This window comes from Sphaerodactylus townsendi, linkage group LG03 (genome assembly GCF_021028975.2).
Source record: "Sphaerodactylus townsendi isolate TG3544 linkage group LG03, MPM_Stown_v2.3, whole genome shotgun sequence".
NCBI classification, from domain to species: Eukaryota; Metazoa; Chordata; class Lepidosauria; order Squamata; family Sphaerodactylidae; genus Sphaerodactylus; species Sphaerodactylus townsendi.
The window spans coordinates 147,883,494-148,027,672 of NC_059427.1; the positions used below are offsets into that span (position 1 = coordinate 147,883,494).

General features: G+C 46.3%; 1 protein-coding gene across 4 annotated transcripts; it reads right to left on the reverse strand.

Annotated features, from left to right (window-relative positions):
* Positions 1–33,705: 33,705 nt before the first annotated feature.
* Positions 33,706–119,384, reverse strand: LOC125430216 (platelet endothelial cell adhesion molecule-like). Of its 4 annotated transcripts, XM_048492053.1 has the most exons (16): positions 119,141–119,384; positions 119,026–119,052; positions 113,642–113,935; positions 110,560–110,865; positions 101,050–101,316; positions 98,363–98,611; positions 93,755–94,042; positions 89,023–89,304; positions 84,152–84,256; positions 80,912–80,939; positions 78,535–78,608; positions 75,044–75,100; positions 70,390–70,458; positions 68,224–68,280; positions 51,277–51,299; positions 33,706–34,056 (listed from the first exon to the last, which is right to left on the reverse strand). In XM_048492053.1, exons 1-16 carry the CDS (start codon positions 119,172–119,174, stop codon positions 34,027–34,029), a joined length of 2,190 nt encoding a protein of 729 aa, XP_048348010.1. In that variant the 5' UTR covers positions 119,175–119,384; the 3' UTR covers positions 33,706–34,026. The 4 variants fall into 4 exon arrangements, with proteins under 4 accessions (XP_048348010.1, XP_048348012.1, XP_048348011.1 ...); XM_048492055.1 differs by lacking the exon at positions 84,152–84,256; XM_048492054.1 differs by lacking the exon at positions 70,390–70,458.
* Between the last annotated feature and the right edge of the window lie 24,795 nt (positions 119,385–144,179).

Consider the following 144,179-nt stretch of genomic DNA (forward strand, 5'->3'; position numbering starts at 1 on the left):
ACTGCTGCTCCCTCTTGGCCTGTTGGCGTCTATTCTTTTTGAACAAAGGTTAGGATGCCAGTAGCTGAGAAGAGGACAGACGTGTTGGTCATGGAACTGCCAGATCATGTTCTCGTTCTTTTCTCTCAGATGATGACGGGCAGATGATCCGGACTACAATCCCGAGGAGTGAGTATCTACAGGCAGAGTGTGGAGGGGGGTCAATTGTGTTATGATTTTTGTGGGGTGGATACCGTGGTTCAACAGAAGAGGCGCAGTGGATCCCCCTCCCTGCAGCGATGATGTGTAGGGTTGAAGCTTGGGGTGGGGGTTAGGGTTGCTAGATCCAGGTTGGGAAACTCCTGGATATTCAGGAGGGAGCCTGGGGAGGTCAGGGACTTCAATGGGGTAGACTTCTGCAAAGCCCGCCCTGAAAAGCATCCATTTTCTCCAGGGAAACTGATCTCTGTAGTCTGGAGATGACTGGTAATTCCGGGGGTTCCCAGGTCCCACATGGAGACTGACATCCCTAGCCGAAACTCCTTCCAGCCCTTTTAGGCCTTGAGGTGCTTTGAGACACCCATGTTCACTGGCATAATGCCCATTGGGCAAGGTGGGCAGCTGCCCAGGGCATCACCTTGTGGGGGGCATCAAAATGCTGGGTTCGTTTTTGGGTATTTTAGTGGTTTTCCATTTTTGGCCTGCAGGGGGCGCAGTTTTTAGGCTAGCGGCACCACAACTTCAGCGTATCATCAGGAGACTGTCCTTATGCTACCCCCCAAGTTTGGTGAGGTTTGGTTCAGGGAGTCCAAAGTTATGGACTCCCAAAGGGGGTGCCCCTATCCCCCATTGTTTCCAATGGGAGCTAATAGGAGATGGGGGCTACAGTTTTGAGGGTCCATAACTTTGGCCCCCCTGAACCAAACTGCACCAAACTTGGGGGGTATCATTAGGGCAGTCTCCTGATGATATGCTGAAGTTTTGGTGCTGATACGTCTAAAAATGCACCCCTTGCAGGTACCAATGTCCTGGTGCAAATCAAAATTTGGTCGTGGTGGAGTGGCCGCCCATGGGGGGGGGCATCCAACTCAGGTTTTGCCCAGGGCTACAGTTTGCCCGGGGCTGCCTCGTTATGCCCCTGCCCAGGTTCTTCTCCTTGTCCTTTTGGGTTGCTCTTGAGACTACTTCTGTCTTGTGAGACTGCCATTCACACATAAAGGCTTTCTTTAGCCGTTCATCCTCGGCCTGGGGTTTGCAAGGCTTAAATAGCTCAGGATAGTTTCATCAATTCCACCCTTACACACACACACACACACACACACAGCAAGAGAGGGAGTGCTTTGACTGTGTGCTCCTGCATGGCAGGTGGATTGGACTTGATGGTCCTTGTGGTCTCTTCCAACGCTATGATTCTATGAAATAAGGCAGACTGCAGCATATGACAACTGTGCAGGATCCCAATATCTCCTTCAAGATTACTGTTGTTACTTATCACTTCAGCATGCATCCCCTATCAGTGCCTCCCAGATAACACCTAGTGGTACTTTGGGGTAAAATAACTTGTAGCTTCTTATGACTCATTGTCAGAACACTGCTGAGCCCCCTATGCCAGGTGGAAATACATAAGTCCCTACACTGAAATAAGTCCCTACACTGAAATAAACAATATCATGATGGAAACCATCTGAACGACGCAGTAAGACCATTTATTATACACTAGATTTAGATGCTAGATTTCGACTAGTGCTATAATACAGAAATCCTGATCTTGATAGCCCAGTGTGGTCTGATCTCAGAAGCTAAGCAGGGTCTGCCCTGGCTAGTATTTGAATGAAAAGACTCCATGAGGGAATACTCAGGTTGCTGTGTGCAGAGGTATTATCGCAGAGTCTCTGCTGTGACTTTTGAGAGAGCAACAACAACAACAACAACAACATAGAAAGTTGGTTTTGCTCTGTTGTCTGGAGAGGTCAGGGGGGGCAGAAAGAGAGCATGTCATATCAAAGGAAATCCAGAAGGATGTGATTCCCCACTCACTGTTCTCCCTTTTTAAAATCTAGATGCTGTTAAGGATATACGAAGAGGGTTATTTGCATCTGTAGGAGACTTGATTGCACGTTTATTGAAGGTGTCTGGTGATGCAAGGATCAACTGGATTAAAAGCATGTAGCTAGGATAGAGCAAGAGTGAGTGCAGGAGGAAAGAAAGCAGTGAAGTGGGTAGAGTTGGGGAGGCAGTGTTGGACTGTGGATGGAAATGATTTGACACATTAGCACTTTTCAGATGTTATGTCTGTGTGTACCAGCAGGCTGGCAACTGCATGGATTGGGAAATGCACGGCTCCTTCTTTCTGTTGTCACTGTTTTCAAAAAGGGATAGGTATTTTTTTCCCCATGGCTTCAAAATTTCTTTAAATGTTACAACTGTGCTCCTGCTATAGGTAGAGTTCTCCCACTCCATTCTAGTGACATTTCCTATGCCATTTGCACAGACTAAATATGGGAACTAATTTAGATTACAAACAACAGTGCGAACTAGGGGCACAATCAGAACTAAGATTTACGTTTTCAGTGACTGACTTGCATGTTTTAATTAAGATTGAAAGGATAAATTTTTTTGCGATTTTTAAAAGTTCCATTTGGCAGTAATCTTCCAAGTCAAGGTGCTATTTCCACTTTAAAAAAAATTCTCTTCCAGAACCTGCATCCTTTCTGCTTCTCCCCACAAGTGCATGTATGGTGAATCAACATAAATAAAGCAAAAGAATACCCTAATAACCATATCTTCCAGCAATACAAAGTCCAGAATCTTCCTCCAATATGTTCTCAATCGAAGCAACACACAAATGAAGTATACTGAGAAAACAACTTCATGTACAAAACAATTCAATAACAAATCTTGTGTGTTGGGATCTTATGCATTAGCAATTGCTTATAATTACAGCTATCATGCATATACTACATGTGAAACAAATCTGATGAACTCTGAAGGAAGTTCATGTCAGAATTGGACTTCGGTACAGTTCTTATTGATTAAAGGAAAAATATAGTTTGTACAAAATTGACTAAATTATAATGCAAGTCTTATATCAGATGTTGGCAAACATTAACTTCATCTCACATAGTATCTGCAGGATATAGTCTGAATACAATAAGACCCTGACAGATGCAGATACATTTTGACTGGTTGATCATGTCATCTGTCTGATTTTGTTAGGCACGTCTGGCTACTGACTATTTTTGCAGGCCAGCTGTCAAAAACTGTCAAAATATAGTCAGATTAGTTTTCAAATATTGAATGGCATGCACGCCACCTATGCAGTGCTCTAAAGTATTACAGAGCACAGAATCATGATCCCTCTTTGCAATGTTCAGATTTGCTCTACTTTGCTAATTCATTGACAGTTAGCCCAAACCTATTTTGATTAAATTGTTGATTCTTTTTACTACAACATCTTTTAATCTGCATTCTACCACATTCTGTAGCACCTATGTGTCTTGGAATATTGATGCTTCTTGCTTCACTTTGGAATAACTCCCCACCCTTGGCCAATCTATTGTCTGCATCTCTGTATCTATGTGTGCATATATTTGTGTCTATCCATCTGTCCAGTTTTACCTGCCAACTGAACATTAAATTTTATGCATCAGATCAAGTTTGACTCATGAAATCATTTGCCTCAATAAATCAGTTTTAATCTTTCGGCTGCAATGAGGCTCTTTGTAATTTTATTCCATCACTGAATGTTCAAGAAGAATGCAAATGGAGAATATTTATACTGTTCAAGAATATTCAGCATCCAATTTTGTATGGGAGAATTCGCAACAAGAATTGGCTGTGGTGGGTTTTCCAGGCCATGTGGCTCTGGGGTCTGGTAGTTTTTGTTCCTAGCATTTCACTGGGATCTATGTCTGGCACCTCTGAATTTGCCAGCCATAGATGCAGGTGAAACATTAGGAGCAAAAACTACCAGGATATCTACTTCAATCATATCTCGTGGTGCCAGCTTATTGCTACTACATAGCATTAGTCTTGCTCCCTGTGCATGACACAATGTGCACTAAAATCTACATTCATAGCCAGGGGCGTAACGAGGCAGCCCTGGGCAAACTGTAGCCCTGGGCAAAACCTGAGTTGGATGCCCCCCCCCCCCCATGGGCGGCCACTCCACCATGAACAATTTTTTTTGCACCAGGATATTGGTGCCTGCAGGGGGTGCATTTTTAGACATATCAGCACCACAATTTCAGCATATAATCAGGAGACTGTCCTTATGCTACTCCCCAAGTTTGGTGAGGTTTGGTTCAAGGAGTCCAAAGTTATGGACTCCCAAAGGGGGTGCCCCATCCCCCATTGTTTCGAGTGGGAGCTAATAGGAGATGGGGGCTACAGTTTTGAGGGTCCATAACTTTGGCCCCCCTGAACCAAACTGCACCAAACTTGGGGGGTGCCATCATCTCCAGATGATACCCTGAAATTGTGGTGCTGATACATCCAAAAATGCACCCCCTGCAGGAAGATCCTAGAAATTTGCCCAAGAATCTTTGTTCTGCATTGAGTTTTCTGCATTGCTGTCAATGGGGGTTGCAGGCTGTGGGGGGCACATTTCTGAAGGCACAGTCTCAAAGCTTTCAGGGTCTCATCAGGAGACTGCCCTAATGATACCCCCCAAGTTTGATGCAGTTTGGTTCAGGGGGCCCAAAGTTATGGACCCTCAAAACTGTAGCCCCCATCTCCTATTAGCTCCCATTGGAAACAATGGGAGATAGGGGCACCCCCTTTGGGAGTCCATAACTTTGGACTCCCTGAACCAAACCTCACCAAACTTGGGAGGTAGCATAAGGACAGTCTCCTGATGAGACCCTGAAATTGTGGTGCCGCTAGCCTAAAATGGAAAACCACTAAAATACCCAAAAACGAACCCAGCATTTTGATGCCCCCCACAAGGTGATGCCCTGGGCAGCTGCCCACCTTGCCCAATGGGCATTACGCCAGTGTTCATAGCAAAGGAGAAGTCATGAGTATGTTGATCAGGAGCTGCTCAGGATGTTAGAGTAGTCCTAGAGCAATTGGAGCAAAGTGGCTGCTAGCTGCCAGGAGTTCACCAGCACAGGAGCCCACAGGAATGTGGGTTTTCTGGGCTGTGTGGCCAGGGTCTGGTAGTTTTTGCTCCTAATGTTTCACTCAGATCTATGGCTGGCATCTTCAGAAGCATGTCACAGTAAGATGTGTTTTTCTCCACGGTCCCTTCTGCACATGCAGAATAATGCACTTTCAATGCACTTTGCAGCTGGATTTCACTGTGCGGAACAGCAAAATCCACTTGCAAACAATTGTGAAAGTGGATTGAAAGTGCATTATTCTGCATGTGCGGAAGGGGCCCATGACAACACAGGAACTTTTCCAGTTAGTTAAAGGGCCCCTTCTATCTCCTAATTTTAGCCCTGATGCTGGTCCTCCCTAAAAAAGACTGCCACTTTGTGAGCAATGTGTATACATGTGTACATGTGTAGGTCCTCCCTGTGATGAAGACATTTGGAAAAAGCAACATTCCTGATCTGCCATCAACTCTGTGCTTATGAACTGCAGCTCATGTGTAGGCTGGGGGCAGGGCCAGCACACTCATTCTAATCTGGAGAACCAGGTTTGATTCCCCACTCCACCTGAGTGGAAGAGGCTTATCTGGTGAACCAGATGTGTTTCTGCACCCCTACATTCCCGCTGGGTGACCTTGGGCTGGTCACAGTTCTTCAGAACTTTCTCAGCCCCACCTACCTCACAAGGTGTCTGTTGGGGGGGGGGGAAGGGAAAGGAGCTTGTAAGCCACCTTGAGTCTCCTTATAGGAGAGAAAGGTGGGGGATAAATCCTCCTTTTCTTCTTCTTCTTCATGCACACTTGTCCTCTACACAACACTGATTTCACGTATGTAAAGTCATGTTATGTGAGATGTGGAATGGTACAGTATAGCCAGATCTCAGAAGCTAAGCAGACAATTTGCAGGCAATGGCAAACCACCTCTGCACAATCGCTTGCCTTGAAAACTCCACAGCATTTTACACACACATAATGCCATGCACAGAGGCCTTCTATGAACATGGCTGTAAATAGTTAAACAGTCCAGTGTGCCATAGCTCTGCACACCAAAGCACATACCCCTTTGCTTCTGAGGTAAATAAATTTGTTCAACCTGTGCCAATGACATTGCTATTATTGTTATCGTACTACACAGTAATCACAACTGATGCTCTTGAAATTATACCAGGCTTTGTAGGTTGATGAATTTCCTTCCCAGCCTCTAAAATTTATTTATTTATTTATACTTTGGGCTTCTAGACCGCCCCATCCCCGAGGGGCTCTGGGCGGTGTACAGCAGATAATAAATACAATTTTAAAACATCATAAATAGGCTAAAACTTATAAAAGCAGCGAAAACTAGCTAAACATTAGCATTTAAATGTAAAATAAATATAGGCATAGGTGTAGGTGGCGCCCGGTGCCTAATATTAAATTCTTCCACCCCCAGGGAGAACGGTAGGTCTAGATAGATGTTATAGGCCCAGATGTAGAGGCCGGCGGAAGGGCCAGCAAAAGGGGCCAGCGGAAGGGGGCCAGCGGAAGGGGGCACCATCAGCGGCTGGACTCTCCAAAGGCCCAGCGGAACAGCTCCGTCTTGCAGGCCCTGCGGAACTCACCAAGGTCCCGCAGGGCCTGAACAGCTGGTGGGAGAGCGTTCCACCAGGCCGGGGCCAGGGCTGTAAAGGCCCTGGCCCGTGTGGAGGCCAGCCGCATCATCGAGAGGCTGGGGACCACCAGTAGATTGGCCTCTACCGAACGAAGAGGCCGTGTGGGAACATATGGAGTGATGCGGTCTCGAAGATACGAGGGTCCCAGGCCGCATAAGGCCTTAAAGGTCAACACCAACACCTTGAAAACGATCCGGAACTCTACTGGGAGCCAATGTAGTCGGCGCAGCACAGGCTGAATATGGTCCCAACTGGCGCTGCCTGTGAGCAGGCGCGCCGCCGCATGTTGGACCAGTTTCAATCTCTGGATCGAGCGCAAGGGAAGGCCAGCGTAGAGCGAATTACAATAGTCTAGCCTGGAGGTGACCGTTGCGTGGATCACAGTGGCTAGGTCCGCTTGGGAGAGGAAGGGGGCCAGCCGCCGGGCCTGGCGAAGGTGGAAAAAGGCAACCCGGGTTATATGGGCCACCTGGGTCTCCATAGAAAGAGACGAATCCAGGTGGACCCCCAGGTTACGCACAGAGGGTCGGCGCCAATGTGACCCCCTTCCACACCGGCGGGCTGAAAAGTCCGCCCTCTCCCTCGCGGCCAAGCCAAAGGATCTCCGTCTTCGATGGATTCAGCTTTAACCTGCTCTGTCGCAACCAACCAGCAACCGCCTCCAGACAATGCTGTAGAGCCGCGGGCGCGGCTGCTCCCCTCCATCGACAGAATGAGCTGGGTGTCATCCGCATACTGATGACAAACCAGCCCAAAACTCCGCACCAGCTGAGCAAGGGGTCGTACATAGATGTTAAATAATAGCGGGGATAATAGCCCTGGGGTACACCGCAAGAAAGCGGGCACTTCTGGGAGGCTTGATCCCCGCGCCTCACTTGCTGATTCCGGCCCCGGAGAAACGAGACAATCCATTGAAGGACCATGCCCCGTACTCTGGAGGCGGCCAGGCGGTGGGTCAAAAGGTCATGATCGACCATATCAAACGCTGCGGTAAGATCTAACTTTTAATACTGCGCCGATCCGCCTCGGTCAAGCTGTATATGGAGTGTATCTGTGACGGGCGACGAAACAGTCTCCATCCCATGCCCAGCACGGAAGCCGGACTGGAAGGGGTCAAAAGCCGATGTGTCATCCAGAAAGCCTTGAAGCTGCTCCAGCACCACTCTCTCAATTACCTTCCCCAGAAACGAAAGATTCGAGACGGGGCGGTAATTCGCCAGATCCCTCGGATCTAACTATTTTCTTCTTCAGAGTGGGTGGACCACTGCCTCCTTCAACCCATCCGGAAAGACTCCTTGCTCAAGGGGAGGCATTGATGATACTCAACAGATGGGGTCGTAGCTCACTCCCGGCAAGTTTTACAAGCCAGGAGGGGCACGGATCCAGAGGACAGGTAGTAGGTCTAACAGCAGCTAAGGCCCTGTCAACAGCGGCTTCAGAGAGCAGGGAACACTGGGCCATACAAGGGGCCTGAAGACCGCAAGGGAGTCTCCAGTTCACTAATTGTATCCAACGTAGGGAGGAAGGTCCCATGGCGGAGCTTGTGCGCGACCTTATCCGCAAAAAAGCTCATATAAATGCCTCACAGCTAATGCTCAATTAGGAATTTGAAGACCCCGCCGATAAGGAGGTAAAAGACCGAATGATACGAAACAATTGGGCCGGGCGAGAGCTAGCAGATGCAAGAGAGGAGGAGAAGAAAGTTCTCTTCGGCTTCCTTCGTTGCCATCTCATAGGCTTTCATAAACGTCCTATAAGATGTTCGCGCAGCTTCGTCACGAGATTTCCTCCATATTCGCTCTAGGCGTCTAAGCGCCCGTTTCATACGGCGTAACTCCTCTGTGTACCATGGAGCACGCCGAGAGCGGGGGCATAGAGGCCGCTGGGGGGCAATGAACTCGATGGCATCAGAGAGCCTGGAATTCCAGTCCTCTACCTGCTCATCGAGTGTGCCGGCGGGTTCAGGGTCCCGCAGAGCATTCAGGAAACCAAGTGGATCCATAAGTCTCCGCGGGCGGGCATAAATCAGCCCGTCGCCTAGACAGGGGCGGTGGGGCATGTCCATCCGGACCGACAGGGCGTAATGGTCGGACCATGGCACTCTGTTGACAGAGGACACGACCAAATCAATCCCCGACCCAAAGACCAAATCCAGCGTGTGCCCGGCCTCGTGAGTGGGGCCCGAATTTACTAAGGAGAGGCCTAGCGTCGCCATGGATGACACTAGGTCCGCCGCCGCTGTACATGAGGCGGCATCGGCATGGACGTTGAAGTCCCCCAAGACAATAAGCCTGGGGAACCGCAGCCCCCAGTCCGACACCACCTCCAGCAGCCGCGGCAGGCTGCTTCCCGGCACGCTAGGCGACCGGTACACCAGGAGAACAGCCAACCTCTCCAGGGCCAGCCACTCTAGGCCGACACACTCCATGCCGGTGATCTCTGGGACGGGGAGCGCCCTGAAGGGAATAGACTCCCGGACGAACAATGCCCCCCCGTCCCCCGGCCCTGTGTTCGCAGTTGGTGGAGACACGTGAAACCTGGTGGCGCGACCTCGCACAAGGCGACGGTCTCACCCTCGCGCACCCAGGTTTCGGTGACACACGCCAGGTCCACCTGCTGGGCTCCGAGAAAATCCTGGAGCACCTTGGTCTTATTGTTAATGGACCTGGTATTAATCAACACCAAGGACGAAGCAGAGTGTCCCTGATCCCAACCACCATCGTTCTTCGGGATAGGTCGGAGGTCAGAAGGCGAACGAGCATAGCCATATCTCGTGCGCCTTCTATCATATGGCCGCCGCCTACCGCAATATCTTCCCCGTCCCATCAGCACTGGGATCCCTAGCCCCAAAGTTGGTGCCCCCAATAGAACAAGTCCCCACCATAGGGAAATCTAACCAAGAAAAAAGAGGTTGGCACCAAGGGAGATTGCTTCCTTCCCGCTGTGTGCCAAGCTACAGAAATAGTCACTAACACTATCCTCCAGGGCAGAGGCAAACTCATGGGGATTGCCAAAGCAGCTGCCCAAAGAGCGTGCCAGATAGCAGCTAAACTATGCCCAGAGCTCAACATCTGGGCCCCCAGTTCATGCGGGGTTCACACATAAAGGCTTAGGAGAGGTGCCCAACCAAATATTCCTCCCCGTCCGCTTCTGTTTTGTTCTTTGCAGGGCAATAATTTTGTACAAAGAACACTTTACTGGTCTGCAATCATTTTTTTTGTATGCTTAAAAGCAAATGTTAAAAAATTGGAATGAGAAATGTGGTGGAAGCTGCCATCAAGTTACAGTTGATGTATGGGGACCCTGTTAGGTTACAAGGCAAGAGGCATCTGGAGGTGGCTTAACTAACTCAATTCAAATGGTCTGATGGAGGTACCCTTTCTTTCTCCTAAGAACAAGAATGGCCAATAAGGTGTGAATGCATCCTGAAGGGCACAGTCTTTAGACTAGCAGCACCACACTTCCAGGGATTGTTTGGGAGACACTCCTGATGACACTATCCAGGTTTGGTGAGGTTTGGTATAGGGGGTCCATAACTTGTGTTGATTGCAAGTTTCCTCACGGGATAACTTGTGTTGAATGCAAGTTTCCTCACGGGTCAAACTGCTCCTAGGCATCATGGACAAACACTAGATGGCATCTTGAGCAGATCCCATTAACCTATGATAAGTTAACAGCATTTGCTCAGGATTGCAAAACACGAAATTGGCTGAAATAGTAAGTACGTGTAAAACCCCAAATGTGTTGAATGCAAGTTTCCTCACAGGTCAAACTGCTCCTAGGCATCATGGACAACCACTCAGTAGAGTCTTGAGCAGATCCCATTAACCTATGATAAGTTAACAGCATTTGCTCAGGATTGCAAAACAAAAATTTCGCTGAAATAGTAAGTACGTGTAAAACCCCAGATGTGTTGAATGTAAGTTTCCTCACGGGTCAAACTGCTCCTAGGCATCATGGACAAACACTAGGTGGCGTCTTGAGCAGATCCCATTAACCTATGATAAGTTAACAGCATTTGCTCAGGATTGCAAAACACGAAATTATCTGAAACCGTAAGTACGTGTAAAACCCCAAATGTGTTGAATGCAAGTTTCCTCACGGGTCAAACTGCTCCTACTCATCATGGACAAACACTAGGTGGCGTCTTGAGCAGATCCCATTAACCTATGATAAGTTAACAGCATTTGCTCAGGATTGCAAAACACAAATTTGGCTGAAATAGTAAGTACGTGAAAAACCCCAAATGTGTTGAATGCAAGTTTCCTCACGGGTCAAACTGCTCCTAGGCATCATGGACAAACACTAGGTAGAGTCTCGAGGAGATCCCATTAACCTATGATAAGTTAACAGCATTTGCTCACGATTGCAAAACACGAATTTGGCTGAAATAGTAAGTACGTGTAAAACCCCAAATGTGTTGAATGCAAGTTTCCTCACAGGTCAAACTGCTCCTACTCATCATGGACAAACACAAGCTGGTGTCTTGAGCAGATCCCACTAACCTATGATAAGTTAACAGGATTTGCTTAGGATGGCAAAACGCAAAATTGGCTGAATTAGTAAGTACTTGTAAAACCCCAAATGTGTTGAATGCAAGTTTCCTCACAGGTCAAACTACTCGTACTCAACATGTACAAACACTAGGTGGCGTCTTGAGCAGATTCCATTAACCTATGATAAGTTAACAGCATATGCACATGATTGCAAAACACGAATTTGGCTAAAATAGTAAGTACTTGTAAAACCCCAAATGTGTTGAATGCAAGTTTCCACATGGGTCAAACTGCTCCTAGGCACCATGGACAAACACTAGGTGGCATCTTGAGCAGATCCTATAGACATATATGGTATGTTAACAGTATTTGCTCAGGATTGCAAAACATGAAATTGGCTGAAATTCTAAGTACGTGTAAAACCCAAAATGTGTTGAATGCAAGTTTCCTCACGGGTCAGACTGCTCCTACTAATCATGGACAAACACTAGGTAGAGTCTTGAGCAGATCCCATTAAGCTATTATAAGTTAACAGCATTTGCTCAGGATTGCAAAACACAAATTTTTGCAGAATTAGTAAGTGCATGTAAAACCCCAACTGTGTTGAATGCAAGTTTCCTCACGGGTCAAACTTGTTCTACTCATCATGGAGAAGCACTAGGTGGCGTCTTCAGCAGATCCCACTGACCTATGATAAGTTAACAGCATGTGCTTAGGATTGCAAAACCCGAATTTGGCTGAAATAGTAAGTACATGTAAAACCCCAAATGTGTTGAATGCAAGTTTCCTCACGGGTCAAACTTGTCCTACTCATCATGGACGAACATTCGGTGGCGTCTTGAGCAGATCCCACTAACTTATGATAAGTTAACAGCATTTGCTTAGGATTGCAAAACACGAAATTGGCTGAAATACTAAGTACGTGAAAAACCCCAAATGTATTGAATGCAAGTTTCCTCATGGGTCAAACTGCTCCTAGGCATCATGGACAAACACTAGGTGGCGTCTTGAGCAGATCCCATTGACATATCGTATGTTAACAGTATTTGCTCAGGATTGCAAAACATGAAATTAGCTGAAACAGTAAGTCCGTGTAAAACCCCAAATGTGTTGAATGCAAGTTTCCTTACGGGTCAAACTGCTCCTACTCATCATGGACAAACACTAGGTGGTGTCTTGAGCAGATCCCTTTAACCTATGATGTTAACAGCATTTGCTCAGGATTGAAAAAAACAAATTTAGCTGAAATAGTAGGTGCGTGAAAAACCCCAAATGTGTTGAATGCAAGTTTCCTCACGGGTCAGACTTGTCCTACTCATCATGGACAAACACTAGGTGGCGTCTTGAGCAGATCCCATTAACCTATGATAGGTTAACAGCATTTGCTCAGGATTGCAAAACACAAATTTGGCTGAAATAGTACGTGTAAAACCCCAAATGTGTTGAATGCAAGCTTCCTCACGGGTCAAACTTCTCCTACTCATCATGGACAAACACTAGATCCATCGTGAGCAGATCCCATTAACCTATAAGTGAACAGCCTTTGCTCAGGATTGGAAAACACAAATTTTGCTGAAATAGTAAGTACTTGTAAAACCCCAAATGTATTGAATGCAAGTTTCCTCATGAGCCAAACTGCTCCTAGGCATCATGGACAAACACTAGGTGATGTCTTGAGCAGATCCCATTGACATATGGTATGTTAACAGTATTTGCTCAGGATTGCAAAACACGAAATTATCTGAAACCGTAAGTACGTGTAAAACCCAAAATGTGTTGAATGCAAGTTTCCTCACGGGTCAGACTGCTCCTACTCATCATGGACAAACACTAGGTGGCGTCTTGAGCAGATCCCATTAACCTATGATAAGTTAACAGCATTTGCTCAGGATTGCAAAACACAAATTTGGCTGAAATAGTAAGTGTAAAACCCCAAATGTGTTGAATGCAAGTTTCCTCATGGGTCAAACTGCTCCTACTCATCATGGACAAACACTAGGTAGAGTCTTGAGCAGATCCCATTAACCTATTATAAGTTAACAGCATTTGCTCAGGATTGCGAAACACAAATTTGGCTGAAATAGTAAGTTAGTGTAAAACCCCAAATGTGTTGAATGCAAGCTTCCTCACGGGTCAAACTTCTCCTACTCATCATGGACAAACACTAGGTGGCATCTTGAGCTGATCCCATTGACATATGGTATGTTAACAGTATTTGCTCAGGATTGCAAAACACGAAATTACCTGAAAACCCATGTCGTGTAAAAGGCAAAATGTGTTGGTCTCAAGTTTCCTCACGGGTCAGACTGCTCCTACTCATCATGGACAAACACTAGGTGGCGTCTTGAGCAGATCCCATTAACCTATGATAAGTTAACAGCATTTGCTCAGGATTGCAAAACACAAATTTGGCTGAAATAGTAAGTGTAAAACCCCAAATGTGTTGAATGCAAGTTTCCTCATGGGTCAAACTGCTCCTACTCATCATGGACAAACACTAGGTAGAGTCTTGAGCAGATCCCATTAACCTATTATAAGTTAACAGCATTTGCTCAGGATTGCGAAACACAAATTTGGCTGAAATAGTAAGTTAGTGTAAAACCCCAAATGTGTTGAATGCAAGCTTCCTCACGGGTCAAACTTCTCCTACTCATCATGGACAAACACTAGCTGGCATCTTGAGCAGATCCCATTAACCTATGGTAAGTTAACAGCATTTGCTCAGGATTGCAAAACACAAATTTGGCTGGAATAGTAAGTACGTGTTAAACCCCAAATGTGTTGAATGTAAGTTTCCTCACAGGTCAAACTGCTCCTACTCATCATGGACAAACACTAGGTGGCGTCTTGAGCAGATCCCATTAACCTATGAAAAGTTAACAGCATTTGCTCAGGATTGCAAAACACAAATTTGGCTGAAATAGTAAGTAACTGTAAAACCCCAAATGTGTTGAATGCAAGTTTCCTTATGGGTCAAACTGCTCCTACTCATCATGGACAAACACTAGGTGGCGTCTTGAGAAGATTGGTGGCAGAGTTGCTTCAAGGTCTTCTCCTCCGTTTTGAGGATAAAGATTTGGTGGAAAAAGCCAGAAAGACCCTTAAAACCATTAAGTCCGTTTGCCGATTTTGCTCGCCAGTTTCGCACAGCGGCCAGTAAAATCCCTGATTGGCCTGATCGTATGAAATGCGAATATTTTTATGAAGCGGTGGATCCTGAAATCCGCAAATGGACTGTCATGCATAATGAACCCCAAACCGTAGCTGAGTGGATCGAGGTGGGCAGCATCATTGCTGGCCAGCTCACCCGTTCGAATGGGGCGCCGGTGAAAACTCCCCCGAATAAGCAAACCGGAGCCCCTCTGAAGAAGCCGCCTGGCAATGCAGCAGCACCCGAATCGACTTCTGACCGGCGTCGCCGTCTTGGACTCTGCCTGTATTGTGGCGAACCAGGCTACATGGCTGCCAACTGCCCAAAGAAGCCTAAATCCACCACTGGCTCCCTGGCAAAGAAACCCACTGCTAAGCCGCCCCGCAAGTTGCTCTCCCAACAGGGTGCCTCCAAGGCTCTGACAGTTGAGGAGCTGGAGGATCCTGAACTTGAAGAGGATGACTCCTCGGCAGTAGGGTTGTCCACCGCGGCTCTCGAGGACACCACTCTTCCACAAGATGCGGTGAGTGAGGGCAGTGTCCCCATTACTCTTATGACATCTCTCTCTAACCCAGCAAAAAATACTCGCATTATTGCTCGAGCTTTAGCGGATTCGGGGGGTTCCCATTGCCTCATGCGCCCCCAAATTGCTGAGGAGTTGGGCTTAAAACGCATTCCCTTAGCCAAACCTATCCCGTTTACTCAGATGGATGGCAGTCCATTGGGGGGAAGGTCCTGCTCGTTTTAAGACTGAACCGTTTCTCCTGTGCTGTGCTGAACATTGAGAGAAATGCAGCTTCATTTTGGCCCCAGTGGCTCAACATCCCATTGTGTTGGGCATGTCGTGGTTGGTGGATCATGACCCCACCATTCGTTGGTCCCCATGCATTATACATTTCACAGATCCCAGTGTAGGGGCCACATGCATGAGGGAGACCCCCCTCCCCGCCAGTCGCTCCATCAGTTCTGGAAGTCACCCCTTTGCCCGAATTACATGGAGTGCCCAAGGCATATTGGGATCTTTCCAGAGTTTTTGAGGGAGTGCGACCAGCTGCCGCCTCATAGAGATACAGACTGTAAAATTAACCTGGTCCCGGGGGCCAAACTCCCCAAGGGATGGATTTACAGGATGAGTCCAACTGAGGAAACTGAACTACAGGCATTCTTGGATAAGGGGGTTTATCCGCAGAGCCACCGAAAGCACTTATGCTGCACCTTTTTGTTAAGAAAAAAGATGGTTCGTTAAGACTGTGCACTGATTATAAAGGCTTAAATGCTGTGTCTATTTTGAATAAATATCCTTTACCGCTGATTAAAGACCTGTTAGACGCCTTGGGCTCAGGGCAGATTTTCACTAAACTGGACTTGCGTGAAGCTTATTACAGGGTGCGGATTGCTGAAGGGTTCGAACATTAAACTGCGTTTAACACCAAATTCTGTCAATATGAATATCTCGTAATGCCATTTGGATTAAATGGGGCCCCAGGGGCTTTCATGTCTCTTATCAACGACGTTCTGCAAGACCTATTGTTTAAAGGGGTAGTTGTGTATTTGGATGATGTGCTCATTTACTCTAATACAGAGGAGGAACACATCCAATTAGTATGGACTGTGCTTCAACGCCTCTTTTTGTGAAGTTGCCCAAATGTGCTTTTCATCAAATGAAACTGGATTACTTGGGTTATCGGATCTCAGCCGAGGGCTTAGAGATGGATCCTGCCAAGGTGACAGCAGTGCTCGATTGGCCGGTTCCTTCCTCTCGCAAGGAGTAACAGTCATTTCTCGGGTTTGCTAATTTTTACCGTGACTTCATCCCCCAATTTGCCCGAATAGCATTGCCTCTAACAGATTTGTTACACACCAAAGGCAAGGGACCACTGGCTGCAAAACTTTCATGTCAGCAAGCTTTCCAGGAACTCAAGACTGCTTTCACCTCTGAGCCAATACTTAAGCACCCGAATCCTGCCCTCACATTTGTAGTTCATGTGGATGCCTCGGATAAAGCCCTCGGTGCCGCTCTTTTGAAGAGGAATAAAAATAATAAATTGGTTCCAGGTGCTTACTTGTCAAAAAAACTGTCTGGCACGGAATTAAATTGGACAGTGGGGGATAAAGAAACTGCGGCCATTAAGGAAGCCCTTAGTATGTAGCGGCACTGGTTGGAGGGGGCGTGTCATCCTTTTCAAGTTTGGTCAGATCATAAGAATTTGTCAGCACTGTCCACCCCCTCTAAGATGTCGGCCAAGCAACAGACTTTTTCCTCTAGATTTCAATTCACAGTGCATTTCTTCCCAGGGAAAACCAACAAGCTGGTGGATGCGCTCTCCCGCCTCCCAAAAGGGGCGGAGGCTTCCTTACGCACCATGCCGCGCACCGTGTTCACAACTGGGACTGGCGGTGACTAGATCCCAAACGCAGTCTACACCAACCCCGCCTCCCGTTCAACCCACCACCCACCCAGATATAGTCACGCCATTTTTGCAAATGCTCCTGGAGGCAGGTACTAAGCCCGTGCCTTCTGATGATGCCAATCCCATGTTAGTTTTACGGGATGGGGTGTGGCGGAAAGGAGACTGTTGGTACATGCCGCCTTCTCTTCGCAGGGAGGTCCTGCTTGCTGGGCATGACGCCAAACAAGCCAGCCATTTCGGATTTTTAAAAACCCTGCATCTCTTACACCAGCAGTTTTGGTGGCACACGATGTGCTGGGATATTGAAGCCTATGTGAGGGGATGCCCCATATGTGCGGAAGCTAAACCCATAACTGGGAAGCCGCACCGACTTTTGCAACCCATCCCCTCGACAACTTGTCCGTGGCAGGTCATCTCTATGGATTTCATCACGGATCTGCCAGAGAGTCATGGCAACACTGTATTATGGGTGGGCCAATTAGCCTTTTGAACATTATTAGCAAACTGTATGCAGGACACCTATTAGATAAGTTAAAAACATGGTTAGAACAAGAACAGGTTATTGCCATTGAACAAGCAGGCTTTAGAGAAGGGAGATCTACCACAGAACACTGCCTGATCTTGCAACATCTAATCGAAAAATATTCATCCCCAGGACCCACTTCACTTTATGCTGCTTTTTTATTGACCACAAATCCCAGCATTTGAGTCTCATCTCTAGGGAAAAAATTGTGGCAAAGTGCAAGAGACCTCCAAAAGCGTAGACAGAAGTTTGTATTTTTTCTTATTGAGCTCTTCACGACAACTCCTCTCTGAGGAGTGAGATGCGTAACCCAAATGGCCTACTGACAGATCTAATAAGAACTTACAAAAGCGTTAGACAGGGATGTCTTCTAGCTCCCTCCCTGTTCAACTATTATATCAATGGTATAGTGGAGCACTTAAAGAAAACAGACACACACCCTCTAAGCTTGCGACCACGACATCTCCCCATATTGTTATATGCTGGCCGATCGCGGTCCTTTTTTGGCCCGGGGAACCCCGCAACCAGGTCTCAAAAGAGCATTATATACTCTTTGCAGCATATTGTTGTGAAAAGAAGGCGAAGCTGACAATTAGCTTTTTTGATAAAACCAAGGTCACAGCTTTTGGTAACCAACCTAAAAAGAGGATCTATGAGAAGGTTAAGAGGGAAAGAAATCAGAACAAGTTGATAAGTTCAACTACCTGGGGATTGTGGTTCAGTCCACAGGCTCGAGATGTGGAGCATATAAAAAATGGTGATGGGAAATGCAGAAGCGAACAACAGGGGGGGGCAGTCTTAAAAGGTTTTTTTTCACCGTACTAAGGAGGGCACTATGTACCAGCTGCCATTAAACTATACCAAGAAGCAAAGATTCTGACACAACTTACGTGCGGTGTACATTACAACAAAACAGTGGCCAAAACAAACATCATTAGAAGAGAACCCAAAGTAAATACTTGAGAGCCATTCTACAGGTTCTGCCTGGTGTACGAATACCCTTGTAAAAAAAAAAAAAAAGGGTTAGGGAGGCGGGCCGATAATGAGAAGTTGCTGACAAGAATTTTCTTACTATCCAGTTTATCCAATGGCTTAATGTTTATACAAACCACTAAAGGACTATGGCCCCTAATAGCCCAAGACTCTTTCCAACCCTAGATGGATGTGTGAAGTTAGGGGAAGGCCTGCACAAGAGGCAGGCATATCACCCAGTGCTCTCTTGACACAAGACTTGTCCTCAGCTAAGACTACACAGTCAAGCTGAGAGTTCAAGATATATGGCTTCGTCAACAAGATATAACAGCATTCCCCAAAATTTAATCTCAAACCATCCATTAAATACACTTTGGGCCCTTCCCCCTATCTATATAACTTGGACAGCCAGTCACTTAGGAGGGCTTTCACACTCACCAGATGTGATGCTCTTCCCTTAGCAGTGCTTGAGGGCAGATATAAAAAAAAAAAAAATCCCATACATCGACAGGCTTTGTCCATGATGGGATATGGGGAAATAGAGACCTTGACCAGCATATTTTTTTTTACGATGCCCCACTCACAAAAAAAGAGAAATAGAGGAGGCAAAGAACTGTTTGACTCTCTTCCAACTTATCAATTTTTCTTGGCCCTGAGGATTGTGCCATGGAAAGAGCACTATTAGAAAAGGAATGCCAATCCGAATATAACAAGAGAGGTGGCAAAATTCCAAGCGCTTATGTGGTTAAAAGGCGTGGACAGAAGTAGAGAGCAATTAAAATAGGAACGCTTTTGGATTACTGATTTCTCTTTTATTCCAAATTTTTTATTCCAGTTTTAACTTGAACTTATTTTTATGGTTTTGGACAAACAGTCGCTTTGGAAACTGGATTTACCCCAATTTTTTATCTTGTATCTGGTCTGGACCCGCTCAACTTTTAGGGATGAGCCATGGCTGGAAGTCCATGCCTTTTAGTCGAGATCACTTATGAGGCGTCCTTTTTAGTAATATTGTATGAGCCTTTTATATTTAATTTTTTATCTCTGCTCCAATCATTATATTTTTACTTACTGTATCGCAATTTAGGTGTAACGGGACTCCAAACATAAGTCACTGAAATTTTTTAATATATATATATTACTTAATTCCCACGAACATCCTCTCTGTCAGCAATACAGAATATGTATTATCTCTGACCTGTGCTTTATTGTTGCTGAATTGTGTATTTTTATTTTGTTGTTCTGGTCGTTGACCGTAAATAAATGATTTGGATTTGTATTATGGGTGGTGGTCGATCTGTTTTCTAAGCAAGGGCATTTTATACCTTGTCCTACCTTACCATTGGCTCCCAAATTGGCTAAAATGTTTATTCAACATATCTATCGTTTGCACTCCGCTCCGGTCAAATTAATCTCTGACCGCAGCCCCCAGTTCATCTCCAAATTTTGGAAGGCTTTTCTGAGTCTCTTGGGAGTCGAACCCACGACTGCCGCTCCTTACCACGTGCAGACCGATGGCCAGTCAGAACGCACGAATAGAACACTGGAGCAATATCTACGTTGTTATACTAATTATCATCAGAATAATTGGGCTGACCTACTACCGTTTGCTGAATATGCATACAACAATGCGGTTCAAAGCAGCACAAAAAAGACACAATTTTAGGTAGTGTCAGGTCATTCCTTCCCTCCGTTCCCTCTTTTGGGATCTCAGCCGCTCCACCCCCCCAAATTTAACGAGTGGATCCAAACCCTGGCAGAGGGATGGGACACTGTGACTACCAACCTCCATCAAGTACAGGACTCACAGAAAACAAAAGTTGATAAACGCCACTCTGAATTCCCCATGCAGGTTGGGCAATGGGTCTATTTGTCCACTAAAAATCTTAGAGACGTGCATAAATACTCAAAGCTGGGCAAGAAATTCCTGGGGCCTTTCCGGATTGCAAAGGTTATTAATGATGTGACTGCCAAACTCGAATTACCAAATTCATTGCGCAATATTCATGCTGTCTTTCATTCCAGCTTACTGAAGTGGGCTCCAGATTCCGATGTTTGGCACGGCCCTCAGGATCGGCACCCTCCAGTCATGATTGATGGACACAAGCTTTATGAAATTGACGCCATCCTGGTTTCTCCTTTGTCATGCAATCGGCTGCAGTATTTGGTTTCTTGGGTGGGATATCCTTCTGGTCATAACCAATGGGTGAATGTTACTGATATTCTTGCTCCTGATTTAATTGCTGCCTTTCATAAGTCTTTTCCTTTCAAGCCAGGGGCGGGGAATGCTTCTTAGGAGTAGCAGAGTGTAAGCTCGCTGTTTAACCGTGAGCAAAAGCTTTCTGTAAAGGTTGGCAGTGTGCCCGGCTGGGCATCTTATCTTGTTGCTATAGTCTGTCTGTGTGAACCTGGCTGAAAACTGTCTCAAGGAAAAGTGGATGGGAACTTGCCATTGTTGATGTAAATGTTGGTGGGAACTGGGATAGAGCCCATAAAAGCGGCTACTGGTTCGGGGGGGGGGGCTCAGTTCTCGCATGCCTTGTGATTGACTAAGAATGCCAGCTCAATAAAGAACTTCAATGGTTACTTTTGGCTTGGACTTTACTGGTTCATTACACATATCATAGGTCAATCAGATCTGCTCAAAACTCTACCTAGTGTTAGTCCATGATGAGTAGGAGCAGTTTGACCCGTGAGGAAACTTGCCTTTAACACATTTGGGGTTTTACAGTTACTTACTATTTCAGCCAAATTCGTGTTTTGCAATCCCGAGCAAATATTGTTAACATACCATACATCAATGGGATCTGCTCAAGATGCCACCTAGTGTCTGTCCATGATGCGTAGGAGCAGTTTGACAAATGAGGAAACTTGCATTCAACACACTTGGGATTTTACACGTACTTACTATTTCAGCCAAATTTGTGTTTTGCAATCCTGAGCAAATACTGTTAACATACCATAGGTCAAAAGGATCTGCTCAAGACTCTACCTAGTGTTTGTCCATGATGAGTAGGAGCAGTTTGACCCATGAGGAAACTTACGTTTAACACATTTGGGTGTGCCTTTAACACACTTGCCTTTAACACATTTTACAGTTACTATTTCAGCCGAATTCATGTTTTGCAATCCTGAGCAAATACTGTTAACATACCATAGGTCAAAAGGATCTGCTCAAAATGCCACCTAGTGTTTGTCCATGATGAGTAGGAGCAGTTTGATCCGTAAGGAAAAGTGCATTCAACACATTGGGGTTTTTCACGTACTTATTATTTCAGCCAAATTCGTGTTTTGCAATCCTGAGCAAATACTGTTAACATACCATACGTCAATGGGATCTGCTCAAAATGCTACCTAGTGTTTTTCCACGATGAGTAGGAGCAGTTTGACCCGTGAGGAAACATGCATTCAACACACTTGGGATTTTACACGTACTTACTATTTCAACAAATTTGTGTTTTGCAATCCTGATTACTACTATTGGGGATTTCCAGTTAGGTTGTAGCTCCAGGAAGACGTCGCTATACTACTGCAGTTTTTAATCCCTGAATATCTTTTTGATCTGCTAACCTCGGATCTCTAAATTCAACCCCACAAAGGAGGGGGGGAAGAACTCGTAAGAAGGCAGAAGCGGCTAGTTACCATCTCTGCCCTGAATTTTCAGCGGGGGAGTACGGGACAGCCCTGCCATTCAAACCAATAGGGATTTGGAGAAGGGAGCAGCAGACTGAACCGAATTGAACATACGAAAATACTACAGAGAAAATATCTTGAACCTTGAACAGGTGATGAAAAGTATGCTTTGAGGCCCAGAAAGGAACTTACCTGAAATACTGAGAGTTCCGAGTAAGAAAAGGAGCGGGGAAGGAAACCACCGAAAGTGCTGACGGCGACCACCCGCAATCCAACAGAGGGCAAGCAGAGATGTCACTGGAAAAATAAGAAACGGCTGTGATCACGAATGGATCCATGAAGGAATAAAACGAAAGTAAGATACAAATTTCTTTCACTTGAAAAACAAAGATTGCATGAGTGACGAGAGGGAACGGGTGCTTTAAGAAAAGGCATAGACAAACCGGAATGAATGGCTAAAAGCACTCTCTTCTTCCGGAGCAAAGGCGCAAAACGGAGGGGATGGTACGGTGGAAGGTAAACAAATGCGGTAACGCAACACAGCGCCAACGTAATATTGATGGCTGTTTTTAAAAACTACATGAAGAAATCCACCAAATTACATGTTTTTCTATTCTATGCTCAGATACTTCTTACAAGTGTTCTGTAAAATGTCCGTCAGAAGTGACTTAGCAGTCCTACGAACATAAAATGGAAAAAAAACTCTCTTTCAGGTCTGGGTGTAAAAACATGGATTGTAGAAGCTAGTTGTAAATGGAAATGGAAATAACACCAGTGTAGTGAGTTTGTCCATTTTGTTTTCTAGAATCCTTAGAGTTATTCTGGAAATTGGTCAAAGTTAAAACAGCTGGCTCGGTGTGTGTGGTTGACTTGTGTCCATCGTTCAGAAGTTTAGCTACAAGTTTAAATTTTATAAGGATTTTCCTTAATGCTGCTAGGAATGACCTGTGCCTTTCTGATGCTGAGATATGTGGGTCAGCCTTACAATGTCTGTGCTCATCAGAGGTGTACCGGGGTAAATGGACGCCCCCAGGCTCTGCCCTCCACCACCCCAGCTCTGCCTCTTGATGCCCCCAGGCTCCACCCCCACTGCCCTCGACCCCTCCCATGTCACCATGGACATGGGCAAGGTCTAGGGTGCCCACCCCCACTCCCCCTGCTGGCTAGGCTCCCAGCTGGCAGTCTGCAGTCTCTTCTGACCTCCCCTCTGGGCAGGCCAGAAGAGACTGCAGTCCCAGCCTCGGAGACCTGCTTTTATAAGCACTGAGGCCAGGGGTGGGGCTGGGACTGCAGTCTCTTCTGGCCTGCCTGGAGGGGAGGTCAGAAGAGACTGAAGGCTGCCAGCTGGGACCCAGTTGGCAGGGGGGGAAGGAAGGGAGGGGGAGTCCAGGGTGGGGTTGAGGGCGCTTGGAGTCAGCAGGAAGTCCTGCTGCCTCTTTTTTGCGTGCCTCGACTGACACGGACGGGTCGAGGCACACGAAAACAATGAGGCAGCAGGACTTCCTGGTCATGTGGGGGCTGATTTTGCACCCCCACGTGACCAGAAGATTTGTGCCTGGGGACAAGGGGTACCCCTTGCTGAGGGTACCCCTTGTCCCTAGGTAGATACACCACTGATGCTCTTTTCTCCAGGGTCAGGGACAGAGAGCAGCAATTGGAGAGAGGACCTCAACATGCCACTCATTGGTGTGCAGAGTCCCACAAGGAGTGATCCTTTCTCCTATACTATTCAACATCTACATGCATCCTCTTGTCAAGTTGATCCAGAAATTCTGATGACACCCAGCTATATCTGTTGATGGACACCCAACTGGATATCACCCCAAACATTCTGCGGTGAAGTGGTTGAAAGGACTGAAGCTAAATCCATTGAAGACAGAGGTCCTATGGCTGGATCAGGAACAGTGGTGGGATTCAAATAATTTAACAACTGTTTCCAATGGTGGTTCAAATAATTTAACAATTGGTTGTTTACAAGCACCCTTTTAACAAGTGGTTCTGCCGAAGTGGCGCGAACCTGCTGAATCCCACCACTGATCGGGAAGGTTTAGTTGGGATGGTGGTGGAGGCCAACTCCAGACTCTTGATAGCGTGTAATTAATACTTATGGCAAGCGTCAAGAGTCTGGGTGTGATCCTTGATGCATTGCTATCCATGGAGTCTCACAAATGTTGCCTGCCAAGCATTTTATCAGCTACTGGCTCCCTACCTGTCCCAACTTGACTTAGCTCAGTGATCCATGCAACAGTCATCTCTAGGCTGGACTAGTGCAACTTGCTCTATGATGGACTGACCTTAGACCAGCTCCAGAAACTCCAGTTGGGGCAGCAGCAGCAGCATGGGGCCTCACTGGAACCCCATGGCGGGCATATATTCACCCAAGTTTGCCTCATTCAAAATATGGCAGACTACAGCAAGATGACTTGTGGCACCAACTTTCATAGTCTTGATGGAATATTTATTTATTTATTTATTTGATTTAATATACCGCCCAATCCCCGGAGGGCTCTGGGCAGTGTACAACATAAAATCACATAAAAACATCATAAACATCCATAAGTTATAATAAAAACAGCAGTTATAATATATCAAGATGGCGTCCTATCTGAACCTGATCCCTTTAGCAAGAGGGGGTAATGGTCCTGATGGTATAAGGGACCCATAGATCTTAATAATGGATCCCGTTGGCATTGGGATTCCAACCTAGGGGGAGGGAGGGGGCACTCAGCGGCTGGTTTCTCCAAAAGCCCGGCGGAACAACTCGGTCTTACAGGCCCTGCGGAAATCCCCGAGGTCCCGCAGGGCCCGGACAGTTGGAGGGAGAGTGTTCCACCAGGCAGGGGCCAGAGCCGTAAAGGCCCTGGCCCGAGTGGAGGCCAGCCGCATCATTGAGGGGCCAGGGATCTCCAGTAAATTTACCTTTTCAGAAAAAAAATAAACAATAAGGCAAAAGGCATGAATTGCACAGGGTGTGTGTGTATTTAGATCTATGGCATTTTGAAGCAAAAGCCAAATATATACAAGATAAAGACAAAGTATATTAATTTCCCATAATACAAGCTGTCCAACATCTTCCAGTGGAAACTAAATATTGGTTTCAGTAGCACAGCTGCAGAGAAGGGTCGACACCACATTATGTTTTATGGCTGTTGATCCAGCCTTGGTGAGACAGAAGAAATATGAACTAAATACAGTTGAGAGTTTTAATTGCTCAATGTTTTGGGTCTTGTTGAAACCAAGCCCAGTTTCAATTAAGAAGACATAAAGGTCTTTCTAAAATGTTCACCTTCCAGATGGGCATACGTCATTTGGAGAGTTTGTCTGAATAAAAGGGCACGGACATCAGCACCAGTGAATACATTTTAGTTAAGAGTAGGCTATTTAGGATTGATTCAATTCAATTTATTATGGTCATGGAACAAACAAACAGTACACATATATATGGCCAAAATTCATCAAAGATCCTATAAAACAAAAATTCAGTTTGAAATATGTCAATCCAAAACTCACTTAAAATGGCATATTTTCAGGTATTTACAATTTATAAGAAGTACGATAATTGTTGAGCCTGCTCCTTCAATTTCAGACCATGGGGGAAATATCCCGGGATATACACAGTAGGCATCCTGGTTCAAGGAGGGACTCCCCACGGCTCCCAAACCAAATTTGGCTTAGTCTCAACCCTGTGAAATCCTCCTCATCGTGGGATTTTCAAAAATTGCCAGGAAGATGCTACTTTTATGATGATCCTGGGATGATGTTGGTATCATGAGGAATCGTCCTGTGTTATTTTTCCTGCCCTGAGTCTCCATTTGAGCCGTCAGCCAATCACAGCACAGTGGCCTGGGCATGCTCAGAATGGGTGACTCAAGGTGGGCAGGCACCTTTTAAAAATATATTCCTCTTGGCTACGAAGATACGACCGTGCAACTCAATACACCTTCTTATGCTCTATGCTTTGTGACGACGTAGCTATGTGGCCATTATGGAAAACAAAGCAGCAACATCAAAAGGGAACACTCGTTCGCATTCCTGCCCCAAAGGATCATGACCAAGCAACAAAAGAGTCCCCAAGCTGATCCCCGGCTTGTAGAAAGGAGGTGGACGTCTCAATCCTGGTTTCAACTCAAAACCTCTCTGCAGACACGGCTTCGATGGGAAGGGACAGACTGGGATCAAAAGGTATTTTATGGTCCTGGTCCAATCCCAGGATATTTCCCTGGTGGGGAATCGACCTCAACCCTTCTGCATATTGTGTTACAAACATATTACGTTATGTTTAACAACTTGACTGGTGACATATGGAATTTTATTGACTAGAAGCTTATCCATCCTTGCTGATTCTCAGTGCCCTGGGATTTTACCTAATAACTCGCACTACAGCTTATTTTAGTATACAATAAAATTGACTCTAGTAAGGGAAGGAGGGCTGGTTGGGGATCCCTCACCCCTTCCCCCCACCAGGAGTGCGCCCCCACACCAGCCTTCACCCCAGGTCCAGCTGGACTCACCTTAGGGTGCCAGTGTTGCAGGTAGCTGTGCGGGTTTGTAGCGGGAGGGATTCCAGGCTGTGGGGCTTGGCATTGTTGACATGGGAGGGGAGGGGGCGACTGGGGCTGTGTGTTGTTGTAGGAGGGCATGGGGAAGGGGTTGTGCGGGTGTGGGAGGGGAAAGTTCCAGAATTTTCATTTCTCTGGACTTGTACGGAAACAATCTCTCCAAAATAAGGATCTTACTAAATTTCCCTTCCATAACTACTGAAGTTGGGCAGACCATCTAGGTCAGGGGTAGGGAACCTTTAACACTCAAAGAGCCATTTGGACCCGTTTTCCACGGGAAAAGAAAACACTTGGAGCCGCAAATAATTTTTGACATTTAAAATAAAGATAACACTATATATATAGGGTTTTTTAACCTTTTACTCCGCTCATTCTGAGAAGCGCATGGATGCACCCGCCCTGCTGCCTGCAGGGCGGGCAAGGATGAAGCCAGTGGCTCGGCCTTACCGGCCACCAGGAAACGCCCACCCCGCTCCAACGGGGCGGGCAAGAGGGGAAGCCCACGGCACGGCCCAGCCGACCGTGGGCAGTTGGTGCGCCTGCCCTGCTGCCTGCAGGGCGGGCAAGGATGGGGGCGGCGGCTCAGCTCGTGGAGCCACAGTGCAAGGGCAGAAGAGCCGCATGCGGCTCTCGAGCCGCAGGTTCCCTACCCCTGATCTAGGTAATGTGAAAAACCTTGTTTTGATATTTCATTTCCAGAGCATAGAGACAAGCAGCCAGAGCAAGGATATACCAAGTTCTTAACAATGAACGAGAAGCAGATCTCGAAAGGTCAGACGACTGCTGTGCATCCTGAGCTCTTTGTCTTGGAGCTTGTTTTGCGAGGTTTATACCCAGCCCCAGCAGAGTATTTTTTTTGGGGGGGGGGGAGGAATCGGTAATATAAATTATGGGTTTTGCAAACTGTTTGGACATATGAAAACCACAGATTTCAACGAGTTTTTTGATCAAGAGTACCAATTTCTCCTGAGCAAAGCGCAAAGCTCTTGCTCTCCAATATTCTTTGGGATTATCCCTCAGAAAACTAGCCCTGCTATATACCTGCAACAACTTATTAATTACAATTGCAGATGGGTCATGACTAGAGCAAGGTGTAACTCTTTTCCGTCAGTACATCTTCAAGGTCGCTTCTCTGGGATTCCACAAAAGGAGCGTCGCTGTCGATTTTGTCCTGATACAACTGATACACTTTCTCATATTCTGCTCCATTGTTCAAAGTGCAACAACATCAGAACCGATCTGAGAACTGTGTTACCAACAGGATTTATGCTCCTTTCGGATAAAATAAAAACGGCTAAGCTTCTAAATAGCTCTAGTGTTGAAATCTCTGAAGCTGTTGCTATGTTTTTGCTCGGTGTACTGCAAGTAGAGCAATAATGATCTTTTTTTTATTGTATTTGAAATTCTTGGCACTGGTTTTATGCCGAATAAAGGTTAAAAAAAAAAGATAGCATTTCCTTCCTCCAAGAAACCCTGGGAATTGTAGTTCTGCAAGGGTAACCGGGAATCTTTCAAAGATTTTCAAAGCCTTTGCTGGGTGTGATATGTGAAGGGGTTTAAGAATTACCCACCTGCCCTGATACAAAATTCACCTGCAACCTGATCAGGATAATTTAAAACAGTGCTGCCGCCACTTATTTATATATCTCAGAAAGAAAACGGAGACGATATGTATCATTGCTAAGTATTTCCATTATATGATTATGAGATCCTGGCCGTGGTTTTTAGGGGTGCTCCCCAGAAGCCTCTTAATTGCTTGGTGGGATGAAGAGAACACATGTTTACAGTATGTTCTAATCTAACTCAAGCTGCTAACCTTTGCTGGGAACTCCCATAGCAGGTCACACAGAGGCGATCTTCTTTGCATGAGGGCTGGATTGGTCATCAAGACTACCAGGGAAAGTCTTGGTGCACGGATGGCCTTGGGTTGCACCCCCCCCAGCTGTGGGGTGGCCCATACTAGGTAGGCGGGAGATACAACCACTAGCCAGGGGCATTGCTTTGCACAAGGTAGGTATGCCACCCTGTGTCGTATAAGGTGTGTGGTTGTGACCATGACCCTGCTCATCTTCATTTCCTTCATCACGAGGGCAGATTGTCATGTTTTAATTTTGTATTTATTGATATGTTTTATTATTTTGATTTCATTGTGAGCTGCCTAGAGATTTCTGTATAAGGCAGGGTAAATACACACACACACACATACATACATACATACATACATACATACATACATACATACATACATACATACATACATACATACATACATACATACATACATAATCCTATTATATAAAAGGTTTGCTATGGCGGTCTTGACTCACTAATTGCTGCTCACGACTCACTTCCAGTCAATTGCCACGAAACACGTGGCTTACACAGAACAGGTAAAAAACAACACAAATGAAACAGTGGAATGTGGGGGTTACTCACTATCTCACAGGGAGCAGCAGTGGCGTAGTGGTTAAGAGCAGGTGCATTCTAATCTGGAGGAACCGGGTTTGATTCTCCACTCTGCTGCTTGAACTGTGGAGGCTTATCTGGGGAATTCAGATTAGTTTGTGCACTCCCACAAACGCCAGCTGGGTGACCTTGGGCTAGTCACAGCTTCTCGGAGCTCTCTCAGCCCCACCCACCTCACAGGGTGTTTGTTGTGAGGGGGGAAGCTCAAGGAGAGTGTAAGCCCCTTTGAGTCTCCTACAGGAGAGAAAGGGGGATATAAATCCAAACTCCTCCTCCTCCTCCTCCTCCTCCTCTTCTTCTTCTTCTTCTTCCTGAATAATTAAAGTCACTGTATCATCTGCAGCTGCCTGAGGAGCAGCAGGTGCTGGTGTTGGCTGCTCCCCATGAGAGGGTCGCAACTTGTGTGGCAGTACAGGTGTTCAGGAAGTAGAGCAGCTGTCCAGGAACAGGAGGAGGGAGATGATGACACAGGGCCAAGGGGGAGGAAATACAAGAGGGGTTGCCTCCCACAGTTGCTGCTATTAACCCTTGTGTGTTGATGTAGGTGTCCAGGAAGAAGATGAGGATGAGGAGGGAGCTAGTGACATGGGTCAAGAGAGGAAGGAAAGGCAGGAGGGGTTGATCCCCTTAGTGGGTGCTGTTAACCTGCCAGCAGTTTTCTAGAGCCCACTGTATTTGTTCGTATAATGGGATTTACTTCCAGTGATGACGACGACGACGACGACGACGACGACGACGACGACGACGACGACGATGAAGATGAAGATGATGACGACGATGACGATGATAATTCTGAGAATCAGTTTGGCCAATTTTTTATGGTATACAGTGTGCAATTTTAACTCTGAGTGAAGAGGAAATGTGCTATTTAAACCCAACCAGGATATTACTCCTCCAAAAGGTTAATGTCTATCACTCTATTCTCAGAATTTATTGGTAGAATCTCTTGCATAAATCTTATTTAGATTTGTAGTATAGATATGATTTGTAGATTTAGTAGTATAGTATAGATATTTGTAGCATAGATTTAGATTTGTAGTATAGATATCGATACCTTACAGCAAAGTGGCAAAACCAAACAAATCCATCATCCATTCCCAGCAAGTAATGCACGTTCATTAGATTTCATCCAACTCCTTTCTCTAGTAAGTTGAAGAGAGTCCTTCCCCCGCCTCAGCCTCCATTTTATTTTCATAATAACTCTGTGGTGTAGGCTAGATTAAGAGAGAGCTTGCATGTACGTAACATATTTTGGTCTACATGGATGTAAAGGCAGGATACTTACAAAGGAATTCTAAACAGGGTTACATGCTTCTAAACCCATTGAAGTCAATGGGCTTAGAAGGGTATAACTCTACTTAGGACTGCAGTGTTGAAGATGTAGAACTTTTCGTTCCAGGAACTGGCATACCATTTTTAATTTCAGAATGATTGCTCCCATTGCTTGCATACATACCCTGGCATCAAATATGTGTCAGCTAGCCATGGCTCCCTGGTGGTTGTGCTTCCAACACAAGCCTTCTGCCTAAAACAATGCTTTATAAACAGTCTCACCTTCATGTGGTATTTTATAAGTACAAAAGAAGATAATCCAATGAGAATTGTTTTCCATGTTTTTTTTAGTAAAATACTTCATCAAATTCAGAGTCATAGCATTTGGTTAAGGTTGCATACTTGTGCTTTTCCTATGTACATTTTCCAAGAGAGATTTGTTGCTCAGAGGCTGCCAACTTTTAGTTTTAAAAAATTAACTTTTTACAAAGTACAGCAATCATGGGAAGGGGGAGTAAATAAATTAAAAACACAAATACTTTGTTAGTGTGAATTGGAACAGCTTACCTTTTGTGTGAGTAACAGCAAACTTTGCTTCAAAATGACTATCAATCCAATAGTTTGGTACATTGTTATGTAAGCAGAGGTGATATTTCACATAATATTGGTTCAGTTTATAAATACATTTTAATGTGAGGTATATTGCGTTTAAGTCATATTTTGTGTCTGTTAATTTTCTGGGTTTTTAAAATATACCTTGATGGTTTGGGGGCTAAATACACCAATAAAATTAATACTTCTTGACTCAGGACCATAATCCAACTATTGAATCCATTCAGTACATATTAGATCAGTGGTGGCGAACCTATGGCATGGGTGCCAGAGGTGGCACTCAGAGCGCTCTGTGGGCACGCGCAAACAGAGTGCCCCCCCATATCTAGGCTGGCCTGGGCTGCCTAGCATTAAACCTAAGACCTAGTTTTGGGGAAGCAGTGTAGGTAACCCGGTTAAGTGCTGTTGAACCCCACTGATTTTCATGGGAAGAACTAAAGCATGATCCTTTACCTGGGAGGAAGCTTGGTTGCTGGAAATGGGGCTTGCTTCTGAGTAAACGCTCCAGGGGTCGTTATCCACCCGTTGGAAGAGTTGCATGGTTGCTTCAAAGCAAAGCCACTGACTACCACCAAGCTTACTCCTGAGTAACACATGCCTCTGAGCCAACTGTTTTTTCTAAACTAAAACCTCAGTATTCAGGTTAAATTGCCATGTTGGCACTTTGCGATAAATAGGTGGGTTTGGGGTTGCAATTTGGGCACTCGATCTCAATAAGATTCACCACCACTGTATTAGATGCTACATTTTATATGTTGTATCATCTTTCCTTCTTAGCCTTTTTATGGCATCCATTAAAAAGAGAAAAACTGAATTAAAATATTTCAATAGATATTTGAACCAGGGTGATAATATCTAGGCTGTGAATTGTCCCCACAATCTGGGCTGATTTATGTTCTTAAAAATTCAAATATTCCGTTTGATATTCTTGATGAGAAGGGTAAAAAGCAGAAAAATGTGGATTATATATGCCAATGTGAATACAGGATCTGATAAAACCCCTTTATGCTGCCAAGGATGTTGTGTATCAGTTACCTCGGTTTTACATGGGAAGACAACCAAGTTCAACAATCCATGAAACATTTCAGATGTAAGAAGTTGTTTGACAAAGAACCAAGAATGCTCATGACTGTACTGAAACCGCATTTTGTCAAAGTCATAAACTTCGCAAAGCTACTCAAAGTTTTATAGTTTTATAGTAGAAAACAGCAGTGGCGTAGGAGCAGCAGTGGCGTAGGAGGTTAAGAGCTCATGTATCTAATCTGGAGGAACCGGGTTTGATTCCCAGCTCTGCCGCCTGAGCTGTGGAGGCTTATCTGGGGAATTCAGATTAGCCTGTACACTCCCACACACGCCAGCTGGGTGACCTTGGGCTAGTCACAGCTTCTCGGAGCTCTCTCAGCCCCACCCACCTCACAGGGTGTTTGTTGTGAGGGGGGAAGGGCAAGGAGATTGTAAGCCTCTTTGAGTCTCCTGCAGGAGAGAAAGGGGGGATATAAATCCAAACTCTTCTTCTTCTTCTTCTTCTAATTGCCCACTCCACATTGAGGGATGGAATGGGCCATCAAAGTGGTGCAGGCTTGCAGTAATGCATTTGCCCACCCCACCTGTGTAAGGGGCTCCTCCTTCAGTGGGGACAGCAAACATGCCTCTGGGCAGGCACCAGTCAGCTCTGTGGGGCCCAGATTCAGAACAGCCTGGCACTTGGAAGCTGTACAGTGGAACCTCGGCTTCCATTGCCTTCGGTTTTCATCGGTTTCGGTTTTCATCGATTTTTTGAATGAAAAATTTGTCTCGGTTTTCATCGACTTGCAGTAAGGTGCAGGGGTTTGTGGAGAAAAATCACCCAGACAAAGTTGTTGCAGGCTGTTCCCCATTTCAGACAAATCTTAAAGAGGCGTCAGAAACAGACCTCTTTGGACAGCTTTCTGGTGCGACGTTGGTCCACTGGCTCGGAAGCTGGTCCTAGTGTGATTGTTTGTTCCTGTTTTCAGTATTAAACACTATGTTTATTCACCCAAAATGTGTTTCTGGTATGTTTTTTGGAGTGCCTAGAATGGATTGATTGGATTTACATTGATTCCTATGGGAAAGTTTGCCTCAGTTTTCATTGGTTTCGGTTTTCATCCATTCTTTTCGGACGGATTACCAACAAAACCCGAGGTTCCACTGTAGTGGCATCCAGGAGCCTTCCAGCACAGGGATGGAGCAAGCTGGGGTCATTCCTGGGGGTGGAGCCAACTTTTGTCAGCTTCCACCAGGCTTCTAGCCTGTCCATGGCTGTTCATGGCTGCAGACCGATGCCACATGGAAGTGTGGCTTAATCCTGCTGGGGCTGTTTGGGCAGCAAAAGGGTTTTCAATTTCCCTCCTTCCTGCACCACCTAAAGCTCTTCTGGAATTCCCCCCATTGGATTGCACTGCCCAAATATTTTTTAGCTTTAGTATGACACTGCCAAATCTGCATACTCAGAACAAGGATGTAACTGCTTTAACTGGAATAATTCACTAGCACTTAAAAAAAATATTCTATCTTTTAAAAGAGTCTATCTATCTTTAAAGACATCATCATTGTATACCATAAGAAAATGAACAGAGGGAGAAGATGGGCAAGTAAATTGGGGGTGGAGCCAACATTTTTATACCTCTCTCCAAGAAGCCAGGCAGCATAGATGGTGCAAATGTGTGATACCAAATTGTAGACCATGTTGATGCCATTTCACAATTTTTTTTTGTTATGTGGAAGAACATCATGAATGAAGTAGTCCTGTCAATCTAGCAGGAATAACTCAATTGTTTTGCTTCCAACAGCATTTCTGCTCACAAATCAACTGCTGAGACGAGAATGCTTTTCACTTAGACTACAGAAAAAGTGACCAGACATGGCCTCATATTTTGACAGCTTTATCCATAACTGCTGGGAAATTTAAAGCAGGAAAGGTGGCAAACATTCATCACATGTACATACATTTACTGATTAGAATGACACTGAATAAAATGTAGACCATATAATTGGAGGCATATCACTATTTAACTAGTGGAAGTGGCAGGACAGCAGTAATACTGTATAGATGTCATGTTCACCCCACAGGGGTTACCAACAGCTCAAGCAAAACGTGTCTTCTGGAAGCATCTAAATGCCGCTGTGTATTTTGAACTGGTCGAGCATCCTCCATCTTGTTTCTGCTAATCTTTTCTTGTCTACTTCTCTATGTCCCATCAGGAGAACCTTCTATTCTCTGCAAGCAATGAGATCAAACATCATAAGAAGTAATTTGGTATATTTATCCCTGCAAAATATTTATAGTGCCAAAACGAATCTAAACAACATTCCCGATAGAGTTTAAAAACCATGTAAAGAGCAGATTTACATTATTACATTCAAGTGAACTTCAACTAGAAGAACAATGGGTTGAAATCAGAGATATTATTGAGGAAAAATACCAAAGACTATTCCTATAGCCAAAAGAAAAGAAAAACCTTGATGGATGCTGATGAAACTCTTAAAATTGCTAAACATAGACAAGAAGCAAAAGCAAAAGGTGACAGAAATAGAATCAGAAGTCTAAATACAGTGTTCCAGAGATTCACATGTAAAGAAAAAGAGAACTTTTATAATAACTGAGGTAAAGAAACAGAAGACAGTAACAAAAAAGAAAGAACAGCAGATCTGTCCCACAAGATCCAAGAAATCAAAGGGAAATTTAAAGTGGAGAAAAATCACCCAGGCAAAGCTGTTGCAGGCCGTGTCTGCAACTTGTTTAATAACAATGTCTTGCCCCATTTCAGACAAATCTTAAAGAGTCATCAGAAACAGACCTCTTTGGACAGCTTTCTGGTGCGACGTTGGTCCACTGGCTCGGAAGCTGGTCCTAGTGTTATTGTTTGTTATTGTTTTCAGCATTAAACACTATGTTTATTCACCCAAAATGTGTTTCTGGTATGTTTCTTGGAGTGCCTAGAATGGATTAATTGGATTTACATTGATTCCTATGGAAAAGTTTGCCTCAGTTTTCATTGGTTTCGGTTTTCATCAATTCTTTTCGGACGGATTACCAACAAAACCCGAGGTTCCACTGTAGTGGCATCCAGGAGCCTTCCAGGACAGGGATGGAGCAAGCTGGGGACATTCCTGGGGGTGGAGCCAACTTTTGTCAGCTTCCACCAGGCTTCTAGCCTGTTCATGGCTGTTCATGGCTGCAGACCGATGCCACATGGAAGTGTGGCTTAATCCTGCTTACTTAATGGGGCTGTTTGGGTATTTCACATAATGAAAGATCAGCATGGAAATACTTTAACTGGATAAAATAAAGAAAAGAGGGGAACAATACACTGAAGAACTTTACAGGAGAGATGAAAGGATGACAGATTTAGTCACAGAAAAATCTTTGAAGAAGAGCCTCCTTCCCTTTTAGAACGTGAAGTGAAAGCTAAACTGAGAGCAGTTGGGAGAAACAAATCTCGAGGAATCATTGGGATTTCAATAGTACTATTCTAAGTCACATAAACAGTCTATCAAAATCTTAATAAGAATATGCCAATAAATATGGAAAACAAAATGATGGTCTGCAGACTGGAAACACTAAATCTACATTCCAATTCTGAAGGAGACATCAAAGTGTGCAGCAGCAGCAGCAGCAGCAGCAACCATACCATCACATTAATTTCTCATTTGAGTAAAGCGATGCCAAAAATCTTACAACAAAGACTAAGTTGTCCACATATGGAATGAGAAATGCCAGATGTTCAAGCTGGATTCAGAAAAGCAAGATGCACTGGAGATCATATTGCAAATGTAGGTTGGAATGGAGCATGTGAGAAAATTTCAGAAGAAAATCAGCTGATATTTCACAATTGCAGCACAGTTATGGTTGGTTTTAATGGAAATGGGTGTGCCACAAAATCTGATCGTTTTGAGGTCAATCCTGTACTCTGGACAAGAGGCTATTGTTAGGACATCATATGAGAAACAGATGGTTTCCAATTGACAAAGGTGTCAGACGAGGGTGGATTTGGAGGGGCCGGCCGCGGTTCCACTGCCCCCCATTAAATCATTAAATCACAACTGCCAGCCTGGACCATCTGGTTGGGCCCTAATTCCACCTTGGGCCCTGCCTATCTCCTCCCCTTCCTTCCTTCTTCTTCTTTTCTTTCCTTGGCCTTAGATCGGCCGCCTGTGTGTATATATGTGTTTACATAATCTGGTTGTTTTAATTTATTTATAAATTGCTGCTGAGTTTTAATGGCTTAATTTTATGTTGTATTATTGGCTTTTGGGAACAGTCATGTTGGGAGCCGCCTCGAGCCCTTCGGGGATGAGGCGGCCTACAAATTTTATGATTATGATTATGATTATGATTATGATTATGATTATGATTATGATTATGATTATGATTATGATTAATAATCATAATAATCATAATCATCATCATCATCATCATCATCATCATCATCATCATCATCATCATCATCATAATCATCATAATCATCATAATCATCATAATCATAACCATAACCATCATCATCATCATCATCATCATCATCATCATCATCATCATCATCATCATCATCATCATCATCATCATCATCATCATCATCATCATCATCATCAAATACCCTGTTTCCCCGAATATAAGACATCCCCAGAAAATAAGACGTAGTAGAGGTTTTGCTAAAGTGTGAAATATAAGGCATCCCCCAAAAGTAAGACGTAGCAAAATTTTTGTTTGGAAGCATGTCCAACGAACAGAACACAGAAAAATAAGACATCCCCTGAAAATAAGCCATAGCGCATCTTTGGGAGCAAAAATTAATATAAGACACTGTCTTATTTTCGGGGAAACACGGTAAGCAGCAGTGGCGTAGGAGGTTAAGAGCTCATGTTTCTAATCTGGAGGAACTGGGTTTGATTCCCAGCTCTGCCGCCTGAGTTGTGGAGGCTTATCTGGGGAATTCAGATTAGCCTGTACACTCCCACACACGCCAGCTGGGTGACCTTGGGCTAGTCACAGGTTCTCGGAGCTCTCTCAGCCCCACCTACCTCACAGGGTGTTTGTTGTGAGGGGGGAAGGCAAGGAGATTGTAAGCTCCTTTGAGTCTCCTACAGGAGAGAAAGGGGGGATATAAATCCAAACTCCTCTTCTTCTTCTTCTTCTTCTTCTTCTTCTTCTTCTTCTTCTTCTTCTTCTTCTTCTTCTTCTTCTTCTTCTTCTTCTTCTTCTTCTTCTTCTTCTTCTTCTTCTTCTTCTTCTTCTTCTTCTTCTTCTTCTTCTTCTTCTAATCCTACTAAAGAAGCCATTTTCTTGAGATGAACTCATTTCTGTTCCTGGAGATCAGTTGTAATCCCTGGAGATCTCCAGACATCAACTGGAGGCTGGCAATCCTACCCTTATGTATGAGGTATATTGACAAATTCTATGAGGCCCAAAGGAGCTGATGGGCAATAGGTTCAGAAAAGACAAAAGGAAATACTTCTTTACTGAACAAATAATTAAACTGTGGAATTTACTGCAAATATACGTTGTGATGGTGAGGAACATAGATGACTTTAAGAGGGAATTCGATTAATGGAAAATAGGTCTATCAATGGTCACTAGCCATAACAACTAAAGACACTCTCTGTCTGTTAGAAGTAACAGATTGCCGAATACCAGCACTGTATTGGCCTCGATGCCATTTATTGGCCCATCAGGGGAATTGGTTGTTCACTTTGTGAAACAGCGTGTTGGAATTAGGTGCACCACTACTCTGAGCAAGCAGGGCTGTTCTTATGACCAGGGCCAAGTCCAAAGTAAAGCAGAAGAGCATTCCACTATGTCAAGATGGTTGGAGAACATGTTGGAGAAAGAATGGCAAATGAAATCAAGTTATACTGCTGAAGCAAATCAGACGCAATACCAAATTAGTATTTGGCACAGCATTTACCTCACTGTTATGATATTTCCTTTAATATGTTTTCAGAAACTGAAGGCAGCCATTACATTGCATATAAAGATCGCCAAGTTTGATTCCAGGAAGGAAACCCCCTCCTAGTTCCTTTCTGAGCAATTCAAAATTTGTCCACAATGTTTTCCAAGCTAATGAGGTGGTATTTAGAGTGGGGCAAGAGGGCTGGCTGCAATATTTGCAGAAGAAAGCACTGAATGACACGCAGGATATCTACAGGGACAGGGTGACATATATTTAAATATAACTCAATAAAGTCCAATACATTCTGACCTGGGGTGCTTAGTTGATCGCTCGTCTTTGTCTATGAATCTAGTTTGAATCAAATTGCTATTTAAACTCAGTTTATATTTAAAACCATTTTATTTTAGTTGAAGCCAGTTCAACTTGGGGCGCTTTTGCAGATGCAGAATAATGCACTTTCAATCCACTTTCACAATTGTTTGCATGTGGATTTTGCTATTTCTCACAGTAAAATCCAGCCGCAAAGTGCACTGAAAGTGGATTGAAAGTGCTTTATTCTGCAGCCGTTTCTGCACGGCCTCCGAGTGGAGGTGCACTGGCATAGATGACGCTGGTGCACCCCCCAGGCCCATTCGCATGGTGCCCCCAGGCCCGTTTGCATGATGCACATGGGGGCGTGTTTGCATGGGCATGCCGGCGCAGGTCTCTCTTACCTTGTCTCCTGGCCGCCATTGCACTGGAGATGCCAGGGGACACCCCCCCCCCGTGGATGTCCCCTGGTCTCTCCAGAGTGATGAGGCTAGAGGACAAGGTAAAAGGGATCTGCGCCGGCACAGGGAAAACACAGGCTTCCACCCAATGCAGGCTGCTCGGCACCGAATGGAAGCTGGCATTTTCCAAAAGACTCACTCGTTGAGTGAGTAAAAAAAATGCTGTTGTGTGTATGTGTGTGTGTGGGGAGACGCTGCCACTGTTGCAAGGTAGCTGTGTGATCTCCCCCCCCCCGCATAACAGCGTTTTTACTGGCCCCACACTGGTCTAAACGGGCCATGAAGAAGCGGCCCAAATGTACGGAAGTGCTCTTGGAGTATTATAGTGCAAACTATGTTGATAAATCTTGTGATTTTGATCCCTTCTAAGCTTTACTCTAGTGATGTAATCTGAGCAGATACTAAAGATTTAACAGAAGCCTGGTGTACCCTAGTCGCTCTCAGTTTAACCTTTCTTACAGTGTTGTTGTGATGATGCAATGGAAGGGAAAAGAACAATAGACACTACTCTGAATTCCCTGAGGGAAGGATGACATAAAAATGTACGAAATAACAAACTGTGCAGTGAAATAAGTATGGTTATCAACCGTGCATGTTATAGGGAACGCAGTAAACTTGAAGCGGCCCTTCAGCTTCTTCTGTGTGTACGTGTCTAAAATTAAACAAACTTACGATCCTGATTTATTTCAGAGCAGGATGTGCCAAAGAAAACATTTAAGACTTTGGAAGAAACAAATGTACAATGCAGCCAAAGCTAAGCACTTGTAAGTCCGCTGAATGCTGGGGGGGAAAAGCTAATTATGTGCTTTAACATTTCTCACAGAAACTAAAGAGCCTTTAAAGTCTTTCATTTTGTTTCGGTCACACTCTGTGCTTTTTATTAAGAAATCTACCTATCCCCTCCAGAATCTGACCTAGATTCAGAGGTGGGATCCAACCAGTTCTCACCACTTCTCTAGAAGTGGTTACTAATTTTTTCTGAGTGCCGAGAAGGGGTTGCTAAAGCAACCTCCCTGCCCAATAGGGACTGGAGGCGCGTGTGTGCGGCGGCGCCACTGTTTGAATCCCACCACCCTCGGAACCTGTTATTAAATTTTTTGGATCCCACCACTGCCTAGATTGGTTTTAAAACAATCCAGTTATTTTTGATTAAAATGATAACAGAGTCTTATGGTAGTGATTATAAAATAAAGCCAGTGTTTATAAAGACGCTGACATCATGTTCCACCTTTGGTCTCCAAAAACTCGGCAGGTACCTCGAAAAAAATCTGACCAACTTTTTGAGGAATGCAATCAACCATCTTTTGTGGCTAAATATGGTCTCCTTGTATTTGGTGATTATTTGGTGATTAAATATGGTCTCCTTGTATTTGGTGATTATTATTCTCTTTTCACAGTTAGGGTTGTCAAGGAGATCTCCAGGAATTAACAACTGAGATCCTCTTGGAGAAAATGGCTCATTTGTAGGGTGGATGCTATGTCATTTTACCCTACTGAGGTACCTTTCCTCCTCAAACCCTGTCCTCATCAGGATTCACCTCCAAATCTCCAGGAATGTCCTAATGTGGAACTGGCAACCCTATAATCACAGCCATTAAGGCTGTTGCTTTCTACGTAATTTTCTTCTTGTAACTGTAAAACCTCATCAATTATTGCATTTATTTAAAGTACCGTATATACTCACGTATAAGTTGACCTGAATATAAGTTGAGGCACCTAATTTTACCACAAAAACCTGGGAAAACTTATTGACTCGAGTATAAGTCAAGGATGGGAAATGCAGCAACTACTGGTAAATTAAAAAAAATAGATACAGTCGGGCGCTATTTGGGGGTCTCTGCCACTGACCCCCCATCTCACCAATCCCAAGGTCTCTGCCACTGACCTCTCCATTCCGCAGCTTGTCCAGCTCACCCAGGTCGACTGGCTGTCACCCGCCGAGAGCCAGGGGCCGGCTGCTGCTGAGAAGAAGGCAGAGGCAGAGAAAGTGGCTGAAAGGGGGAAGGCAGAGAAGAAGGCAGAGGAGAGCGAAGCAGAGAAGGAGGCTGAGAAAGCAGCTGAAAGGGGGTGGCAGAGAAGAAGTAGAGTGAAGCAGAGAAGGAGGCTGAGAAAGCAGCTGAAAGGGGGAGGCAGAGAAGAAGGCAGAGGAGAGCGAAGCAGAGAAGGAGGATGAGAAAGCGGCTGAAAGGGGGTGGCAGAGAAGAAGTAGAGCGAAGTAGAGAAGGAGGCTGAGAAAGTGGCTGAAAGGGGGAAGGCAGAGAAGAAGGCAGAGGAGAGCGAAGCAGAGAAGGAGGCTGAGAAAGCGGCTGAAAGGGGGGAGGCAGAGAAGAAGGCAGAGGAGAGCAAAGCAGAGGAGGCTGAGAAAGCGGCTGAAAGGGGGAAGGCAGAGAAGAAGGCAGGAGAGAGCAAAGACGGGAGAGGGGGAACACCACACAAGAATGAAGTGGGACCCTCACTCGCGTATAAGTTGAGGGGGGGGCTTTTTCAGCACAAAAAATGTGATGAAAAGGTAGACTTATATGCGAGTATGTAAGGTATCATTTGAACACTGCTTGAATTTAAAGTGTGTGTATGGTGGGGTGGGGTATGGTATGGTAGAACTTCCAAAATACTTTTTAAAAATTTGCTAATGCCCCTTCTCCAGCAGTAAATAAACCAGCTGTTTTGTTGCTGTTCCTTTTACACTGCTCAGCTCACCGCTGAATCATCATTGTCACATTAGGAAGGTTTTAAGAACCTTGCCTAGTACATCAAAATAGCTTACAGCCCAATCCTGTCGGGGGAGGGGAGCTGGATCTAATTGTGGAGCCAGTGTGGGGCTGCATCAATGCATTTGCCCTTTCTGCCCATGCAAGGGGCATCATCCCCAATGGTGGAGGGGTAAAGGTGCCTGTTCGGGCATCTGATTGGACGCTGGTGAGGGGGTGGGTGGACCAGGGTGTTCCTAGTGTGGAACCAATGTTGGTTAGCTTCCACTTTGGCTTTGTAGGAAGTTATACCATGGTCCAGGCCTTGGACTTGCACCACCCTTTTGGATGGTGTAAGATCATTTCGCCCTTTGGAGGACTTTTCAGTGGCAAGAGTTTTTAAAAAAATTCTTCTGCTTTCCTGCATTGTCAGAAAATCATCTGGAGGTGGCAAGATGGTGCTGTCCCAGCCATCTTGGGCGGTGGATTGGCCTGCCCATGTTCAACACATTAGACAGTATTAAGAATAGAATAGAATATTTTTGGCCTTGCCTAGCCAGGACTAACTTTCTGAAAATCTACTCTGGCTCCCTTTAAAGTACTTACATTATTTATATGTTTGTTTAAACAATAAGATCTGGATATACAGCAGCACCCAGCATGTCCTGGGGCAGCCAGAATGTTGGTTAAAATCAAGCTGGAAGGTTCAGAAAAAATCAGAGAGCATTTTGTGGGCCTTAACATTTTTGCTGAGACTTCCTTTTCACTTTAATGATGCTGCCATAATATCCTGGGAAACTACTATGGCCCATGGAGGAAACCCCCAAGTAAGTTTGGAAGGGTCAGAGTGAAGCTTTACATGTATTTTCTAATTAACACTTTGATCAGTGAGCAAGGACGTAGGTAGGGGGGGTGTTCTCGGGTTCAAACCCCCCCATTCATGTCCGAAGCTCCGCCCACCTGTTTGTGGGTTTTAGAAACATTTTAAGGGTTTTTTTTGGTTTTTGGCCTGCAGGGGACGCATTGTTTAGGCTAGCACCACCAAACTTTCAGGGATTGTTTGGGGGGCTCTTCTGATGATACTGCCCAGGTTTTGTGAAGTTTGGTCCAGGGTGTCCAAAGCTATGGACTCCTAAATGGGATGCCCTCATCCCTTATTGTTTCCAAAGGGAGCTAATAGGAGATGGGGGCTACATCTTTGAGGTTCCATAACTTTGGACCACCTGAACCAAACTTCACCAAATATGGGTGGTATCATTAGGAGAGTCTCCTAAAGATACCCTGAAAGTTTGGTGCTTCTAGCTTAACAATTGCACCCTGACATCAGGCACCCCCCAAATTTCCCCAGTCTCCTCTTAAATCCACCCCATTTGGCATGGATTTAAAGGGAGAATCTGAGGTCCTCAGTTTAGGAGAAGAAGAAGAGTTTGGATTTATATCCTCCCCTTTCTCTCCTGTAGGAGACTCAAAGGAGCTTACAATCTCCTTGCCTTCCCCCCTCACAACAAACACCCCGTGAGGTGGGTGGGGCTGAGAGAGCTCCGAAAAGCTGTGACTAGCCCAAGGTCACCCAGCTGGCCTGTGTGGGAGTGCGCAGGCTAATCTGAATTCCCCAGATAAGCCTCCACAACTCAAGCGGCAGAGCAGGGAGTCAACCCTATTCCGCCAGATTAGAATGCACCTGCTCTTAAACGCTACGCCACATTGAAAGTGATGCTGTTCCAGGGTGGGGAATAATCCACCCCAAAACAGCATCACTTTCAATGTTGTTTAACTGGGGACCCCAGATTCTCCCTTTAAGGTGGATTTAAAAGGAGAATTTGGGCTCTCTAGTTTAAACACCACTGAAAGTGATGCTGTTTGGGGGTGGATTCCAGCATCACAGTGGTTGCCCGGGGGGGCGGGGGGGACGCAAAACTCAGATTTTTGCACCAGGCTCCATTTTCCCTCTATGCCTCTGCCCAGAGGGGAGGGCAGAAGGAACTGCTGGCTGCCAGCTGGGAGCCCAGCTGGTTGGGGGCAGGGGAGGGCAGGGGAGTCTGCTGTCCCTGGCCTCAGAGAGCTGCTTTTATAAGTGCTAGTGGGGAGGCGTGGCCACGCCCTAGTGGTGGGTGGGGTGTGGCCCCACCCCTGAACCCCCCATAAAAATCTATACCTACGTCCCTGCCAGTGAGCTTTGGGTTCATAGTCCCCTTCAGCCATAATGTTCACCGCAGCTGCTTCCACATGGAAGTTTTTATCACCTGTGCCTCCAAACTGGAGTGCTTCTTGGAGTTTCAACAAAAAGACAACATGCTGTAATCATCTTGATCCAGATTTTCCCTTTCTCCATCATGCTCTTTCTCTGCTTTCTCTGATCCTTTAGGAAAGAACACCGTCCAAGCTAGGGTTGCTGGGCCGATCAACTGGAGGGAGGGTTGGGGACATAATAGAGCCGCAGCATTGTGAGAGTGATAGCATCACTTCCAGGAAAATCAGGAGGCAATGGCAGTAGTTCTAGGAATTTGTGGAAACTCTGTGGTAAAACCATAGCATTTCCATGATTTGTAGGCTGCCAGTCGCGGCTGGGCCTTATCACTTCTGGGTTTTCCCTGGAAGTGAAATCATCATACTTGTAGCACCAGCAAGTATTTCTATTACCACTAAACCATCTATTGTAACTTATGTATTTTGGATCTTAACTATCATAGTGCTATAGCCAAATGTGAAGAATAGAACATAAAAAGGGAGGAGTCAACAACCAACTTTATGTCTCGAAGTTGGCCTCTCATATGTGGAAACAGAAGCTTGGATTGCCACCATAAAGTATTGGCTCAAAATACATTTTAGATCACTTGCAGGTGATATAAACTCAAACCTTTTTAAAGACAACTTTCAATTCTACTGGTTCAAAGTCATTGAGAACAAAATCAGAACCATAGGATTTGATTTGGACAATGTTGGGACTGATAGTGAACTGCATATTTTCAATCAGATCCATAAAGACTGAGGGATCTGGAACATCATCGTTTCTATCCAACAAAGGCGGCTGTATGCTCTCCCCGCTCCCTCGGAATACAACCAAGTTACAGAGCAAGACCTAAATATCTCTCATCTCTGTTATCCATTAACCAACGCCGTGCATTCGTGCTATCGCCTCAATATTTTCCCATCAGCGGAAACCTCAGGGAGATACCTCCAGATCCCCAACATCAGAGACTATGCCGTTGCGGATGTGGATCTATAGAAACCATAACTCATATTCTTCTGGAATGCTGTCTTCACAGTAACCTGCGCATGATTTTAATTCACCCTCTGCTGCTTCCAAGACATGAGCACTCCAAGTTCCAGGCCACTCGCTTTCTGCTAAGTGACTGTAATCCATCGATCACCTCGGCAGTGGCTAAATTCTTGGAAAGCATTTTAAACACCCGTATTTAAATGTTTTAAAAGTTTTCTCTTTTAAATGGAAATAATTGATATGCCATTAAAGGTTAAAATGAAAAAAAACAACCAAGGTAGCTGATATGACTGTACCCTGACAACCACTGTAGAGTCACTGTAGCACAAAGGTTGAAAGGAAAAAGAGGGGAAAAGAGGAAGGTGCATAACAATTCTTACATGTGAAATGTAATGGAAACAGTCCCAGTGATCTTAGAACTCTCAGCAAAACATATCTCACAAGGGCCGTTTATGCACTACATTTCCTTTGGGCCAGGATTTCGGTTGTGCACCCATTTCCCTCATCCCAAACTCACTGCATGATCACATAATCCCCACGGTTTGCAAAAGTGAGTAAAGTACAACGTTCTCCCTGCTTGCACAGAGAAAGCAAAGCAGATCAGTGTGTGTTTGCCTTCCTTTGGGTTTTCGCTTAGAAGATTGAGAACCTACAAAATATTCATTCCACCGTTGGAAGTGCTGCATACAAAACAAAACAAACCCCCCAAAGCCCACTATTATAAATGAAGCATCAGGGAAGTGCAAAAAACAAACAAACAAGGAGGGGCTATACCTCTGGTTATAATATCCTTAGAAATTTAATAACAAAAATGAAAGGCCGTTTCTGCACGAAGGCGGAAGCGGCCAGGTCGGCGTTGACGACGCCGACCCGATGACGCTGGGACTGTCCGCATGGATGGTCCTGGAAACAGGCCGTGGCAGCTGGCGCCGCTGGAGTGCCGGGCTACCAGCCAATCTGGATGTCCCCGGCCTCCGCGCTGCCGCCGAAGTCTGGGGACACTCTGGCCCCTGGCGCCTGCCGTCCGGGACAAGGTAAGTGCCAGGTGGGAGGCGCGTAAAAGCCGCTGCTCGTTAAATTTCGCCGCAGCGGCTTCAAGGTGGCGTTTCCCCAACAAGAGCGCTTCCAAGCACTCTGGGGAAACGCTGGCTTCATGACTGGCAGTCGGTCGTTAGGCTCGCCTGGCGTATTACGCGATGCAGCTGCGCTTCTGAGAATGGCAGCCTGGAGAGTTCGGCGCTTTACCGCCGGAAAGTTGCCATTCCGATTGCCCGCGCGAAGCGTGACCCAAAGTTTAGAGAATATGAGTCCCGAGTGGCCAAAATATAATAAACAGCACAAGATGCAGGGTCCAAACCCTGTTACAGCTTCAGCACAGTCTCTTTCCCCAGACAAGATATGGGATTGAAGGAGTGCTGCTTGCCATTCAGAAAAACTATTTTCACTCTGGATTCCTCTCTTGTGTCTTCTTACAATATGTATCTCCTCTTTTTATACCTAAATGTTAAAAGGGGGGGGGGGAAATTGAAACTGGGGCTCATTCCGTACATGCAGAATAATGCCCTTTCAAACTGCTTTCAGTGCTCTTTGAAGCTGTGCGGAATAGCAAAATCCACTTGCAAACAGTTGTGAAAGTGGTTTGAAAAAAAAAAAAAAAACGCATTATGGCCCTACTTGGCATGTAATGCGGAAGGAAGAACTCGATTGATTCGTAATGCTTTCTAGAAGCAGGCAGTTAATGATGAAGGCAAGAAAGATGTGTTCCCCCCCTGAGCCACTTAATCCCTTTTGGACAAGGCCGTATGGCCAGATACTTGCTCCAGTGGCTTTTGCGCATATGTGACTCAGAGTAAGTCATAAGCCGAGATCCTCCCGGCAAAAGAAAAAGAAAATTCCTGCAAAGAATGAAAATATAGCCGGATCAAAGGAAAATCTTTGCAACCCCGATAAAAGTAGACACTGGGCATCTATCCAAGCCAGGAGAGAGCCGGTGAGTGATTTATAACTCATTAAAAAGCCGATTAAACAGAAAGAAAGATCATGACACAGAACAACAAGCCGGTCACTAAACGGGACTTGGCAGTCTTCCGAAAACAAATAAAGAAGATAATGAAGGTCTTTTTAAAGACAGCAACAATGAATTTCAAGTATTACTTTTTTGGGCAAGAAAACTTTTAGGAAATGATGAGGGATCAAAATTACGATCAGATCCCGAGGAAAAGCTAAAGAAAGTTATTATAGATAAGATGAGATACAGGATTCTCAAGAACCCCCCCAATAAACAAAAAAAGCAGACTGGCCTGAGAAGTCAGTTCTGGGGAAAAAAAAAAAAAGTAAAAGGGGAAGTTGAAAAAAATCAAAGCATCTCAAAAGAAGAAAAGAGAATTAAAGTGCCCAAAAGACTGGAACAAGCAAAACATACTTCTACAGAAGGTAGAAATGCAGACTCCGATACAAGTAACTCAGAAGCAGAGTACTTCCATGGAGGCTGGAGCAATTACACAGACAACATTAACCAAGGGCAAGAAGAATGAAGAATGAAAAGAAGATAGAAGAAAGCAGATAGCCAGTTAAAGACTTCTTCCTAGTTTAAAAGCTATATATGTCTCCATTAACTTTTTCACTCTATTATTAACAACTTAAAAACTATATTAACAGTCATGTCTAATAAACTAACTAGGGCCGTTTCCACTGCGGGCATTTAACCTGGCGCCCGGCGGACGGCAAAAAACGCCGAAGAATCTCCGGGCCGGCCATTAAGCACAGGATGCTTAGCTGCATCACAGGTCAGTCAGCCTGGCGCTGCCACCTAAGCGCTGCCGCGGTCGGCCGCCCGAATGTTTCCCCAGAGCCGTTGGGAAGCGCCTCTTGTTTGGGGAAATCGCCTTATACCTCGGGCTTTGCGCCGCTGAAAGGCGAGCGGCAGCGGACTTCGGTGATCACCTCCTCACCCCGGTGCACACCTGTTTTGTCCCTGGGCCTTCGGCACTGTCGCCCGAGGAGCCTGGGGATTTCGCCCCCACCCTCGCCGCTGGAGCGAAAGGTCGCAGGAGCCAGGGAAGTATTGTCGAAGCCCAGGCGTGCGGCGAGCGATAAGGGACATCACCGAGGCAACCAGATCCAGCCAGTATGCCGCTCAGCCGGGCGCCCGGCCTCGCTGCTGTTCTTTCTGTGACCATCTGCGCAGATGGTCCTAGCGTCGTCAGGTTGGCGTCAAGAACGCCGACCCGGCCGTTTCCGCATTCGTGCGGAAACCACCTTGGTTTGTTATGTTCTCTAACAAATTAATTGGTACAATAACACCAGCTGTGGTTTAGACTAAACATAGATATTGGCTGGATGACCAGAAGACTCGGTAAGAAGAACAACATAGACTGTTTTACACACACACACACACACACACACACACACACATATGAGGAAAACAATAACAACTGACATAAGGGGTCAGAATTAGTGATTAAACAGCTAGAGAAAATTTTTTTATATGGCTGGAAATGTATTACATAAAATTATGATGTATTTGAATGCCGGGAGCGATCGGGGTGCGCAAGGGCCAACAGAAATACTCCAACATGGAGGGAGGAGTTTGCCTCCACAAGACCAGTTGGAGGGAAGGAGGGGGATTCAAGGGGAAATAAGAAACTGAAATTACACAAACAGCAGAGTTCTGACAAAGCAAGACTACAAAAAATCTTATGGCTGGCAATAAGATAAAAATAGCCTCAATTAATATAAATGGTCTAACTTCTGACTCGAAAAGATATAAACTTGCCAGGTTTATCAAACAAATACGTCCAGAAATTATCTGCCTTCAAGAGTCTCACAAAAAGAAGACAGATAAGAGAGATTTAATAAAAGTGCCAGGGTGGAAAATTATAGGTGAATCTAGATGCAATGCAAAAAGAAATGGTGTCGCCATTTTAATGCAGAGAACATGGATTTTCAGTTAGAAGAATTAACTAGAGATCAGAATGGTCGTTGGATTATTGTCAAAGGGAAATTACATGGATTTCAAATAACAATAATGAACCCGGTAGGCAAGCCGGTTGGCTTCGCCGGTGCCCGCTTCCCCAGCAGCAGGAAGGGTTGAAGCCGGGGGTTCGCCCCTGGGGCTCCCAGCTTCCTGCAGGTGGCCCCAATACGGATTGGGGAATGCTTGATGTTACGACCGCTTGTTGCCCAAGCTTCTATGTAAATAGTTACTGTTAATAATTAATAAATTGGATTAAGCCCAATCCATTTCCAAGCCTGTTTGTTAGTGATACTCCGGAGAAGGGTCTCACCATCTGCACGCAATGGTGTTTAAATTAGAGAGCCCAAATTCTCCTTTTAAATCCACCTTAAAGGGAGAATCTGTGGTCCCCAGTTAAAACAACATTGGAAGTGATGTTGTTTTGGGGTGGATTCTCCCTCACCCTGAAACAGCATCACTTTCAATGTTTAAACTGGGGGTGGATTTAGAAGGAGAATCTGGGATAATTTGCGGGTGCCTGCTGTCAGGGGTGCAATTGTTAAGCTAGAAGCATCAAACTTTCAGAGTATCTTTAGGAGACTTTCCTGATGATACTTCCCAGGTTTGGTGAAGTTTGGTTCAGGGGGGGTCCAAAGGTGTAGCCCCCCAAAGGTGCAGCCCCATCTTCTATTAGCTTGCATTGGAAATAATGGGGGATGGGGAACCCCCTTTGGGAGTCCATAACTTTGGATCCCCTGAAGCAAACTTTACAAAATCTGGTTGGTATCAGTAAGGGACTCTCCTGATGGTTCCAGCCAGGTTTGGTGAAGTTTGGTTCAGGGTGTCCAAAGTTATGGACCCTCAAAGGTGTAGCCCCATCTTCTATTAGCTTCCATTGGAAACAATGGGGGGTGGGGGCACCCGCTTTGGGAGTCCATAACTTTGGACTCCCTGAGTCAAACCTCACCAAACCTGGGCAGTATCATTGGGAGAGTCCCCCAAAACATCCCTGAAATTTTGGTGCTGCTAGCCTAAAAACTGCGCCCCCTGCAGGTCAAAAACCAAAAACTATCTCAAAATACAAAACCCCTGCAAACAGAGGGCAGAGCTTCAGACATGTAATGGTGGGGTTTGAACCCGAGAACCCCCCCCCCCCTTACCTACATCCTTGATACCCTTGCTACCCTTTATCCTTGTTGCATGGCCACTTGGCTAGGCAGGCAGTCGTTTTAGACAGTTAAGACACAGGACACACAAATCTATCCTGTACGTAATACATGTTAAAAAAATGCAAGCGTTCCATGACTGTATAAGTAGTTCTTAGCGATATTGAATCTTCTGACCTGTTTTGATCAGCACCATTTTCATGCATCCACAATTTGGAAAAACCCCTGATATATACCTTGGCAGGCATTCAAGTCCTTTGGTGCCAAATTAAATAATGTATTTGGGCTAGGTCTACGTCTGAGGCCCCTTCCGCACATGCAGAATAATGCACTTTCAATCCACTTTCAAAGCACTTTGCAGCTGGATTTTGCTGTGTGTACTAGCAAAATTCACTTTCAAGGAACTGTGAAAGTGGATTGAAAGTGCCTTATCCTGCATGTGCGGAAGGGGCCAGACTGTCACAGTCTAACATAAATTTGACTGCAGAACACATTCAGTGTAAAATTTGCAGCACCTCCAGTTAGAACCTAAGTATGCCATCAGTAAGCATGCCACTATTTGGTCTAAGGCTATTTATGCATGTGCTAATTACCCCGCAGCCGTTTGCTTCACAGTGGGTTTTTCCTGTGTTTTTTTTTGTTTGTGCAGGAATTGTCTCCCTGCAAAGTGTATCTAGCCAAGCCAATCTGCTATTTTGCCTGCCCACTGTTTCCTCATTATTTCTGTGTAACATCTATTTGGGGAGGTTGCCTGGTGTCTTTCCACCCCCCTACTGTCCTTGGTCTAGCATTAGTCTGCCAGACTGTGTCAATTTCTGGTCAATTTCATTGGTTGCAGTGGTAGACCTTCAGCGTGAATTTTTTTTTTAAAAAAAGAAAGTTCTTCTGATGCTTTTGAAATGGTGACCCAAAGAGGGGGGGGGCTGCTGTGGTGTGGGAAGGGGAAGGCAAAGAGAAAACCCAAAGAAATCTAAACAGGCGCAGGCCAGGTCCTGAGGCCGCTCGACCGCCCTTCCTCTGGAGACAGTGCAGCTTGTGCTGGAGCCCACCCGCCCACAAATGGGAGGGCCCGGTCAAGCTGCAGACCGCTCCTTGTGGGCCGAGGTGGGACCCTGCTGGCCCAAGCCCTTTAAGTAGCCAGCCAGCGCCTGCATATGACGCGAGCTTCTTGGCTCTGTGAGAACGTGGAGCCAATCAGGACCCAGCCCCCGCAAATGGGCAGGTCCGGTCAAGCCGCGGACCACTCCTTACCATAGAAAAATAGCCTCAGGTGGATAGCTGGGTTAACAGCTAACAGCTGTTTAGATCTGTAGTTGTAAACAAGATTGGAATTCAGTCACAACAAAAGAACAGCGAATTTTTCCAGGGTGTAAGCTTATGAGAGTTGAAATTTAATTGACAGATGCACACTGCAAGAATAGCTATCACAATGCAACCTGCAAACATTTATTAATGAGGAATCTTGTTTTCTGCTTTGCCTACCAAAATATTACAACCTTCAGGTCATCTCCTCATAATGCGTATGTACAAAGTGCTGTCAAGTTGCAGCCAACTTATGGTGATGCCACCAAGGATTTTCAGCATGAGAAGCAGAAATGGTTTGCCATTGCCTTTCTCTGCAGAGCCTTCCTTGGCGGTCTCCCAACCAAGTACTGACCCTGCTTAACGTCTAAAATCTGACAAGATCGAGCTAAACCGTGCTGCCTTCCCTCCTCTCCCCATATTGCATGATGAAAAAACCCACATACTTACAGAATTTCTGTTTTCCCCAGCATCTGAAAATTACAAAATATAGATTAGGAAATAGGTCAGATTATTATTATTATTATTATTATTATTATTATTATTATTATTATTATTATTATTATTATTATTATTATTATTATTATTATTATTATTATTACAGCTTTATTCTTTGTAAACTGTACACATGAACACCGGAGGGTCTCAGGTATGGTGTGGCCAGTACATGATAGAGCACAATCAATTTAAAATACAATAAATATGAATTAAGATGGCTCTAATAAAAATAAACCCTACTCCCATTAAAATGCAGCTTATAAAATTAATATTAATGTTAGCTCAAGATGGCGCCTGCTATCAATTCCCTCTCACACATATGCAAATACTATGCAAATATGTATACAAATGTGCAAGTAACAGCTAGCTCTGGGAGCCATTTTATGTGAGCTGATTTCACATAATGAGTGGGATCACTCCTCTGCTGGAGTAAGTGCCCCAAGGAGGGCGAATTCACTGGCGTGGCAGTGAATTTGCCCCCCATCTTCTTTGGATGGGGCTCTACGTCTGAAGCCAGTCATAACTCTTCTAACTACAATAACTGCAATGGACCCCAGTCAGGATATCAATATTGCATATGACAGGACAGTTCCAGGTACAGAAAATACCTGCAGTTTGAGGGTGGAGCCTAGGAGAGTGGAATTTAGGGAAGGGAGGGATCTTAGCAGGGTGTAATGCCATGCAGGCCCACTCCCTCCCCTCCCTCCCGTTCCCTTGCAATCATTTTCTCCAGGGAAGTAGAATAAATGTCCCAGCCAAGTCCAGAACCCTGGGGGGCCAGGGGCAGCAGTGCTGTTGCGCCACCCTGCCACCTCCAGATTGCCAGGACTAAGTTTCCCAGAATCCATCAGTTCCCACCGATTCTCAAAAAAGGGAAAAAGGAAAAAGGACCAATCGCAGCTACGACCACCCATTCAAATACTCCATATATACTGGGACGGAGGGCAAGAACCCTCAGTTCCAGCACCCTGTAGTCAGGGCGACACAATTCAATAAAGTTCGTTTCTGTTCTAAAGTCGACTTTGTGTGAGTGTGTTCAGCCTTACACAGATGGCTTTCTGGCAGCCCAGGGAGGGAGAAAAAACAACCAACAAACAAAGCCCCCAGTCACCAGAAAAGCCCTCCACTGGGCTCAATGGACTTACTCCTCTCAAATAGACCAAGGGCCGGGGCATCACCTCCCTGCCCCAAACCCCAGGTGAAAGCCAACTAAGGTTGGCTCTATCCCCACACCCTCTGCCATGCCAGCACAGCATCCTGCACTGACTGGGATGTGGCGGGGGCTTCTTATCATCATCATCATCATCATCATCATCATCATCATCATCATCATCATCATCATCATCATCATCATCATCATCATCATCATCATCATCAAATTGTTCTGCCTTGCATTAAGTGCACATTCCCATCAGGTTGGAGTCTCAATTATGCACTCATTTTGGCCTCGTGGGAAGTCACTGCTGTCTCAGATCAGAGAAGCTCTGTGGTTTCCAAAACCAGGCAATGGAAATTAGGATACGTTATGCTCCCTTCAGGTTTTCCACCTTTTCCCTGTCTTCCCCCACTCACACAACAGCTCTTCCAGGTGAGATCGAAACGGCTATTTTTCCAATGTTCAATTGATAATGCAATAGACCCATGAAATTGAGATGGTCTATCACATTACTGATAGACTCAAGCCAGCACCCTCCCCTGCAAAAAAAAAAAAAAAAAAGCAGGCAGGGACCCTTTGTGGCAGGACACTTCCCCTGCAATCAGAAAACTATGGTGATATGATCGGAGAAGGTGCAACGTGTACATGTTTATGTTGCCATAGCTTTACAGACATCCTCAAAAAAAAAAGTAAAAATGACACATGCATGGGATCAATAGGCAAAACAAGCTTTATTCATCCACTTTATTCAGCAAAATCTCTCACAGAGGAGCTGCAAGCAGAGGAAACCTCCATGGGGAATCATGGGCCCTTCCATTATAATCTTCTGTTTCTACAAGAATTTGCCGGCGTAGTGGAGGCCGTCAAGATGCAAGCTTAACGCCTCTCGTCTGCCCTTTCTATTTACTCCTTCGCAGTCACGCTCTCTTGCTGTTCTATTCGCTTCACGCTGCCCCTCCAACCTCCAGGGGTCGGAGGACAGTGTGGGCGGGCTTAGGAAGACAAAGCAGGGCGACGACGCATGAGGTAAGTAAGAGGGACGGGAAACTGGTGATGGTTCTGTGGCGGTGTCGCTCGCATCACGCAGGGAACACGCTTGTTTTCAAAAAACAACCCTTTAAACCGGTAGCTTTTGAGGACGGCCTGACGCACGCCTGAGGGGAGGGGAAGGGGAGCCAGGTCGGCACTGCTGTGGCGCCTTAACGTAACGGCCTGGGGGCGGCGTTTGTGCCGTCCCCAGGCCGCCGTTTTTGGCCCGTGCGGAAAGGGCCATGGAGAATCTGCTGCAGCACACAAAATGGTGAGTGCGAGTGGCTGAAATTAAAGCAAGAAAGCGGGAGAAATAAAGCCTTCCCTGCCTGCTTGTGTTCACTCAGCAGGCAGGAATTGTCTTCAGCCTGGGTTGGGAGGAAAAGATTGCTAGTTGAGTGATTTTTGAAAAACCTGGTTTGAGAGGAATATAACGGGCGGAAATCTTTTGGGGAAGAGCTGCATCAAGTTCTTCCCCAAAACACTTTTTATAATGCCCTAAAGACATTATAATTTGTGTGGTGTGGAATCCACCAAAGCCAACCTTTTTCCTGTTTCAAGAGGCAATGCAATAAAGCCTCCAAAGCTGCTGTTGTGAGATGTCCTGCTTATCTATTTGAAACACTTTTTCCTGTGTAGCTGTCAGGAAAAGCAGACGCAATTAGAACAATACCCAGTTATTTTGTTTCCAAAAATAACTGGAACTGCAGCCTGCTATATGTGAGAGAGAAGGTGGAAGGCAAGATTAAGGGGTGCTGACGTATTGTCAGTCTAATCCCGGCGCACTTGTAAGTGTATTTCATTGCACTGGACTTCCTGTACAACACAAAGTGTAGCATTGGAAGGAATTTATATAATGCATGCCATTCTCAAGCACATTGGAGCTGATAAACAAGACAGATAACAGAAGTTTCAGAGTGTTTCCCACATGAAAAGTCTAGCCACTGCTACATCACCAACTAGGTACAAAACAGACTTAAGAACTTATTTTCTAAGATCTGGACATCCAGTATAAGCTCATTTGTATCTAGGAAGAAGAAGAAGAAGAAGAAGAAGAAGAAGAAGAAGAAGAAGAAGAGGAAGAGGAAGAGGAGGAGGAGGAGGAGGAGGAGGAGGAGGAGGAGTTTGGATTTATATCCCCCCTTTCTCTCCTGTAGGAGACTCAAAGGAGCTTACAATCTCCTTGACCTTCCCCCCTCACAACACCCTGTGAGGTAGGTGGGGCTGAGAGAGCTCCAAGAAGCTGTGACTAGCCCAAGGTCACCCAGCTGGCATGTGTGGGAGTGTACAGGCTAATCTGGATTCCCCAGATAAGCCTCCACAGCTCAAGCAGCAGAGCAGGGAACCAAACCCGGTTCCTCCAAATTCGAATGCACCTGCTCTTAACCACTAGCCACTGCTAGAAGAGGCAATTCTATAATTTCACGCTTCTAGTTGTCCGATGAAGTTTAGGAATTTACAGGTGGGGGCCTGTGAAACTCGCGGGTGGAATCTCATCACTCTCCCCTCCCCCACTCCCCTTCTGGCCTGGTAGCAGCAGGGCCCTGCCTTTGTGAACAGGCCTGCCAGTATGTTGGATATATTTGATTAACTTGATAATTAGCAGTGCGGAATAAGAGACCATGAGACAGTTGCTGTGATTATTCAAAAAGAGTTTACTTACTAATAAGGGAAAGGGTTACATGGAATAAAACAAAGAATAACTTTCTATTCTAGCACTAACTTGGTTACATTGCTCAGGACAATGTGAGCCCATATGGTGCCTATGTAGTAAGGAAGATTAATCTCTTATGATGAATCTCAACAAAGAAAAAAACTGAGACAAAGACACATACACATGAGGCCAAGTTTCAAAGCCCGCGACGGGCAATTTAATGGGGGCCCGGAGACGGGCAAAAAACGCCGGGCCTCCAGGTCCGCCATTTTCCGCAGCACAGGCATGCAGCTGTACAGAATTGCACCTTCGCGCTCGCCCTCCATCGCTGCCTGCCAACGCCCAGCTGAGAGCCGCGTTTCCCCAGAGCTTTGAAGCGCTCTTGTTGGGGAAACGCCCGCTTTGAAGCCAGCTTGCCGAAAGCCGAACGGGCAGCGCCTTCACGACGCCCACCTCGCCGGCATTCGGTTTTAGCCATCTTTGTCATTCGGCGCAGCCGCTGAGGTTTCGGGGACGCCTCCCCCACCCTGCACCGGCTTACCTTGGCTGGTGCATGCAGGGCTAGGGAGCTGTCTCCAGGCTCGCTTTAACGGTCCAGCCGGAGGCCCGGGGACAGCCTGTCTTACCCTGCAGCTGGAGCAGGCATGCAAGAACCAGAAGTGTCTCCGGAACTCGGCGGCGGCGCCAAACTGGCTATCCGAGGTGCCGAATTGCAGCTCCCGTGGCCCCAGCAGCTGCCCGGCTGTTTCCAGGACCCGGTCCCCGTGCAGAGGATGGTCCCAGCGGCCAAGCCGAGGTCGGGCGGCGCCAATCGCGCCGAGCCTAGCCGCTTTCCAGCTGCTCACTTACGTCGCGTGAAAGCGGGCCATAGTTAACTTTATAACCTCTGACCTGCGTGACTTGTCTCACATAAGCAATGCCAGGGATTAACTGACCAATGGCTTAATCAATGAGCTGGTCATAAAACTCTGACCTCAGTAACTAATTAGCATGCACATAGTTAACCCCTTAATATCTGAATTGTGACAGACACTTGCAAATCCCAACACAGAAGCCCCCAGGCTCTGCCCCCATGCAGACTGGCCCTGAGCAGCTCTTGGGGTCTGTGGCTGCAGCTGGGCCAGTGGGGGATGGAAGCAGCCGGGAAAGGTAGCCATGTTCTCGGCCATGCACAGAGGGATTTAAACTCTTTTTTTTTGCAAGTTTTCACACCTTTTGGCGAAATTGCACAGTTCTTCAAGTTTGAAGAAACATCTGTTCAGGTTAAATCCCCCCCCCCCCAATCAGCACATTTAAGAATCCACAGATGGCAGCACAGTTGGGAATTAGATATGTACATTATGCATTATAGAGGATGTTTAGTTATCGAACTTTTGTTAGACAAATTCTTGGGGGGCTGACTCACACCCATTTTAATGAAAAGAATTTCTCTAGTATTTTATTTTATTTATTTATTTATTAAATTTATAGGCCGCCTCATCCCCGAAGGGCTCGAGGCGGCTCACAACGTAACTGTTTCCAGAACAGTAAATCAATATAACATAAAATCTAACTCATTAAAATTCAGCAGCAATTAAAACAATAAATACAGATTAAACAACAAGGTTGTGTAAAACACACACACACACAGGCGCCCAGTCTAAAGGCCAAAAGAGGAGGGAGGAGAGGCAGGGCCCAGGATGGAATCAGGGCCCTACCAGGATGGAAAAGGCAGCTTAGTTCCGGTTTCAGTGGGGGGCAATAGAACCGCGGCCAGCCCCTCCAAAAGCCCGGTGGAACAGCTCCGTCTTACAGGCCCTGCGGAATTCACCAAGTATAATGCTGTTATAGGAAAAAACACAAAAAGGCAAGAAGAAGGAGAAGCTGAAGAAGAGGAGTTTGGATTTATACCCCCCCCCCTTTCCTCTTTTTTGAGGAGACTCCAGGCAGCTTACACACTCCTTTCCTGTTCTCTCCCCACAACAGACACCTTGTGAGATAGGTGGGGCTGCAAGAATTCTGAATTAACTGTGACTAGTCCAAGGTCACCTTGCAGGCTTCATGTGCAGGAACGGGGAAGCAAATGCAGTTCACTAGCTAAGAGTTTGTCACTCGGTGGAGGAGTGGGGAAACAAACCCAATTCTCCAGATCAAAGTCCACCTGCTCTTAACCACTACGCCACATGGCTCTCAAGAAGAGACACAAAAAGGAGAGAAACAAACCATGGTGGCTTTTCAAGAAGAGAAACAACAAGGAGGGTATAGTCAAGAATTTGTTTTGTTGGATGAGGAACAGAAAATGACATACTGTGGCTAATTGACATACATTACAGTGATCACTTGCTCATCTTTTAAGAATGGAAAATAAATGCGTTAAAGACAATTGGCAAGCTTTACTAGCTATCCCTACTTGTCATGCATTTCTTAAATGGCTTAGGCCCCTTCCGCACATGCAAAATAATGCACTTTCAGTCAGGGTTGAGATTCAAATAATTTAACAACCGGTGGTGGGATTCAAATAATGTAACAACTGGTTGTTTACAGGCACCATTTTAACAACCTGTTCTGTCGAAGTGGTGCGAACCTGATGAATCCCACCACTGCTTTCAATGCACTTTGCAGCTGGATTTTACTTTATTGTTTATTGGAGGTTGTTTCTGTTTGCTATTGGAGGCATGCTATAGATGAAATAAAGAATGTATGCATAAAATCCAAGGAATTGGTTGTTTAGAAGCACCATTTTAACAACCTGTTCTGCCAAAGTGGTGCGAACCTGAGGAATCCCACCACTGCTTTCAATCCACTTTCAATGCACTTTGCAGCTGGATTTTACTGTGCTGAATAGCAAAATCCACTTGCAAACAATTGTGAAAGTGGATTGAAAGTGAGAAGAGGAGAAGAGAAGAGTTTGGACTTATATCCCCCCTTTCTCTCCTGTAGGAGACTCAAAGGGGCTTACAATCTACTTTCCCTTCCCCCCCCCACCCACAACAAACACCCTGTGTGGTGGGTGGGGCTGAGAGAGCTCTGAAGAACTGTGACTAGCCCAAGGTCACCCAACTGGCGTGTGTGGGAGTGCACAGGCTAATCCGAATTCCCCAGAAAAGCCTCCACAGCTCAAGCGGCAGAGCGGGGAATCAAACCTGGTTCCTCCGGATTAGAATGCACCTGCTCTTAACCACTACGCCACTACTGCTCCTGTTATTCTGCATGTGCAGAAGAGGCTTTAGTGATTTCAAAATCGGAAATACTTGGAAATAGTGGGATGGATCCAGCATAAATTCTCAAATGGAAAAATTCAACTTTCCTGCCTCTCTCCTCCCACTGTAGCCCACAGATCTCCATGAAGCACTGCTCCTGTGGGGTAAGGGAGTCTGGAGCAGGAAGGGGAAATTGGGGGAAATGGCCAATTTAGTTTGGATTCAACTTAACGTATGAATGAGCAATACATGTAGGGCCACACACCTTCCCTTCCTATCTACCCAGTGGAGATAGCCTAAGAACATAAGAACATAAGAACAAGCCAGCTGGATCAGACCAGAGTCCATCTAGTCCAGCTCTCTGCTACTCGCAGTGGCCCACCAGGTGCCTTGGGGAGCTCACATGCAGGAGGTGAAAGCAATGGCCTTCTGCGGCTGTTGCTCCCGAGCACCTGGTCTGTTAAGGCATTTGCAATCTCAGATCAAAGAGGATCAAGATTGGTAGCCATAAATCGACTTCTCCTCCATAAATCTGTCCAAACCCCTTTTGAAGCTATCCAGGTTAGCGGCCATCACCACCTCCTGTGGCAGCATATTCCAAACACCAATCACACGTTGCGTGAAGAAGTGTTTCCTTTTATTAGTCCTAATTCTTCCCCCCAGCATTTTCAATGGATGCCCCCTGGTTCTAGTATTGTGAGAAAGAGAGAAAAATTTCTCTCTGTCAACATTTTCTACCCCATGCATAATTTTGTAGACTTCAGTCATATCCCCCAGCCGCCTCCTCTCCAAGCTAAAGAGTCCCAAACGCTGCAGCCTCTCCTCATAGGGAAGGTGCTCCAGTCCCTCAATCATCCTTGTTGCCCTTCTCTGCACTTTTTCTATCTCCTCAATATCCTTTTTGAGATGCGGCGACCAGAACTGGACACAGTACTCCAAGTGCGGTCGCACCACTGCTTTATATAAGGGCATGACAGCCTAACCCCAATATCACCAGAATCCATATGAGGATGTCAGAGTGGCAACTGCCCAGTCAGGAACATTTTCTGTGGAGACTCCCCCCTTGTAGAATGGCCTGTCCAAAGAGCTCAAAAACACCCCACCAATTATTCACAGCCAACTCTTGCCGGCTCTAGTGTGAAAAGTTGCGCTAGAAGCATGCTTGCTTTTGGCAGGGAAAGCGAGATGCGCCGGCAGGGCGAGAGGAAGTCCGTTGGGACAGGAAATCTTGCTCCAATCTGCTTCAGCTCCTGGTGCATGGCAGGGAGCAAGCATGTCGGGACAAGAAATCTTGCCCTAGTGTGCTTCCACTTCCAGTGCACGCCTAGAGCCCCCCGGAGCCCCGTCCGTCATGGACCCTGCAGCAATATCATTTCACAGAATGTACAAAACAGAAATGTTCAGGAGGCATTTTGAGAAAGGGATCCAAACTGTAGCACAAGGGAACAGCACAGGAGGTATTTTTTTAAAAAATAAAAGCATAGGACTATAGCCTGTTGAAATGTTTATGGTGTGTACCGTATATATTCATGTATAAGTCGAATTTTTCAGCACATTTTTAATGCTGAAAAAGCTCCCCTCGACTTATATGCGGGTCATTAAAATTTTTTGTGTGTTTTTACTTTGCCGGCCAGCAGGGGGCGCAGTTTTTATGCTAGCAGCACAAAAATGTCAGGGTACCCTCAGAAGACACTCCTGATGATACCAGCCAAGTTTGGTAAAGTTAGGTTCAGGGGGTCCAAAGTTATGGACCCCCAAAGGAGGTGCCCCCATTCCCCATTGTTTTCTAATGGGAGTTATTAGTAGATGGTGGGGCTATCCCTCTTTGAGGGGTTCATAACTTTGGATTCCTTCTCTGAATTAACTACAAACCTGGCTGGTCTCATCAGGAGTAGTCTCTTTATGATACCAGCCAGGTTTGGTGACGCGCTTTGGCTGTCAGGGAGATCCAAAGTTATTGACCCTCAAAGGGGATGCCTCCCATCCCCCCCATTGCTTCAAGCAATGGAAGCTAATAGTAGATTTTCCATTTCTGATAATAACCCTCCTCTTTAAGATCTAAGTTGGGTTACATTTGGACATACAGATGATGATGCAGGGAATCCAGTTTTGGAGGATTTTAACTCTTGTGTTTTAGCTTGGTTGCTGGTCGAGCTAAGGTTTTTGTACTTTTAAAGTTATTGTTGATACCATATTCGTTCTTTGCTTTCGGCCCTCTTTCCACCTTACAGAGCCAGCGCTTTACTGTTTTATTTGAAATAAATATCTTCAAAAACATTTAACCTACTGATGCCTCAACTGATGTAATGTTATTGGCATCTATTTTTGTTTTTGATATTTACCAGCAGCTACTGCATTTCCCACCCCTCGACTTCATACGAAGTCAATAAGTTTTCCCAGTTTTTTTTGTGGTATGTAAATTAGGCTGCCCTCAACTTTTATATGCTTAGCCTAATGACTTATACACGAAAGTATATACGGTATCATCATCCTTTTACTGCATTGTCTTCTACCGGTGTAACCTACTTTCTGCATTATGGAATTGTAATGTCTCAGGAAGATTTCTTGTCTATTTTTTATTTTATATTTGTGCTGTTTTCCGATTCTGTAATCCTAATCCTACTATATTGTTTATTGGAGGTTGTTGCTGTTTGCTATTGGAGGCATGCTATAAATGAAATAAAGAATGTATGTATAAAATCCAAGGGATTCGATCCCAGATTAGGAACTGACCAGCTAGGCATATATGTGTTTGATTTTCTGTGCACGTGCCCATGGTGTGTGTGTGTGTAAAGTGCCATCAAGTCATGGCTGATTTATGGCGACCCAAGCAAGGGACTTCCAAGGCAAGTGAGAAGTAGAGGTGGTTTGCCATTGCCTTCCTCTGCAGATTCTTCCTTGGTGGTCTGCTTGACAAGTAATGACCCTGTTTAGGTTCTTGTAAGGCTGAACACACTCAAACGAAGTTGACTTTGAAACAAAGGAACGAACTTTATTGAAATGTATCGCCCTAGGTACAGGGTGCTGGAACTGAGGGTTCTTGCCCTCAGTTCCAGTATATATACAGGCAGGAATGGGCGGTCCTTCCCAGTGGCGGGAACGGGGAGAACTGCCAAACAGAAACTTAATATGCAACAGAAGCTTAATAGAGGGTTGCGACCCTGACATCCCATTCCTCTTAAGGCCCACTCCCATCCGGCTTGTCAGGGTAAGCTCGATGGAAGGCTCAGAGGAGGCGCGGAGCTGCGACGTGTTGAGCGGCCACCCACTCGTTGTAGCCAGGGGGGAGGTCCTTCCACTCGACCAGATATTGCAGCGTCCCCCTGTGCAGTCGAGAGTCCACAATGGCCGCCACCTCCTGGTGCACCTCACCATTGACTATGTATAATTCCGGGGGCGGCACGTCCGGGTGCCAATTGTCACAGGGGGCAGCCTTCTTCAGGAGGCTGATGTGAAACACCGGGTGCACACGGGAGAGTGTCTTTGGGAGCTCGAGTTCAACCGCGACCAGATTGATAACTCGAGAAACGCGATAAGGACTGATGAACCGGGCTCCCAGTTTTCGGGTGCCCGGGAGGCCTTTCAGGCTCCTCGTGGATAGATACGCGCGGTCGCCCACCTTATAGTCCATGGGGTGGCATTTACGGTCCGCAAAGCGTTTGTAATCCGCCTTTTCCTTGGTTAATGACTCCAATGCCGCGGTCCAAGTGTTGCGTAGGGAGACAATCCATTCCTGTAGGTCTGCCGGCCCGTCCGAGGGCTCCCCCTCCAGGGGGAAAGGTGCTTTGTCCCGTGCTGGAGTGAACTGCGTTGCTATAGGCATATTCCACGAAGGGGAGGAGGGGCATCCAGTTATCGTTGTGCCGGTTCACGTAACAGTGGAGATACTGCTCCAGGATGCTGTTAACACATTCGGTCTGGCCGTTGGTTGCCGTGTGGTATGCAGACGAGAGCCCCAGTTCTACTCCCAGCAGCTTCATGAACTCCTGCCAGAAGCGGGAGACAAACTGCGGCCCATGGTCAGATATGATCTTGCGGGGGCCCCCGTGTAGGTGGTAGATGTGGGTGAGGAACATGCGTGCCAGTTTTGGAACCGACAGGGGCCCTTTGCAGGGGATAAAATGGGCCTGTTTGGAGAAGAGGTCCACTACTACCCAAACAGCCGTTCCCCCCCCCCTGGCCGGCAGGTCTGTGACAAAGTCCATGGAGACGTGCCGTCACGGAGCGTCAGGGCTGGGAAGGGGTTGTAACAGACCCGGTTGCCTCCCCGTCACATTTCCTTCCCCGCGTCACAAGAGCAGGTTGGCAAAACTCCACTAACGTGAATCGGCTACGGGCCCCATGCGGAGGGAAGGCCACCAGAATTGCCGTCTCATTAGGTGGAGAGTCTTGTCAAAGCCCCCGTGCCCCGCCGACTTGGCATCATGGCAACCGGTGAGGATCCTCCCACGCAGGGTCGCCAGGACGTAAACCTTGCCCCCTCCACCAAAGGCCCCCCCTTTTGGTGAGTGCGCCAGCCTCCTGATCCGCATCGGGGATGGACGGCGAGAGCGTGCGGAGATCCGCCTCAAGGGCCAGAGGGAGGGTTGGCGCAACGCCCGGACTAGAGCCGCACGGCTTGGTGCAAGATCTGGTGACCACCTGTAGGCCAAGTTGAGAGGGGGAGAACACCAGGGTTGCTCCTCTGCAGGGGAGGAGTCCGGGAGGCGGGAGAGAACATCAGCCAGCGGGTTGCTCTTTCCTGGGAAAAAGTTCAGGGTGAAATTAAATCTGGCAAAGAAATCAGCCCACTGCAATTGCTTGGCGGAGAGTCGACTGGGGGATTTCAGGAAAGCCAGGTTCTTGTGATCTGTCCATACCTCGAATGGGAGGAGGGCCCCCTCCAGCCAGTGCCGCCAGGTCGCCAAGGAGTGGCGAATCGCGCTCATCTCCTTGTCCCCAGCTGTCCAATTTAATTCGGACCCGGAGAACTTGCGCGACAGGAAAGCGCAGGCATGGAGTTTCCCATCCCCCCCCTTCTGAAGCAAGGCAGCCCCCATGGCCATGTCCGAGGCATCGACATGCTCGATGAATTGTTTAGTCGGGTCTGCATGGGTCAGGACCGGTTCCGACGTGAAGGCAGTTTTCAGGGTTTGGAACGCTGTTTGGCAGGCGGGGGACCATGTAATGGGAGCCCCCGACCTCCCCCCACCTGGCCCAGCACCCTTTGTGCGGAGGAGGTCGGTGAGGGGAAGCGTGATGGCAGCAAAGTCTGGGATAAAATCCCAGTAGAAGTTGGCGAACCAAAGGAAGGACTGCAGGTGTCTGTGGGTGCGAGGGGCCGGCCAGTCAACGACCGCTTGCACTTTGCCGGGGTCCATTTCCACCCCCGTCCCCGAGATGCGATAACCCAGGAAGTCCACCTGTTCCTTGCGGAACTTCCACTATGAGAACTTTGCATAGAGTTTGTGGTCGATAAGGCGGCGGAGCACCGTGCGCACCAACACAGTGTGTGAGAGGACGTTTCATGCTGTCAGGAGTAAAATGGAGGACGCTATCCATGTATACCGACGCAATTCCCCTTGAACAACAAGAGGGGTCATGGAGGGCCTCATTAATTAAGACATTCATAAACACCCCTCGGGGCCCGCTTCAACCCGGCGCTGGGCATTACAAGATATTCAAATTGTCCCAGGGGGTATTGAAAGCGGTAACGTGTTCGTGTCCCTCCACGATGCGGACGCAGAAGTACGCCTCCCGCAAGTCCAGTTTCGTGAAGATACACCCCTTCGATAGATGGCTGAGGAGATCTTTGACTAGCGGGAGGGGGTATTTATTAGTCCTCGAGACTGCGTTAAGGCCCCGGTAGTCTGTGCACAAGCGCAAGGTCCCATCCTTCTTTTTCCGGAATAGGACCGGGGCTCCCATGTGCAAGGTGGTCAGCTGGATGAAACCCCTAGCCAGGTTCTTATCCAGGAACTCTCGCAAGGCGTTGATCTCACGGGGGCTCATCTGATAAATCCTCCCCTGCGCCCCCGGGATCAGTTCTATGGAGCAATCGGTACTCTGGTGGGGCAGGAGTTTGTTGCACTCCCCCTCGTCGAATGCCCTGGCCAGGTCCCGGTAGGGGGGTGGGATGGGAGGAGGAGAGTCGTGCACCGCCGATGCAGAGCCCGACACCGGTGGGTTGATTGGCTGTACTTTCTGGGTCGCTCTGCTGAGGAGAAGCACCTGATGCTCCGACCACTTGATGACCGGGTCATGGTGGGCCAGCCAAGGCATGCCCAGGACAAGGTGAAAGCTGCCCAGTTTGGCTACCACGAACTGGCGGCGTTCGGTGAGTCCCGCAAATGAAACGGTCACTGGCTCTGACTTGTGTGTGGCCAACATCCCTCCCAGTAGGGACCCCTCCATCTGCTCAAAGCGAATGGGATTCTTTAGCTTGACCAATTTTAGGCCTAGCGCCTCCACCAGGTCGGGGTGGCCCAGGCAATGGGAACATCCAGAGTCTATAAGGGCGTCGGATCATGTGGTGGAGGGGGACCCTGGGACCGATAGGGTGACACATACCACTACAGGCTTAGTGGTGAGGGCACTCACCCGGGTTGTTGCGCCCGGTGTGACCTGGGCATCGGCGCTCCTCACGCCAGGTCGTTTTCGTTTCTTGCCTGTTCGTAGTCCTGGGATACCGAGGCCTCCGAGTCACTTGAGTACGCCTTGGAGGTGGCCTGGGTGGAGGCGACCGGGGCAGTGATGGTTCGCAGGTGCGTCACTGTTTTCAGTGCTGGCAGTGGGTTCCGAGTGCGGTTCCGGTTGTCGGCACCCCCAGGAGCAGTTTGAAAGTGACGCTCCAGGCACGATGTGGCGAAGTGGCCCCCCTCCACAAAGCAGGCAGAGGCCCATGCGGCGGCGATGAGCATGGCTGGTCTCTGAGGTTGTCGTCCGGGGAACTCTCTTGTCGATGGGTTGGGTAGCCGGGCGGCTTGGCGGATGCTGGGCATGGTTCCATCGGTGCTTCGACTGTTCCACCTGCCGGATCCTAAGTTTGGCTTCTCCCGCTCTCCAGATCCATTCTAGCAATGTCTCCGGATCTCCGTTTATCAGGCTCCATTGGAGAACCTTCGGGTGGAGTGCGTCTTTGAAAAGTTGCACTAGGACCATCTCCGGCCAGCCCCGCAGGCGGCTGGCGTGTCTACGGAACTCCGCGGCGAAGTTGCTGACGGAGCGGGTTCCTTGTCGCAGTCGTTGGAGCGAGGCTCGGGCCTTTTCTTCGGTTAGTGGGTCCTCAAAGCATAGGCTCAGGGCCAGTAGGAATTGCTCTAAGTTATAGAGTTCTGCAGCGTCCGCCTCCACGAGGCCAACCAACCAGTTCGCCGCTTCCCCCCTCAACTGGGTCCCGAGTTCAAAAAGTCACTCGCGGTCTGTGCGGAAGCCAGCCCCATGAACCTCCATGTACGAGCCTGCCTGTATTAGAAAGAAGGCTAGGTCGTCCGGATCTCCGCTGAAGGTCACCCGGAAGCTTCTGTGGGGTCGTCGGTTGGTGCTTGAGTCGGCTGGGTAGTGGGCCGTTGAGTTAGTCATTGGCCGAGCAGGGGGGCTGGAGGCCATGGTCAGGTCGTCGGTGGCATAGTCCGCCATCGGGCTCTCGGCCTGAGAGGGTCTCTCTCGGTCACGGTCGGCCATTAATGACGCCACTTGACGCTGTAGGGTCGATAGGTTGGTTCGAAGTTGGTCTCGCTCTCGACTCAATTCCGAGGTCCGTTGTTGCAGTGCTGCGTAGGCCTGCTGCTGCTTGTCCATTTCGTGGTCCGCCCATCGCACCGGTTCCTCGGATCTCGCAAGGAACGACGTCAGGCGGATTCGTTCCACCGTTCCCACTCCGTGGAGGGTGCCTACTCTCGTCCATGATTCGTGACGAGGGAGCCTTGTCCCTTCGTGGATCAGTGAGAATTCTATTGGAATGGAACACTCTCCTGGTCCAGCCATTCCGAGAAGATCTGGATGCCGTAGAGTGTGAAAAGTGAGTTCCAGCACAATGTAAGGCTGAACACACTCAAACGAAGTCGACTTTGAAACAAAGGAACGAACTTTATTGAAATGTATCGCCCTGGGTACAGGGTGCTGGAACTGAGGGTTCTTGCCCTCAGCTCCAGTATATATACAGGCAGGAGTGGACGGTCCTTCCCAGTGGTGGGAATGGGGAGAACTGGGAAACAGAAACTTAATATGCAACAGAAGCATAATAGAGGGTTGCGACCCTGACAGTTCTGAGATCTGCCAAGATCAGGTTATATCACCCTCATGCACCCATTAATAATAACATATTCCTACATTCCAGTGATATGAATATGTTCCTATATTCCAATGATGCCAGAGAAAAAGAAGATGAGTACATTAGACAGAGAGATTGGGCATGATCTTGGTCACCACCTTTGCACATGGCTGTAAACCTGGAATTGATTGTTCAGTTCAGGCCATAGGTCAATTTACAGTTCCATCCTAAACTGAAATGCAGCCTTCTTAAGACCATTTCAATTGACAGAGATGGGTAGAACTCCACTTAGAGTAGCTCTGTTGATCATGAAAGTGGTTTATAAAAAAAACTGGTGAAACAGTAATGCACTTGTAAGGATAGGATAACATCTCTGAAACTGCATTGATAGGTTTAATGGAATAAATATTTATTTTACTGAGATACGTTAACGGATAGTTGTTGCTGCTATTATTTACTTCATTTATGCCCTGTCTCTCAGTTGAGACCTAAAGGAGTGTACATGATTCTCCTCTCTTACACTGTATCCTTATGACAACCTGTGAAGTAGTTTAGGCTGAGAGTGGTCCAAGGTACCCAGCAAGCTATCATGGCAGAGTGAGGGTTTAAACCTTGATCTCTAGATATTCCAATACTCTAATCACTCTTCAGTGACTTTCCCTTTGTTAATGTCTACTTTTCCTTCTCAAAAATAAGAACATGCATAACTCCATCTATACGTAGGATTGCCAGTCTCCAGGTAAGGCCTATGGTAGACTAAGGGAACCTTGTTTGGAGGACAGTGGTATTTCTCCTCATCTCAGCCAACTCTTGGGGTGCCTAGCAATGCTGTGCCAAAATGGGGAGCCCATTCTTTGCATTCGCTCAGTGTACCCACAAGGAGAAAGAACTATCTCTGGACTTGTCTTCCTCCAAATCAGCCCTGCATAATGTCTCTCTCACACCCTTCCTAACAGGATTAAGTGAACACAAAGCTTTTGCCTTGGAAAGCATTCCCATCCCCAGTTCTGGACCATACACCCTGGACTCCTCTTCATCTTTAATATTGCTCCACAACATGTTGTTCTTCCAGAGTTCAGAGCGGGTCACTCAGTTCTGTTCATCGGACGATTTCCGCTCCAAGATCATGTGACTATACTGACTCTCCAATTCCTTCATCTATTCCAGATCTATCCCTTTATGATTGCTCATATTCTAGGACTCTGTGTGTTCTGCTGCATTGATTTTATTGTGTTCTTGTGTACCCCCATTATCCCGTAATAAAAATTGTGAAACTTTATTCGCTCTCCTGTGAATTTCTTGCAAAAGTGGATTACAGTAAAAATAAACAGTCAAGATTTTGCGTTTGCCCCACCTTTTGCTAAGCCAAGAGTCTGCTCTCACTAATTCCCCACTAAAAGGGAGAGACTCCCACCACTTTGGATAACATGGCGATCTCCCAAAATTACAGCTGATCTCCAGACTACAGTTCCCTCGGAGGAAATGGCTGTTTTGGAGGGTGGACTGAATTGCATTATACCCTCCCCCCTGAGGTCCCTCCTCTCTAAACTTCTCCCTCTTGGAATTCCCCCCTCCCCCCGAGTTGGCAACCCTTGCTACACGAATTGGCTTTTTTCATGAGTTCACTTACCATTCATGGATTTTCTGATTTCAGTATAAACGGTGTCATTCCTCCTTGTTACAGGACCTGGAAAATGTATCAGTATGGAAACAATTACTCTGTGCATTTGCTGAAAACCTCCCTAACTCAGACTATGCTGTCCTGTGCTGTATTTATTTTATTTACTTCATTTTAAATCCAGCTTTCTCCCTGAGCCTCAAGGCAAATTACAGCTAAAAGCAAGACAGTAAGAATAGTACAATACACAGAGCCAATAAATTAGGGAACACACTTAATACTGTCTGTAGCAGTATTGAAAGCAGCATTGAAAGATTGGAGAACTACATTGGAGAACTACATTGAGGTGTTACATAACATACAACATTGGGCCTTTCCCCACTTCTCCTGCTGCCGCCGTCGCTGCGCGCTGTTCTGAGCATCCCTAGCGTGCTGCGCTCTGGGCCCCCACGACTTCGCTTTTTGCTGTAAGCACTAGGGATGCCGACGCTTGAGCTGGCGCAAGAGCTGCACCGTCAAGGCGGCTGCGCTAAGTTGCCGCCCCTGGACGTGGGGAGGCAGAGTAGGGACCTCGCTACTTATGGGGAGAGTAGCGCGGGGCTTAAGGTAAGTGGGGAAAGGGCCATTGATAGAGCTGGGTTAAAGGTAGATTGCAAAAATAGTGGATGTGCTGAAAGTCTCCTTATCTCAATATGCTGGACAGGACTGTATTCAGAGGAAACAGGTATGTAAAGAGCTGTGTCTGTCATTTAAACCTGCTCTGAGTGATGTGCTCTGATGCAGACTGATGTGTTGCTTCTCTCCCTATCAACGTTAGCATCCAGATAGAAAAACTGTGATGGAAACATACCTCAGTAACGTTTCCCCTATTAAGCAAATGCTTTTTTAACATAGAGATTTGCCTAGAAGCTAAAAAAAAAATCACTCAAGAAAACTAGCACAATGTCTGCCTATTTGAAGGCCGAAATGAAAGTCTAAACCAGTGGTTCTCAACCTTCCAACCCTTTAATACAGTTCCTCATGTTGTGGTGACCCCTAACCATAAAATTGGTATATATAAAATATAAAAAGACCATTTTCCAATGGTCTTAGGCGACCCCTGTGAAAGGGTCGTTCGACCCCCAAAGGGGTTGCGACCCACAGGTTGAGAACCGCTGGTCTAAGCCAAGAATAGGCAAGAAAGGCTATAAGCGAAGAAAAATATCCCTAGGAGAAAGCTGAGAACAGTCACAGAGCTGCTTCAGACATGGCTAGAAGTGAACTGGGGGGGGGGGGGGCGGGGCAAAATAGCTGAGAAAGGAATCATTTTGCTTTGGATGGCACTATATACATGATATTTTCTTCGAGAGCATCTATTCGCAAGTGTTGTGTCCATTTGGTTTTGGCCACTGAACATGAGGATTATTGCTCCTAATTCTGTTAGGCAGGCACTAGGAACCAAGTGGAACATTCTAAAACAAAGATGGTCCAACACGTGGTGGATGTAGTTACAATTCTACTTGGTCCTTTTTGCTGAAAAGGGCATACATCATCCCATGAATCCTGACTTCAGGCTTGATCCTGACTTTACTTTTGCTAGGCCCTGCAGTCCTATTAGTGATTTCTGACCCCTACCCTAACAACCAACTTGACTTGGGCCCATTCCGCACACGCAGAATAATGCACTTTCAAGCTGCTTTCAGGGCTCTTTGAAGCTGTGCGGAATGGCAAAAACAGTTGTGAAAGCAGCTTGAAAGTGCATTATTTTGCGTGTGCGGAATGAGCCTTGGGCTACTTGCTCCTGCCTGGCCACCCATGAGCTTCAGCATCTGATACAATCTTTTTTATTTGCCAAGTTGCTGTTTGTTTGTTTTTGCTATCATGTGAGTGATACCAAGCTACGGTTGCCCACTGAAGACTGACAACCCTCTGGAGCTTTCTTAGGGGGTGGGGGGCATGGCCAGCATGGCATAGCAACATCCATTTAGACCATATAGCCAACAGTCTGAGGGACAGTGAACTGGCCCCCTGTTTAAAAAGTTTGGGGACCCCTGAGGTAAAATCACGAACCTGGTGAACTGATCTCTGCACCTTGAGATCAACAAGCCTTTGGTATTCCTTCCATACCCGTACATGAAGATGAATGACCATGACAATAGAAAACGGAAACCGACCTATATGAGAAAGTTATTTCATTACCTCTGTAAGGGTCAGGAGCTGCCACTTCCACTTCAGTATATTCCACTTCGGTGCTCTCAAGGTCAGGTCCTGCACCCAAAATAGCAAGATGTTTTCTTTATCTGAATTTGCTGGGGGAGGGGTTGGGGGTGTGTGTGTCTCACTTTGTTGCACCTGCTACAAATTATTCATGCTCCTGCTGTCTTTCATGGAAGCAGGAACAGGGTGTGCATTTATCACACTCCTAATGAGGAAATGCATGGATTTGAGGCACCCTCTGCCTGGCCCAGGTTAGCCCAATTTTGTCAGTTATTGTCAGTCAGTCAGTTTTATTACAGCCATTAGGCCAGCAAAAAAGAATAGAGAAGAACAAGCTTGTAGCATTATTACGGTCACCCTCATGTGGTCTGGCTCTTGGTCCCAACATGACTCTTCTCTTACTATATGCCACCATACAGAATTTAGCTACCTGCTGAGATATAAGAGAAACTCGGTCTTCCAGCAAAATTCTCACAAGAACTGAATCGGAATTAACTCTAGTTAAATTTCTGTACTGGATAAACAATGGATGAATTAAAGCCTCCCTTTCCCCTTTATGGAGTTCACAATGCAATAAAATATGTAATACAGAGTCCACTTCCCCTGAGTTGCAAACACATAGTCTCCTATGTCGTGGAATTTTTTGAAATCTGCCCATTAGATTGGCTGATGGAAAAGCATCAAAACAGGCCCTGGAAAAGGCCCAGCGGCATTTCGTAGATGTTATATTGGACAGGTAAGGGGCAGCCGAGATACCTGTCCAAGATTTTAATGGTTTATATAACACCGGTAACAAGGGGAAATCTGTTTGCATTTCAATGTCATTGAGCCGTTGATAGACCAAGGCTGTTGTCTGCAATGATCCAGTTCCAATAGTTGTACAGGATCCAAGCCACACTGTGTAAGTTTAAGTGTTATTTTTTCTAGCCAGCTTGGATATGGTGTTGCTGCCAGTAGCAAAGGCAATAAGCCCATGGGGTGGGAAAGGACTTTAAGCCAGTATTTGATAATAAGCCTCCAAAAGGTTGTCTCGACTTTAACCAACCCTGCTTCTTGTCTTAGAACTACATTAGCTGTACATTTAGGAGTGTTAAAAAGAGCTCTAAGGAATGTGGATAGGACTCTCTCTAATAGAGTGAAATCCGAAATTATTGCCAAAATAGCACCCAAAATAGCAAGATGTTTTCTTTATCTGAATTTGCTGGGGGAGGGGTTGGGGGGGTGTCTCACTTTGTTGCACCTGCTACAAATTATTCATGCTCCTGCTGTCTTTCATGGAAGCAGGAACAGGGTGTGCATTTATCACACTCCTAATGAGGAAATGAATGGATTTGAGGCACCCTCTGCCTGGCCCAGGTTAGCCCAATTTTGTCAGTTATTGAAAGCTAAACAGGTTCAGTCCAGGTTAGCAGTGGCATTTTTGCCTAGGGACAAGGGTGCCACTCTTCTGCTCATGTGGGGGGTGCAAAATTGGCCCCCCATGTGACCAGGAAGATGGCAGTGGGGGGTGGAGCCGGGCACCCTCGACCCTGCCCGTCAATGACACATGGGCGGGTTAAGGGTGCTCGAAGAGAACAAGGCAGCAGGACTTCCTGCTGCTGTCGTCTCTGAGTGCCCTGCCCCCGCCCATGTCATTATCAACATGGACATGGGCACGGTTGAGGGTGCCCGGCTCTGCCCCTCTTCACCCCCTTCCTCCACCCCCCACTGCCAGCTGGGCTCCCAGCCGGCAGCTAGCAGTCCCTTCTGGCCTCCCCTCTGGGGAGGTCAGAAGAGACTGCAGTCTCTGGCCTCAGAAAGCTGCTTTTATAAGCACTGAGGCCAGGGGTGGGGCTTGGGGAGGTGTGGCCATGCCCCCAGGGACTACTGGCTGCTGGCTGGGAGGGGGTGGGACCCCGCCCCCAGGCATGGGGTGGGGTGGTAGCAAGGGGGCGGAGCCCCAACCCCAAGCGGGGGGTGCGCCCCAAAGACAATTTGTCTCCGGGCACCACTTCCCCGCCGTACACCTCTGCTGGTTAGTATTTGGATGGGAAACCTCAGGAAAGTTCAGGGTTGCTATGCAGAGGACGGCAATGCCAAATGATATCAGTTAGTCTCTTTCCTGGAAAACCCTACAGGGTTGCCTTCAGTCAGGTGTGATGGGACTTCATTTTACATGCACGCTGTCTGACTCCCCACTAACGATAACAACACCTGTCCGAGATGGCCAAAGAGAGTTTACTGATGTATGTGGAGAGGAGGAGAAGCCATTCCAGGTTGACCTGTCTTCATCTTTAACAGATGTTGCAAAACTGTACTACCTCATTCTGGCAAAATTTACCCTTTTCTTACATAAGCATAAGCATAAGCATAAGCATAAGCATTTTATTGTCATTGTGCACGCACAACGAAATTTACAGCAGCATTCCTCGATGCACACAATTTCAGACTCATACTCCATCCTCACTTTCCCCTTCCTCCACCCATCCCTACACAGCCCCAAATACATCAATATGAAGCAGCGGAGGAGCAACATTTACTACATGAAGGATAAGTCAAGAGTAAATGAGGTACTTCTGCACAGTAAACAAGGTCAATGAAACATGGTGATAGAGTAAATAAGGTGCTGCTGCTTTTAAAGAACTTGGGGCTGCTGACTAAATGATACGCTATTGTGACAAGAAGATGTCCAGAAGTGTCAGGACAAACCGAAATAATATTTTAGTAACAATACAATAAAAGATATTCACAGCAAGAATTATTAGGGGAGCCAGTAAAGTTTGTATTGAAGGAATCTTAATAGGGTTGCAATTGCAGCAAAAAAGAAAAGGGAAATAACAAAAAAGACAAACAGAATAAGTGAAAATTGTAGAACCAGGACATGAAGCCCCTGGAAGTAAAAAAAAAAAGCTTAAAGGAAATGTGAAAATTAAGGAGTCAATTGGATTTGTTAGAGGCGGAAGAGAGACAGAAAAAATAAAAATTCTTAAAATGGAAACACTTCAAAGGTGCAAACAGACTTGGTAGATAATTAGCTTACTGCTGATGAAAAGAAGGAGAGGAAAGAAGAATCTCTGCAAATTCTTTATTTACTATATTTACTATATAGCCTTTCTCCCCAGTGGGGACCCAAAGAGGGTTACATGGGTCTCCTCTCTGTCATTGTATTGTCAACCCTGTGAGATAGGTTAGGCTAAGAGTGTATGACTGGTTCCAGGCTACCCAGTAAGTTTTTAAAGCAGAATGGGGATTTAAACCTGTATCTCACTGGCTCTAGCCAAGTGATGGCAAACCTTTTTGAGACTGAGTGCCAAATTGCAACCCCAAATCCACTTATTTATCACAAAGTGCCAACACGGCAATTTAATCTGAATACTGAGGTTTTAGTTTAGAAAAAACGGTTGGCTCCGAGGTGCGCGTTACTTGGGAGTAAGCCTGGTGGTAGTCGGCGGCTTTGCTTTGAAGCAACCGTGCAACTCTTCCAACAGGTGAATCACGACCCTAGGAGGGTTTACTAAGAAGCAAGCCCCATTGCCAGCAACTGAGCTTACTTCCAGGTAAAGGATCGTGCTTTAGTTCTTCGCATGAAAATCAGTGGGGTTTAACAGCGCTTAACAGGGTTACCTACACTGCTTCCCCAAAACTAGGTCTTAGGTTTAATGCTAATAATCGAGCCCACCGGCCTAGGCCAGCCTAGATTTGTGTGTGTGTGTGGGGGGGGACGACTCTATTTGCGCATGCCCACAGAGAGGGCTCTGAGTGCCACCTCTGGCACCCGTGCCATAGGTTTGCCACCACTGCCCTAGTCTGACACTCTGACCTCTGCTCTATGCTAGTGGATGTGTGATAGCATTTCTTTCCCTTTTCTAAGAACATGGGCAATTTCTTTGGTTTGATGTACATAGGCACTGGAATGAGATGGTAATGAGTTGGCAGAATGTTGACATGGTACCACTTCTGGCTATGAGTGAAGGAGTACATTTTAAAAAGGTTCCTATAATAACAATTCCTTGAATATGGCAAACCATGTGCAGGGCTAAGCTCAGACCTTTCTGCCTGATGTGATTTTTAAAAACAAAAATGACAGGGGGGTTTTCCACGGAGAAGCACTGCAAATGTGATTCCCCTTCCACGGTCTCAAGTGGTACTGCCCGTTTTGCCATCTCTAATTTTCACTATTTCATTCTGCTGCATGTCTAAACTCGGCGCTCCTTCAAAAAACAAACCATTTATTATAATTTGAAAGGCAGCCCCAGAAAATACACGTGGGTGGAATAAAATCACTCCAAACAGATGCTTTTAATTGTCAAAGGGAAAAAAAGTCATCACTGGGCCTTTCCCCACTTCCCTTAAGCCCCGCGCTACTGGAGGAGAGTAGCAAGGGGTCCCTCGGCACTCCCCACTGAGAGGGGCGGCGACAGCACAGCCGCCCCGAAGCTGCTGCTGTCGCGCCCCTCAGCGCGCAGCATCCCAGGCGCTCTTCTCAACGGCGCCTTTTGATGGCCCCGCGCAGAGCGCGGGGTCGTGGGGACGGCCGAGCGCGCGCCTGGGATGCTGCGCTCTGAGAGCAGCGCGCGGCATAGAGGGGAAGGACGAAAGTGGGGAAAGGCCCACTGGCAAATGTTAGAAATGTACTTGGGAATGAAAATGAATATACCTTTATTGTCTTCTTTTGATGTCATGTGATTCTCGTCATTGTCCTTATAGCCTGACCCTTAAAAAAAACCCAAGACATAAATCAGCAACGATTGCCAACGTTTACAGCCCAATCCGGGGGGGGGGGGATTGTGCTGTAAAAACAGCAGAGGGCTGCACCAATGTGTTTTTCCCCTCCGCCAGAGCCATGCTGATGGAGGGAGCAAAAACTCTCACATCCCGTCACCCCACAGCTGTGCAGTGGGCAAACTAGGAAGTCTGGGCCACTGTGGAGCTATGCTGGTGTCTAGACCAGGCTCTTCTGCCCTCGCACTGTGGCTCCACGAGCCGAGCCGCCGGCCCCATCCTTGCCCGAGCCACCGGCCCCATCCTTGCCCGAGCCGCCGGCCCCATCCTTGCCCGAGCCGCCGGCCCCATCCTTGCCCGCAGGCAGCAGGGCGGGTGCACCAACTGCCCACGGTCAGCTGGGCTGCGCCGCGGGCTTCCCCTCTCGCCTGCCCCGTTGGAGTGGGGCGGGCGCTTTCCCAGCGGCCGGCGAGGCCGAGCCGCCGGCTTCATCCTTGCCCGCCCTGCAGGCAGCAGGGCGGGTGCATTCATGCGCTTCTCAGAATGAGCGGAGTAAAAGGTAAAAAAAACCCCTATATATATAGTGTTATCTTTATTTTAAATGTCAAAAATTATTTGCGGCTCCAAGTGTTTTCTTTTCCCGTGGAAAACGGGTCCAAATGGCTCTTTGAGTGTTAAAGGTTCCCTACCCCTGATCTAGACTGATGCCAGTGCTGGGATGGAGAGGGGCAGGCTGTGGCATTCCTGGGGGTGGTAGTCAACTTCCACTGGTGTTCCAGCCTGGGAATGCCAGCCCCTGGCCCTGCAGTGTGGTGTAAGGCTGCTTGTTCTATGGGGCAATTCAGGATTTAAACTTTCCCTCCTGTCCACACTGCCTGAAGATCCCACGAAGATGCTGTCCCAGGCTGTCTCCACATGCACCTCCCATCTGCCAGACGTTTTAAAAGATCCAAACACCACTTGAGGAGCATAAAGGCAGTGTAGATTAGAAGCCTAGCCACTACATGCCTCCTATTCACCCCCTTGTTCTGATTTGGGTTTTTACTCTCAATCCAGAGATTGAAACAAGTTTATAATCCTGGTTTTGGCAGTTTGTAAGCAAAACTATGTTTAGAGGTAGCTATGATAATTCTGGTTCTGAACCAGATGGCATCGTTGAAGCTAACTAGAGAGGGAAGGGGGAAACTCACAGAGTTTGGAGGAGCAAAGGAGAATACTGGACATTGTCAATCACATCAGACATCAGACAACTGGATAGCATGTTGTCTGGACTAGGTCCTAGGGAACAAAATACATGGAATAGTCTGCCTGCCCTCTTGTTTTTTCCTACTTAAATGTTAATAAGATTAATTTACTTTGATGCTTAATATCTAGAATTCGTCCACCTCAAACTGGGCCAGGAATCTGAAGGCATGGGTGCCTGATCTTATAACCAAGATAGGACTATTAAAAAAAGGAAGTGGCATTCATATTGTGTACATTAGAACATAAGAAAGAGCCTGCTGGATCAGACCAGAGTCCATCTAATCCAGCACTCTGCTACTTGCAGTGGCCCACCAAACACCTTTGGGAGCTCACATGCAGGATGTGAAAACAATGGCTTCTGCTGCTGCTGCTGCTGCTGCTGCTCCCAAGCACCTGGTCTGCTAAGGCAGTTGCAATCTCAGATTAAGGAGGATCAAGATTGGTAGCCATAGATCGACTTCTCCATAAATCTGTCCAAGCCCCCTTTAAAGCTATTCAGGTTAGTGGCCATCACCACCTCCTGTGGCAGCATATTCCAAACACCCATCACACATTGCATGAATAAATTTATTAGTCCCTTTATTAGTCCTAATTCTCCTCCCCAGCATTTTCAATGGTTTTAGTATTGTGCTTTTAGTATTGTGAGAAAGAGAGAAAAAATTATCTGTCAACATTTTCTACCCCATGCATAATTTTATGGACTTCAATCATATCCCCCCTCAGACATCTCCTCTCCAAACTAAAGAGTCCCAAACGCTGCAGCCTCTCCTCACAAGGAAGATGCTCCAATCCCTCAGTCATCCTCATTGCCCTTCTCTGCACTTTTTCTATCTCTTCTATATCCTTTTTGTACATTCTACACCATTATGTACAGAGCGAGGGACAGGGGTATTGCATGTTTACAACTTCCTTTTATATTCCTTGCTCAATTCGTTGCTGCACAGAGAGCATGTGTGTACCCTTTTTTACTTTTAATAAATTAGTTATTAATATGTTGGTAATTGGTTCTCTGTATCACTATTCAAAATGGGTGGAAGGGAAGGGAGGCACATTCGGTTGATGAATCACTATTTCCTTGGAAGTGCACAGCTGCAATAAGCTGTCCCTTTGGCAATTTGTATCCTGATAATGGGACATCAAACTCTAGGAGCAGCAGTGGCGTCGGAGGTTAAGAGCTCGTGTATCTAATCTGGAGGAACCGGGTTTGATTCCCAGCTCTGCCACCTGAGCTGTGGAGGCTTATCTGGGGAATTCAGATTAGCCTGTGCACTCCCACACATGCCAGCTGGGTGACCTTGGGCTAGTTACAGTTCTTCTGAGCTCTCTCAGCCCCACCTACCTCACAGGGTGCTTGTTGTGAGGGGGGAAGGGCAAGGAGATTGTAAGCCCCCTTGAGTCTCCTGCAGGAGAGAAAGGGGGGATATAAATCCAAACTACTCCTCCTTCTCCTCTAATCAGAGCATTTGTCGAAGGCTTTCACAGCCAGATTCAACTGGTTGTTGTGGGTGGCTGGGAATAGGGTCTGGTAGATCTTGTTCATTTTGCCTGTATTTAGAGCCAGAGGGTGGGGCTCACAGAGTCTGTTACACACTGTATCACTGGACACAGTGTGTAACAAACTTCCCTCTGTGATACACCTCTGAAGATGCCAGCCACAGATGCAGGCGAAATGTTAAGAACAAGATCTACCAGACCACAGCCACACAGCCCAGAAAACAGTCTAATCAGAGCTTTAGAATGGCAATAGGGGAAGGGAAGCTAGGAGCACTAGCCCTCACAGCAGGTCATTGCTAATATGGCCGGGTATTGGCAAGTGGTTACTGTTTTAATATTGTGTTTTTGTTTAGTTTTAATGGTTTTTAAGACACGTTTTTCTTGTTGCATTTCCCCTAGTGGCCTTGATCATAGTCAAAACACAGAATATTAATTTTGTACATAAAATAATCAAATAAATTTATGAGGACTTCCTTATTGCAATATTCCCACAATCCTAGATGCTGTCCCTATTTTATTAAAATAACAAAACAGAATACACTTTGGATATGTTAATAAAAGTGTTAGGTCTGCCCAGGATATCAATATGACTGAAAAGCGAAGAAACAGAGAAGGTAAGTGAACTGTTTTCTTAGCCTAGATTTCGTTAAAAAAATTGAAATAGTCATTTAAAACAAAATTTATTACCATAATATAATTCCCCTTCATTATTCAGTCCTGATGTCAATTTCTCACCCATTGAATTGGTTGCTGCCATGGAGCTAGAAACAAAACAGATTGAGAAAAGTTTTAGTGTTTTAGCAGTATAAATTCCTTTAAAGGCCTACCTTAATTCTGACCATATAGATACAATTATGGCTTAAGACAGAGAATAAAGAATCCCCTCAAATCACTGAAGAGTTAGAGATGCTAGCAAAAAAAAGTACTCTTTGTTCTACTTTTGGACCATAAACTGTTGGATTGAAGAAGAAGAAGAAGAAGAGTTTGGATTTATATCCCCCCTTTCTCTCCTGCAGGAGACTCAAAGGGGCTTATAATCTCCTTGCCCTTCCCCCCTCACAACAAACACCCTGTGAGGTAGGTGGGGCTGAGAGAGCTCCGAGAAGCTGTGACTAGCCCAAGGTCACCCAGCTGGCATGTGTGGGAGTGCCCAGGCTAATCTGAATTCCCCAGATAAGCCTCCACAGCTCAGGCGGCAAAGCTGGGAATCAAACCCGGTTCCTCCAGATTAGAATGCACCTGGTCTTAACCACTACGCCACTGCAGCTCAGGAACATATTACTGTGGTAAATACTAATTATTATGGCTAGGGTCATTTGGACAGGGTAACTTGTGCCTATCATAGTTTCATTTCCAGTTCCTCCAGATTAGATACACGAGCTCTTAACCTCGGTTCCTCCAGATTAGATACACCCCAGTACTGAGCCATATTTTACATCTTCATGCATTTATGATTCATGTGCTCCGCTGATCTCTAGCACATAAAAATCACAATAGTTTAACCCAGCAACACACCCACCCACCCACCCACCCACCCACCCTACCTACCTACCTACCTACCTACCTACCTACCTACCTACCTACCTACCTACCTACCTACCTACCTACCTACCTACCTACCTACCTACCTACCTACCTACCTACCTACCTAGATTACAGCAAAGTTTTTGACTGTGTAGATCATGAAAAGGCTGGTTTTAAAGGAAGTGGGTGTGCCACAGCATCTGATTATTTTGATGTGCAGCTTGTACACTGGACAAGAGACTACTGTTAGGGCAGAAAATGGAAAAACAGAATGATTTCCAACTGGCAAAAGTGTTAGACAAGGATGTATTTTGTCTCCTTGCCTCTTCAATCGGTCTGTAGAATAAGGAAAACTGGATTGGATTTAGAACGAAGGTGGAGTGAAACATTAGCAAACTGAGTTATGCTGATGATGCTACATTACTGGCAGAAAATAATGAACACTTAAAATCGCTACTGCTGAAAGTTAAAGGAGAGAATGCCAAAGCAGGACTACAGCTGAACATCAAGAAGATAAAGTTAATGACGACTGGAGAATTATTCAACTTTAAGGCGGACAATGATGAAATTGAAATTGTTAAGACTGTTGAGTTTTGTTTTTTCTTCTTCTTACTTTCTTTAGATAAAGGATAAGGATGATAGATATTGACATTCAAGAGAAAAGGATAATTAAAGTTAGCTTTTTAATTCATATTATCTGAAACATTAAAAGATCGTTGATCTATTGTTGAAGGAGAAGTCAAATTATGTTTTTTTTTCTTTCTCTTCCCCGTCTTTCTTCCCTTATTGCCCCCACTATTACCCCCTTGTCTTGCTTCACTCTCCTTCTTTCCATTCTGCTCCTTTCTAATAATATTATCTGTTCAACAAATATATAAAATATATATACTCTTTTTCCTTCTGTTCTGTATTATGTGACGATTTTCGTTCTGTATCAAATGGGGATCATACAATGAATGAATTGATAATGTTAATGAAGTTTCTACAGAGAGAAAATGTATAAAATAAGACTAAATCTGTACAGATTCATCTTTTTGACCCTTTCTTCCCCTATTTTTGTTTTTTTAATTTTGTAACTTCTCTTAAATTTTCAATAAAGTACTTTTTAAAATAAAAAAAAGAAAGAAATTGAAATTGTTGAAGACTTTCTATTCTTTGGCTCCATCATCAATCAAAAGGGAGACTGCAGCTAAGAAAGCAGAAGAAGATTGATACTAGGAAGGGCCATGGAAAGATTCTTAAGTGTAAGGATTAAGTTAATTGATGCCATAGAAACTAAAAATACTAAACTGAGGCTGTCACATTATGAGAAGACACGAGTTGAGGGCAGCAGGGAAAGAGAAAGACCCAACGTCAGATGGACTGACTTCATGAAGAATCTATGGATCTCCGTTCGCAAGAACTGAGCAAGGCTGTTAACGAGAGGACATTCTGGAGGACATTATTGATTCAAAGGATCACCATGAGTTGAAACCAACTTGATGGCCCCTTACACACATGTAAACATCTCACTATTAATAATAAAAAAAATGCAACTTACCCATCCAACTCCATTGAATTGCCTTTAGCTGAAAGTAGGGAGGAAAATAAATTAGAAAAATTAATTAATTAATGTTTATGATAATACCTAATTAAAATTAGTTACTCTAGCTGGCCATAGGTGGAAAGACAATTCTGTAAATAAATGTATGTCCACCTGCCAAACTTCTCCAGGTGTAGTGTTAAAGAGAAGCAAACTCTAATCTGGAGAACTTGATTTGATTCCTGGTTCCTCCATAAGAAGCCTGCCAGGTGACTGTGAGCCAGTCACAGTTTTCTCAGAACTCTCTCAGCCCCACCTACCTCATTACATGCCTGTTTGTGCAGAGAGGAAGAGATTGTAATCTACTTTCTTACTTCTTAAGGTAGAGAAAACAGGAGTCTAAAAACCAACTTTTCTTCTTTTGAATGAAAACAGTTTGTCTGGAATAATGGACTGGATTATTTCTACCAATTCATCCAGTGAAAAGTGGAGGAACACTCCACACTCAGCTGACCAGAGGAGTTGTAGCCAATCCATTATTTTCTATACTTCCCCACCCTTTACGAAATGTCCCTTCCTTTACAAAGCTATGACTGCCAAAGAGGCTGAAATGTTTGGATCATCAGAAGTTTTCATAAATGGATGAGCTACTTGAATAAAATGATATTGTATAGACAAAGGCCCTTTCCGCACCGCAACGGTGCGGGGGTGCGTCGGCATAAACAATGCCGACGCACCCCCTGGGACTGTTCGCATGGACGGTCTCAGGAGGGTGGCAGGCGCCGTCGCCGAATGCCTACCTTGTCTCCTGGCTTCCAGCTCGTCGCAGAAGCCAGGGGACATGCCCCCGCAGCCTGGAGCGATGGCTCTGGAGTCGCAGGCCAGGGGGGGGCGTGTCCCCTGGCCTCTGCGACAAGTCGGAAGCCAGGAGACAAGGTAGGCATTCGGGAAAGGGGGGAGGGAAATGGCGCCTTCCAGCTGCTGCCGTTCGCACGGCAGTGTTTGAAAGCCGCTGTTTCCGAAATACCTCGCTCAGGGAGCGAGGTTTGGAATCAGCGGCTTCGCGCTGCTCGGGGGTTGTGAGGCCGCCGCCGCTGCGATGCAGCAGCGGCGGCCGTGCGAACCCCTCCCCTGGGACACTGTTTTTAGCATCACTGGGACGCTGTATTCCGCCCGTGTGGAAACGTTTCCGAACGGCAGCGGCTGGAAGGCGCCATTTCCCCCCCTTTACCGAACGCCTACCTTGTCTCCTGGTTTCTGGCTTGTTGCAGAGGCCAGGGGACACGCCCCCCCGGCCTGTGACTCCAGAGCTGTCGCTCCAGGCTGCGGGGGCGTGTCCCCTGGCTTCTGCGACGAGCTGGAAGCCAGGAGACAAGGTAGGCGTTCGGCAACAGCACAGCCTGTGCGAAGGCTGCGCCGCTGCCTGCCGACCTCCCAGGACCATCCATGCGAACAGTCCCGGGGTGTGTGCGTGTCGGCATTATTTATGCCGACGGACCCCTGCACCATTGCGGTGCAGAAAGGGCCATAGGCTTGGGTTCTGCCTAAAATTTCCTCCCATGGAAAGAATTCCACCTGTGACCTTCCTCACTCCCTCTTGCAAACCAAAAATGCCCTTCAAGATAATAATCTTGAGTGATGGATACCTGAAGAAACAGCTTGGGGAGGGGAGGAGCTGGAGGTCTCCTGTGACAGGAGGAAATCAGCAAAAATGGTCCCCCTTGCATCTGTGCCAACTTTAGGCAAGATTCAAACCATGATGCTGCTTGATCTAATTACAGTTGGAGTATTATGTGAACTTCAAAGGTGGTCATGATACCTCTTCATTCCTTTTCTTCTCTTGGGAATGAGTTTTCCCCTTCCAGTCATTTTTTATAGCTAACTGTATTGTGTCTTTACTGTATTATATTTTCACTGATATTATCTATAGAAGAATTGCTTTGATTTATACCCCACCTTTCTCTCCTGCAAGGGGACTCAAGGCAGCTTACAACCACTGGGCTTTGACTTGAGGTCATCTATTAGTCCATACTATCTATCTGGCTGGCCTCCCCAATTTCCAGCTTGCACATTTATTGTTCGCCCCCTTCACCTCTCTCCCCCATCCAGAAATTTCAAGGAAAACAGGTTAAATCAGGATGAGGGGTGATACAGATTGCTAGGCCTGTGGTCTTGGGACTCCTATTGAATAACCATCTATATGTATTTCATTTTTAGAACGAAGTTATTTGTTACTGGGATTTTAATGTTTTAATTTTTGTAGCTATTCTAGCCTTAACTGGACTGGGATGAGTGGTGTATAAATATAATCAATAAAATAAAATACAAACTCCTTTCCCTTCCTTTCCCCACAATGGACACATTCTGAGGTAAGTGGGGCTGAGAGAGTTCCGAAGAACTGTGACCAATCTTAGATTGCCCAGCAGGAATATAGGAGTACGGAAACAAATCTAGGAGTCTAACCCTCAGGTGGAAGATTAGAGATTCTCGAGATTAGAGTCCACCGCTGGTTCTCGAAATTAGAGTCCGCCGCTTCTCACCACTTCACCGCACTGGTTCTCAGTATTATGTCTTCACTGACATAATCATCTTGGTGAGTTCCGCAGGGCCTGTAAGACTGAGTTGTTCCGCCGGGCCTTTGGAGTAACCAGCCGCTGAGTATGGCGCCCCTGCTCGTTTACACCCAGACTATCCTCCTATGGAGGAGTCCGGCTACTCCCTAGGGAGGGTTTTAAGAGTAAGGATTTACCAGGCGCCTTTTATTATGATTACTGCTGTTTTAACAAAAATTTAGTATGTTTTAGTATGTTTTAATGATGGAGCCTTTGGTGGATTTCGTTATTGTTGTTTTGACTCATTGTTCGCTCCTGATTTCGTTGTATTAGTTTTGTTGTAATAATCGTACCAGAGCCCCTGGGGATGGGGCGGTATAAACATTCTAATAATAATAATAATAATAATAATAATAATAATAATAATAATAATAATAATAATAATAATAATAATAATAATAATAGTTTTGGTGATTTTCACACCACAGTTTGCAACTTAGAAATGGGTTTGCATACTTGACTTGTAGCTAACCACAGTGCTAACACTACCTGTGCTTAAAAAGAGGGGGGGGGACAGTGGAATCTTGAGGGGCACTCCCATTGAGGGGGGTTGATAATCACATACAATAGCAAGAAGGATTTCTGTTCTCTTCTCTAAACAGCTAAAGCTAATAGAATATTTTTAAACTAAATGTAATATTTTTACCTTTTGCCTTCTTTCTGAAGTACCACAAGAAAGTCCCACCCATGCCAAGGACGACGAGCATAACAAACAATGCAATAAGCCATTTCTTCCACGAAGCCAGAACAACTGGAGGTCAGGAGAAAAACCGGTCAGGGTTCACAAGCATCCGTTCGTTATCACAACCCCAATCCCTCCCCATACGTTCTGTGCTCATCAGAGAATCGGGGATACCAAACTACCCCGAGAATGAAGTGTACTGATATGGCCAGCCAGTGGATCATGACCACCAGGAACCTGATCTGATGCTACTTTGAGAACACAGTTGCTGGTCTCCAGTGGTTTATTTATATATTTATTTATTGAAAACATTTACTAGCTGCCTTTCTTCCTTGAGCAGCTCAAGGTGGCTTAGAATAAAAATAAAACAATTCTTTCTAAAACAACTAGAATAAAACAACGAAACCTTCTTGGGAGGTTTTTAAAAGAGAGGCTGGATGACCATCTGTCAGGAGTGCTTTGATGATGTGTTCCTGCATTGCATGGGGTTGGACTTGATGGCCCTTGGGGTCTCTTCCAACTCTATTATTAAAAACCACATAAAAGGTCATAATTAAATTGTTCTATTTCATGTTATGCTGATAATTCTAGTACAATGCTGATGATTCTAATGCATGAATTAGAGCCCTTCGGGGGAGGGCGGTCTATAAACCCAATTAATAATAATAATAATAATAATAATAATAATAATAATAATAATAATAATAATAATAATAATAATAATAATAATAATAATAATAATACTGAAAGACCATGCAGATAACATGTCACAGCAGCACTGCCTTTCTAATACTGGAGTTGTCAGCCCCCTAGACCCCTCCCCCTCCCGAAACATTCTTCCTAATTCTTATATTAACAGTGGAGCATGAAATAGAACCATGGAGGACAGGCAGCTATGCATTTCTGCTTGACTCAGCCTTGCTTGTATGCTTCCCTGACTGTGTAATTATCTGGGTGGGCCATTTCAACTTAGAAAAACAGCACAAGGGAAAAATTTAAGCCCATTTCCTCCTGCTCCAATCCAAACTGTTCCCCCCGAGCAACTGCTATTAAAAAGAAAAAAAACTACAGGAGATCTGATCATGGATCCTTTGGTATCTCATCTGGTGTGGCCTTCAAAAGCATATAAGAGTAGATCTAATGATATGTGACATCCATCACACACATATGGAAGTTGTGATATTCTTTACGATCCATTACAATTGGAATAAACTTCATCACAGCATCTACTGGATACAAAGGAAATGTATTCTGAGGGACTGCGCAGGGGATAAGAACGCAAAATGTTTGTAGCCTGCTGTGTTTAATGTTATTATGTATTGTTGTTGCAGGCCTGCTGTACGCTGCCCAGAGCCCTTTGGGGATGGGCGGTTTAAAATCTAATAAATGAATGAATGAATGAATGAATGAATGAATGAATGAATGAATGAATGAATGAATAAACAAATAAATGAGCCCTGAGGGAATCGAACAGTGATCCTATCACACAGCAGCTAAATGCCCTGCAGGGCCCACCAACACAGCATAGAGCAGTTGTGGCGAACCTATGGCATGCGTGCCAGAGGTGGCACTCAGCCCTCTCTGTGGGCACGGGCACACAGAGTTTGTCATGTAGTGGAAAATCACCCACCACACACACATATCTAGGCTGGCCTTGCTTCTGAGTAAACCCTCCTAGGGTCGTGATTCACCCATTCAAAGTGTTGCACGGTTGCTTCACCAAGCTTACTCCCGAGTAACACGTGCCTAGGAGCAAACCTTTTTTTCTAAACGAAAACCTCAGTATTCAGGTTAAATTGCCATGTTGGCACTTTACGACAAATACGTGGGTTTTGGGTTGCAATTTGGACACTCGGTCTCTAAAAGGTTCGCCATCACTGACATAGAGGGTCCTGATGTTGCCCCAGCACTGTTTTTCTGAAATGTGGAACCATGCTTCCTTCTAATGCATGCATTCATTTCCTTCTGTGTCAAACTGATTATCAGAAGTTTCACGGCAGCTTAGGAAGTATCAGCTAAAATCTGAGAAATCATTTGTCCTCGATTCGCTTTGACAGAGATACAGATGCATTTGTATGACTGGTATTGCTCCTACTGAATGGTGCCCATGCCATCACTGATAACAATTTCCCCATCCTCATAATGGTGTAAATTTGTTGTTCTTTTTGAAGAGGGATTTTTTTGTCAGTAAAAGTTGAGCGCTTTTTCATTTTAGTCATGGGCAACATTCTTTACCACCCCCACCACCAGGTATGATCTGCCCCACCTCAAAGGTTGATGACCCAACTATGTCCATATCCCCCTTCAAAAAACAAACTGGCTGTGATCTTGGTGCAACGGAAGGTCCCCTCCACTGTGTTTGAGCAATAAGCATACCCTTTTTTCAAGTTCAGGGCTACTGCCACCATAGAGAACTCTATTATTTATTATGGTCATGATCACAGAATTATTATTATTATTATTATTATTATTATTATTATTATTATTATTATTATTATTATTTATTTATTTATTTATTTATTTATTTATTTATTTATTTATTTATTTATTTATTGGGTTTATAGACCGCCCTCCCCCAAAGGGCTCAGGGCGGGGAACAACATATAACAGAGCACAATAATAAATTAAAATCCAATAAATATAAGTTAATATGGCTCTAATAATGAACCCTATCTTATTAAAAATACAACATTATTAAACTTAGCATTAAACTAACATTAAAACAAGATGGCGCCAGCTTCAGTTCACCCAGAGCCCCAGAGGGGGGATGAGGCGGTGGATCCACTTGGATGTTAAGGGATAAGGGAGTAGGAGGTGAGAGGGAGGAGAGGGGGGAGGGGGCCCCTATCAACGGCTAGGGCTCCCCCTGTAAAGGCCCTCGGGTGGGAACAGCCTCTTGGTTCCCTTACAGGCCCTGTGGAACTCAACCAGATCCCGCAGAGCCCGAACAGCTGGTGGGAGAGCGTTCCACCAGGCGGGGGCCAGAGCTGTAAAGGCTCTGGCCCGAGTGGAAGCCAGCCGTATCATTGAGGGGCCAGGAATCACCAGGAGGAAGAAAACACACATGAACAGAGAGGCCACAGGAACACCATGGCTGATTACCCTCCGGTGCTCTGGTGCATGGTGGGACAGGAAGCACATCAGGGCAAGAAATGTTGTCCCGACGTGCTTCCTCTTGACCTGCCCGTGCTTCTCGCTTTCCACAGGGAACGCAAGAGCACTTCTGCTGCTGCCCTGTGAGGCCGGGGAATGCCAGCAGTGGGTAATTGGCTCATATGTTCCACACAGAACTAAGAGGCATATCTTTCCCATTTCTTTTACATACTCTGCATGTGACTTTCTGGATAATAGGGTGATAAAAGCTGTAACTGGCAGGGTTCCTGTAGCTTTCAGAATCATGTAGAAAAGCAAACACCATTAGATGTCCTTTTTCTCTTCCATGCAAAAGCTACACCTGATGAAATTTTCACAGAAGTTTTAGGGAACATAAACTTGTACTGGCATATCAGTTTAGCTGTCAAGGGTTAACCCAAGAATCCAGGGAACTATCATCCAGGTGTGGGGACGGATCAGAATGTCTATAAATTGTATTTGATTAAGGAATATGGAAATTCATATGAACCAAAGATATGAAGAATCAAAATGGGAGCTTCTGTATAGTGACCAGAAGCCTGCATGTTTGCAGCAGGTCAAAGGAATGTTAGAAGCTTGTGAGTGATTATGCAGGCAAGCAAAGATAACATCTTTAAGATCTTGTCACTAAAAGGCCAACGTGACAGCAGACATATGCATTTTATGACTTTGTTTTGTTAGAATAGCTACATGAATGTGATTAGTTAAATGAAAAAGTGTTTTTCTATATAGTTAAATGAACACAGAAATGATAATGAGAGATTCACATGTATTAGTATTTCACTATAATTCTACTGTATTGGAATCGAAGGGAATAATTGTTAGAATCATGTTGGGGGAAAGGGAAGTTTTATGATCCTAAGGAATGCTGCATACCCTAAGGGGATATCTCTCTCTCTGGGAGCAAACTTAGAAAACTAGAAAAACAAGTTTTTCTTGGAAACAAGAAAGACAGCAGGCTAGTTTTATTGCAGCCCTTTGCATATGGGTAGAGGGGCATGAGCTAAGGAAACTGACATGTAGAATAGAGGCTGTCTTCATGTGACCAGGAGACAGATCTATCCAATGGGATTTTAAGGTACATGCTTATAGCACGTGAAAGAGGTATGGATTATGTACGTGGAACTTAAGGGGATGAACTGTATGACGTCTGTATTCCTTTTATCTATAAAAACTAAGGTTCTTCCTATGCTGGGTGTGACTCTTTCGAGAGCTACCCGGAAGGGTTAAGCCTTCTGTAACTTTCTAAATTCTGCTAAGTAAAAACTGTCTGTTTGTTTCTGATGTCAGATGTCTTTTGCTTTTATTTGGGAATTTATTTCTAACTTAGTCTTAAACTAATTCAGCTGTGTAGGACCAGAGACGCCGTCCTGGCCCCACACAGGGAAATGGAAAAGGGAATGGCCATTAAATCAGCCTGGAATGAATTTGTGGTTTGAAAGATGCAGGAATCCTGTCTGTTTTAGGCCCTTCTGCACATGCAGAATAAGGCACTTTCAATCCACTTTGACAACTGTTTGCAAGTGGATTTTTCAGTTTCACACAGTAAAATCCAGCTACAAAGTGCATTGAAAGTAGATTGAAAGTGCATTATTCTGCATGTGTGGAAGGGGCCCTAAAGGGAAACCCCTTCTAACACACTGTAGACACACAATCCATTTCCTCGGTGGTTCGACCACAGTAAATCAATGAGCAATACTTACCCTTGACGATTACTGGATTGCTCCATAGCTGTGCTTTCGCAGAGTTGTCAGCTGCACAGAAGTACTTCCCTGTATCTTGGCTTGTAAGTCCTGTTTTGTGCCAAATCGCAGTGTGGATTTTATTTTTGGTCACCTTACTCAAGGACTGTGCTTCGTTTTCTTTAAAAAAGTTGAACTCAATCGGGAAAGACCCTGAGGTGACAGTGCAAAACAGGATAAGGTCCTGGCCGTCTTCCACGTCTCCACGTGAAGGGCTTTCCAGGCTTATGTTATAAACTGGTGCTATGGATCAAATGCAAAGAAACAGCTTTAGACCAGATTAGAAGTCGATTTATGGCTACCAATCTTGATCCTCCTTGATCTGAGATTGCAAATGCCTCAACAGACCAGGTAATTGGGAGCAACAGCCGCAGAAGGCCATTGCTTTCACATCCTGCATGTGAACTCCCAAAGGCACCTGGTGGGCCACTGCAAGTAGCAGAGAGCTGGACTAGATGGACTTTGGTCTGATCCAGCTGGCTTGTTCTTACGTTCTTAGGAATCAATGTAGTCTTGGTGTCTGGCAAATTATTTCTGTGCTGGCAGGAATACACAAAAAGGGCATTCAGAGAATTAATTTCTAACCGGCGTGAGCACACAAGTAATTGCTTTCAATAGAATATATATGACTAGCACTAAAGCCCATTTTAAATTAAAATAAAATGGGCTCAAGAAGGGGAGGGAGGGAGGGAGGGAGGGAGGGCAGGGGACCCCCTCTTCCTTCCCTCCAGGAAAGCAGCTCATATTGTTTGGGGCGGGGAAAGCTCCTGGGTTGGGGGAAGGTGGGCGGGGACGGGATGGAGTGAGTCCTGCACACCCATTGGCTGGGGTTTGTCATTGGACGTTCCATCCATTAGGCAATTATGTATAAGGATTACCATTATTTGCTCATTTGTGAACATTAAGATGCTGCAAATACTTTATGAATTTAAGAAGAGTTTGTATTTATACCCTTCCGGTCTCTCCTGTAAGGAGTTTCAAAGCAGCTTACAAACTCCTTCCCTTTCTATCCCTACAACAAACACCTTGTGAGGTAGGTGGGGCTGAGGGAGTTCTGAGAAAGCTGTGACTGGCCCAAGGTCACCCAGCAGGCTTCATGTGGAGGGCAAGGGAAACAAACCTCGTTCACCAGATAAGAGTCCGCCATTCATGTTGAGGAGTGGGGAATCAAATCCAGTTCTCTGGATTAGAGGCCACTGATCTTAACCACCTACACGAGGCTGACTCTCAAAGGCAATTGCCTTACCTAGGGTTGCCAGGTCCCCCTGGCCACCAGTTGGGTAGGGTTGCCAGATCCAGTTTGAGAAACTCCTGAAGGTTTGGCAGCGGAGACCTCAGTGGAGTACAGTGCCATACAGTCAGTGGTGGGATTCAGCCGGTTCGCACCACTTTGGCAGAATCGGTTGTTAAAATGGTGCTTGTAAACAACCGACTGTTAAATTATTTGAATCCCACCACTGCATATAGTTTACCCTTCAGGGCACTTCCGCACATGCAGAATAATGCCCTTTCAATCTACTTTCAATGCACTTTGCAGCGAGCCCTTCAGGGGTGAGGAGGCCTATAAATACAATGATGATGATGATGATGATGATGATGATGATGATGATGATGATGATGATGATGATGATGATGATGATGATGAAGGGGAGGACTCACTCCATCCCGTCCCCGCCCACCTTCCCCCAACCCAGGAGCTTTCCCCGCCCCAAACAATATGAGCTGCTTTCGTGGAGGGAAGGAAGAGGGGGTCCCCTGCCCTCCCTCCCTCCCTCCCTCCCTCCCTCCCCCTATGAAGAAAGGACTGCATTATTATTATTATTATTATTATTATTATTATTATTATTATTATTATTATTATTATTATTATTATTATTATTATTATTATTATTATTATTATTATTATTATTAACAACAACAACAACAACAACAACAATAATAATAATAAACATGCAGCTGTGAAATCTACAATAATAATAATATAGATCTTACTGTGGGAAATAGCAAAATCAACTTGCAAACAATTGTGAAATTGGATTGAAAGGGCATTATTCTGCATGTGTGGAAGTGCCCCCAGAGCATTCATTTTATCCAAGGGAACTCATCTCTAGACTGGAGGAGAGCATAATTCCTGGAGCTCCCCAGGCTAGCAACCCTACCAACTAGCAACCCTACCAACCAGCAGTGGCGTGGGAGGTTAAGAGCTCACGTATCTAATCTGGAGGAACCGGGTTTGATTCCCAGCTCTGCCGCCTGAGCTGTGGAGGCTGATCTGGGGAATTCAGATTAGCCTGTGCACTCCCACACACGCCAGCTGGGTGACCTTGGGCTAGTCACAGCTTTTCAGAGCTCTCTCAGCCCCACCCACCTCACAGGGTGTTTGTTGTGAGGGGGGAAGGGCAAGGAGATTGAGTCTCCTGCAGGAGAGAAAGGGGGGATATAAATCCAAACTCTTCTTCTTCTATTTCCCACCTCTCCTGCAAAGACCTGGCTCGTGTCCTGGCCTGCACTATGCCAAGGAAACAGCAGCCAGGACTGAACTAAGCTACTGTGTTCCACTTGACTATGAAGATAGTTATAGAAGACAGCCATGTTGTAGAAGACGTATGAAGATAGTGGTAGAAGACACTAGATTGAAAGTGCATTGTTCTGCATGTGTGGAAGGGGCCTCAGTTTGCACTCAGTTTGCACTGATGGGTTTTCCTGGATAAGAGCCAGGGGGCTGAAGAAAGGACTTCTAGCAAATTTCACTGGCTGATCTGTTTGGTCCACCGCATTACTACAGAAAACTGGTTGGCAAGCCATTTTTAACCTTGGCTGCAGGTTCCGCTAAGCAAAAGGTAAAGGCTAACAACAGGTCGTCCACCCACTGACTCGCCTCCCCCATGATTCAAGTCACAAAGGCTAAGGGGCTGTGTTATCCTTCAGTCCAAACACTACAGACTTTAGTTCTCTCAGCTGTTCACTAACATTTCCCTATATCTAGGCAAGGGGAAGGTATGGATTGCTGAGAAGGGGCTAAATAGACTTTATGCCAGTTCATACATTCATTGAGTATGGTCTGGGCTCCCCATTCTGTGTAAGACAGGGGTGGGCAACCTTTACCACTCAAAGAGCCATTTGGACCCATTTTCCATGGCCCCGAAGATCTACGGAGCTGCCTCCGGTTCGGCCCCTCCACTCACCTTTCCTTCCAGCGCTGGGAAGCAGAGGCGCTGGACAGGGAAACCCTCTCTGCCCGACGGAGCAGGCAGCTGCCTGCTCCGTGGGGCAGAGGGGGGGATGGAGTCTGCGGCCAGCCTGGGGCCGCTGCCTCTCGCGCTGCAGGAGGCAGCAGCGCCGGGCAGGGAACCCCCCTCTGCCTGCCTGCTCTGTGGGGCAGAACGGAATGGTGGCTGCGGGGATGGCAGAGGGGGGATGGCAGCTGCTCTGGAGGGACGCGCCCATGGTACCTTTCAACCTCCAGCAGTTGGAGGGCAGCGTGGGCATGTCCCTTCAGCCCTCCAGAGCAGTGCTGGAAGGAGAGGTGAGTGGAGGGGACTTTGAAAAGCGGCGCCCTCATGAACGGAGCCGCCTCCAGTTTGGCCCCTCCACTCACCTTTCCTTCTAGCGCTGCTCTCCAACCTCCAGGCCACATAGAGCAGCAGTATAAGGCTGAAAGAGCCGCATGCGGCTCTGGAGTCGCAGGTTGCAGACCCCTGGTGTAAGATGTCCCAGACAGTTGTGAGTTGCAGGTTTCCCCCAATTTCCATGTACAGTCATACCTTCGGTTTCGTTGCGTTCGGGTTTCGGGTTTTGCCCGTTGCTCCTGGCCGTTTTTTTACCTTGGGTTTCACCGGTTGCCTCAGGTTTCGTTTATGTAAATGGCGTAAATTTGCTTACGCTTGCTTTGCAAGTAGAAAGCATTACGCGCATAATGGGCATAGCCCTCGGGTTTCGGGCCTCGCTGGTTTTGGCCGCAGCATCAGCCCGGACGGATTACCGGCGAAACCCGAGGTATGACTGTATATGGTAACTGATTCAAATACAGGACCATAGTGTGTGTGGAGAACAGGTTTCATCTATTGTCCCAATGCCATTCTCCCATCCTATAGCAGTGCTGGGTGTGTGTGTGTGCTGTTTGGGAAAACACACATGTATCCCATTGGGCAAACAGAACTTCCTAGGCTATTTCATATTACAACAATAGCATTATGGGAAGGGGGGGACATACTGAGATTCCTTCACCATGTATGACATGACCTTGGTCCAAATGGATCACTGAGCACACAGATATTAATGAGTCTCAGCAAATCACATTGAACTGAGATATCTGATATAGGGCATGGACCCCATAGCCCAGGGATCTGTAACCTGTGGCTCTCCAGATGTTCATGGACTACAAATCCCATCAGCCACTGCCAGCATGGCCAATTGTAGTCCATGAACATCTGGAGAGCCGCAGGTTGCAGACCCCTGCCTTCGCCAGTGTGTGTTCTGTAATGTATGAACTGCCATGTTTCAGTTTGGGAGAAAATGATTTCCGTACATAATCCTTGAGCATGTGAGTAGGCAGGTCTTTTGGATCAGGCATGAAACTCAGGGCCAGATGAAAAGCTTTTGAGGACCAGCCTGGGACCTTAGTCCTCCTCACTATAGAGCCTCTGCAGCTTTAAAAACTATGTTCTCCAATGTATGTATCAGAAACACTTACTTATCACTGTGATATTGAGGCCACTGCTTTGGGATTTCTGAGAATGGCCATTTTTAGCTTCACATTTGTATTCTCCTTGAATGTGCTCCTTAGTTGCATTGTCCTTAAACTCTGCTGGCGTGTCTTTTCTGACTTCAGTTTTGCCGACGGTTATGTTTCCTCTGTACAGAGTATATGTTATAGGTAGAGTTCCATTCTTAGAATAGCAACGTAAAGGGAAAGGGCGTCCCAACACAGCTCCCTCCGAGAAGCGGGTGGCTCTATAAAGATGTGGCTTTGAAACTGGAGCTGAAAAAGAAGAAAGTGCTGTGAAAGTGAATCTATCAATATCTGAACTTGCTTTTCATTTATGGTACAATCCTAAGGGGAGTTACACCCTTCCTATTGACTTCGGTGGATTCAGATGTACTGATCGTGAGTTCAGCTTAGGCTGCATGCTTCCATATTTACTTCTAGGTTCAGGAAAGCAGAAACCAGCATCCTGCATAGTTTTGCAGAATGTATTGTTAGTGGCCTGCAGAAATCTGCAGCAAATAGACATACACTGGGCGTTTTCGCACACACTGTTTGTTGCAGATCCAGCATGTGAGTTCGTTGCTGTTTCCCACATTTTTTTGCACACACTTAAGCCGAAATGTGTCCCGACCCCCCTTCTGTGCCACATTCCAGCCGTTGTTCCACATTTTTCCTGTCGCTCGATACTTCTGCAACTTTCTTGGAAAAACCGGTTTCCCCCCACAATCTGGTGGCTAGGTGCGAAACAAATCTGGAGTAAACGACAGTCAGGGGTGACGCCCACAGTGTGACGCAGAATTTGGATCCAGCCAATGGGGAATGCGATTGGGCTTGCTCGGGTTGCTGCTGCTGCACATCCCATTGTTCCGGCTTTGAGTCTCACTCGACTCCCTCCCCTCCCCTGGTTTTGGTTGTGTGCGCGCTTTCTGATAGCTTGAGCTACCAAGTTCTCTCGTGGGCACCGTTGTTTTAATCACATTTGCAGCACGGTGACTTCATTCGTCAAGCTTTCATTCCGCTAACACGGTGGTAGCTCAACAGCCCGGCCCACGGAAATCGGGATGGGAAGCAATTTGAAGCCCTCGGCCCTCACGCCTCTCCATGATGGCGCTGGACAGCCAATCATCAGAGCTGGTCGCTTATGCTTTCGCATTCCTGGGCGATGCAGAAACCCGGGAGTTGCGAAGCAGGCAGAAGATGCGTGACTACCTGGCCATGTGTGAATGCCATCGAGCGACGAAACTGCATCAAAAAGGTCAGGAATCAATGCGGTTTGCTTTTATTCTAGAATAAAAAGTGTGTGCGAAAATGCCCACTGTAACTCAAAGCTTACTTGATAGTAATTTTTCAGACTCAAGGAGAACTGACTTCTAGAGAATTACCAACACAGCCACTTTCAGATACTGCAATTGCATCTGCATATCAAGTTTAAACATGTGATCAGAAAAAAACCCCAAAGCTGTCCTTAGGAAAGAGGTGCTTTTTTAAGTGACATGAGTTTAGGGCCCATCTATGACTTGGTTGTTTTAGAGTTTGCCTCATTCTGCTTTTCAGTAAAGTGTCTCCCATACACCACTTCTAACTCTTCAGCTTTAGAATGGATCAAAAGAATATGTTACTGTTTTGTCTTTTTGCAGGAAAACATTTATTTGCATATTATCAAGCAACTGAGGCTGAGTTTTTAGGAACAGACTACAAAAAGCCAGAGTTCTGTTAGCTAAACTAGTATTTTAATGTTTTGGTGGTTTAAATATCGTTATTGCTATAAATTGATTTTATGACAAATTTTATGTGTTTTATGCTATGTTTGGCTATGGCTGGGAAAAGGCAGAGTATCAAACTTAATAAACTAACCTAAACTAAATTCTGCAAGAACACAAGCCTGCTAGGAATCCCCAAACTCAGCACTTGAAGATCTAACCACGCCAATCTTCTCAATCCCCAATTTGATCCCTGGCTATGCAGCAGTGAGGAAAAAGCATACTTTCCATGTTCAAGAGCAAGTAAGGGGGGGGGTTCTCGGGTTCAACCCCCCCATTCATGTCCGAAGCTCCGCCCCCCCATTTGTGGGTTTTAAAAACATTTTAGTGTTTTTTTCAGTTTTTGGCCTGCAGGGGGGCGCATTGTTTAGGCTAGCAACACCAAACTTTCAGGGACTGTTTGGGGGACTCTCCTGATGATACTGCCCAGGTTTGGTGAGGTTTGATTCAGGGAGTCCAAAGTTATGGACTCCCAAAGGGGGTGCCCCATCCCATTGTTTTCAATGGGAGCTAATAGAAGATGGGGGCTACACCTTTGATGGTCCATAACTTTGGACACCCTGAAGCAAACTTCACTAAACCTGGGGGGTATCATCAGGAGAGTCTCTTATTGATAACACCCAGGTTTTGTGAAGTTTGGGCCAGGGGGTCCAAAGCTATGGAGTCCCAAAGGGGGTGCCCCCATTGTTTCCAATGGGAGCTAATAGGAGATGGGGGCTACACCTTTGAGGGTCCATAACTTTGGACCCCCTGAAGCAAACTTCACCAAACGTGGGTGGTATCATTGGAAGAGTGATGCTGTTTGGGGGTGGATTCCAGCATCACAGCGGCTGCCCGGGGGCGGGGACTCAGATTTTGCACCGGGCTCCATTTTCCCTCTATGTCTCTGCCCAGAGGGGAGGGCAGAAGGAACTGCTGGCTGCTGGCTGGGAGCCCAGCTGGTGGGGGGCAGGGGAGTCTGCCATCCCCAGCCTTGGAGAGCTGCTTTTATAAGCGCTAGGCTGGGGGTGGGGCTTGGGGAGGTGTGGCCATGCCCTAGGGGCGAGTGGGGGTGTGGCCCCACCCCTGAACCCCCCCATAAAAAATCTATACCTACTTCACTTCCCTGCCTTTTAACTATATGCAAGGGGAAAAAGTTTCCTCCAACAGTACAGGATGCAAAAAACACAGCCTCCCCTTTGATAGGTATTTGTTGACCCAAAGGCTCAAAACAAACAAGAATAACACATTAAAAAATACAAAGAAGACTGGTGGGAGAAAGGCAGAGTAAACAATCTACAATTTGAGCTATATTGTACACAGACAGACAGACAGACAGACAGACAGACAGACAGACAGACAGACAGACAGACAGACACACACACACACACACACACACACACACACACACACAGAGCCTTCTGTAACATTAAGCAAGGAAGAAAAGCTCTAATAGCATACCAGATCAAACAACCTCACGGTAAAAACCAGGAGTGAAAATAAGACCCCTAAAAATGAGTCACTGAGGTGGGAAAACGAGATGGGGTAAGTTGCCCACAGTCACATTCAGTTCTATTACTCACTGACAGTGCAATTCTTTGCAATTAACCCAGTCTAGTCCCATTGAAATGAATGGTCTTAGAGTAACTCTCTTAAAGGATTCACTTCCACTAATCACATAGATCCCTTCCAGACATGCAGAATAATACACTTTCAATCCACTTTCACAATTGTTTGCAAGTGGATTTTGCTATTTCGCACAGTAAAATCTAGCTGCAAAGTGCATTGAAAGTGGATTGAAAGTGCACTATTGCTAGGGTGACCATCCGTCCCTATTTTCGCGGGACACTCACGCTTTTGCGTAGAGTGTCCCGCGTCCCACTGGGCTTATGCCATTGTCCCGATTACGGACAATGGCCCCAGCAGCACACTGCCTTTTGCGGCGGCGCTCCCCAGTCAGGAAACAGGGAAGCGCCCCAGAAGGCACTGCAGCAGCCGCAGTGTCTTCTGGGGCGCTTCCCTGTTTCTTGACTGAGAGCCTGCGGTAAACGGCTGCCTTCTCCTACCGCTGCCGCTGGCTTCTGCGTGCGTTTGCCAGCTTTCGTCGCCCTTGTAGACAGCCGCTTCCCCGTCCCGGGATGGAAAGGTGACCATCTGGTCACCTTAACTATTGCACATGTGCAGAAGGGGCCTGACATTGCAATCCTTTGCAGAGTTATCCCAGTCTAATCTCATTGAAATGGACTTAACTCTCTGTGGGACTGCATTGTGAGAGCATAAACGATTGGTGTGCTCTGAAGGGCTCACAGCATCTCTGCAAATGCCTGCTTGCTCCTTTCTGCCAGGCAGCATCAGAGATGTCTCCTCATTAGTGGGTTCCAAGTCAATGGGATTGCATCACCACCTTTTCTCCTGCCACTGTCTCTCAAGTACATTTTCTGTCTCTCAAGTACATTCACTATCTCTTGCCACTTGTCTCTCAAGTACATTCCCCCATATGCCTCCCCACTGCTTAAGCCTGGAATAACCTATATCGGGGGTAGGGAACCTGCGGCTCTCCAGATGTTCAGGAACTACAATTCCCATCAGCCCCTGTCAGCATGGCCAATTGGCCATGGAGAGCCGCAGGTTCCCTACCCCTGGCCTATATAGTTCCAACCGCCTGCATCAGGCCACCTGCATTGTCACGTCATCCTGGATCATGTTCACGTCTCTCACTGAGCCAGTTGTGCTGCAGACGCACCGAAGAGCTGCAATCAACGCAACGCTCTACATTTGCACAGACTTCATTCTGCATCGATTAGTTCCTTGTTGATTAAATAAGAGGCTTTTAGAGATCTATAAATCAACTCACAATAAACACGTATCTGTACAGGGTCGCTCTTTTTGACGATTCCTTTTATCTCCACCCTGCAATCATAGACTCCGCTGTTAGCGACGTTGGCCATAAAGGCATAGGAAGTAGAGTGTGCCAAGAATGTGTTATCCTTCATGAGCGAGACATTCAATGGAAATGAACTATTAGCTAGACAGGACATTTGTAACATGTTGCCTTCATCTAGGTCTTCTTTAGAAACGTGTAGTTCTGGTTTGGAAAACAGCTCTGCAAAAGAGACAGATGGGGCACAAAGGTAATGCATTTACAGCTTTCCACATCACTAATGTGTAGTTATTATTCAATGATAGATGCGTAGTTATTATTCAAGGATAGCAGCTAGTCATCTTTCATGAATATGGCATTTCTGATATGGAAATATAATGTTTTTTTCTCCTTTTTGAATGTTTTCAAAAGTTATTAAAATAAGAAAACAAACATGGTACCGAAACACATTGCAAATAATGTTCACATAATGGAAAATGCAAGAAGGGAATCAATACCTAGATTCTCAACCTTCCTAATGCCGCGACCCTTTCATACAGTTCCTCATGTTGTGGTGACCCCCAACCCTAACATGTAATCCATTTTACAGATGGAGAACACTGATGCAAAGAGTCTTCGGGGACCCCTGTGAAAGGGCCGTTCGACCCCTAAAGGGGTCGCGACCCACAGGTTGAGAACCACTGACCTAGCTTTACACATGTTCATACAGTTGGCCGTTGGCTCAGGAAATCAGCAAGTTCTACCTTTTCATTTAGATTTGTGGATGCCAACTTCCAGGTGGGGCCTGGGGACGCCCAGAATTACAGCTCATCTCTAGACTACAGAGAGCAGTTGCATTGGAGAAAATTGATGCTTTGGAAGGTGAACTCTATGGCATAGTATCCCATAGAGGGCCCCGTCCTTTCTAGGCTCCAACCTCAAACCTCCAGGAGTTTCCCAACCTGGAACTGGCAAACCTAACTGGCCACAATATCTTAGGAGCAGCAGTGGTGTGGTGGTTAAGAGCAGGTGTGGCATGCAAGGGAGGGGAGGGAGGGGGCCCGGCATCTGGACATGGCCCACCCACCCTAGTGGAGGGAGGGGAAGGGGAGGGAGGGATGGCATGCAAGGGAAGGGGAGGGAGTGAGGGGTAGCATGCAAGGGAGGGGAGGGAGAGGGCCCGGCATCTGGACATGGCCCACGCACCCTAGTGGAGGGAGGGGAAGGGGAGGGAGGGATGGCATGCAAGGGAAGGGGAGGGAGTGAGGGGTAGCATGCAAGGGAGGGGAGGGAGGGGGCCCAGCATCTGGACATGGCCCACCCACCCTAGTGGAGGGAGGGGAAGGGGAGGGAAGGATGGCATGCAAGGGAAGGGGAGGGAGTGAGAGGAGGGAGGGAGGGGTAGCATGCAAGGGACCTGCCGTTTGAGGTCTCAATGGGGTTGCCCTTCGTCAACCTGTTATATTTCTACTGTGCAGAATCCACCTAATTCTCCTCTGGCAGAAAGTATTCAGCACTGATCTCAATACTTGGCTACTAAAATGCTGGCAGCCTTTATCAGATTCCAGGTCAGTTTGTCAGTTCTCAGATCAGTGACCAAAAGGCCCTAAAAGTATATTGAACTCTTGAAATACAAGCTGTTATCTCAATTGAGGAAAAACCTTGTCTCAGAAGAAGAAGAAGAGTTTGGATTTATATCCTCCCTTTCTCTCCTGTAGGAGACCCAAAGGGGCTAACAATCTCCTTTCCCTTCCCCCCTCACAACAAACACCCTGTGAGGTGGGTGGGGCTGAGAGAGCTCTGAAAAGCTGTGACTAGCCCAAGGTCACCCAGCTGGCATGTGTGGGAGTGCGCAGGCTAATCTGAATTCCCCAGCTAAGCCTCCACAGCTCAAGCGGCAGAGCGGGGAGTCAAACCCGGTTCCTCCAGATTAGAATGCACCTGGTCTTAGCTACTACGCCACTGCTGCTCCATAAATAAGCCCATAAAAGATCTTGCTGTGCTGGACATTCACCCCCACCACACAGCAAACACATTGGGCATAATCAGATCCTAGTTTGCATCCATATTTTTCTGAATTTCCATCTACGCACACAAATATATTTTATTTACTTCATTTATACCCTACCTTTTCCCCCAACTTACATTATTCTCCTCTCCTTCATATCATCCTAACAACGATCCTGTGGGGTAGATCAGGCTGAAAGTGTGTGACTGCCCCAAGGTCACTCAGCAAGCTTCCACAGTAAAACTGGGATTTGAAACTGGGCTGCTCAGATCCCAGTCTACTACGCCACTGCAGCTCAGGAACATATTACTGTGGTAAATACTAATTATTATGGCTAGGGTCATTTGGACAGGGTAACTTGTGCCTATCATAGTTTCATTTCTATCTCAGATATAAACTGAAGGAGTATCAATGCTAGACTGAGCTGAGGCAGTATCTGGCTTGCAAGGGTCAGATGGGATCCTTCATCCAAGTATCACAAATAACACCCACTTCAAGCTGATCCATTGCCAAAGTGGCTACAGTGCTTCTGAAATACTTCAGTCAGATCTTTGATCTGAGCTCCCCAGAATTTCAGATTACAGGTTTAAAAGAAAAGACAAGTTATGCTAAGGCCATACACAGAGAAGTGTCTCCCTTCCGACCTAGCACAGTTGAGACTGAAAACACTCACCTGCCACTACCACATTCACTGTGACGGTTTTGGATACTCTCCCGAGTTCTACTTTGCAAGTGTAATTGCCACTGTTCTCCATGGTAGCTACTGCAGAGTACGACACAGACTCTCCACCCTTAGAATTATTAAGAATATTTTTGTCCTTCTGGAGGATCATTTCAATCTCATGCCAATGACTTAGGATAGTAGTACACTGTATCACAATATTGTCCCCCTCGACAACGTTCTGCGGATAGACAGTTATATTGGGAACGGAGAATGGTTCTGCAAAAGAATAAGTCAAGACAGAAGAAATACTATTATAAGCTCTACAAGACATGGTTTCTGTAGTTTTAAATCCTACAGCTAATTTTGACTAGACACTCAGAGGCCCTTTCCACATGGGCGAAATACAGCGACCCAGGGACAGCAGTGCCGTCCTGGTCGCCCCAGAGCGAGGTTTTTGCAAAGCAGCGTCTTCCCGTTGGCGCGGTGTGAACTGCACTGCTGGGAAGACGCCGCTTTTCCCGTCCCCTCCACTGACCTCTTCTTCCAGTGTTGCTCTGGAGGGCTGTAGGAACCTGTCCTGGAGGTCAGAGGGCAGTGTGGGCGGGTCCCTGCAGCCCTCCAGAGCGACGTTGGAAGAAGAGGTCAGTGGAGGGGACCGGAGGAGAGGCGGCTCAGTGCAGAGCCACCTCTCTGGCTGGGGAGGAAGTTGGGACTGCTCGCATGCTACGGTGCGAATAGTCCTGGAGCCTCCACCAACATAATTTATGCCGGTGGAGGCTCGTTTCCGCTGTCATGCAAAAAGGGCCTAATACACATGCAGAAACAATTTGTCAAGATTTTTTTTCATTTGAAATTTATATTTTTTAAAAAGCAAGAGTTTTAAGGATAATCCCAACGTTTTGCTCTCTGTGACTTTCATCCAAGACTTTATTATCACATACTTCTGAAAATCCAAAAATGGATTTTCATGTTCTGAAAATCATAGTTCTGTGAAACGTTCATTCTGTTAGTTGTTTCTGTTCTCTCCTCTGGCTGCTTAATACATTAATTATTAACTATCAGTTATTGTTGGAGAGTGGGGAAAATATTAAGCACTGCCTTTTAATTTGCAGCCAAGTCATCTGTTATTATTTTATAATGCTATTATTGATGAATAATCATAAAAATAAAAAATGGCTTTGAGCATAAAGTGATTAGCAATATTTAACCCCTTCCTGGGTATTCAAGAAACTAATAGAAATAATAGTTGATTTGATGGCAAGGGTAAATGCCTAAATAAAGATATGCACCATGAACATCGTGAATTTAAAATGATTAATACGTTGGGAGTCCTTAAGGAATTGTTGAACCTTCAAGCTCAACACAGCAATACAGTTAGCAAGAAAAAGGGAAGGAAATGCATAGGGCATGGGGTCTTTTGAGCATGGGGCAACTGAAAACAAAGACTCCAGTCTCTTCTGGTCACTGACATCCAGGAATTTGAACAACAGACCTTTCTCTCCATTTTGTATTTCTGCACCTGATTGGGTGATATTCTTTTTGAAAATATTATCTTCCGAAAACAGTACACTGACCCCTGCTGACCTCCTTATTTGGCCTGCAATCACTGAGAAAAAAAGTTATATCTATGATCAAGCATCTATAAACAGGGAAAACTCCTGGCCTGGATGATGATGATGATGAGGAGGAGGAGGAGGCGGAGGAGGAGGAGGAGGAGGAGGAGGAGAAGGAGAAGGAGAAGGAGAAGGAGAAGGAGAAGGAGAAGGAGAAGGAGAAGGAGAAGAAGAAGAAGAAGAAGAAGAAGAAGAAGAAGAAGAAGAAGAAGAAGAAGAAGAAGAAGAAGAAGAAGAAGAAGAAGAAGAAGAAGAAGAAGAAGAAGAAGAAGAAGAAGAAGAAGAAGAAGAAGAAGAAGAAGAAGAACTGTTTGGATTTATACCCCACCCTTCTCTCCTGTAAGAAGACTCAAGGTGGCTTACAAGATCCTTTCCCTTCCTCTGCCCACAACAGACACCTTGTGAGGCAGGTGGGGCTGAGAGAGTTCTCAAGAACTGTGACTAGCTCAAGGTTGCCCAGCAGGAATGTAGGAGTGCAGAAACACATCTGATTCACCAGATAAGCCTCTGCCACTCAGGTGGAGGAGTGGGGAATCAAACCCGGTTCTCCAGATTAGAATCTTACTCTTAACCACTACACAATGCTAGCTCTGATAGAAATAATAGTTATTAGGATCTAGTCCCTAATAACTTATTCCTGACTAATCCAGCAAGAAGGATTACAATTTTAGCTCAAATCTTCTCTGAGATCAACCTCTCTGGGAAGATCCCTCCAATTTGGAAGCAAGGACGTAGGTAAGGGGGGGGGTTTCTCGGGTTCAACCCCCCCATTCATGTCCGAAGCTCCGCCCCCCATTTGTGGGTTTTAGAAACATTTTAGTGTTTTTTCAGTTTTTGGCCTGCAGGGGGCGCATTGTTTAGGCTAGTAGCACCACACTTTCAGGGATTGTTTGGGGGACTCTCCTGATGATACTGCCCAGGTTTGGTCAGCTCAGGGGGTCCAAAGTTAAGGACTCCTGTGGGTGCCCCATCCCATTGTCTCTTTCAATGGGAGCTTACTAGGAGATTAAGCTACACCTTGAGGGTTCCATAACTCTGGACCTCCTGAATCCAAAACCTCACCAAACCTGGGTGGTATCATTGAAGAGTCTCCTAAAGATACCCTTCTGAAAAGTTTGGTGCTTCTAGTTTAACAATTGCACCCCTGATAGCAGGCACTCCCTTAGCTTCCCCAGATTCTCCTTTTAAATCCACCCCTTCGGGCATGGATTTAAAGGGTAATCTGCAGGTCCTCGGTTTAGAAGAAGAAGAGTTGGGATTTATATCCCCCTTTCTCTCCTGTAGGAGACTCAAAGGAGCTTACAATCTCCTTGCCCTTGCTCCCTCACAACAAACACCCTGTGAGGTGGGTGGGGCTGAGAGAGCTCCGAAAAGCTGTGACTAGCCCAAGGTCACCCAGCTGGCGTGTGTGGGAGTGCCCAGGCTAATCTGAATTCCCCAGATAAGCCTCCACAGCTCAGGTGGCAGAGCAGGGAATCAAACCAAGTTCCTCCAGATTAGAATGCACCTGCTCTTAACCACTACGCCACATTGAAAGTGATGCTTTTTCAGGGTGGGGGATAATCCACCCCAAACAGCATCACTTTCAATGTTGTTTAACTGGGGACCCCAGATTCTCCCTTTATGCGTGGACTTCAAAGTGGTACTGGGCTCTCTAGTTTAAACACCACTGAAAGTGATGCTGTTTGGGGGTGGATTCCAGGATCACAGCTGCTGCCGGTGGGCGCTCAGATTTTGCACCAGGCTCCATTTTCCCTCTATGCCTCTGCCCAGAGGGGAGGGCAGAAGGAACTGCTGGCAGCCAGCCCGGTCTCTCCAGCTGGTGGGGGGCAGGGGAGGGCAGTGGGAGTCTGCTGTCCCCGGCCTCGGAGGAAGAAGAAGAAGAAGAAGAAGAAGAAGAAGAAGAAGAAGAAGAAGAACTGTTTGGATTTATACCCCCACCCTTCTCTCCTGTAAGAAGACCCTAAGGTGGGCCATAAGATCCTTTCCCTTCCTCTGCCCACAACAGACACCTTGTAGGAGGCAGGTGGGGCTGAGAGAGAGTTCTCAAGAACTGTGACTACCTCAAGGCTGCTGCCAGTAGGAATGTAGGAGTGCAGAAACACATCTGATTCACCAGATAAGCCTCTGCCACTCAGGTGGAGGAGTGGGGAGTCAAAACTGGTTCTCCAGATCAGAATCTTACTCTTAACCACTACACAATGCTAGCTCTGATAGAAATAATAGTTATTAGGATCTAGTCCCTAATAACTTATTCCTGACTAATCCAGCAAGATGGATTACAATTTTAGCTCAAATCTTCTCTGAGATCAACCTCTCTGGGAAGATCCCTCCAATTTGGAAGCAAGGACGTAGGTAAGGGGGGGGGGTTCTCGGGTTCAACCCCCCCATTCATGTCTGAAGCTCGGCCCCCCGCTCCCCGTTTGTGGGTTTTAGAAACATTTTAGTGTTTTTTCGGTTTTTGGCCTGCAGGGGACGCATTGTTTAGGCTAGCAGCACCACACTTTCAGGGATTGTTTGGGGGACTCTCCTGATGATACTGCCCAGGTTTGGTGAGGTTTGATTCAGGGGGTCCAAAGTTATGGACTCCCAAAGGGGGTGCCCCATCCCATTGTTTTCAATGGGAGCTAATAGGAGATTGGGCTACACCTTTGAGGGTCCATAACTTTGGACCCCCTGAACCAAACCTCACCAAACCTGGGTGGTATCATTGGAAGAGTCTCCTAAAGATACCCTGAAAGTTTGGTGCTTCTAGCTTAACAATTGCACCCCTGATAGCAGGCACCCCCAAATTTCCCCAGATTCTCCTTTTAAATCCACCCCCTTCGGCATGGATTTAAAGGGAGAATCTGAGGTCCTCGGTTTAGAAGAAGAAGAGTTTGGATTTATATCCCCCCTTTCTCTCCTGTAGGAGACTCAAAGGAGCTTACAATCTCCTTGCCCTTGCTCCCTCACAACAAACACCCTGTGAGGTGGGTGGGGCTGAGAGAGCTCCGAAAAGCTGTGACTAGCCCAAGGTCACCCAGCTGGCGTGTGTGGGAGTGCCCAGGCTAATCTGAATTCCCCAGATAAGCCTCCACAGCTCAGGTGGCAGAGCAGGGAATCAAACCAAGTTCCTCCAGATTAGAATGCACCTGCTCTTAACCACTACGCCACATTGAAAGTGATGCTTTTTCAGGGTGGGGGATAATCCACCCCAAACAGCATCACTTTCAATGTTGTTTAACTGGGGACCCCAGATTCTCCCTTTAAGGTGGATTTAAAAGGAGAATTTGGGCTCTCTAGTTTAAACACCACTGAAAGTGATGCTGTTTGGGGGTGGATTCCAGGATCACAGCGGCTGCCGGGGGGGGGGGGGGCTCAGATTTTGCACCAGGCTCCATTTTCCCTCTATGCCTCTGCCCAGAGGGGAGGGCAGAAGGAACTGCTGGCTGCCAGCTGGGAGCCCAGCTGGTGGGGGGCAGGGGAGGGCAGGGGAGTCTGCTGTCCCCGGCCTCGGAGAGCTGCTTTTATAAGTGCTAGGCCGGGGGCAGGGCTTGGGGAGGTGTGGCCATGCCCTAGGGGCGGGTGGGGTGTGGCCCCACCCCTGAACCCCCCCATAAAAAAATCTATGCATACGTCCCTGGGAAGCACCCCTTTAATGTTTGAATCTTTAAGAAAGGTTCCAAAGCAGATCCAGAAAACTACATTTTCTTTCTCTTGACAGTGGCAAAGCTATACGCTTCATACCTGTACCTCAAATTAGATGAATGGATAACTTCCATTACTATATTAGAACTGGAACAAACAGGCTTTAGGAAGGGCTTTGCCACTCAAGACCATTGTTTAACTCTAGCTCATTTAGCCAAAAAATGTACCTTCCCACCAAGAGGTAAAATGTATGTTGCATTCATAGGCTTTAAAAGAGCTTTCAACACCATACTTACGAGCAGACTGTGGGAAAAACTGTAGCATACATCAATTGATAAAAGACTGCTTTGGCTAATTTAAAGAAGCCATCAAAAACGCAGCCCAGCTTATAGGCACCCAAGAGTCTTCACTGGTGCACACATACCCAGAAATCTTGGACCTGATCGGGATTCTGACTATGAGAACGACCAATTGCTTCACTCCACAGTGGCAGACAAGCCCCTCCCCAGCATCCAATCATGGCACCCCTAGCCTTAAAAACCTTCAGCTAGGATGCTGCACAACACATGAAGTAGGGCTTGTGGCATGGGGCACTGACTCAGATCTCCCTGTCATGTCGTCTTAAAGCGAGTAGCGAGTCTCTTGGGTGGTGGCAAAAGACTTGCACCAACACTTGAAGGGTAGAGGAAATGTTCCAACTCTATGGTTGACCTCTCCCATTCAGAACCCCATCTCTGGAGCCAGGACCCAAAGGGGCAGCTGTGGACTGAGCAGAGTTCCCAAATCTTCATCCCTGTTCTCCTTGTCCATGGTTGGGAACTGCACTAGTGATGCCACCTCTCACACCTGACCAGCAGTGCCTCCAGGCACCATGACCCCTTGGGGCTTTCCGCACTACAGAAGGGAGCTAAGGTCGACTCAGTTCCCTTCAGTGGGGAGCGATTCCAGGCTGTCTGCACAGCAACTTACTTTGCCCCTGGAACCGAGCTATGTGGGCGGGATCATCTTGGTGCCTGTTTCGCTCCTCGATCATGATTGGAGCTTGTGTTACCACGGGAAACGGGAGCGTTCTTTTTTTTTTTACAGTTTTTACAGTTGACAGTTTACAGTTACATGCCCACCACGACTCTCCCGTTCTGCGCATGCCACAAAAGTGGCGCCTGATTGGTTGAACGGATGAGGTGTCGTTTCGATGCGTCCGCGCTTCGAAGCTTCGAAGCGGCATCGACCTTGTTCCAGCAGAAAGGTGTAGTTCATAACTGCGATAGGGGATATGTCGCCCAGTTCTGGGGGGGGGGGGCTGAGACAAAACAACGTTGAGCTCAGTTGCAGTGCGGATACACTGAGGTGAACCTAGATAGAAACCAGTACAACTCTGTCAGTGAGGAAAGTCTCCTTGTGTACAAGGGGACTGATGTGTGGGGTATACTCCTGGTGAGCTGCTGGGGAGGAGGCCCAAGTTTCCAGCTCCAAACTGGGCTTTAAGATCATTGTTTTGGTAGGCTTCCCTCTGGATAGTGGCTTTTTTGTGGTATGTGTGTGTGGGGTCCCTCCATTCTAAGTGGAGTAGGTTGCCGTGCAATCCTTGAACACATTCTCTTGCAAGAACAGAGCCCTGTGCAGCAGCATAAGCCACTGTGATCCATGCAACGGTCACCTCCAGACTGGACTATTGTAACTTGCTCTTTATCGCTGGCTCTTTGCTTCGCCTGATCCGGAAACTGAAATTGGTCCAACATGGGGCGGCCCGGTTGCTCACAGGGGGTGCCTTTTGTGAACATATCTCCCCTGTGTTGCATACTCTGCATTGGTTACTTCCATCTAATTCGAATCATGTTCAAGGTGTGGGTAAGTTGACCTTTAAGGCCTTACCATGCCCGGGACCCTCGTACCTTCCGGGACCGTGATTACCCCATATGTTCAATGGCCTGTCCCTCTGCAACCGCAGAGGCTTAATCTACGATCCCTGGCCCCTCGATGACGCGGCTGGCCTCCACACGGGCCAGGGCCTTTACAGCTCTGGCACCGGCCTCGTGGAACACATTACCATCAGCTATTCGGGCCCTGCGGGACCTTGGAGAGTTCCGCAGGGCCTGTAAAACCGAATTGTCCCACCAGGCCTTTGGAGAGCCCAGCCGCCCATGATGCCCGCCCTCCCCCCCCACTAGTAGGGTCCCCTAACATCACTGGGACCCCTCCTCATGTTTGGAAGAGGGTGGTATATGGGTCTCGTGGGCCCCTATTTTAGAATGTACTTGTTTCAAGATTTTTATGTTTTCTGTATGATTTTGTGTTGTTCACCGCCCTGAGCCCTCCGGGGATAGGGCGGTATAGCAAGTTTAATAAATAATAATAATAATAATAATAATAATAATAATAATAATAATAATAATAATAATAATAATAATAATAATAATAATAATAATAATAATAATAATAATAAAAATAAACAGTCGCTGAGTAGTTCAATGCAGAACAGGTGAGCATGGTTTGGGTGGTGCTGGCCTGGACCTCTGAAGGGTTTGCAGTAGAGTTCTGCCCCATGGGCCACAGAGTGGAATCTCTGGTGGGTAGTGGTGGACATGCCTGCCCCCAGCAAGGTACTTCTGGCCATTGCCACTGTACACATATCTGTTTTGCTTTCCTGCAGGTGATGATTCAACAGGGAGACCTCTGCATATGGCTACTGCCATTTCCACTGCCCCACAGTTTACTCATTCTGCTGACCCAGACCACCTCCTGGAACTAAGTTTTGCACCCACTCAACCCTTCCAAATTCCACCTGCAACTCCATGCCACTTAGATGCATGCCATGCCCAGGAAGGCTCAAGTCCATCTCCCCATGGCCTCATGCGGAGGGTAACAATTTATGCCATTAGACCCCACCATGATTTGCAGTTCAATAAAATCTAGCTTGTGCCATAACTATGTCTTTTTATCTGTTTGGTTCCAATTGCATGACAGGAGCTTCAAGCTCTTGTTGCGGTCCTAAGATGGCAACTGAGTGGGAGCTGCTGGAGACCTGTCCCGGGACATGGAGATGTTGGCAGCATTTGTGGCAGCATCTGCCAGGCACTCGGAGGGGCTCCTGGATGTCACAAGGGACACTGGGGATGGCCAGGTGTGCATTGAGAGGGGATGTACTAAAATGAATGACAAGAATGCTCTTTGGGAACAATGGGAGATGGAGGAAAGCCCACTGGATATACTGGGAGCTTGGAATGCCAGTTGCCTTGCATGCATTCCAGGGCTGCTTGCAGCAGGCCTGGCACCCTTCATCTCACTCTTAGGCCACTTTTGCACGGTCAAAATATCCCAGGGTGAGCATGGAAAATACCCCTGTGCAGCCAGGAATTCTGCATGGCTACTGAATCTGCACAGGGTCTGCCCCAGTGTTGCCCCACGATATTTACCCTAGCCTGGGGTTCTTTTTAAAAATCCAGGTGTGACCCTGCTTGTTCCTGCTACTGTGCAAAAACCAATCAGGAGCAGGAACGGTTTGTTTTTCCCACCTAATCACCTGTTCTCCCTGCCTGATGTTCATTCAAGCTGCTACTCAAAAACAACCGCCAATCAGAAGGTGGCACGCTGGGCAAGCTCACATGTACTTGCAGCTGCCACTCAAAAACAGCAGCCAATCAGAATGCGGGATACTGGGGATGCTCAAACATGCTTCCAAAGTAAATACAGAAGTCCAAATCGGAGCATTTTCTACTGGTCTTAACTCTGCTCCTGGGCAGAAGCAGGGAGCCGTGCTTAAGCAGAAGCTGGGATAAAAAAGCGCAGGTATATATGATCCCAGTACAACCCTGGTGTAATTGTGCCATGCAAAAACGGCCTTAGTATAACCAACTTTACAAAGGGGTTGTGAAGGTAAAACGGAAGGGACCGATGGACACTTCCCGTGAGCTTGATTGAACGTATAAGCAGGATTAAAATGTGGTACGTAAGTTGTTTGCTGCATTTAGTAGTTTGAATCATGCAGAATGAGCTGGGCTCATAGAAAAAAGAAATCAGATGACCAGCCTCAAGGGGGAAAGCATTGCACAACAAATTTTAAGGGGCTCCAGTTGTCATTACTACCCAAGTCTAGAAAAAAAGACAGAGGAATTATGGCTGCAATTTATGAACTCATAATAATCATGGATGACAATATAGTAAAGGGTAAAAAGATATTTAGTCAACGGAGCTAATGGGTACAAGAATAAGCAACTACAAAATGAATTTAAAATACAGGAATAACAATATAAAGCAAAATAAAAATAGACTAACTTACCAGCAACACCAACAGTTGTTCTGTTACTGGGTTCTGATGTCTCAGACCCTTTTACTAAAGCTACTGTGACGGTACATTCAAAAAACAAAACGGTGTCCCCTTCATCCACTGGGAATTCCACCTCTGCAAAGTTTTCTGTTTGTTCAGGCTTAGTCTTATGTACCGAGGAAGTACTTGGAGAAGGTCGGATTTTATAAAACGTGAAATAAAAAGGAGGATTTTCTCCTATTGCTTCACAACGTAACAAAACATTTTCTCCTTCTGTCACTTGTGTTTTCTGGACAGTCAGTTTTGGCTTCATTATTCCTTTTGAAGAGAAAACGATCACTGGCCATTAATCAGAACATGCTTGGTTTCATGGCTATACGAGGGCCAATTTTTTTTTTTAAAAAAAAAACTTAGATGTTTGAGATCAAATCTCTATTTATTTTAAATGTTATTCATAGTAGCCATATGGGGCCCATGAAATCAATTGGGACTTAGGGTTGGGGAAAAGGTAGATTAGAAAAGATTGGAAAAGATGGAGCAAGGTCAAAAGTGGAAGCTTGAAGTGATGGGAAATAGAAGCTGCAGAAAAGGATTAAGTGGGAAAGATACCAAATCAAGGGAAAGTACAAAAAGACAGAGGGATGAATGTAGAACAAGAGTAAGAAAGCTTTTTTGGCAAACTCTAGAGGTATTTTGTTAACTGAAGACTGCATTTTAGTAGAAGGAAGGAAGGAAGGAAGGAAGGAAGGAAGGAAGGAAGGAAGGAAGGAAGGAAGGAAGGAAGGAAGGAAGGAAGGAAGGAAGGAAGGAAGGAAGGAAGGAAGGAAGGAAGGAAGGAAGGAAGGAAGCAGGGACATTAGGTATATAGAGAGGGTAGAGAACCTGCGCGGCTCTCAGATGCTCTAGGAATCACAATACCTTATCCAGTTTCTACCAGCATGGCCAATTGGCCATGCTGACAGAGGCTGATGGGAATTGTAGTTCCTGAACATCTGGAGAGCCGCAGGTTCCCTACCCCTGGTATAGATTTTTATGGGGGGTTGGGGGTTGGGGCCACACCCCCACCCACCCCTAGGGCATGGCTACGCCTCCCCAAGCCCCGCCCCTGGTCTAGCGCTCTCCGAGGTCGGGGATAACAGACTTACCTGCCCTGCCCTTCCCTGCCCCTCCCTTCTGGGCAGAGGCATAGAGGGAAAATGGAGCCTGGTGCAAAATCTGAGTTTTAGTTTCCAGCCCCGGCAGCCGCTGTGATGCTGGAATCCACCCCCTAACAGCATCACTTTCAGTGGTGTTTAAACTAGAGAGCCCAAATTCTCCTTTTAAATCCACCTTAAAGGGAGAATCGGGGGTCCCCAGTTGAACAACATTGAAAGTGATGCTGTTTTGGAGTGGATTATCCCCACCTCGAAAACAGCATCACTTTCAATGTATGAAAGTGGTTAAGAGCAGGTGCATTCTAATCTGGAGGAACCGGCTTGATCCCTGCTCTGCTACTTGAAGCTGTGGAGAGCCTTTATCTGGGGAATTCAGATTAGCCTGTGAACTCCCACACACACCAGCTGGGTGACCTTGGGCTAGTCACAGCTTTTCGGAGCTCTCTCAGCCCCACCCACCTCATAGAGTGTTTGTTGTGAGGGGGGAAGGGCAAGGAGATTGTAAGCCCCTTTGAGTCTCCTACAGGAGAGAAAGGGGATATAAATCCAAACTACTTCTTCTAAACTGAGGATCTTCAGATTCTCCCTTTAAATCCATGCCGAAGGGGTGGATTTAGTTTAAAGGATAAATCTGGGGGGTTCTGGGTGCTGTCATCAGTGCACGAAAGAGCTAGAAGCACCAAACTTTCAGGGTATCTTTAGGAGTCTCTCCTAATGATACCACCAGGTTTGGTGAAGTTTGGTTCAAGGGGTCCAAAGTTATGGACCCTCAAAGGTGTAGCCCAGTCTCCTATTAGCTCCCATTGGAAACAATGGGGGATGGGGGCACCCCCTTTGGGAGACCATAGCTTTGGACTCCCTGGACCAAACTTCACAAAACCTGGGTGGTATCAATAAGAGACTCTCCCAATAGTACATCCCAGGTTTGGTGAAGTTTGGTTCAAGGGGTCCAAAGTTATGGACCCTCAAAGTGTAGCCTCCATCTTCTATTAGCTCCCATTGGAAACAATGGAGGATGGGGGCACCCCCTTTGGGAGCCCACAGCACGTTGGACTCCTTGAACCAAACCCCTCACCAAACCCGAAAAGTAGTATCATTAGGAGAGTCCTCAAACAATCCCTGAAAGTTTGGTGCTGCTAGCCCAAACAATGCGCCCCCTGCAGGCCAAAAACCGAAAAAGCACTAAAATGTTTTTAAAACTCACAAACGGGTGGGCGGAGCTTCGGACATGATTGGGCGGGGTTCAAACCCGAGAACCCCCCCTTACCTACGTGCATGGAAGGAAGGAAGGAAGGAAGGAAGGAAGGAAGGAAGGAAGGAAGGAAGGAAGGAAGGAAGGAAGGAAGGAAGGAAGGAAGGAAGGAAGGAAGGAAGGAAGGAAGGAAGGAAGGAAGCCATTATTATCTGAAATGACAAATTTGGGATTAGGAATGCCAGCTTTCAGGTGGAACCTGGAGATTCCCTAGAAGTAGTAAGAGCACACCTATGGAGGGATAATGAAGAAGGGATAATGAGAATAGACAAGACCTAGAAGAAAGATATACAGCAGATGGTCAAATGCAACACATTGTAACCCAATGTTATGGAAGCTAAGTGGAAGATGCCAAAGGAGTAGACAACCAGAGATAATTGCCTGGGGACACCAATCAATAGCAGAAATAGAGAAGGAAAACAGAGGGGAAAACCTACGTCCTATAAATACCAACAGAAAATATGGTGATCAATCTCAGATCTTGAAACAGGGATGAAAGGAATTGAAAGTGTTAAATACTGTTGCCTGGGGTCAGGGAGATAAGAGGTATTATTTTGGTCCCTTTCTTACAAGTATCATATATTGGCCTGTGTCAAACTATTTTCTCCTGTCTTGAAAGAAAGCTATTATTTCAGGATCCAGACCAATGTCTTAGCTGGAAAATAAATAGTGATGAAGAAATGCTTACCTTTTACTCGAAGAGGCAAATAATCACTGGTCTTTGATTTTCCTTTGACGTTTACCTCACACTGATAATCCCCAAAATGAGAAAATCTAGCTGGGGAGATGGTATACAATACCCATTCTTGCTCTGATGTGATAGTGACCAGAAGTTTGTCATATTTGAAGATTTTAAATGTATAATTCAGCACGAAATTGCTGTTTTTAATTGTCTCCACAGAACAGTTGAGCGTGACTGACTCGCCATTCTGTACTTCCTTAGATGGACTGGCACTGAGTACAAGTCTGTTTAAGGTGAACACTGGAAAAGAGGAGAAATGTTAATGATATATTCTTTTTCAGTTATAATTTAAGAAAAGGTAAGTTGTTCAACTCAGGTCCATTCGCACAGTCTAAATAAGATGTCCTGGGGATGCTGTGGGTCCTCCCGGGTAAGGCACCCAGAGCAGCCCTGGAGCAACCAAATTTGCAACCCTGGGCAAAACAAGGTTGGATGCCCTCCGGGCGGCTAATTCATCATGACTAGAAACATTTTTTGCACCAGGACATTGGTGCCTGCAGAGGGTGAAGTTTTTAGACATATCAGCACCAAAATTTCAGCATATCATCAGGAGACTGTCCTTATGCTACTCCCCAAGTTTGGTGAGGTTTGGTTCAAGGAGTCCAAAGTTATGGACTCCCAAAGGGGGTGCCCCATCCCCCATTGTTTCCAATGGGAGCTAATAGGAGATGGGGCTACAGTTTTGAGGGTCCATAACTTTGGCCTCCCTGAACCAAACCTCACCAGACTTGGGGGATAGCATAAGGACAGTCTCCTGATGATATGCTGCAATTTTGGTGCCGCTAGCCTAAAAACTGCGCCCCCTGCAGGCCAAAAAAAATGGAAAACCACTAAAAATACCCAAAACGAACCCAGCATTTTGATGCCCCCCCACAAGGTGATGCCCTGGGCATCTGCCCACCTTGCCCAATGGGCATTACGCCAGTGGGTCCCGGGAAGGCACTCTGCACAGCTTTCTTCCCAAGATGTCCTCAAGGAAACCTGATTTTAGCTCAAGGTGTCTTTTTTGGAGAACGCTTCAAAGGGCTTCTTTCCCCCCCTAGATTTCCCCCCATGTCTCCTGCAAGACATTTCCTGCCTGGCTGGGTGGAATGCAGAGCTCAGGAGGCAACTTGTTTTTTCTGTCTGACCATTTTACTTTTCTGGTTATTTTTAACATCAGCTTGCACCCAACATTTTGTGTGCATCTCCAGGGATTCTCCCTTCCCCCATTTAAATTCATGATAGCCTTTATTGGCATTCCAAAATACAATAAATACAATAAAACAATAAATACAATAAAACAATTGTCCATAAAAGACAGATAGTTACAGCAGCCATTCAGAGTCTCGTCGATAGTTTAGTCCAAATGGACTCGTCAAAAGTGCCATTCCTATACACCTCTCCACAGACCAGACTGAAAACCCACCAACAGAGCCCAGGCATCACAACAGCATACGGTATCAACACTCTAATTAGAAAACACAGAGTTTGTTAGAGTGGTAACCTATCACAGAACAAGGGATAGGGGGGGCGAGGAAATGGGCAAACAATTGATTTGACTCCCATGTTAGGCTGCCACAGCCTTCAGTTGTCACTCACTCCATCTAGCAATCAATAACAATGTTCACGACATCCCTCAATGAATCACCCATATTTTGACTTTGGGGGGGACCCGTGAACCCAAAGGTTGTTGGTAGAAGGTCGGCAATTCGTGTGCCAGTAGCAAATAGTTAATGTGAGCAGCATTGTTGTTGTTATGATGATAGCAATCTAGTGCTTAGTATCCATCTAGCGTTGCGTCTATAATCCTTCCCCCATTTGCTGCAGGTTGCCCCAGGACATTTGCTCTGCTGGCTCCAATCCTGGGCACCTTTTCAGCCCAAAATGTACGTAGTTGTATTCAGCTGATCCTGTTGATTTATATAGTTTTCTAACTTTTTAAAATTTTGGGAGGCCTTCAAAGATATTCTTCGAAGATATGCAAATACATATACCGTATATACCGGCGTACAAGACGACTGGGGGTATAAGACGCATACCCCACTTTTCCAGAAGTTGTTATAGATTTCGGCACATACTCGCCATATAAGACTACCTCCTGCGCGAGGCAGTGGTGACACCCTGTGTGGCCTTCAGCCTCAGGAGAGGCAAGCCGATCGTTGCAGGGGCAGGACAGAGCCCCGGCGGCAGCGGCACCCCGGATGGCCTTCCTTGGCCTCGGCGGAGGCCGACCGATCGTCGCGGGGCGGGACAGAGCAGCGGCGGCACCCCGGGTGGTTCTCTCCTTGGCCTCGGTGGAAGCCGGCCGATTGTTTGCAGGGACGGGACGCGCGGACATCGCCACAGAGGCTGCCTGGCTGGCTGGGTAAGGAAGAGGGGAGATGTCCACTCTTCATCCACCACAGGCAGCCTCCGTGGGAAATGAGGGTGCCCCAGCCTGCAGTCCTCGTATGGTGCCAAGCTAGCCGGAGCTCCTCTCTTGCAATGGAGGCTGCCTGGCTGGCTAAAGAGGAGATCTCCCGCCAGTCAGTTCCCGGCTCTGAATTTCTTAAAGGGGCAATTCCCCAAAGATTGCTTAAAGGGGAAACTTTGGGGAATTCGCCAGCTTTGCTGTAACAATGCATAGGACAGAGGCTCAGGCTGACTGCCTGAAGGGCAACCTGGAGCCAGTTTGAGCTGTTTAGGATGTAGCCAGTAAGTGCGGCAGCGATGACGGGCAGGCGGGCAAGAGCCGCACAGCAAGCAGGGAAGAGCCTTGGGCTAGGCGGTGGCAAGTCCGAGCAGGGGGTGGGGGGTGCCCGGCCTATAAGACGACCCCCGGCTTTTGTTAAGATTTTCCTGCATTAAAAAGTCATCTTATAGGCCGGTATATACGGTAATAGAATCTTAGCCGCTCGGAAGACTCCTACTGAAAAGCTTTGGGACCATGGAGGACAGGTCTATTGCCCATTGAGACACACAATGCAGTCTGTCTTTCTCACGGAGACTCAAGGTGGATTGCAGGAAAAGCCAGACAGCAACCAACGGACTGTTCAGTAAGATTATGATTAGAGAATTAGAAAACGATGTGAATACCAAATGACACATGACAAGGCATACTATCTATCTATATAAAAATCTAACAGTGTGTTTGACCCTGATGGTCTCCCTCAGAAGCTGATAGATGGATCGCCCCCAAATTTTCACAGGATGTCCCTCCCTGTTGCGGACAGGTAATTGGACCTTCCAATCACTGAAAGTCCACACCTGAGCCAGGTAAAACGTCTTTTTTCTGGCGCACCAAGCCATGAAGCTGGCTGTGTTTTGCCCTCCCCATATTTTTCTGCCATTGCTCACTGGATTGAGGACAGGCACCTGGCCACCCAAGCCCTACCCTTGTCTATATAAAAATCTATCACTGCGTTTTTCTGCTGACAGGTAATCTCCCAAACTACTGGACCGATTGCTTTGAAATTTTCACACAACGTTGCATTTGCATGCGTAGGAGAGTGATAGGTCATAAATTTTCAGGTACAATGCTAGAATTTTTGATGGCTGCTTCTAGTTCTTTCTGGCCGTTTCTTGCATCGGCCGAGGCGCTCCCCACGCCTGCGGCGGGTGGTTCTGCCGGCGTGGAAGCCTGCGAATCGCATGCAAGCATCGCGAGCAGCGAGCTTAAGGAGGAGTGCCGGGTAGACGGCAGGCGGTTCCGACGAGCAGCTTTTTTCCGCTTCATAAAATGTCCTCCTCGTCGCCTGCTGGGCATATTTGTGCCTCGCCGACGCTGCCCTCCGACCCCTGGATAGTCGGAGTGACGGTGTGGGCGGGCTGTGACGGCTAATTTAGGAGTGACACCGTGAGTGGGGCGGGAGAGGGAGATAAAGCACTCGGCGCGCTGCCTGACCGCCTTGATTCGCTAGCATCGCTTTTCCTTTGCCCGCTTCCTCTAGAAAGTACCCTTTAAAGGGTTGTTGTTTAAGGTAACCTGATGCGCCCTGGGGGGGGCGCGGTCAAAGATGCGCCGCTTCCGTGTATGCGAAAGCAGCAGCAGTTCTTCGCAGCGCCGTGCCGTGAAGCGTTGCGCGCCTGCGCCAACGCCCAATGGGCCGTAAAACGGCCTCTGAAAATTCAACAAGTGAACTGAAGGATGTGCTGGAGCTATGTTCTACTCCTGTCTTTTCCAATTGGGTGTAAATGTTGCTTTTCAAGAAGGCATTGCTGAATGACCTCAGAAAATAAACCTGACACTTTTCTTAGACCAATGCAAATTTTAAATTTGGTTCCTAGTTTCAGTTCGGCTGTAACAGATGTTTGTTGCAGTTTTGTTTTGATTCAAGCCCTTGAAATAGCACTAATATCACTTTCAGTAGCTCAGAGGCAAATTACAGCTTTATGCAACCCAAATTCATGAAGCAAAGAGTGGGGAACCCTTATGTTTAACACGTAATTCAGGCAACCCCTAGTTTTAAACAAACAGATCTGCTGCAAGCCCCTTTTTTGAGATTTAGGGTAAGAACCATATGTTCTGCAATTTCATCTTTCCCAAACGCAGCTGCTGAGGATGCTGTTATGATAGGGGAACTGGGCTTTTAAACTATTTTCCCCTATGCTATTTTCCTATTGAAGAAAGCCAGCCCTGGCCACTTTGATCCAGGTGGAAGGGGGAAAAAAATGAATCAGTAAAAAGATTGAGTTAAATGTTTTCCCTTAACATAGCAGTGTGCTCTTTTTTAGTTAATTAATATTTAAAAAAAGCTTCCAAAGGATCAAAGTTGTGTACATAATCAATAAATGCTAATATCTGTCCCTGATGCAAAGCCTGCTGACAGTTTACATATCCACTCCTAACCTGCTTTAGAGTGAAGCCAAAGAATTTTAAAGAACTTTGTTATTATCAGGCTGAAGTAAAATTAGTAGCCCACCCAATTCATTTAACATGAAGAGTTTGTAAATTTAATACACTTCAGTCAGACTGAAAGCAAAACAAAGGTATTGGTAAACAACATATAACTATTTTGGAATGCAGACCTGAACCAGTTTGTCCAAATGTAGATCCCATTTTATTTAGCGGGATTTACTACCAGGAAAGTGGTTCATAGGTTTGCCACTTTAGTTTATGTGAATTAGGATTCAAGCTGAATATTATACTGGCCATTTTGGGTTGCAATACGAAACCAGAATCACAGGATAAAATATAATAATGGGAAGGAAAAAGAAATAAGGTGCTTCCAGTTTTGTTTGGTCCAAATTCTTCTCTTGGTTATGTGCAAGCAAATCGTGGAGAGACCAACGTGCTTCTACTCAACCCTATTTTAACTCTGAAAATGTTCAGACACCAAAAATGTAATTTTAAAAAATCGCCCACTCACCATTTTCCTGAGCTTTCAGTTTGCAACCTGTAAAAATCAAAGGGAATACGGTTACAGGTGTTGATACGAGGACAAATGTTAGTAACTTCTTTTCAATGGAGACTCTGCAACTTACAGTGTAGGAGGATCAAGAGCAATACACAATACATCTCGTCATTGGAGAGCAGATATGAAATTCCAGAATAAAGTAGTGTTCATTAGTTCCAGTTTTCCCCTCCTTTACGGACCTTCAGTTGTGAAGAACCTTCAGTTCCTTTTCCCAAACGTATTAGGTGCCGTGTACGATGGAAATTGTAGAACTGGTATGTTTTTCCAGGACCCTAGTACAAGCTGCCCAGATATTGGTCAAGTAATCATTCCCATTACTGGAAACTGGAAGTAGCAAACAATGAAGATCTATCTGCTGCAAACAGGCAGATTGCTGCTCAGGAAGTGACTGGCCTTTTCCTGAGAGAGTCAGTGGACGCATTTGCTTTGTTCAGTTTCTTAAGGTATATTAAAAACAAGAAGTATTAGTGACATTTTTTTTTCCTGGCGGCTGGGGTCATGATTTAAAAAGTTACCTGTCAAATTGTTTTAAAAGCTAGTTATGTTCATTCTTTGATTGCTACGACTTTTTTTAAAAAAAACACCCCACTGTCATTCATATGACTTCCTCATAGTTTATATGTTTTTCATTGTCAGTTGTTGGAGGAAACTGGAGGAGACTTCACTAAGATCCTAACAGTGCAGTCCCCATGTACCATATACCTTTCGGTGGCCACTCAAATACCCAGCTTGCTGGGGGAAAGTGTAGACGACTGGGGAAGACAATGGAAAATGACCCTGTAAACATAGTCTACCCAGTGGTGGGATCCAAAAATTTTAGTAACAGGTTCTCATGGTGGTGGGATTCAAACTGTGGCGTAGTGCCAATGGGGCTGGGCTGGGCAACGACGGGGTGTGGCCAGTCATTCAAATGGGCATTCCTGGGGCGTGGGCTGTGGCAAGCGACACAGCCACTGCGCCGATCCTTAGGTGGGAACGAATTTAACGAGGGCATGAAGAGGCCGCCACGCATCGCCGGTGCACCTCCTGCTAGACTGCTTCAAGTTCTGGCGCTTAATGCTGAGAGGAGGGGCTGCCATCAAGGCAAAAATCATGTGGCAAAATCACCAATTAGTAACCCCCTCTCGGCACACACAAATAATTAGTAACCTACTCTCAGGAACCTGTGAGAACCTGCTAGATCCCACCTCTGAGTCTACCTAGTAATGATGTAATGTGATGTATTGTCACCCTAAGGGTCGGGAATGACCTGGTACTTGTACAGGGGACTACCTTTACCTTTAAGGCCATTGAAGTTGGTAGTCTTAAATGAGTGTAACACTATTCAGGATTACACTGTAAGAAGGCCTTTTTCTCTGACATTTGAAAATAATACTAAAAAGGATAGGTGGATAGGCAAGAAGCAGCCTTTTTAATTTGAATAGGTCGAAATGGAGCTATATTATTTGAATTTTGCAGTGTATGTATATTTCCTCTTGATCGACACAACACTAACAATGTATATTGTGCCCAGATGTGCAGAGATTCCATCTGGTGAATAACCACAGGACACAGAAGGCTGGAGCAACCGCATGCTGCCTAATATATAGGGAGCCTGCTCCACCTCTTGCACTCGTGTATGGCCAATAATACGATCAGGCCGGGTATGGCTCAGCTGCCCAACCGGCCCAGGGCTCGCATGCTCACTGCTCCAGAGCTCACCATGTGCTCTGTGCTCTGCCCCCTGTCGCAATTACGGCCTAGTTGATTCTAGGGCCGTTATTGATTGTAAGTTGTTGGGAAGGGTTTTTTTTTTTTTTTGAAAATGGCAACATGGGACACTTAACCTTTCCTTTGCTGTCTGGTTTCTTGCATGCGATACATGATAGATACTTCAGCATATCATCAGGGGACTGTCCTTATGCTACTCTCCAAGTTTGGTGAGGTTTGGTTCAAGGAGTCCAAAGTTATGGACTCCCAAAGGGGGTGCCCCATCCCCCATTGTTTCCAATGGGAGCTAATAGGAGATGGGGGCTCCAGTTTTGAGGGTCCATAACTTTGCCCCAAACCAAGCTGCACTAAGCGAGGGTATATCATCTCAGATGATACCCTGAAATTTTGTGCCATTAATGCATCCAAAAATGCGCCCCCTGCCAGAACATCCACAGAAATTTGCCCAGAATCTTTTGTTCTGCATTGGTTTTCTGCATTGCTGTCAATGGGAGTAGCAGGCTGTGGGGGGCACATTTCTGAAGTCACAGTCTCAAAGCTTTCAGGGTCTCATCAGGAGACTGCCCTAATGATACCCCTCAAGTTTGGTGCAGTTTGGTTCAGGGAGATAAAGTTATGGACCCTCAAGAGCTGTAGCCCCATCTCCCTATTAGCTCCCATCGAGAACAATGGGGATAGGGGCACCCCGCTGAGGAGTCCATAGCTTTGGACTCCTAGTCTACGCAGAGGTAGCATAGAGACAATCTCCTGAGGAGTATTACAGTACCACTAGCCTAAAAGCTGCGCCCCCTGCAGGCCAAAATGAAACCACTAAAATACCCAAAAACGAACCCAGCATTTTGATGCCCCCCCCCCCAAGGTGATGCCCTGGGCAGCTGCCCACCTTGCCCAATGGGCATTACGCCAGTGGGATAGGGGAAGTTTGGGGAGGGGAAGGACTTCAATGAGGTATAAATGCCAGAGAGTCCCCCAGCCATTTTTGCTAGGTGATCTGATCTCAGTCGCCTGGAGATCACTTGGAGAGCAGCAGATGTCCAGCCTGTACCTGGAGGTTGGCGAACCTAATACTTGCTGATGTTGTCAGTAAAACAAAACAAATGCTCCTCTAAGAGCATTTGCAGTGCCATCCTAAACAGAAGTATACCATACCAAGCCCATTGACTTTAATGAACTTAGAAGGGTATAATTCTGTGTAGAACTCCAAAGTTAAAGAGCTAGAGTATTTTTCTCGGGTGGCATTTGTTAGAATATTTGGCATCTCTTGTGATTCTTCCTATAAGTTAGGAAGAACTTATAGAACACTAGCGGGCCCGGCCACGCGTTGCTGTGGCTGAGTCTGGTGAAGTGGAAAAGAAAGAAAGAATGACGGTTTGAACATGTGTGTACAATGCTTTTGAGGGCAAAGGGGCCTGGCTCCCCTCCCTCTCTCCGTTCCCTTGCATGGCACCCGCCCCATCCCTCCCTAATATTCCCTTCCTCTGGTAGGGTGGAGCCATGTCCTTTTCACTCCCTTCCTTGCAGGCGAACTACCTAGCGTAAGCTGCGCTGGGAGGGCATGAGCTCGTTGTGTTCAAATTTCAAGAGTGTTTTGGTTCAGGCAAACCCCTGGACCCTCCTCACCTTCCCCTTCCTCGCTAGGGTGGCGGGCCATGTCCAGCGGTTTTCAAGGAAGGCATAATTGTTTCCCTTGTATCAGAGGGTGTTGCTTTGATGGCCAGCAGATGGCACTGTTGCGGAACAGAACTGTGGTTCCAACTGTCACAGGTGTGGCATGTAAACAATAACTGGCACAGTTGTGACATGTACACAACAGGAGACTGAAACAGTATGGAAATTACGGCGCGCCCGAATCTTTGACGTTGGGTGAAAATTTCAAAGCAATGCAGGTCCAGTAGTTTGGGAGATTACCTGTCAGCAGAAAAACGCACTGATAGATTTTTATATATATATAGATGTTGTAGTTGCCAGCATGCCCTGGAAGCTGCACCATTTGGTTTGTTTCTGTTAATGCAGGGCAGGTGAGCTGTTAATGGGTTGATTGGGGGTCACTATTGGCCCTTTCCCCACTTACCCTTGTCGGAGGGTTGCTGTGCGCAATTCACAGCGTCATGGTCCTGAATTAAGCCCGGCTTCCCGACCCCATGCTCGGCGTGGATGTCAAAAAATTGCCATTTCAAAGCCAGAATTCTGTAGCTGAGGGAAAACGTGAAGCCCGGCGTCGAGGCTGTGTTCGCCACCCTGAAGTGGGGAGATGCAGCTGGACCCAGCTGCACTTTAGGAGAGTAGTAGCTGAGGGCTTAAAGACAAGGGGGAAAGGGCCATTGTCTACATATTATGGTGTCGTTTTGTATGCTCCACCCCTACCTCTACCTCATTCTTTCCTCCTTGTCTTTATGCTGTATCGTTGATGCTGTTTTTTCCTGTTTGATTATTGTGTAAGGTTGTTTACTTGCTTGAGCATTTGCACATGACTATTTTTTGTCTTTCTTTTTTAATAAAATATATTTTGTAGCCTAACGTTTTAGATCCAGAATCTTATTAAAGGATAATTCCTCTTTTTTTTACAACTCTGTTGCGTTTTACTCTGCTAAAGAACTGGGCAATTTCAGTTCTTCTATCAGCTTTTTCCAGTTGAGCATTGGTGGCCTAACAGAGGGGTCGGCAACCCCTTTTCGTCTGCAAGTCCCTTTAGAATTCAAACACAAAATGGCTGCTGCAGGAGGCAGAGCCAAGCACAAAATGTCAGGGAGTGTACTCCCTCATAATAGTGGCCGTTTCCCCACTTACCCTTTTCGAGGATTTGCTGCGGCGCGGCTCCCAGCGCGTCCCTGCTTGCCCAGCGCCGGGATCCCCACGACCCTGCGCTCTGTCTTGAGGAGTCATCAAAAGCCCTTTGAAAGAAGCGCCAGGAATGCTACTCTCAGCTGAGAAGCGCTGACAGCAGCAGCGTCGAAGCGGCTGCACTGTAGCGTAACCCTCTCAATTAAGAAGTGCGAGGACAGCGACTCTCCCTCGGTGCGTGGGAGCAAATAAAGTGAGGGAAAGGGCAGAAATACCAATAAACAGATGCTCTGTTTAGCAGGAACATCTTGTTTTTAAAATGAATGTATTGTTTGAAAATATTTTCTTACCTACTTGTTGCTTATCAGAAACCCTGTTGGGCAAAAGCCCCATCCAATGTTTGAAACATTTGGTACACGTCAAGAAAAGTATCAGTGGGCATCTACGTTGGGGATCCTTGATCTCACACACAAAAACAGGTTTGTGCAAACAGAACCAATTGCGGAAGCAGGATCCTATAGTTTTCCATACCCTGTCCTCGACCAATTTATTGTATTTATTTATTGTTTGGGTTTATAAACCGCCCTCCCCCGGAGGCCAAGGCCTGTCTGAAAATCTCCTGTGGAATATTTTATTTTAACACGGATTCCGATTAGTGGAAATAAAAGACCAACATTTTGTGTTTTAGTCCACAAGAAGGATAAGCAAGGTTTGGAAAATTTTAAGCAAGTGAAATCCTAGTATCTTTTGTCCGCCCTCTCCCCCACCCAACACAGATCAGGGAATGTTTACTTTAGCTGAAGTCATTTTTTCCACCAGCTCTGCTCACAAAGTCTGTCTACTGTCTATTCAAAGTCAGCTTGTGAAGAGTGACTGGGCACAACATATTTCAAATCAGCCTCTTCAGATCCATCCTGTTCCCTGCTTTGAAGACATAAGAAGAGAATGACAGAAATACAACGGATGGAAGAGAAAAGAAGAGGAGGGTCAGATAAAATCTGGAGAACAGAACAGTCACGTTTGTTCTGCAACGTTCTCCGGGGAAGCGGCATTCTCACCTGACAGATATGCAGTATAGTCTATGAGGTTCGTTCTGGAAAGAGGGAATGCAGTCCAGCATGTCCTACCAAATACACACACGCAAAAAGACACCCTCGGTCTTGTGGCACTTCACTTTAAAACCAATGTTCCCCAGCTGCGCTGTACATCAAGCCTGCTGCAGATATGAATCAAAGGAGATCTGATAAGGATGGTTTGTTCTCAAAGCTTTCTCTATTTACATAAAGTCTCTTTTTTGTTTCTGTTGACCTCCAGTAGAATGTTCTTCCTGGCCCTATATAACTTCAGGTGTCATCTGCACTATAGCCTATTGCATACATTTCTTTGGCATTTTGCAACAGGAAGCAGGAAGGAAATATTGCAGGGAACAAGCACAGTGGATCCCAGTCATATTTTACAAAGGGGAAAACAACACAGTAGCCATAGCAATAAATGACCAGGAAGTACACGGGTTTGTTAGCCTGATGTTTATGTTCTTCATCCTGGCGTTCTTTAAATATACTTCATTGCATGGCTTTGAAAGACTGGCCTGATGCCAACCCTTCTCCAGTGTCAAGAATTGAAAGAAAGGAAAACTGAGACCCTGGAGCAGAACAGAATGCATAATGAAGATAGTCAATAGGGTGCTGTGTGGTTTCCAGGCTGTATGGCGTGTTCTGGCAACATTCTCTCCACGACGTTTTAGCCTGCATCTGTGTGGCATCTTCTGAAGATGCCAGCCACAGATCTGGCAGAATACTACTAAGTATGACCCTTGATCAGCTCCACAACTTTCGTATTCGACGTGAAAGCCGACAATACATTGAACATCTCTACGAGGGAGAATTGTTCCAAGATCCTCTGAAGATGCCAATACACAGATGCAAGCGAAGCGTCAGGAGGCTGCTGCTAGAACCTGCGACCATACAGCCCGGAAACCACACAGCACCCAAATTGATTCCGGCGGTGAAGCACCGACAATACATTGAACATCTCTACAGGGAGAAATTGTTCCAAGATCCTCTGAAGATGCCAGCCACAGATCAGGCCAAGCGTCAGGAGAGAACGCTGGGAACTGCGACGCCTGGCCGAAACCACACAGCACCCAAGTGGTTTAAGTACGTGAAAGCCGACAATACATTGAACATCCCTACGGGGAGAAAGTGTTCCAAGATCCTCTGAAGATGCCAGCCACAGATGCAGGCGAAACGTCAGGAGAGACGGCTGCTAGAACATGGCCATGGCGGAAACCACACACAGCACCCAAGTGATTCCGGCGTGAAAATAGCCGACAATACATTGAACGTATCTCACGGAGAAATTGTTCCACAAGATCCTCTGAAGATGCCAGCTACAGATGCCGTGAAGCGTCAGGAGAGAATGCTGCTAGAACAAGCCATAAAGCCGGAAACCACACAGCACCAAATTGATTCTGGCCATGAAAGCCGACAATACATTGAATAGTCAATATTCTGTGCATTTTAGGGTAGCCTTTAAGCTGAAGCAGGATTTATCTGCAATAGTTTTGAATCCATTTAGATTGGCTCCTTGTAAAATTTCCATTAATCTTTCTTCAATCAAAAACATTGGAACAAACTACGATGTAACAGCATTCCTGCAATTCTGGACTCTATGGATGCTGTCACGCATTTTAGAGTGTGCATCTTTAGCTGTGTATGGCTGAACAAGGCGGAAACCACATTTTGAAAACTTCAATGAAACCTCTTAAAACTGGCATTATTCTGGCAGGGGTTGATGGGAACCATAGTGCAAAAACATCTGGAGTGCCAGAGTTGGACACCCCTGCCTTAAAAGAACAAAAGGCAAGATACGTGAATTCAGATGCTGAGGAAGAATTGTTCAAAAATGTAGTCTAACCCCTGAACATGTTGTCGCCAGCCTTCCCAGGAGCTTCTGCACTGAATGGCTTCATTACTTCTCACCCGAATGTTGGGATATCTCTAGCAGTTGCCAGCATGCTGGGAGCTTCTGCACTTGAAGGACTTAATGACTTCTCACCCGGATGTTGGAATGTTTCTAGGCAACTTGCCAGCACACCGGGAACTTCTGCAGTGAACGGCTTTATTACTTTTCACCCAGAGGCTGGAATATTTCTAGGACAACGCTTCACGTGGCTTAGAAGCTGAATATAAGGGACCATTTATTATGTACGTGTTTTAAAACTTTGATACTGACAACAACATTGAGGCCGTTTCCGCACGAATGCAGAAGCGGCCGGGTCAGCGCGCTTTCCTCGCCCGACGCCGGCTTGCGACGACGTCTGCGGACCGGGCCAAATCGGGCAGCGGTGGATGGTCCTGGAAGAGTCAGATGTCCCCGGGACTCTCCGAAGCGTGTATGCCCGAAGGCCTGGGGACTTCTGCCTCTGGTTCTGGCGCGCTTCGCTCCAGCGGCGAGGGTATGGTCCGAAGTAATCGCAATGCGCCGGGACAGGCGAACCGAGGGACATGAATGCTGGTGGCGGAGAGCGGCCGCTGCGTTAAGCTGGAAACGCTTCGGGCAGCGGCTTCGGTGGCGGCGCCTCTTAACCAAAAAATTAACTCCCGAAGCGCTCTCTGTTCGCCTTCAAGGGCGTGATCCGAGGCCATTCGCGATGCTGCACTTTCTGCAATAAAGCGCCTGTCGCCAATATGGCGCCTGAGACGCATGCGTTTTGCCGTCTCCAGGTCACGCCATTACATTACGTCTGCAGAAACGGCCTAAGATTGGTCCAGCTGGAAGGTTTTACAAGTTCCCTGGCGTCGCAGAGATTATCTGTTGTGACATGTGTAATGCGCTCTGATGCCCTATTGATGATTTATAGCACCTTTTGCCTTTCTGTTGAACTTTTCTGGCTTGTTATGAAATCACTGAAGTTTAAATTTCTGAAAGCAGCTGCCTTCAGCTTTGTCCCAATGCATCGTCCAATGCCTTATACCTTGTCTGGAGACTGGCAGGCCATGGTTATAGTAAAGACTAGGGTGTGGCTTGCTTTGATCAATCTCTAGTTCAATTTAAATTATAATCCCCAAGGCCTAACCCCCTTGATCTTTTCAGATGCGTGGTTAAGAGCAGTTAGAGGTCAGCTGGCACAAAGAATTTCCATTCTATTGTCAATACCGAAGCATGAGCAAGACAGGTAAAAGCAAAAGCTCTAAAGCAGCAAAGCGGATATTGGACCATTGACCGGCAGGCAGACCTCGGCAGACCTGACTGTCCAAACAGCAAATGCTTATGTAAGCAGTGGGCTGCAGTCGATTGGATAAAGTATTACCCATTTTCCTTGTTTTTGCATTAAATGCCTTTATGCATCCGTGCAAGTAGGCAGCAATTGGAACCCACAGAAACAATCTACGGCTGCTGCTAAGGTTTGCGTCGATGAAGGCCAGTCTATTTTACCAAAATTTACTTCCCAATCGATGAGTAGCTACACAGGCATGCACCAATGAATCCCCCCCACAGCCATGCTGGAAGTCCCACAATATGACCATCTGCCCCTGCGTAGCTACGCAGATATAAGCTATATGATTTTTTTTAAAAAGGAAAATGGATGCAAATAAAGCGCCTCCTGTCTGGCCGCTCACTCACTCGCGGCTGCAACCTGGGATTTTGAAAGAATCCTGACTAAACAGCAATAATTCCTAAACATACCCAGTTTGGGGATCGGAGTGGCGAAACAAACGGCTTGCTCATGGCTGGTGCAGGTCTCATTTCCATGCTTCCTGCATCTCTCCCAGGGGTTATCAACTTTCCCCTTGGGGAGGGCATGCTGCCACCCACTTTGATCTTTTGAGGACTGCCCACTGGGAAAGACCAGGATTTCCCAGCTTCCTCTCTCCGGGATTTACAAAGGCCTCTGCCTCAGTTTCTTAATCACATATTTGGCCAGAATCGCTTTATCAGATGTTATGGACTACAAGTCCCATCAGCCCCTCCCAGCTGGGAGGGGCTGATGGGAATTGTAGTCCATAACATCTGGAGGCAGCTAAAGGTTCAAGCAAATTTCACGACTCTAGACCAAAGCATACATGGCACGAATGTGAGAACTTTTTTGTAAGGTTTGAAAATACAAGTATTTATTATTAACAGAAAAACAATCATAAAGAACTCTCGAAGCAGCGGACTGGCGAGATAACACAAGGAAAAACAAATAAAAGGAGACAAACCACAAATCCCCTTTCCCTTTCTCTAACACATACCCTGCCTATTAGATGTTCAAAAGCAGGGTAGGTCCTCAGCTTAAACAGTTACCACTCACGGCGAGCTCACATCTCTAGGCTGAGCACACGGCCTGGAAATATGGCCACTGCCTCAAGCCCATCTCTCTTAACAACAAAGCACTCAGCGAAGACAGCCCAGAGAGAAAACCAAAAGAACCTTTCTACCAGGTTTCTAGCCTGCTTTTATAATACACTCACCCCTTTGGTGCCCTCTCTACCACCGAGGTGCTTGCCAGGCTGGCACACTGCATTTTCTGCCCTCCAATCTGAGTCCTCCAGATCTCTGGTGCCTGGTTGGAGAGGGGGGTGGGGGGAGAAAAGGAAGGGGGAAAGCCATTTCTCTACAGGGGAAATAACATGGGGCAGATTCATTTTAGCTGCGGGATCTGTGCAAAATCCCCCCCCCCCATGGTTTTTTTTTACTGTCCTACACCCGTGTTTATTGGCCTATGTGGTTACCAGCTTTTCTACCTCCTGAAAATGCAAGATATGTAGTCTCCCCTGATACCTACCTTTTTCATTTGGAGACTTGTAGCCACAGGAAGGCATTGGCCCTTGCTAGATGCCAAATACTCCCATCTTACAGTTCTGCATAAAATCTACAGAAAGACTTCCGTGAAGAATAGGGTATGTTCCTGTGATTTGGGGGAAATTGAAAGTGTGGAACATGTTTTACTTTTCTGCCCATTTTAAGTTTATTGCTCCCCTTCTTAACAGATATCCTAGTCACTTGGATTTGGTGTATTTCAAGATGTTATCTATGGATAAAAACCCACTCTTGAGTGTTTCTGCACTGTAACTAGAAATTTTTATCAGATACTGTTGGGTTAAGATTTAAATATACATATTGGGATTTAAAATCTTTTCATACTTTTGTATTTATAATTTACCCTTATGAACTTATGAATTTGTATATGGAAAATATGTTTAGGTTTATGGGTTATTAATGTTTAGGGAATCTGAGAAGTTTATGCTGGTCTTTGACTATATAAGAGCAAAGATTAATTGACTGGGAGATCATGCCCCACCTGGAAACCCTAATGCCAGATAAGGTTTACTTCTGGACATTATGCTTAAAGACAGATCCTTGAAAACTGGAGTGGGATCAGAAGAAGGCCTCAATGATTATTAGAATTCAGGAAAACAAATTCCACGAGGACAGGTTGAAAGGAACAAGCATATGTTCAGCTGGAGAAGAGAAGACGCAGGGGAGACATGATTAAACCGTTTAAATACTGAAGGGTTGTCAAATGAAAGAGAATATAGGTGTGTTCTCTGCATTTCTAGAGGGCAGGACTATATCTAACATGCTTCATGTGCAGGAGAGAAGAATCTGAGTGGAACATTTCTGATTGTAACAGTGGTCCTACAGTGGAACCAATAATCAAGCACTTCTTCCTTTTTGGGGACCTATAAGCAGGGAGGAGATAGATTTATGGGACACACTTAATTACCATATATACTTGTGTATAAGTCGACTTTTTTGGCACATTTTTTATGCTGAAGAAGCCCCCCTTGTCTTATATTCGGGTCTTATATTCAAGTATATACGGTATTTATATATAACTGTATGTGCTATAGCTGAAGTTTCCTCTTGCTGTAACCTAGGAGGAGGTCCACATTAGGGGAAGCTTTTCAAAGAGCTCAGGATTTTCCATTATATAAGGGAAGAAAAGGCTCCATTTCTGCCATGAATTGTTAAAGAGGCCTGTAGCTGCAATTCTCAACGAAGTGCCACAGGACACAGCTAGAGAGAACTGTAAAGGACTGAGACCCTGCTTTGCATAGCAGGCCAGAACTATTATACGTTGATTATTGTTTCTGTATTGGTTTGCCATATTTCATTGTTATATTGCACACTATTGTTTATGAAACAGAAAACAGATTTAAAGTTTCTTTTGTTGTACAAGTCCTGGTGAATGTTAAAAGGTCACAAAGGTGGGATCCACACTGTCATCAAGAACTTGAACTCCTTTTTCATTTCTGATAATATCCCTCTCTTAAAATCTAAGTTGGGTTACATTTGGACATACAGATGATGAGGAGTCAGATCCAGTTTTGAAGGATTTTAACCTCTGTGTGTGTTTTTTTTTTAGCTTTGGTTTGCTGATTGAGGAGCTAAGGTTTTGTAGCCCTTTAAAGTTATTGTTCGATACCTATGTATTGTTTTTTGCTACGGCCCTCTTTTCTCCACTGTTACTGTTTTCTTTGAAATATAAATATTCAAAAACATTTAACCCTACTGGTGCCCTCAATTAATGTAATTTTATTGGTATCTATTATCTTTTTTTATTTTGAAATTTTACCTCAGCAGCTGTTGCATTTCCCATTCCCTAGACCTATACTTTCGAATCAATAAGTTTTCCTAGTTTTTTGTGGTAGAAATTCATGCTTGGCTTTCGGCTTATATTCGGTCAGCTCCTTGTCCCTAGAGTATATATGGTAGTTGTCTTCTTCTTTGTCATACCACCATTAAAAGCTCTGTTATTCCATAATGAAGGCTTGGCTAGCAAAGGAGGAGTAAGCAAGGGGATTTTTATTCTTTATCTGTCTGAATTCTAATATGTTTTATTTATTCGCTTTTTAAAAAAAAGGTAGATTATGCACCTTATCTCTTTGGGCAGACTCAAGGAAGCTAAACAATGGAATCACCAAGGTTTAAGGAAACAAAATATAACTTGATCTATTATCTTTTTTTTTTTTAAAATAATATAATTTTTTGTATTGTATAGAATATTCGATACATTTTGTTACAATCAATATCTTCATTCTCATTTATACATTTTCCATTTTCTCCCCCCCCCTCCCCTTTTCTATTGGTTATTTTATGCAGGCAGCAGGAGATTCATTCTTCTTATTCTCTTATTCCATAGTTCTTTGTTAAAATCCGTTCTTCCATCCATTTTTTTCAATACACTTTGTCCATAGTTTCATATCATCTTCCATTTTTTTCTTTCCATAATTTATTTTGTATCAGTCTCTCAAAGATCTCCTAACTGTATTTGTTCCTGTATATATATTCCAGCCATTTTTTTTTGAAACTGTCACACTTTTGTTATCTTTCCATGCGCCCAACGCCACACTACGCGTGTGCTGCTCTCTAATCTGGCTTATTATATTCATTGGTCCCCAAACTTCTATTCACTCTTATATCATCTATTATTCCCAACAAATTAATAAATCATTTGTTTACATCAATTTTTTTACTTCTTTTACTAACCTGTTCTACATATATTCTCAAAATATTTTCCTGAAACTTTTTTCACCATTTTACATTCTATCCACATATATGTATAACATGCTCCTTTTTCTCCCACAATGCACAACATGTTTGGGCCAATCCTTTAACTGGGCATATAGGGCTAGTTGTATTGGGGTTCTGTACCATTTAAGTAAAATCTTTTCTTTCTAGTTCCTACATATTTTCAATCTTTGAACTTCTTCATACTATCCCATAATTCTTTCTATTTTTTCTTCATCTAAAATATTATCTTTGGTTTAAAGTTCTTCTAAAATATTATTTTTGGTTTAAAGTTCTTATCTATAGCAGTCTATTATCAAGATTTTAAAAACATGGAGATTACAGATTGGAAAACACGAAGGTGGATTCTGCACAGCATCAATATAATGTCTCAGGACCAGAGGCGTTCCTCCCATTGGGCAAAGTGGGCAGCTGCCCTGGGCGCCACCTTGTGGTGGGCGACAAAATTGCAGGTTCATTTTAAAATATGACTTTGTATTTCAGTGTTTTTTCCATTTTGGTCTGCAGGAGTATGTGATTTGTTGCAGCACCAAAATTTCAGGGATTTTTTGGGAGACTCTCCTGATGATATCACCAGGTTTGGTGAGGTTTGGTTTAGGAGTCCAAAGTTATGAACTCCCAAAGGAGTACCTCATCCCCATTGTTTCCAAATGGACCTAATAGGGAGATGGTGGCTACACTTTCTTTGAAGGTCCAACTTTGAATCCTGGAAATTAAAACTTCTTCACTCCAAACCTAGTGGTATCACCAGTAGGGTCTCACTTAAGATACCCTGAAATTTTTTTGTGCTGCTATCCTAATAATTGCACCCTGACAACAGGCACCCCCAAATTTCCCAGATTCTCTTTGAAAATTCAATTCCCTCCCACCAATGTTTGTTTTCTCTTCTTTATTCTCCAGCTCCAATAAAGGTGGTGGTGGTGGTGGGTTTCCTTTGTTGTTGTTATTATTATTATTAACCCACCCTCCTCGCAATGGACTCTAAAGGAGAATCCACTCTAATTTGAACAATTCATTGAAAATGATGCAGTTTGTGGTGGATTCCAGCATGTTTAAAACCAAGGAGCCCAGATCTTCCTTTAAATCCACCCAAAGGGAGAATCTGGGGGTCCCCAGTTCAAATAACATTGAAAGTGATGCTGTTTCCAATTGGGGACTGGACAATAAATAATTCATGTATCGTTTCTATAGCAGTAATAAACATCTTGGAAAGCATTTTGAAAAATGTTTTCCAAAAATTATTTCTGCTGTGTGGCATGGGTCACTGCTGTGTCTAGATTTGTGCTGGGGATGTTCTATAAATGTGATGGTGACTTTAGACCAATCTTGGTGGAAAAAAACTGTTTGGTCACGGTGGGGAGGGGTGGGTCAGTCCATGGGGAAGACAAAACTCAGGTTTTGCCCAGGGCTCAAGTTTGCCTAGGTACGCCCCTGCTCAGGACATTTCAAAAAGATCCATTTTGGCATTTTGTGTTTCCACAGCATGGGAGAACACAAGTGTTATCAGTGAAAATGGATCTTTTTTTCCTCGCCTGCTGCATGTAGCTCTTGTCAGTTTCACAGTGGTGCCTGCCATTTGGTGTGTTGCAGCAGATTTCCCGTGAAGATTGCCCACAGAGGTTACCTCTGTTTGCTGCTCATTTGTTTCCTATTTCTCTGCAAAAGAAGAAGAGTTTGGATTTATATCCCCCCTTTCTCTCCTGCAGGAGACTCAAGGGGGCTTACAAACTCCTTTCCCTTCCCCCCTCACAACAAACACCCTGTGAGGTAGGTGGGACTGAGAGAGCTCCAAAAAGCTGTGACTAGCCCAAGGTCACCCAGCTGGCGTGTGTGGGAGTGCACAGGCTAATCTGAATTCCCCAGAGAAGCCTCCACAGCTCAGGCGGCAGAGCTGGGAATCAAACCCGGTTCCTCCAGATTAGATACACAAGCTCTTAACCTCCTACGCCACTGCTGCTCCAAAAAGTAGATGAACACAGTTTCTGTTGCCTAGTGATGTAAAATGGCACAAAGAAGATCTTCCTGCGGCTGCCTCACAGGGCCTGGGTGGAGGAAGGTGGGCAAGTGATGAAGATAAATTCCAGGGGTCCTGTTCACCCGTGCATCTCAGCAAGTCATGTGATTTTTTAGTAAACCCTATAACGCTTGAGTTGGGACTGAGTACCTTGCGTGGATGCATATATGTGTAAGAATCTTTGTGGAGTTAACAGTTTTGGAGAACCCCACATGTTCAGTGGTGGGATTCAAATAATTTAACAACCGGTTCCGGTGGTGGGATTCAAATAATTTAACAACTGGTTGTTTACAAGCACCATTTTAACAACTGGTTCTGCTGAAGTGGTGCGAACCTGCTCAATCCCACCCCTGCACATGTTCTATTCTTTTTTACAAAGATACTGAGGGAATTAGTACATTTTACTTCCCTTATGCCAATAAAGGCTTACTTGACTTGACTTGAAATTTTACTTCCTAGAATAACATACCAGTGCAGAAAACTATTTGCATTAACTGCGCAAGAAAAATGCATCGAGTTGTTGCAGGAAAGAGTTGAGACACGAAAGGAGAAAGGGAATAAAACACAAAACATGAAACTCAAGAATTCTGGATGGGAACTGCATGGCAGAAAAAAAAAGTAGTTGTCACTTCGTAATTTATTTTCCCATCACCTGTGCATGCAAGCTAGGGAAAAAGAACAGGGAGAGCCATCCTTCTGGCCACTAGTTCTCAGTTCCCCATGGCCATACTTCAACTTTCAATGGGTTCCTTAGCATTGGTGGATCCCTTAAAAATAGAAAGGTACATAAAAATAGAAAGGTACTAAAGAAGAAGAAGAGTTTGATTTTGTACCCCACCTTTCTCTCCTGTAAGGAAACTCAAGGTGGCTTACAAGCTCCTTTTCCTTCCCTTCCTCCCCACAACACCTGCCTTGTGAGGCAGGTGGGGCTGAGAGAGTTCTGAAGAACTGTGTCTAGCCCAAGGTCACCCAGCAGGAATGTAGGAGTGCGGAAATACACCTGGTTCACCAGATAAGCCTCTGCCACTCAAGTGGAGGAGTGGGGAATCAAACTCTGTTCTCCAGATTAAAATCCACCTGCTCTTTACCACTATACCACGCTGGCTCTAAAGCAACATTTTGTGTGTTGGAACATGGCGAGCCAACAAGACTGCTCCAGCAAGGCACTGTGAAAAAAGGATGGCAAAAAGTTAATACTGAAACCTTTAGCTGACTACACAAATATTTAATACTTGGGGTGGGCACAGAGGCGTAGCCAGAGGTGGGATCCAGCAGGTTCTCACAGGTTCCCGAGAGTAGGTTACTAATTATTTGTGTGTGCCGAGAGGGGGTTACTAATGGGTGATTTTGCCACATGATTTTTGCCTTAGTTATGCCCCTCCTCTCAGCAGTAGCGCGCAGAACTTGAAGCAGTCTAGCAGGAGGTGCACTGCCATGGCGTCGTGGCCCGCCTCCGAATGCCCCGCCTCTGGAATGTCTGGACACGCTTCATCAGTGTGGCCCTCGCCTGTGTCGCATTGGCGCTACGCCACAGTTTGAATCCCACCCCCATGGGAACCTGTTACTAAAAATTTTGGATCCCACCACTGGGCGTAGCTATAAAGGGTGTGGGTGCTGTGCTATCGCCTGTGGGGACAGAAAATTGCCCCCCTGCCCCTTCCCCCTTGACACATCCTGTCTTGCCAGGCCTGGCCCCACCCTACCAGCCTGGCCTGTTTTAAGCTGGTAGAAAGCAGTTTTCAGCCAGCAAAAAAGGTAAATGGGGGGGTGGGGGTGGGGAGCGGGGCTGTAGGGGAGCCGTGGGGGGCGGTGCCCAGGCACCATTTTGCCTCAGGTGCCATTCCCCCCCCCCTGCCATGCCCTGGCTGGGCATTGAAGATGACACCCGTTCCCACCACCCGTTTCTGCAAGCTCACATGGATCCCCAGCATTATTTTCATGAGGGGTAAGAAGTTGCTATAGAACAAGCATAAGGGATATCAGAAAGAGACAGAAGAAGAAGTGCAGAGAAGGGCAACGCGAGTACGATTGAGGGGACTGGAGCACCTTCCCAAGGAGTGAGAGTGGCTGCATTTGGGACTCTTTAGTTTGGGAGAGGAGACGCCTGAGGGGGATAAGGATTGAAGTCTACAAAATTAGCCATGCTTATCTTGGCCATAGGACAGGGTTATAGCATGTTTTGGAAGCTTTTGCAGAGTTCTTTTGTTTTTTTATTAGAGAGGGCCCTCCATAGTTATCAGCCTGAGAGCTTTAACAAGCCTTGCTGTTCACCATAGATGTTATGATCTGTGTACGTGTCATTTGTTGACTTCCAGGTTTGGATCAAAGATATTAGATAAAGCCCTGCTTTGGAGTCTGGGCTCTGTAGAACTTGCCCATGTATTTTTATTCTACTACCAAGAACCTTGGCCTTTTTTAGAAGCTAGTAAAGATGAAAAACACTTTCTTTGTAAAGTATAAATAATTTAGCAGTCACTGAAGATAACCTTTTTGTTATTCAGCAGTTGAAAGTATCTGTCTCATTCTAGTGTCATTTAGTGATTAGTTGATTGGCATTTATTTTTTATTGTTGCTGTAGAGATATAGAGGTTAATTTCTTAGTTGGCAGGCTACAAAGCAAATTACCTGACAATTACCTTGATTTGTATACTGGGGTGCAGTGGAATAAGCAATCAGTCTGTCAAACAAATACTTGTTTGGGAGCCAATTGTACGTAATGCCCCCAAGTCTTGGGTGTGAGATGTCCTTGCATTTTGATCTGTTTTGAGAACTGTCATTTCTGCTCAACGAGTTGTTTCAGTCACTATTCTCAACAATACTTGTTTTGCTTTTGCTCAGAATTTCCCGAAATCCTAGTAAATAGTGGAAGGAGGTTCCAGAGGTTGAGGTCCTCTCTGTCAGTGCTTTGTAGTGTTGCCAACTTCTAGCCTTTTGCCTGTTTCAGAATTGGATTGGGTTCCCTTTCTGTATGCAGATAGTAAATACACAGCAAATACATTCTGAGTGTTTCCTGTTTCTACAATGGTAATACAGAGCTTGGGAAAGAGTCAAGATTCTGTGATGTTGTAAATGAATTGATTTTGTACGTCAAACCTGCAAGTAACAACGTGCTTATTCCAAAGGGCCTGCATTGTTTTATTCTAGAATTTTACTCTGCTTGATTACCCCAGCATTGAGTTCTTAAAAGCATATTTTGGTAAATAGTTCCAACAAAATGCTGTACGTTATTTACAAGAATACTACAAGTTTTTGAAACAGAACTAACAGGTGAGAGTAACTTTGGAGGAATGGTCTGTAGGTTAGATTTGTGACACTGTTCCCATTGCGATAGGCCTGGAATTAAATGTTTGGAAGTTTATAGATGAAAGTATTTTTTTTTCTCCTGGCCATGCTTTAGTTTGGAGAGGAGACGTCTGAGGGGGGATATGATTGAAGTCTATAAAATTATGCATGGGGTAGAAAATGTTGACAGAGAGAAATTTTTCTCTCTTTCTCACAATACTAGAACCAGGGGGCATTCATTGAAAATGCTGGGGGGAAGAATTAGGACTAATAAAAGGAAACACTTCTTCACGCAACGTGTGATTGGTGTTTGGAATATGCTGCCACAGGAGGTGGTGATGGCCACTCACCTGGATAGCTTTAAAAGGGGCTTGGACAGATTTATGGAGGAGAAGTCGATTTATGGCTACCAATCTTGATCCTCTTTGATCTGAGATTGCAAATGCCTTAACAGACCATGTGATCGGGAGCAACAGCCGCAGAAGGCCATTGCGTTCACATCCTACATGTGAGCTCCCAAAGGCACCTGGTGGGCCACTGCGAGTAGCAGAGAGCTGGACTAGATGGACTTTGGTCTGATCCAGCTGGCTTGTTCTTACGTTCTTATGTTCTTATGTTTGATGGTGAATTTATAATTGCATTTCAGCCTTTGAGCATTTTTTGCCTTCTCAAGGAACTGTTGAAGTCTATCTGAAGTCTATTTTGAGTCTTCCACACACCATCTACCCCTCAAATGTACAGTACAGTACAGTAAATCTTTATTAGGCAAATGGTTTACCATTTGGATCCTCCTCTCCCCCAATTTTAACCTGTTCATTCTCTTTCTCTTTAGTTGCTAATAACTGTAAGGCTGAACACACTCAAGCAAAGTCAACTTTGAAACAAAGGAATGAACTTTATTGAAATGTATCGCCCTGGGTACAGGGTGCTGGAACTGAGGGTTCTTGCCCTCAGTTCCAGTATATATACAGGTAGGAGTGGGCGGTCCCTCCCACTGGCAGGAACGGGGAGAACTGGGGAAACAGAAACTTAACATGCAACTGAGACTTAAGTGAGGGTCGCGACCCTGACATCCCACTCCCCTTAAGGCCCCCTCCCACTCGGCTTATCAGGGTAAGCTTGATGGAAAGCTCGGAGGAGGCGCGGAGCTGCGACGTGTTGCGCAGCCACCCACTCATTGTAGCCAGGGGGGAGGTCTTTCCACTCAACCAGATATTGCAGCGTCCCCCTGTGCAGTCGTGAGTCCACAATGGCGGCAACCTCCTGGTGCACTTCGCCATTGACTATGTACACTTCTGGGGGCGATGCATCTGGGTGCCAGTTGTCACAGGGGGCAGCCTTTTTCAGAAGGCTGATGTGGAATACCGGGTGCACACGAGCGAGTGTCTTTGGGAGCTCGAGTTCCACCGTGAATGGGTTGATGACTTGAGATACGCGATAAGGTCTGATGAACCGGGCTCCCAGGTTTTGGGTGCCCGGGAGGCCCTTTAGGTTCTTCGTGGATAGGTACGTGCGGGCGCCCACCTTATAGTCCACGGGGCGGCGTTTGCGGTCCGCGAAGCGCTTGTAGTCCGCCTTCGCCTTGGTTAGAGACGCCACTGCCGTGGACCACATGTTGCACAGGGAGGTGATCCATTCCAGCAGGCCCGTTCGTGGGGTCCCCCTCTAGGGGAAAAGGTGCACTGTCATGTCCATAGATGATTTTGAAAGGGCTTTGTCCTGTGCTGGAGTGCACCGCGTTGTTGTAGGCATATTCTGTGAAGGGGAGGAGGGGCGCCCAGTCATCGTTATGCCTGTTTACGTAGCAGCGGAGATACTGCTCCAGAATCCCGTTCACGTGTTCGGTTTGGCTGTCGGTTGCTGCGTGGTATGCCAAAGAGAGTCCCAGTTCTACCCCCAGCAGTTTCATGAACTCCCGCCAGAAGCGGGAGATGAACTGCGGCCCGTGGTCAGATATGATCTTTCGGGGGGGCGTGTAGGCAGTGGATGTGGGCGAGGAACATGCGTGCCAGTGTTGGAGTCGACGGGGGTCCCTTGCAGGGGATAAAATGGGCCTGTTTGGAGAAGAGGTCCACTACTACCCAAACAGCCGTTTTCCCCCCACTGGCCGGCAGGTCTGTGATAAAATCCATGGAGATGTGTCACCATGGAGCATCAGGGCTGGGGAGGGGTTGCAACAACCCGGGTTGCCTCCCCGTCACATTTTTCACAGCCGTGCAGGTCGGGCACCCCGTTACGTAATCGGCTACGTCCTTGCAGAGGGAGGTCCACCAGAATTGCCGTCTCTTTAGGTGGAGCGTCTTGACGAAGCCCCCGTGCCCCGCCGACTTGGCATCATGGCAACCGATGAGGATCCTCCCACGCAGGGTCGCCAGGACGTAAACCTTGCCCCCTCCACCAAAGGCCCCCCCTTTCGGTGAGAGCGCCAGCCTCCTGATCCGCATCGGGGATGGACGGCGAGAGCGTGCGGAGATCTGCCTCAAGGGCCAGAGGGAGGGTTGGCGCAACGCCCGGACTAGAGCCGCACGGCTCGGTGCGAGATCTGGTGAATGCCTGTAGGCCAAGTTGGGAGAGGGAGAACACCGTTCCGACAGGTCGCTCCTCCGCAGGGCAGGAGTCCGGGAGGCGGGAGAGAGCATCAGCCAACGGGTTGCTCTTTCCCGGGTGAAATTAAATCTGGCAAAGAAGGCAGCCCACTGCAGCTGTTTGGCGGAGAGTCGACTGGGGGATTTCATGAAAGCGAGAGGTTCTTGTGATCTGTCCATACCTCGAATGGGTGGAGGGCCCGTTCCAGCCAGTGCTGCCAGGTCGCCAAGGTGTGGCGAATCGCGCTTGTCTCTTTGTCCCCAACTGTCCAATTTAATTCGGACCCAGAAAACTTGCACGACAGGAAAGCGCAGCCATGGAGTTTCCCATTCCCCCCCTCTGAAGCAGGGCAGCCCCCATGGCCATGTCCAAGGCGTCGATGTGCACAATGAATTGTTTAGTCGGGTCTGCGTGGGTCAGGACTGGCTCCGATGTGAAGGCAGTTTTCAGGGTTTGGAACGCTGTTTGGCAGGCGGGGGACCATGCAGCCTCCCCCCACCAGGTCCAGTTCCCTTTGTGCGGAGGAGGTCGGTGAGGGGGAGTGTGATGGCAGCAAAGTCTAGGATAAAATCCCGGTAGAAGTTGGCGAACCCGAGGAAGGACTGCAGGTGTCTGCGGGTGCGGGGAGCCAGCCAGTCAACGACCGCTTGCACTTTGCCGGGGTCCATTTCCAACCCCCTCCCCGAGATGCAATAGCCCAGGAAGTCCACCCGTTCCTTGTGGAACTCGCACTTCGAGAGCTTTGCGTAGAGCTTGTGGTCAACGAGGCAGCGGAGCACCGTGCGCACCAACGCAGTGTGCGACACCATGCTTTCAGAGTAAATGAGGACGTCGTCCAAGTATACGACGCCCCCCTTGAACAAGAGGTCATGGAGGGCCTCATTAATTACATTCATAAACACCCCGGGGGGCCCGCTCAACCCGAAGGGCATTACAAGATATTCAAATTGTCCCAGGGGGTATTGAAAGCGGTAACGTGTTCGTGTCCCTCCACGATGCGGACGCGGAAGTTCGCCTCCCACAAGTCCAGTTTCGTGAAGATGCGCCCCTTTGACAGATGGCCGAGGAGATCTTTGACTAGCGGGAGGGGGTATTTATTAGTCCTCGAGACCGCTTAAGGCCCCGGTAGTCCGTGCACAAGCGCAAAGTCCCATCTTTCTGCTTCTGGAACAGGACCGGGGCTCCCATGTGCGAGGTGGTCGGCCGGATGAAACCCCTAGCCAGGTTCTTATCCAGGAACTCTCGCAAGGCATCGAGTTCGTGGGGGCTCATCTGGTAAATACTCCCCTTGGGTAGCTGCGCCCCTGGGATTAGTTCTATGGAACAATTGGTACTCCGGTGGGGCAGGAGCTTGTCGCACTCCGCCTCATTGAATGCCCTGGGCAAATCCCGGTAGGGGGGTGGGATGGGAGGAGGAGAGTCATGCACTGCCGATGCGGAGCCCGTCACCGGTGGGTCAGTTGGCTGTACTTTCTGGGTCGCACTGCCGGGGAGAAGCACCTGGTGCTCCGACCATTTGATGACTGGGTCATGGTGGGCCAGCCAAGGCATGCCCAGGATGAGCAGGAAGCTGCCCAGTTTGGCTACCACGAACTGGCGGCGTTCGGTGAGTCCCGCAAATGAAACGGCCACTGGCTCTGACTTGTGTGTGGCCAACGTCCCCCCCAGTAGGGACCCATCCATCTGCTCGAAGCGAATGGGATTCTTTAGCTCGACCAATTTTAGGCCTAGCGCCTCCACCAGGTCGAGGTGGATCAGGCAATGGGAACATCCAGAGTCTATAAGGGTGTCGGATCGTGTGGTGGAGAGGGACCCCGGGCCCGATAGGGTGACGGATACCACTACAGGTTTAGTGGCAAGGGCACTCATCCGGGTCATTGCACCTGCCGGTGTGACCTGGGCATTGGCACTCCTCACACCAGGTCGTTGTTGTTTCCCACCGGGTCGTAGTCCTGGGACACCGAGGCCTCCGAGTCACTTGAGTATGCCTCGGAGGTGGTCTGGGTGGAGGCGACCGGGGCAGTGACGGTTCGTGGGTGTGTTGCTGTTTTCGGTGCTGGCAGTGGGTTCCGTGTGCGGTTCCGGTTGTCGGCACCTCTAGGAGCAGCTTGAGGGCGACGCTCCGGGCATGATGCGGCAAAGTGCCCATCCCTCCACAAAGCAGGCAGAGGCCCATGCGGCGGTGATGAGCACGGCTGGTTTCGGGGGTTGTCGTTCGGGGAACTCTCTCGTCGATGGGTTGGGTCGTCTGGATCTCCACTGAAGGTCACCCAGAAGCTTCTGTAGGGTCGTCGGTTGGTGCTTGAGTCAGCTGGGTAGCGGAGCGTTTGGTTAGTTACTCGCTGAGCAAAAGGGCTGGAGGCCACAGTCAGGACGTCGGTGGCGTAGTCCGCCATCGGCCTCTCGGCCTGAGAGGGTCTCTCTCGGTCGCAGTCAGCCATTAATGACGCCACTTGACACTGTAGGGTTGATAGGTCGGTTCGAAGTTGGTCTCGCTCTCAACTCAATTCTGAGGTCCGTTGTTGCAGTGCTGCGTAGGCCTGCTGCTGCTTGACCATCTCGCGGTCCGCCCGTTGCACCGGTTCCTTGGATCTCGCAAGAAACGTCAGGCAGATTTGTTCCACCGTTCCCACTCCGTGGAGGGTGCCTACTCTCGTCCACGATTCACGACGAGGGAGCCTTGTCCCTTCGTGGATCGGTGAGAGTTCTATTGGAATGGAACACTCTCTTGGTCCAACCATTCCGAGAAGATCTGGATGCCGTAGAGTGTGAAAAGTGAGTTCCAGCACGATGTAAGGCTGAACATACTCAAACGAAGTCGACTTTGCAACAAAGGAACAAACTTTATTGAAATGTATCACCCTGGGTACAGGGTGCTGGAACTGAGGGTTCTTGCCCTCAGTTCCAGTATATATACAGGTAGGAGTGGGCGGTCCCTCCCAGTGGCGGGAACGGGGAGAACTGGGGAAACAGAAACTTAACATGCAACCGAGACTTAAGTGAGGGTCGCGACCCTGACAATAACAAGATGGGCATGATGTTCTTACCTAGTTCCTCCTAAAGGCAAGCAGAGACAGCATCACCTGCACTATCCAAAGGGATGTGTGCAGTGGTGGGATTCAAAAATTTTAGTAACAGGTTCCCTCGCCAGCCCCCCCTCAGCAAAGGGGGCAGAGGCATACCTAGGCAAACCTGAGCCCTGGGCAAAACCTGAGTTGGATTGCCCGCCCCCCCTGCCATGGGCAGCTACCCCACCACGACCCCCCCAAATATTTTTGCACCAGGTCATTTCTAAATCATCATCACATTATAGAAAATGCCCCAACTCACAAATCTGAACACAGCAATGGTGAAACACACAGGTTCTTTGATAGAGACTGGTGAGATAAAAGGCACGAAAGGCTGAGAATCAATGAATTGCAGTACCTGAAAGGGATTAACCCAGTTCAGGGAGTTACATTATTAGTCGCAAGTGCTATATGGAACCTTCACATTCAAAGGCAGTATGCCTCTCGGGGAGGCGAGGGCGTGGAGACGGAAAAGTGGACCCAATTAGTAACCCCCTCTCGGCACACACAAATAATTAGTAACCCACTCTCGGGAACTGGTGAGAACCTGCTGGATCCCACCTCTGGATGTGTGGCCTGAAGCAAAAACAAAACGGACCCCTTTAGATCCTGGCTGTACTCTTTAAAAGTGCTACTGCAATTATAGATTTTATTACATGTGGTTTCTGGCAGTTGATCTGAATTTAGTGGTCTTTTGGAGCACACATGAACCCTTGGACTCACTTTTTATAAAAAATGAAAACTGGGATTTATTTTTTAAAAAACTCTCCAGTGTGTAGCCGCACATATGCACACCTGTGAAGGGAAGAAGGGATGCCAACCCCCAACCTCCAAAATACTTTAAGAGCAGTTAAATCCTACTGCTCTGAATTATTTATTCTGAAAAATGAATCTTGTTAGCATGTCTAATTGCTGGTCTAAGACAGTGACAGACTGTTCTGTTCGGAGTGATGAACCAAAAACCTTCTTAAAAATTGGAATGCTAGTTTGGCAGCATGCAAATAGATACATAGGAGATAAAACCTAAGAGTGTAGGAAAAAGTAGAATGTAGTGAATGCTGTTGTGTTGAAGCTTCACCTTTTGATGCCCCCCCCAACACCAACGTTTCTGCATCTAAAGCCTCAGATTCCTTGCATAAAATTGT

Bases quoted from the DNA above. Each gene is read 5' to 3' on its own strand.
- LOC125430216 (XM_048492053.1), bottom strand. From the start codon at position 119,174: ATGTATTGTGTATTGCTCTTGATCCTCCTACACT. The intron at 51,300-68,223 runs GTAAGTGAACTC...TGTAATTTTCAG, and splicing joins AATCAGAAAATCCATGAATG to ATGCTGGGGAAAACAGAAAT. The intron at 34,057-51,276 runs GTAAGTATGTGG...CATTGCTTGCAG, and splicing joins CTGGGGAAAACAGAAATTCT to AGAATAGAAGGTTCTCCTGA.